Genomic DNA, 144,179 nt, shown 5'->3' with positions numbered 1-144,179 from the left:
ACAAATGACGAAAACGGACGGATTTCTCAGGTTTTTACAACATATGAACAATTTTCACATTTTCCCATGCAACGCGGCTGCTTGTCCTCCTTCCATGCAAAGACGTAAGTTTCTAGCTCATGTCCAAGGCACCAAAGAAGGGTAAACAGTCAATAATCGGTACCTAAAACTTGAATTGTACTACTTCTTACTGGCTATTACATCAACTTAGAAGCTTCATCTGTGTTCTACTATCGTTCTCTTAGTGTCCCCGCATACCGCAGCACGCGACATAGCTTTGCAGACGATAAATGTAACCGTTTCAGACAGAAGTGCGGCAAATGTGACGATCTGGCTTTAAGTCGATTAGATAACAAATGACGAAAACGGACGGATTTCTCAGGTTTTTATTACATATGAATACTTTTCACATTCTCCTGTGCAACGCGGCTGCTAGTCCTCCTTTCATGCAAAATCTTAAGTTCCTAGCTCATGTCCAAGGCACCAAAGAAGGGTAAAAAGTCAATAATCGATACCTTTAACTTGAATTGTACTACTTCTTACTGGCTATTACATCAACTTAGAAGCTTCATCTGTGTTCTACTGTGGTGCTTTTAGTGTCTCCGCATACCGCAGCTTGCGACATAGCTTTGCAGACGATAAATGTAACCGTTTCAGACAGAAGTGCGGCCAATGTGTTGATCTGGCTTTAAGTCGATTCGATAACAAATGACGAAAACGAAGGGATTTCTCAGGTTTTTACTACATATGAACATTTTTCACATTTTCCCGTGCAACGCGGCTGCTTGTCCTCATTTCATGCAAAGACGTAAGTTCCTAGCTCATGTCTAAAGCACCAAAGAAAGGTAAAAAGTCAATAATCGGTACCTAAAACTTGAATTGTACTACTTGTTACTGGCTATTACATCAACTTAGATGCTTCATCTGTGTTCTACTATGGTGCTTTTAGTGTCTACGCATACCGCAGCACACGACATAGCTTTGCAGACGAGAAGTACAACCGTTTCAGAAAGAAGAGCGCACAATGTGACGATCTGGCTTTAAATCGATTCGATAACAAATGACGAAAACGGACGGATTTCTCAGGTTTTTACTACATATGAACACTTTTCACATTCTTCCATGCAACACGGCTGCTAGTCCTCCTTTCATGCAGAATCTTAAGGTCCTAGCTCATGTCCAAGGCACCAAGCCAAAAAAAAAAGTCAAAAATCAATATCTAAAACTTGAGTTGTACTACTTCTTACTGGCTATTACATCAACTTACAAGCTTCATCTGTGTTCTACTATGGTGCTTTTAGTGTCTCCGCATACTGCAGCACGCGACATAGCTTTGCAGACGATAGGTACAACCGTTATAGGGAGAAGAGCGGCCAATGTGATGATCTGACTTGAAGTCGATTCGATAACAAATGACGAAACGGACGGATTTCTCAGTTTTTTACTACATATGAACACTTTTCACATTCTCCCGTGTAACGCGGCGGCTAGTTCTAATTTCATGCAAAATCTTAAGTTCCTAGCTCATGTCCAAGTCACCAAAGAGTTGTAAAAAGTCAATAATCGATACCTAAAACTTGAATTGTACTACTTCTTACTGGCTATTACATCAACTTAGAAGCTTCATCTGTGTTCTACTATGGTGCTTTTAGTGTCTCCGCATACCGCAGCACGCGACATAGCTTTGCAGACGATAAATGTAACCGTTTCAGACAGAAGTGCGGCCAATGTGACGATCTGGCTTTAAGTCGATTAGATAACAAATGACGAAAACGGACGGATTTCTCAGGTTTGTACTACATATGAACACTTTTCACATTCTCCCGTGCAACACGGCTGCTAGTCCTCCTTTCATGCAAAATCTTAAGGTCTTAGCCTATGTCCAAGGCACCAAAGATGGGTAAAAAGTAAATAATAGATACCTAAAACTTCAATTGTACTACTTCTTACTGGTTATTACATCAACTTAGAAGCTTCATCTGTGTTCTACTATGGTGCTTTTAGTGTCTCCGCATACTGCAGCACGCGACATAGCTTTGCAGACGATAGGTACAACCGTTATAGGGAGAAGAGCGGCCAATGTGATGATCTGACTTGAAGTCGATTCGATAACAAATGACGAAAACGGACGGATTTCTCAGGTTTTTACTACATATGAACACTTTTCACATTCTCCCGTGTAACGCGGCTGCTAGTCCTCCTTTAATGCAAAATCATAAGTTCCTAGCTCATGTCCAAAGCACCAAAGAAGGGTAAAAAGTCAATAATCGATACCTTTATCTTGAATTGTACTACTTCTTACTGGCTATTACATCAACTTAGAAGCTTCATCTGTGTTCTACTATGATGCTTTTAGTGTCTCCGCATACCGCAGCACGCGACATAGCTTTGCAGACGATAAATGTAACCGTTTCAGACAGAAGTGCGGCAAATGTGACGATCTGCCTTTATGTCGACTCGATAACAAATGACGAAAACGGAGGGATTTCTCAGGTTTTTACTACATATGAACACTTTTCACATTTTCCCGTGCAACGCGGCTGCTAGTCCTTATTTCATGCAAAGACTTAAGTTCCTAGCTCATGTCTAAAGCACCAAGGAAAGGTAAAAAGTCAATAATCGGTACCTAAAACTTGAATTGTACTACTTCTTACTGGCTATTACATCAACTTAGAAGCTTCATCTGTGTTCTACTGTGGTGCTTTCAGTGTCTCCGCATACCGCAGCTTGCGACATAGCTTTGCAGACGATAAATGTAACCGTTTCAGACAGAAGTGCGGCCAATGTGTTGATCTGGCTTGAAGTCGATTCGATAACAAATGACGAAAACGAAGGGATTTCTCAGGTTTTTACTACATATGAACACTTTTCACATTTTCCCGTGCAACGCGGCTGCTAGTCCTCATTTCATGCAAAGACGTAAGTTCCTAGCTCATGTTTAAAGCACCAAAGAAAGGTAAAAGGTCAATAATCGGTACCTAAAACTTGAATTGTACTACTTGTTACTGGCTATTACGTCAACTTAGATGCTTCATCTGTGTTCTACTATGGTGCTTTTAGTGTCTACGCATACCGCAGCACACGACATAGCTTTGCAGACGAGAAGTACAACCGTTTCAGAAAGAAGAGCGGCCAATGTGACGATCTGGCTTTAAGTCGATTCGATAACAAATGACGAAAACGGACGGATTTCTCAGGTTTTTACTACATATGAACACTTTTCACATTCTCCCATGCAACACGGCTGCTAGTCCTCCTTTCATGCAGAATGTTAAGGTCCTAGCTCATGTCCAAGGCACCAAAGCCAAAAAAAAGTCAATAATCGATATCTAAAACTTGAGTTGTACTACTTCTTACTGGCTATTACATCAACTTACAAGCTTCATCTGTGTTCTACTATGGTGCTTTTAGTGTCTCCGCATACCGCAGCACGCGACATAGCTTTGCAGACGATAAATGTAACCGTTTCAGACAGAAGTGCGGCCAATGTGACGATCTGGCTTTAAGTCGATTAGATAACAAATGACGAAAACGGACAGATTTCTCAGGTTTTTACTACATATGAACACTTTTCACATTCTCCCGTGCAGTTTGGCTGCTAGTCCTCCTTTCATGCAAAATCTTAAGGTCCTAGTCTATGTCCAAGGCACCAAAGATGGGTAAAAAGTAAATAATAGATACCTAAAACTTCAATTGTACTACTTCTTACTGGCTATTACATCAACTTAGAACCTTCATCTTTGTTCTACTATGGTGCTTTTAGTGTCTCCGCATACTGCAGCACGCGACATAGCTTTGCAGGCGATACGTACAACCGTTATAGGGAGAAGAGCGGCCTATGTGATGATCTGGCTTGAAGTCGATTCGATAACAAATGACGAAAACGGACGGATTTCTCAGGTTTTTGCTACATATGAACACTTTTCACATTTTCCCGTGCAACGCGGCTTCTAGTCCTCCTTACATGCAAAGACGTAAGTTTCTAGCTCATGTCCAAGGCACCAAAGAAGGGTAAAAAGCCAATAATCGGTACCTAAAACTTGAATTGTACTACTTCTTACTGGCTATTACATCAACTTAGAAGCTTCATCTGTGTCCTACTATCGTTCTCTTAGTGTCTCCGCATACCGCAGCACGCGACATAGCTTTGCAGACGATAAATGTAACCGTTTCAGACAGAAGTGCGAATAATGTGTTGATCTGGCTTTAAGTCGATTCGACAACAAGTGACGGAAACGAAAGGATTTCTAAGGTTTTTAATACAAAGGAACACTTTCCACATTCTCCCGTGCAACTCGGCTGCTAGTGCTCCTTTCATGCAAAATCTTAAGTTCCTAGCTCATGTCCAAGGCACCAAAGAAGGGTAAAAAGTCAATAATCGATCCCTAAAACTTGAATTGTACTACTTCTTACTGGCTATTACATCAACTTAGAAGCTTCACATGTGTTCTACTATGGTGCTTTTAGTGTCTCCGCATACCGCAGCACGCGACATAGCTTTGCAGACGATAAATGGAACCGTTTCAGACAGAAGAGCGGCCAATGTGACGATCTGGCTTTAAGTCGATTCGACAACAAGTGACGAAAACGGACGGGTTTCTAAGGTTTTTACTACATATGAACACTTTTCACATTCTCCCGTGCAACTCGGCTGCTAGTCCCCTTTCATGCAAAATGTTAAGGTATTAGCTCATGTCCAAGGCACCAAAGCCAGCTAAAAACTCAATAATCGATAAGTAAAACTTGAATTGTACTACCTTTTACTAGCTATTACATCAACTTAGAAGCTTCATCTGTGTTCTACTATGGTGCTTTTAGTGTTTCTGCATACAGCAGCACGCGACATAACTTTGCAGACGATAAGTACAACCGTTTCAGAGAGGAGGGCGGCCAATGTGACGATCTGGCTTTAAGTCGATTAGATAACAAATGACGAAAACGGACGGATTTCTCAGGTTTTTACTACATATGAACACTTTTCACATTCTCCCGTGCAACTCGGCTGCTAGTCCTCCTTTCATGCAAAGTCTTAAGGTCCTAGCCCATGTCTAAGGCACCAAAGAAGGGTAAAAAGTCAGTAATCGATACCTAAAACTTGAATTGTACTACTTCTTACTGGCTATTACATCAACTTAGAAGCTAAATCTGTGTTCTACTATGGTGCTTTTAGTGTCTCCGCATACCGCAGCACGCGACATAGCTTTGCAGACGATAAATGTAACCGTTTCTACCAGAAGTGCGGCCAATGTGTTGATCTGGCTTGAAGTCGATTCGATAACAAATGACGAAAAGGGAGGGATTTCTCAGGTTTTTACTACATATGAACACTTTACACATTTTCCCGTGCAACGCGGCTGCTAGTCCTCATTTCATGCAAAGACGTAAGTTCCTAGCTCATGTCTAAAGCAGCAAAGAAAGGTAAAAAGTCAATAATCGGTACCTAAAACTTGAATTGTACTACTTGTTACTGGCTATTATATCAACTTAGATGCTTCAGAGGTGTTCTACTATGGTGCTTTTAGTGTCTACGCATACCGCAGCACGCGACATAGCTTTGCAGACGATAAATGTAACCGTTTCAGACAGAAGTGCGGCCAATGTGACGATCTGGCTTTAAGTCGATTAGATAACAAATGACGAAAACGGACGGATTTCTCAGGTTTGTACTACATATGAACACTTTTCACATTCTCCCGTGCAACTGGGCTGCTAGTCCTCCTTTCATGCAAAATCTTAAGGTCCTAGCCTATGTCCAAGGCACCAAAGAAGGGTAAAAAGTCAATATTAGATACCTAAAACTTCAATTGAACTACTTCTTACTGGCTATTACATCAACTTAGAAGCTTCATCTGTGTTCTACTATGGTTCTTTTAGTGTCTCCGCATACCGCAGCACGCGACATAGCTTTGCAGACGATAAATGTAACCGTTTCAGACAGAAGTGCGGCAAATGTGACGATCTGGCTTTAAGTCGATTAGATAACAAATGACGAAAACGGACGGATTTCTCAGGTTTTTACTACATATGAACACTTTTCACATTCTCCCGTGCAACTCGGCTGCTAGTCCTCCTTTCATGCAAAATCTTAAGGTCCTAGCCCATGTCTAAGGCACCAAAGAAGGGTAAAAAGTCAGTAATCGATACCTAAAACTTGAATTGTACTACTTCTTACTGGCTATTACATCAACTTAGAAGCTAAATCTGTGTTCTACTATGGTGCTTTTAGTGTCTCCGCATACCGCAGCACGCGACATAGCTTTGCAGACGATAAATGTAACCGTTTCTACCAGAAGTGCGGCCAATGTGTTGATCTGGCTTGAAGTCGATTCGATAACAAATGACGAAAAGGGAGGGATTTCTCAGGTTTTTACTACATATGAACACTTTACACATTTTCCCGTGCAACGCGGCTGCTAGTCCTCATTTCATGCAAAGACGTAAGTTCCTAGCTCATGTCTAAAGCACCAAAGAAAGGTAAAAAGTCAATAATCGGTACCTAAAACTTGAATTGTACTACTTGTTACTGGCTATTATATCAACTTAGATGCTTCAGAGGTGTTCTACTATGGTGCTTTTAGTGTCTACGCATACCGCAGCACGCGACATAGCTTTGCAGACGATAAATGTAACCGTTTCAGACAGAAGTGCGGCCAATGTGACGATCTGGCTTTAAGTCGATTAGATAACAAATGACGAAAACGGACGGATTTCTCAGGTTTGTACTACATATGAACACTTTTCACATTCTCCCGTGCAACTGGGCTGCTAGTCCTCCTTTCATGCAAAATCTTAAGGTCCTAGCCTATGTCCAAGGCACCAAAGAAGGGTAAAAAGTCAATATTAGATACCTAAAACTTCAATTGAACTACTTCTTACTGGCTATTACATCAACTTAGAAGCTTCATCTGTGTTCTACTATGGTTCTTTTAGTGTCTCCGCATACCGCAGCACGCGACATAGCTTTGCAGACGATAAATGTAACCGTTTCAGACAGAAGTGCGGCAAATGTGACGATCTGGCTTTAAGTCGATTAGATAACAAATGACGAAAACGGATGGATTTCTCAGGTTTTTACTACATATGAATACTTTTCACATCCTCCTGTGCAACGCGGCTGCTAGTCCTCCTTTCATGCAAAATCTTAAGTTCCTAGCTCATGTCCAAGGCACCAAAGAAGGGTAAAAAGTCAATAATCGATACCTTTAACTTGAATTGTACTACTTCTTACTGGCTATTACATCAACTTAGAAGCTTCATCTGTGTTCTACTGTGGTGCTTTTAGTGTCTCCGCATACCGCAGCTTGCGACATTGCTTTGCAGACGATAAATGTAACCGTTTCAGACAGAAGTGCGGCCAATGTGTTGATCTGGCTTTAAGTAGATTCGATAACAAATGACGAAAACGAAGGGATTTCTCAGGTTTTTACTACATATGAACATTTTTCACATTTTCCCGTGCAACGCGGCTGCTAGTCCTCATTTCATGCAAAGACGTAAGTTCCTAGCTCATGTCTAAAGCACCAAAGAAAGGTAAAAAGTCAATAATCGGTACCTAAAACTTGAATTGTACTACTTGTTACTGGCTATTACATCAACTTAGATGCTTCATCTGTGTTCTACTATGGTGCTTTTAGTGTCTCTGCATACTGCAGCACGCGACATAGCTTTGCAGACGATAAGTACAACCGTTATAGGGAGAAGAGAAGCCAATGTGATGATCTGGCTTGAAGTCGATTCGATAACAAATGACGAAAACGGACGGATTTCTCAGGTTTTTACAACATATGAACAATTTTCACATTTTCCCATGCAACGCGGCTGCTTGTCCTCCTTCCATGCAAAGACGTAAGTTTCTAGCTCATGTCCAAGGCACCAAAGAAGGGTAAACAGTCAATAATCGGTACCTAAAACTTGAATTGTACTACTTCTTACTGGCTATTACATCAACTTAGAAGCTTCATCTGTGTTCTACTATCGTTCTCTTAGTGTCTCCGCATACCGCAGCACGCGACATAGCTTTGCAGACGATAAATGTAACCGTTTCAGACAGAAGTGCGGCAAATGTGACGATCTGGCTTTAAGTCGATTAGATAACAAATGACGAAAACGGACGGATTTCTCAGGTTTTTATTACATATGAATACTTTTCACATTCTCCTGTGCAACGCGGCTGCTAGTCCTCCTTTCATGCAAAATCTTAAGTTCCTAGCTCATTTCCAAGGCACCAAAGAAGGGTAAAAAGTCAATAATCGATACCTTTAACTTGAATTGTACTACTTCTTACTGGCTATTACATCAACTTAGAAGCTTCATCTGTGTTCTACTGTGGTGCTTTTAGTGTCTCCGCATACCGCAGCTTGCGACATAGCATTGCAGACGATAAATGTAACCGTTTCAGACAGAAGTGCGGCCAATGTGTTGATCTGGCTTTAAGTCGATTCGATAACAAATGACGAAAACGATGGGATTTCTCAGGTTTTTACTACATATGAACATTTTTCACATTTTCCCGTGCAACGCGGCTGCTTGTCCTCATTTCATGCAAAGACGTAAGTTCCTAGCTCATGTCTAAAGCACCAAAGAAAGGTAAAAAGTCAATAATCGGTACCTAAAACTTGAATTGTACTACTTGTTACTGGCTATTACATCAACTTAGATGCTTCATCTGTGTTCTACTATGGTGCTTTTAGTGTCTACGCATACCGCAGCACACGACATAGCTTTGCAGACGAGAAGTACAACCGTTTCAGAAAGAAGAGCGCACAATGTGACGATCTGGCTTTAAATCGATTCGATAACAAATGACGAAAACGGACGGATTTCTCAGGTTTTTACTACATATGAACACTTTTCACATTCTTCCATGCAACACGGCTGCTAGTCCTCCTTTCATGCAGAATCTTAAGGTCCTAGCTCATGTCCAAGGCACCAAGCCAAAAAAAAAAGTCAAAAATCAATATCTAAAACTTGAGTTGTACTACTTCTTAATGGCTATTACATCAACTTACAAGCTTCATCTGTGTTCTACTATGGTGCTTTTAGTGTCTCCGCATACCGCAGCACGCGACATAGCTTTGCAGACGATAAATGTAACCGTTTCAGACAGAAGTGCGGCCAATGTGACGATCTGGCTTTAAGTCGATTAGATAACAAATGACGAAAACGGACGGATTTCTCAGGTTTGTACTACATATGAACACTTTTCACATTCTCCCGTGCAACTCGGCTGCTAGTCCTCCTTTCATGCAAAATCTTAAGGTCCTAGCCTATGTCCAAGGCACCAAAGATGGGTAAAAAGTAAATAATAGATACCTAAAACTTCAATTGTACTACTTCTTACTGGCTATTACATCAACTTAGAAGCTTCATCTGTGTTCTACTATGGTGCTTTTAGTGTCTCCGCATACTGCAGCACGCGACATAGCTTTGCAGACGATAGGTACAACCGTTATAGGGAGAAGAGCGGCCAATGTGATGATCTGACTTGAAGTCGATTCGATAACAAATGACGAAAACGGACGGATTTCTCAGTTTTTTACTACATATGAACACTTTTCACATTCTCCCGTGTAACGCGGCGGCTAGTTCTAATTTCATGCAAAATCTTAAGTTCCTAGCTCATGTCCAAGTCACCAAAGAATTGTAAAAAGTCAATAATCGATACCTAAAACTTGAATTGTACTACTTCTTACTGGCTATTACATCAACTTAGAAGCTTCGTCTGTGTTCTACTTTGGTGTTTTTAGTGTCTACGCATACCGCAGCACACGACATAGCTTTGCAGACGAGAAGTACAACCGTTTCAGAAAGAAGAGCGGCCAATGTGACGATCTGCCTTTAAGTCGATTCGATAACAAATGACGAATACGGACGGATTTCTCAGGTTTTTACTACATATGAACACTTTTCACATTCTCCCGTGTAACGCGGCTGCTAGTCCTCCTTTAATGCAAAATCATAAGTTCCTAGCTCATGTCCAAGGCACCAAAGAAGTTTAAAAAGTCAATAGTCGATACCTTTAACTTGAATTGTACTACTTCTTACTGGCTATTACATCAACTTAGAAGCTTCATCTGTGTTCTATTATGGTGCTTTTCCTGTTTCCGCCTACGGCAACACGCGACATAGCTTTGCAGACGATAAGTACAACGGTTTCAGAGAGAAGAGCGGCCAATGTGACGATCTGGTTTTAAGTCGATTCGATAACAAATGACGAAAACGGACGGATTTCTCAGGTTTTTACTACATATGAACACTTTTCACATTCTCCCGTGCAACTCGGCTGCTATTCCTCCTTCCATGCAAAGACGTAAGTTTCTAGCTCATGTCCAAGGCACCAAAGAAGGGTAAACAGTCAATAATCGGTACCTAAAACTTGAATTGTACTACTTCTTACTGGCTATTACATCAACTTAGAAGCTTCATCAGTGTTCTACTATCGTTCTCTTAGTGTCTCCGCATACCGCAGCACGCGACATAGCTTTGCAGACGATAAATGTAACCGTTTCAGACAGAAGTGCGGCCAATGTGACGATCTGGCTTTAAGTCGATTAGATAACAAATGACGAAAACGGACGGATTTCTCAGGTTTTTACTACATATGAATACTTTTCACATTCTCCCGTGCAACGCGGCTGCTAGTCCTCTTTTGATGCAAAACCTTAAGTTCCTAGCTCAAGTCCAAGGCACCAAAGAAGGGTAAAAAGTCAATAATCGATACCCAAAACATGAATTGTACTACTTCTTACTGGCTATTACATCATTTTAGAAGCTTCATCTGTGTTCTACTATGGTGCTTTTAGTGTCTCTGCATACCGCAGCACGTGACATAACTTTGCAGACGATAAGTACAACCGTTTCAGAGGGGAATGCGGCCAATGTGACGATCTGGCTTTAAGTCGATTCGATAACAAATGACGAAAACGGACGGATTTCTCAGGTTTTTACTACATATGAACACTTTTCACATTCTCCCGTGCAACTCGGCTGCTAGTCCTCCTTTCATGCAAAACCTTAAGTTCCTAGTTCCTGTCCAAGGGACCAAAGAAGGGTAAAAAGTCAATAATCGATACCTAAAACTTGAATTGTACTACTTATTACTGGCTATTACATCAACTTAGATGTTATATCTGTGTTCTACTATGGTTCTTTTAGTGTCTCCACATACCGCAGCACGCGACATAGCTTTGCAGACGATAAGTACAACCGTTTCAGAAAGAAGAGCGGCCAATGTGACGATCTGGCTTTAAGTCGATTAGATAACAAATGACGAAAACGGACGGATTTCTCAGGTTTTTACTACATATGAACACTTTTCACATTCTCACATGCAACGCGCCTTCTAGTCCTCCTTTCATGCAAAATCTTTAGTTCCTCTCTCATGTCCAAGTCACCAAAGAAGGGTAAAAAGTCAATAATCGATAACTAAAACTTGAATTGTACTACTTCTTACTGGCTATTCCATCAACTTAGAAGCTTCATCTGTGTTCTACTATGGTGCTTATAGTGTTTCTGCATACCGCAGCACGCGACATAACTTTACAGACGATAAATGTAACGGTTTCAGTCATAACTGCGGCCAATGTGACGATCTGGCTTTAAGTCGATTCGATAACAAATGACGAAAACGGACGTATTTGTCAGGTTTTTTCTACATATGAACACTTTTCACATTCTAGCGTGTAACACGGCTGCTAGTCCTCCTTTCATGGAAAATCTTAAGTTCCTAGCTCATGGGCAAGAGACCAAAGAATGGTAAAAAGTCAATAATAAATACCTAAAACTTGAATTCTACTACCTCTTACTGGCTAATACACAAACTTAGAAGTTTAGTCTGTGTTCTACTTTGGTGCTTTTAGTGTCTCCGCATACCGCAGCACACGACATAGCTTTGCAGACGAGAAGTACAACCGTTTCAGAAAGAAGAGCGGCCAATGTGACGATCTTGCTTTAAGTTGATTCGATAACAAATGACGAAAACGGACGGATTTGTCAGGTTTTTACTACATATGAACGATTTTCACATCCTCCCGTGCAACTTGGCTGCTAGTCCTCCTTTCATGCAAAGTGTTAATGTCCTAGCTCATGTCCAAGGCACCAAAGCCAGTTAAAAAGTTAATAATCGATCACTAAAACTTGAATTGTACTACTTCTTAATGGCTATTACATCAACTTAGAAGCTTCATCTGTGTTCTACTTTGGTGCTTTTTGTGTCTCCGCATACCGCAGCACACGACGTAGCTTTGCAGACGAGAAGTACTACCGTTTCAGAAAGAAGAGCGGCCAATGTGACGATCTGGCTTTAAGTCGATTCGATAACAAATGACGAAAATGGACGGATTTCTAACGTTTTTGCTACATATGAACACTTTTCACATTCTCCCGTGCAACTCGGCTGCTAGTCCCCCTTTCATGCAAAATGTTAAGGTATTACCTCATGTCCAAGGCACCAAAGCCAGCTAAAAACTCAATAATCGATAAGTAAAACTTGAATTGTACTACCTTTTACTAGCTTTTACATCAACTTAGAAGCTTCATCTGTGTTCTACTATGGTGTTTTTAGTGTCTCCGCATACTGCAGCACGCGACATAGCTTTGCAGACGATAAATGTAACCGTTTCAGACAGAAGACCGGCCAATGTGACGATCTGGCTTTAAGTCCACTTGATAACAAATGACGAAAACGGACGGATTTCTCAGGTTTTTACTATATATGAACACTCTTCACATTCTCCCTTGGAACTCCTTTCATGCAAAATCTTAAGGACCTAGCCCATGTCCAAGACACCAAAGAAGGGTAAAAAGTCAATAATCGATACCTAAAACTTCAATTGTACTACTTCTTACTGGCTATTACATCAACTTAGAAGCTTCATCTTTGTTCTACTATGGTGCTTTTAGTGTCTCCGCATACTGCAGCACGCGACATAGCTTTGCAGACGATAAGTACAACCGTTATAGGGAGAAGAGTGGCCAATGTGACGATCTGGCTTGAAGTCGATTCGATAACAAATGACGAAAACGGACGGATTTCTCAGGTTTTTACTACATATGAACACTTTTCACATTCTCCCGTGCAACGCGACTGCTTGTCCCTCTTTCATGCAAAATCTTAATGTCCTAGCTCAAGTCCAAGGCACCAAAGAAAGGTAAATAGTCAATAATCGATACCTAAAACTTGAATTGTACTATTTCTTACTGGCTATTACATCAACTTAGAAGTTTCATCTGTGTTCTACTATGGAGCTTTTAGTGTCTCCGCATACCGCAGCACGCGACATAGCTTTGCAGACGATAAGTACAACCGTCTCAGAGAGAAGAGCGGCCAATGAGACGATCTGGCTTTAAGGCGATTCGATAACAAATGACGAAAAAGGACGGATTTCTCAGGTTTTTACTACATATGAACACTTTTCGCATTCTCCTGTGCAACGCGGTTGCTAGTCCTCCTTTCATGCAAAATCTTAAGTTCCTAGTTCATGTCCAAGGCACCAAAGCTAGCAAAGAAGTCAATAATCGGTAACTAAAACTTGAATTGTACTACTTCATATTGGCTATTACATCAACTTAGAAGCTTCATGTGTGTTCTACTATGTTGCTTTTAGTGTCTCCGCATACCGCAGCACGCAACATAGCTTTGCAGACGATAAATGTAACCGTTTCAGACAGAAGAGCGGCCAATGTGACAATCTGGCTTTAAGTTGATTCGATAACAAATGACGAAAACGGACGGATCTCTCAGGTTTTTACTGCATATGAACACTTTTCACATTCTCCCGTGCAACGCGGCTGCTAGTCCTCCTTTCACGCAAAATCTTAAGTTCCTAGCCCATGTCTAAGGCACCAATGAAGGGCAATAAGTCAATAATCGATACCTAAAACTTGAATTGTACTACTTCTTACTGGCAATTACATCAACTTAGAAGCTTCATCTGTGTTCTACTATGGTGCTTATAGTGTCTCCGCATACCGCAGCACGCGACATACCTTTGCAGACGATAAGTACAACCGGTTCAGAGAGAGGAGCGGCCATTGTGACGATCTGGCTTTAAGTCGATTCGATAACAAATGACGAAAACGGACGGATTTCTAAGGTGTTTACTACATATGAACACTTTTCACACTCTCCCGTGCAACGCGGCTACTAGTTCTCCTTTCATGCAAAACCTTAAGTTCCTAGCTCATGTCCAGGGCATCAAAGAAAGCTAAAAAGTCAATAATCGATAACTAATATTTGAATTGTACTACTTCTTACTGGCTATTACGTCAACTTAGAAGCTTCATCTGTGTTCTACTATGGTGCTTTTAGTGTCTCCGCATTCCGCAGCACGCGACATAGCTTTGCAGACGATAAGTACAACCGTCTCAGAGAGAGGAGCGGCCAATGTGACGATCTGGCTTGAAGTCGATTCGATAACAAATGACGAAAACGGACGGATTTCTAAGTTTTGTACTACATATGAACACTTTTCACATTCTCCTGTGCAACGCGGCTGCTAGTCCTCCTTTCATGCAAAATCTTAAGTTCCTAGCTCAAGTCCAAGGCACCAAAGAATGGCAAAAAGTCAATAATTGATACCTAAAATTTGAATTGTACTGCTTCTTACTGGCTATTACATCAACTTAGAAGCTTCATCTGAGTTCTACTATGGTTCTTTTAGTGTCTCCGCATACCGCAGCACGCGACATAGCTTTGCAGAAAATAATTGTAACCGTTTCAGACAGAAGAGCGGCCAATGTGACGATCTGGCTTTAAGTGATTCGACAACAAATGACGAACTCGGACGGATTTCTCAGGTTTTTACTACATATGAACACTTTTCACATTCTCCCGCGCAACGCGGCTGCTAGTCCTCCTTTCATGCAAAATCTTATGTTCCTAGTTCATGTCCAAGGCACCAAAGCTAACAAAGTAGTCAATAATCGGTAACTAAAACTTGAATTGTAGTACTTCTTATTGGCTATTACATCAACTTAGAAGCTTCATGTGTGTTCTACTATGTTGCTTTTAGTGTCTCCGCATACCGCAGCACGCGACATAGCTTCGCAGACGATAAATGTAACCGTTTCAGACAGATGAGCGGCCAATGTGACAATCTGGCTTTAAGTTGATTCGATAACAAATGAAGAAAACGGACGGATGTCTCAGTTTTTTACTGCATATGAACACTTTTCACATTCTCCCGTGCAACGCGGCTGCTAGTCCTCCTTTCACGCAAAATCTTAAGTTCCTAGCCCATGTCCAAGGCACCAAAGAAGGGTAAAAAGTCAATAACCGATACCTAAAACTTGAATTGTACTACTTCTTACTGGCTATTACGTCAACTTAGAAGCTTCATCTGTGTTCTACTATGGTGCTTTTAGTGTCTCCGCATTCCGCAGCACGCGACATAGCTTTGCAGACGATAAGTACAACCGTCTCAGAGAGAGGAGCGGCCAATGTGACGATCTGGCTTTAAGTCGATTCGAGAACAAGTGACGAAAACGGACGGATTTCTCAGGTTTTTATTACATATGAACACTTTTCACATTCTCTCGTGCAACCCGGCAGTTAGTCCTCGTTTCATGCAAAATCTTAAGTTCCTAGCTCATGTCCAATGCACCAAAGAAGGGTAAAAAGTCAATAATCGATACCTAAAACTTGAATTCTACTATTTCTTAATGGCTATCACATCAACTTAGAAGCTTCATCTGTGTTCTACTATGGTGCTTTTAGTGTCTCCGCATACCGCAGCACGCGACATAGCTTTGCAGACGATAAGTACAACCGTTTCAGAGAGAAGAGCGACCAATGTGACGATCAGGCTTTAAGTCGATTCGATAACAAATGACGAAAACGGACGGATTTCTCAGGTTTTTACTACATATGAACACACTTCACATTCTCCCTTGGAAATCGGCTGCTAGTCCTCCTTTCATGCAGAATATTAAGGTCCTAGCTCATGTCCAAGGCACCAAAGCCAGCAAAAAGTCAATAGTCGATATCTAAAACTTGAATTGTACTACTTCTTACTGGCTATTACATCAACTTACAAGCTTCATCTGTGTTCTACTATGGTTCTCTTAGTGTCTCCGCATACCTCAGCACGCGACATAGTTTTGCAGACGATAAATGGAACCGTTTCAAACAGAAGTGCGACCAATGTGTTGATCTGGCTTTAAGTCGATTCGATAACAAAAGACGAACACCGGCGGATTTCTCAGGTTTTTACTACTTATGAACTCTTTCACATTCTCCCATGCAACGCGGCTGCTAGTAATCCTTTCATGCAAAATCTTAAGTTCTTGCTCATGTCCAAGGCACCAAAGAAGGGTAAAAAGTCAATAATCGATACCTAAAACTTGAATTGTACTACTTCTTACTGGCTATTACATCAACTTAGAAGTTTCATCTGTGTTCTACTATGGAGCTTTTAGTGTCTCCGCATACAGCAGCACGCGAGATAGCTTCGCAGACGATAAGTACAACCGTCTCAGAGAGAATAGCGGCCAAAGTGACCATCTGGTTTTAAGTCGATTCGATAACAAATGACGAAAACGGACGGATTTCTCAGGTTTTTACTACATATGAACACCTTTCACGTTCTCCCGTGCAACGTGGCTGCTAGTCCTCCTTTCATGCAAAACCTTAAGTTCCTAGCTCATATCCAAGGCAGCAAAAAAGGGTAAAAAGTCAATATCGATACCTAAAACTTGAATTGTACTGCTTCTTACTGGCAATTACATCAACTTAGAAGCTTCATCTGTGTTCTACTATGGTTCTTTTAGTGTCTCCGCACACCGCAGCACGCGACATAGCTTTGCAGACGATAAATGTAACCGTTTCAGACAGAAGTCCGGCCAAAGTGACAATGTGGCTTTAATTCGATTCGGTAACAAATGACGAAAGCGGACGAATTTCTCAGGTTTTTACTACATATGAACACTTTTCACATTCTCCCGTGCAATTCGGCTGCTAGTCCTCCTTTCATGCAAAATGTTAAGGTCCTAGCTCATGTCCAAGGCACCAAAGCCAGCTATAAAGTCAATAATCGATAACAAAAACTTGAATTGTACTACTTCTTACTGGCTATTACATCAACTTAGAAGCTTCATGTGTGTTCTACTATGTTGCTTTTAGTGTCCCCGGATACCGCAGCACGCGACATAGCTTTGCAGACGATAAATGTAACCGTTTCAGACAGATGAGCGGCCAATGTGACAATCTGGCTTTAAGTTGATTCGATAACAAATGACGAAAACGGACGGATCTCTCAGGTTTTTACTGCATATGAACACTTTTCACATTCTCCCGTGCAACGCGGCTGCTAGTCCTCCTTTCACGCAAACTCTTAAGTTCCTATCCCATGTCTAAGGCACCAGTGAAGGGCAATAAGTCAATAATCGATACCTAAAACTTGAATTGTACTACTTCTTACTGGCAATTACATCAACTTAGAAGCTTCATCTGTGTTCTACTATGGTGCTTTTAGTGTCTCCGCACTCCGCAGCACGCGACATAGCTTTGCAGACGATAAGTACAACCGTTTCAGAGAGAAGAGCGGCCAATGTGACGATCTGTCTAAAATTCGATTCGATAACAAATGACGAAAACCGATGGATTTCTCAGGTTTTTACTACATATGAACACTTTTCACATTCTCCCGTGCAACTCAGCTGCTAGCCCTCCTTTCATGCAAAATGTTAAGGTCCTAGCTCATGTCCAAGGCACCAAAGCCAGCTAAAAATCAACAATCGATAACTAAAACTTGAATTGTACTACTTCTTATTGGCTATTACATCAACTTAGAAGCTTAATCTGCGTTCTACTATGGTGCTTTTAGTGTCTCCGCATACCGCAGCACGCGACATAGCTTTGCAGACGATAAATGTAACCGTTTCAGACAAACGTGTGGCCAATGTGACGATGTGCCTTTAATTCGATCCGGTAACAAATACCGAAAGCGGACGGATTTCTCAGGTTTTTACTACATATGAACACTTTTCACATCCTCCCGTGCAATTCGGCTGCTAGTCCTCCTTTCATGCAAAATGTTAAGGTCCTAGCTCATGTCCGAGGCACCAAAGCCAGCTAAAAAGTCAATAATCGATAACTAAAACTTGAATTGTACTACTTCTTACTGGCTATTACATCAACTTAGAAGCTTCGTCTGTGTTCTGCTATGGTGCTTTTAGTGTCTCCGCATAACGCAGCACGCGACATAGCTTTGCAGACGATAAGTACAACCGTTTCAGAGAGAAGAGCGGCCAATGTGACGATCTGGCTTTAAGTCGATTCGATAACAAATGACGAAAACGGACGGATTTCTCAGGTGTTTACTACATATGAACACTTTTCACATTCTCCCGTGCAACGCGACTGCTTGTCCCTCTTTCATGCAAAATCTTAATGTCCTAGCTCAAGTCCAAGGCACCAAAGAAAGGTAAAAAGTCAATAATCGATAACTAAAACTTGAATTGTACTATTTCTTACTGGCTATTACATCAACTTAGAAGTTTCATCTGTGTTCTACTATGGAGCTTTTAGTGTCTCCGCATACCGCAGCACGCGACATAGCTTTGCAGACGATAAGTACAACCGTCTCAGAGAGAAGAGCGGCCAATGAGACGATCTGGCTTTAAGGCGATTCGATAACAAACGACGAAAACGGACGGATTTTTTAGGTTTTTACTACATATGAACACTTTTCACATTCTCGTGTGCAATTCGGCTGCTAGTCCTCCTTTCATGCAAAATGTTAAGGTCCTAGCTCATGTCCAAGGCACCAAAGCCAGCTAAAAAGTCAATAAACGATACCTAAAACTTGAATTGTACTACTTCTTATTGCCTATTACATCAACTTAGACGCTTCATCTGTGTTCTACTATGGTGCTTTTAGTGTCTCCGCATACAGCAGCACGCGAGATAGCTTCGCAGACGATAAGTACAACCGTCTCAGAGAGAATAGCGGCCAAAGTGACCATCTGGTTTTAAGTCGATTCGATAACAAATGACGAAAACGGACGGATTTCTCAGGTTTTTACTACATATGAACACCTTTCACGTTCTCCCGTGCAACGTGGCTGCTAGTCCTCCTTTCATGCAAAACCTTAAGTTCCTAGCTCATGTCCAGGGCATCAAAGAAAGCTAAAAAGTCAATAATCGATAACTAATATTTGAATTGTACTACTTCTTACTGGCTATTACGTCAACTTAGAAGCTTCATCTGTGTTCTACTATGGTGCTTTTAGTGTCTCCGCATTCCGCAGCACGCGACATAGCTTTGCAGACGATAAGTACAACCGTCTCAGAGAGAGGGGCGGCCAATGTGACGATCTGGCTTGAAGTCGATTCGATAACAAATGACGAAAACGGACGGATTTCTAAGTTTTGTACTACATATGAACACTTTTCACATTCTCCTGTGCAACGCGGCTGCTAGTCCTCCTTTCATGCAAAATCTTAAGTTCCTAGCTCAAGTCCAAGGCACCAAAGAAGGGCAAAAAGTCAATAATTGATACCTAAAATTTGAATTGTACTGCTTCTTACTGGCTATTACATCAACTTAGAAGCTTCATCTGAGTTCTACTATGGTTTTTTTAGTGTCTCCGCATACCGCAGCACGCGACATAGCTTTGCAGAAAATAATTGTAACCGTTTCAGACAGAAGAGCGTCCAATGTGACGATCTGGCTTTAAGTGATTCGACAACAAATGACGAACTCGGACGGATTTCTCAGCTTTTTACTACATATGAACACTTTTCACATTCTCCCGCGCAACGCGGCTGCTAGTCCTCCTTTCAAGCAAAATCTTATGTTCCTAGTTCATGTCCAAGGCACCAAAGCTAACAAAGTAGTCAATAATCGGTAACTAAAACTTGAATTGTAGTACTTCTTATTGGCTATTACATCAACTTAGAAGCTTCATGTGTGTTCTACTATGTTGCTTTTAGTGTCTCCGCATACCGCAGCACGCGACATAGCTTCGCAGACGATAAATGTAACCGTTTCAGACAGATGAGCGGCCAATGTGACAATCTGGCTTTAAGTTGATTCGATAACAAATGAAGAAAACGGACGGATGTCTCAGTTTTTTACTGCATATGAACACTTTTCACATTCTCCCGTGCAACGCGGCTGCTAGTCCTCCTTTCACGCAAAATCTTAAGTTCCTAGCCCATGTCCAAGGCACCAAAGAAGGGTAAAAAGTCAATAACCGATACCTAAAACTTGAATTGTACTACTTCTTACTGGCTATTACGTCAACTTAGAAGCTTCATCTGTGTTCTACTATGGTGCTTTTAGTGTCTCCGCATTCCGCAGCACGCGACATAGCTTTGCAGACGATAAGTACAACCGTCTCAGAGAGAGGAGCGGCCAATGTGACGATCTGGCTTTAAGTCGATTCGAGAACAAGTGACGAAAACGGACGGATTTCTCAGGTTTTTATTACATATGAACACTTTTCACATTCTCTCGTGCAACCCGGCAGTTAGTCCTCGTTTCATGCAAAATCTTAAGTTCCTAGCTCATGTCCAATGCACCAAAGAAGGGTAAAAAGTCAATAATCGATACCTAAAACTTGAATTCTACTATTTCTTAATGGCTATCACATCAACTTAGAAGCTTCATCTGTGTTCTACTATGGTGCTTTTAGTGTCTCCGCATACCGCAGCACGCGACATAGCTTTGCAGACGATAAGTACAACCGTTTCAGAGAGAAGAGCGACCAATGTGACGATCAGGCTTTAAGTCGATTCGATAACAAATGACGAAAACGGACGGATTTCTCAGGTTTTTACTACATATGAACACACTTCACATTCTCCCTTGGAAATCGGCTGCTAGTCCTCCTTTCATGCAGAATATTAAGGTCCTAGCTCATGTCCAAGGCACCAAAGCCAGCAAAAAGTCAATAGTCGATATCTAAAACTTGAATTGTACTACTTCTTACTGGCTATTACATCAACTTACAAGCTTCATCTGTGTTCTACTATGGTTCTCTTAGTGTCTCCGCATACCTCAGCACGCGACATAGTTTTGCAGACGATAAATGGAACCGTTTCAAACAGAAGTGCGACCAATGTGTTGATCTGGCTTTAAGTCGATTCGATAACAAAAGACGAACACCGGCGGATTTCTCAGGTTTTTACTACTTATGAACTCTTTCACATTCTCCCATGCAACGCGGCTGCTAGTAATCCTTTCATGCAAAATCTTAAGTTCTTGCTCATGTCCAAGGCACCAAAGAAGGGTAAAAAGTCAATAATCGATACCTAAAACTTGAATTGTACTACTTCTTACTGGCTATTACATCAACTTAGAAGTTTCATCTGTGTTCTACTATGGAGCTTTTAGTGTCTCCGCATACAGCAGCACGCGAGATAGCTTCGCAGACGATAAGTACAACCGTCTCAGAGAGAATAGCGGCCAAAGTGACCATCTGGTTTTAAGTCGATTCGATAACAAATGACGAAAACGGACGGATTTCTCAGGTTTTTACTACATATGAACACCTTTCACGTTCTCCCGTGCAACGTGGCTGCTAGTCCTCCTTTCATGCAAAACCTTAAGTTCCTAGCTCATATCCAAGGCAGCAAAAAAGGGTAAAAAGTCAATATCGATACCTAAAACTTGAATTGTACTGCTTCTTACTGGCAATTACATCAACTTAGAAGCTTCATCTGTGTTCTACTATGGTTCTTTTAGTGTCTCCGCACACCGCAGCACGCGACATAGCTTTGCAGACGATAAATGTAACCGTTTCAGACAGAAGTCCGGCCAAAGTGACAATGTGGCTTTAATTCGATTCGGTAACAAATGACGAAAGCGGACGAATTTCTCAGGTTTTTACTACATATGAACACTTTTCACATTCTCCCGTGCAATTCGGCTGCTAGTCCTCCTTTCATGCAAAATGTTAAGGTCCTAGCTCATGTCCAAGGCACCAAAGCCAGCTATAAAGTCAATAATCGATAACAAAAACTTGAATTGTACTACTTCTTACTGGCTATTACATCAACTTAGAAGCTTCATGTGTGTTCTACTATGTTGCTTTTAGTGTCCCCGGATACCGCAGCACGCGACATAGCTTTGCAGACGATAAATGTAACCGTTTCAGACAGATGAGCGGCCAATGTGACAATCTGGCTTTAAGTTGATTCGATAACAAATGACGAAAACGGACGGATCTCTCAGGTTTTTACTGCATATGAACACTTTTCACATTCTCCCGTGCAACGCGGCTGCTAGTCCTCCTTTCACGCAAACTCTTAAGTTCCTATCCCATGTCTAAGGCACCAGTGAAGGGCAATAAGTCAATAATCGATACCTAAAACTTGAATTGTACTACTTCTTACTGGCAATTACATCAACTTAGAAGCTTCATCTGTGTTCTACTATGGTGCTTTTAGTGTCTCCGCACTCCGCAGCACGCGACATAGCTTTGCAGACGATAAGTACAACCGTTTCAGAGAGAAGAGCGGCCAATGTGACGATCTGTCTAAAATTCGATTCGATAACAAATGACGAAAACCGATGGATTTCTCAGGTTTTTACTACATATGAACACTTTTCACATTCTCCCGTGCAACTCAGCTGCTAGCCCTCCTTTCATGCAAAATGTTAAGGTCCTAGCTCATGTCCAAGGCACCAAAGCCAGCTAAAAATCAACAATCGATAACTAAAACTTGAATTGTACTACTTCTTATTGGCTATTACATCAACTTAGAAGCTTAATCTGCGTTCTACTATGGTGCTTTTAGTGTCTCCGCATACCGCAGCACGCGACATAGCTTTGCAGACGATAAATGTAACCGTTTCAGACAAACGTGTGGCCAATGTGACGATGTGCCTTTAATTCGATCCGGTAACAAATACCGAAAGCGGACGGATTTCTCAGGTTTTTACTACATATGAACACTTTTCACATCCTCCCGTGCAATTCGGCTGCTAGTCCTCCTTTCATGCAAAATGTTAAGGTCCTAGCTCATGTCCGAGGCACCAAAGCCAGCTAAAAAGTCAATAATCGATAACTAAAACTTGAATTGTACTACTTCTTACTGGCTATTACATCAACTTAGAAGCTTCGTCTGTGTTCTGCTATGGTGCTTTTAGTGTCTCCGCATAACGCAGCACGCGACATAGCTTTGCAGACGATAAGTACAACCGTTTCAGAGAGAAGAGCGGCCAATGTGACGATCTGGCTTTAAGTCGATTCGATAACAAATGACGAAAACGGACGGATTTCTCAGGTGTTTACTACATATGAACACTTTTCACATTCTCCCGTGCAACGCGACTGCTTGTCCCTCTTTCATGCAAAATCTTAATGTCCTAGCTCAAGTCCAAGGCACCAAAGAAAGGTAAAAAGTCAATAATCGATAACTAAAACTTGAATTGTACTATTTCTTACTGGCTATTACATCAACTTAGAAGTTTCATCTGTGTTCTACTATGGAGCTTTTAGTGTCTCCGCATACCGCAGCACGCGACATAGCTTTGCAGACGATAAGTACAACCGTCTCAGAGAGAAGAGCGGCCAATGAGACGATCTGGCTTTAAGGCGATTCGATAACAAACGACGAAAACGGACGGATTTTTTAGGTTTTTACTACATATGATCACTTTTCACATTCTCGTGTGCAATTCGGCTGCTAGTCCTCCTTTCATGCAAAATGTTAAGGTCCTAGCTCATGTCCAAGGCACCAAAGCCAGCTAAAAAGTCAATAATCGATAACTAAAACTTGAATTTTACTACTTGTTACTGGCTATTACATCAACGTAGATGCTTCATCTGTGTTTTACTATGGTGCTTTTAGTGTCTCCGCATTCCGCAGCACGCGACATAGCTTTGCAGACGATAAGTACAACCGTCTCAGAGAGAAGAGCGGCCAATGTGACGATCTGGCTTTAAGTCGATTCGATAACAAATGACGAAAACGGACGGATTCCTCAGGTTTTTACTACATATGAGCACCTTTCACATTCTCCCGTGCAACGTGGCTGCTAGTCCTCTTTTCATGCAAAATCTTAAGTTCCTAGCTCATGTCCAAGGCACCAAAGAAGGGTAAAAAGTCAATAAACGATACCTAAAACTTGAATTGTACTACTTCTTATTGCCTATTACATCAACTTGGACGCTTCATCTGTGTTCTACTATGGTGCTTTTAGTGTCTCCGCACGCCGCAGCACGCGACATAGCTTTGCAGACAATAAATGTAACCGTTTCAGACAGAAGAGCGGCCAATGTGACGATCTGGCTTTAAGTCGATTCGATAACAAATGACGAAAACGGACGGATTTTTCAGGTTTTTAATACATATCAACACTTTTCACATTCTCGCGTGGAACGCGGCTGCTCGTCCTCCTTTCATGCAAAATCTAAAGTTCCTAGCTCATGTCCAAGGCACAAAAGAAGGGAAAAAGTCAATAATCGATACCTAAAACTTGAATTGTACTGCTTCTTACTGGCTATTACATCAACTTAGAAGCTTCATCTGTGTTCTACTATGGTTCTTTTAGTGTCTCCGCATACCGCAGTACGCGACATAGCTTTGCAGACGATAAATGTAACCGTTTCAGAAAGAAGTGCGGCCAAAGTGACGATGTGGCTTTATTCGATTCGGTAACAAATGACGAAAGCGGACGGATTTCTCAGGTTTTTACTACGTATGAACACTTTTCACATTCTCCCGTGCGACGCGGCTTCTAGTCCTATTTACATGAAAAATCTTAATCTCCTAGCTCATGTCCAAGTCACCAAAGAAGGGTAAAAAGTCAATAATCGTTACCTAAATCTTGAATTGTACTACTTCTTACTAGTTATTACATCAACTTAGAAGTTTCATCTGTGTTCTACTATGGAGCTTTTAGTGTCTCCGCATACCGCAGCACGCGACCTAGCTTTGCAGAAAATAAATGTAACCGTTTCAGAGAGAAGAGCGGCCAATGTGACGATCTGGCTTTAAGTCGATTCGACAACAAATGAGGAACACGGACGGATTTCTCAGGTTTTTACTACATATGAACACTTTTCACATCCTCCCGTGCAACTCGGCTGCTAGTCATCCTTTCATGCAAAATCTTAAGTTCCTAGCACATATCCAAGGCACCAAAGAAGGGTAAAAAGTCAATAGTCGATACCTAAAACTTGAATTGTATTACTTCTTACTGGCTATTACATCAACTTAGAAGCTTCATCTGCTTTCTACGATGGTGCTTTTAGTGTCTCCGCATACCGCAGCACGCGACATAGCTTTGCAGACGGTAAATACAACCGTGTCAGAGAGAAGAACGGCCAATGTGATGATCTGGCTTTAAGTCGATTCGATAACAAATGACGAAAACGGACGGATTTCTCAGGTTTTTGCTACATATGAACTCCTATTCTCCCCTTGCAATTCGGCTGCTAGTCCTCCCTTCATGCAGAATCTTAAGGTCCTAGCTTATGCCCAAGACACCAAAGAAGGGGAAAAAGTCAATAATCGATACCTAAAACTTGAATTGTACTACTTCTTACTGGCTATTACATCAACTTAGAAGTTTCATCTGTGTTCTACTATTGAGCTTTTAGTGTCTCCGCATACCGCAGCACGCGAGATAGCTTCGCAGACGATAAGTACAACCGTCTCAGAGAGAATAGCGGCCAAAGTGACCATCTGGTTTTAAGTCGATTCGATAACAAATGACGAAAACAGACGGATTTCTCAGGTTTTTACTACATATGAACACCTTTCACGTTCTCCCGTGCAACGTATCTGCTAGTCCTCCTTTCATGCAAAATCTTAAGTTCCTAGCTCATGTCCAAGGCAGCAAAAAAGGGTAAAAAGTCAATATCGATACCTAAAACTTGAATTGAACTGCTTCTTACTGGCAATTACATCAACTTAGAAGCTTCATCTGTGTTCTACTATGGTTCTTTTAGTGTCTCCGCACACCGCAGCATGCGACATAGCTTTGCAGACGATAAATGTAACCGTTTCAGACAGAAGTCCGGCCAAAGTGACAATGTGGCTTTAATTCGATTCGGTAACAAATGACGAAAGCGGACGAATTTCTCAGGTTTTTACTACATATGAACACTTTTCACATTCTCCCGTGCAATTCGGCAGCTAGTCCTCCTTTGATGCAAATTGTTAAGGTCCTAGCTCATGTCCAAGGCACCAAAGCCAGCTAAAAAGTCAATAATCGATAACAAAAACTTGAATTGTACTACTTCTTACTGGCTATTACATCAACTTAGAAGCTTCATCTGTGTTCTACTATGGTGCTTTTAGTGTCTCCGCATTCCGCAGCACGCGACATTGCTTTGCCGACGATAAGTACAACCGTTTCAGAGAGAAGAGCGGCCAATGTGACGATCTGTCTTAAATTCGATTCGATAACAAATGACGAAAACCGATGGATTTCTCAGGTTTTTACTACATATGAACACTTTTCACATTCTCCCGTGCAACTCAGCTGCTAGTCCTCCTTTCATGCAAAATGTTAAGGTCCTAGCTCATGTCCAAGGCACCAAAGCCAGCTAAAAATCAACAATCGATAACTAAAACTTGAATTGTACTACTTCTTATTGGCAATTACATCAACGTAGAAGCTTCATCTGCGTTCTACTATGGTGCTTTTAGTGTCTCCGCATACCGCAGCACGCGACATAGCTTTGCAGACGGTAAATGTAACCGTTTCAGACAAACGTGCGGCCAATGTGACGATGTGCCTATAATTCGATCCGGTAACAAATACCGAAAGCGGACGGATTTCTCAGGTTTTTACTACATATAAACACTTTTCACATTCTCCCGTGCAACGCGACTGCTTGTCCCTCTTTCATGCAAAATCTTAATGTCCTAGCTCAAGTCCAAGGCACCAAAGAAAGGTAAAAAGTCAATAATCGATACCTAAAACTTGAATTGTACTACTTCTTACTGGCAATTATATCAACTTAGAAGCTTCATCTGTGTTCTACTATGGTGCTTTTAGTGTCTCCGCATTCCGCAGCACGCGACATAGCTTTGCAGACGATAAGTACAACCGTCTCAGAGAGAAGAGCGGCCAATGTGACGATCTGGTTTTAAGTCGATTCGATAACAAATGACGAAAACGGAAGAATTTCTAAGGTTTTTACTACATATGAACACTTTTCACATTCTCCCGTGCAACTCGGCTGCTAGTCCTTCTTTCATGCAAAATCTTAAATTCCTAGCTCATGTCCAAGGCACCAAAGGAGGGTAAAAAGTCAATAATCGATACCTAAAACTTGAATTGTACTGCTTCTTACTGGCTATTACATCAACTTAGAAGCTTCATATGTGTTCTACTATGGTGCTTTTAGTGTCTCCAGATACCGCAGCACGCGACATAGCTTTGCAGACGAATTGTAACCGTTTCAGACAGAAGAGCGGCCAATGTGACGATCTGGCTTTAAGTCGATTCGATAACAAACGACGAAAACGGACGGATTTTTTAGGTTTTTACTACATATGAACACTTTTCACATTCTCGTGTGCAATTCGGCTGCTAGTCCTCCTTTCATGCAAAATGTTAAGGTCCTAGCTCATGTCCAAGGCACCAAAGCCAGCTAAAAAGTCAATAATCGATAACTAAAACTTGAATTTTACTACTTCTTACTGGCTATTACATCAACGTAGAAGCTTCATCTGTGTTTTACTATGGTGCTTTTAGTGTCTCCGCATACCGCAGCACGCGACATAGCTTTGCAGACAATAAATGTAACCGTTTCAGACAGAAGAGCGGCCAATGTGACGATCTGGCTTTAAGTCGATTCGATAACAAATGACGAAAACGGACAGATTTCTCAGGTTTTTACTACATATCAACACTTTTCACATTCTCGCGAGCAACGCGGCTGCTCGTCCTCCTTTAATGCAAAATCTAAAGTTCCTAGCTCATGTCGAAGGCACAAAAGAAGGGAAAAATTCAATAACCGATACCTAAAACTTGAATTGTACTGCTTCTTACTGGCTATTACATCAACTTAGAAGCTTCATCTGTGTTCTACTATGGTTCTTTTAGTGTCTCCGCATACCGCAGTACGCGACATAGCTTTGCAGACGACGAATGTAACCGTTTCAGAAAGAAGTGCGGCCAAAGTGACGATGTGGCTTTAATTCGATACGGTAACAAATGACGAAAACGGACGGATTTCTCAGGTTTTTACTATATATGAACACTTTTCACATTCTCCCGTGCGACGCGGCTGCTAGTCCTCCTTTCATGAAAAATCTTAATCTCCTAGCTCATGTCCAAGTCACCAAAGAAGGGTAAAAAGTCAATAATCGTTACCTAAATCTTGAATAGTACTACTTTTACTGGCTATTACATCAACTTAGAAGTTTCACCTGTGTTCTACTATGGAGCTTTTAGTGTCCCCGCATACCGCAGCACGCGACCTAGCTTTGCAGAAAATAAATGTAACCGTTTCAGAGAGAAGAGCGGCCAATGTGACGATCTGGCTTTAAGTCGATTCGACAGCAAATGAGGAACACGGACGGATTTCTCAGGTTTTTACTACATATGAACACTTTTCACATTCTCCCGCGCAACGCGGCTGCTGGTCCTCCTTTGATGCAAAATCTTAAGTTCCTAGCTCATGTCCAAGGCACCAAAGAAGGGTAAAAAGTCAATAATCGATACCTAAAACTTGAATTGTACTACTTCTTACTGGCTATTACATCAACTTAGAAGTTTCATCTGTGTTCTACTATGGAGCTTTTAGTGTCTCCGCATACCGCAGCACGCGACATAGCTTTGCAGACGATAAGTACAACCGTCTCAGAGAGAAGAGCGGCCAATGTGCCGATCTGGCTTTAAGTCAATTCGATAACAAATGACGAAAACGGACGCATTCCTCAGGTTTTTACTACATATGAGCACCTATCACATTCTCCCGTGCAACGTGGCTGCTAGTCCTCTTTTCATGCAAAATCTTAAGTTCCTAGCTCATGTCCTAGGCACCAAAGAAGGGCGAAAAGTCAATAAACGATACCTTCAACTTGAATTGTACTACTTCTTACTGGCTATTACACCAACTTATAAGCTTCATCTGTGTTCTACTATGGTGCTTTTAGTGTCTCCGCATTCCTCAGCACGCGACATAGCTTTGCAGACGATAAATGTAACCGTTTCAGGCAGAAGAGCGGCCAATGTGACGATCTGGCCTTAAGTCGATTCGACAACAAATGACGAATACGGACGTATTTCGCAGGTTTTTACTACATATGAACACCTTTCACATTCTCCCATGCAACTCAGCTGCTAGTCCTCCTTTCATGCAAAATGTTAAGGTCCTAGCTCATGTCCAAGTCACCAAAGCCAGCCAAAATGTCAATAATCGATAACTAAAACTTGAATTGTACTACTTCTTACTGGCTATTACATCAACTTAGAAGTTTCGTCTGTGTTCTACTATGGAGCTTTTAGTGTCTCCGCATGCCGCAGCACACGACATAGCTTTGCAGACGATAAGTAAAACCGCCTCAGAGAGAAGAGCGGCCAATGTGACGATCTGGCTTTAAGTCGATTCGATAACAAATGATGAAAATGGACGGATTTCTCAGGTTTTTACTACATATGTACACCTTTCACATTCTCCTGTGCAACGTGGCTGCCAGTCCTCCTTTCATGCAAAATCTTAAGTTCCTACCTCATGTCCAAGGCAACAATGAAGGGTAAAAAGTCAATAATCCATAACTAAAACTTGTATGTTACTACTTCTTACTGGCTATTACATCAACTTAGAAGCTTCATCTGTGTTCTGCTATGGTGCTTTAAGTGTTTCCGCATACCGCAGCACGCGACATAGCTTTGCAAACGATAAGTACAGTCATTCAGAGAGAAGAGCGGCCAATGTGACGATCTGGCTTTAAGTCGATTCGATAACAAATGACGAAAACGGACGGATTTCTCAGGTTTTTACTACATATGAACACTTTTCACATTCTCCCGTGCAACGCGGCTGCTAGTCCTCCTTTCACGCAAAATCTTAAGTTCCTACCCCATGTCTACGGCACCAATGAAGGGCAATAAGTCAATAATCGATACCTAAAACTTGAATTGTACTACTTCTTACTGGCAATTACATCAACTTAGAAGCTTCATCTGTGTTCTACTATGGTGCTTTTAGTGTCTCAGCATTCCGCAGCACGCGACATAGCTTTGCAGACGATAAGTACAACCGTTTCGGAGAGAAGAGCGGCCAATGAGACGATCTGGCTTTAAGGCGATTCGATAACAAATGACGAAAACGGACGGATTTCTAAGGTGTTTACTACATATGAACACTTTTCACACTCTCCCGTGCAACGCGGCCACTAGTTCTCCTTTCATGCAAAACCTTAAGTTCCTAGCTCATGTCCAAGGCACAAAAGAAGGGAAAAAGTCAATAATCGATACCTAAAACTTGAATTGTACTGCTTCTTACTGGCTATTACATCAACTTAGAAGCTTCATCTGTGTTCTACTATGGTTCTTTTAGTGTCTCCGCATACCGCAGTACGGGACATAGCTTTGCAGACGATAAATGTAACCGTTTCAGAAAGAAGTGCGGCCAAAGTGACGATGTGGCTTTAATTCGATTCGGTAACAAATGACGAAAGCGGACGGATTTCTCAGGTTTTTACTACATATGAACACTTTTTACATTCTCCCGTGCGACGCGGCTGCTAGTCCTCCTTTCATGAAAAATCTTAATCCCCTAGCTCATGTCCAAGTCACCAAAGAAGGGTAAAAAGTCAATAATCGATACCTAAAACTTGAATTGTACTACTTCTTACTGGTTATTACATCAACTTAGAAGTTTCATCTGTGTTCTACTATGGAGCCTTTAGTGTCTCCGCATACCGCAGCACGCGACATAGCTTTGCAGACGATAAGTACAACCGTCCCAGAGAGAAGAGCGGCCAAGGTGACGATCTGGTTTTAAGTCGATTCGATAACAAATGACGAAAACGGACGAATTTCTAAGGTTTTTACTACATATGAACACTTTTCACATTCTCCCGTGCAACACGGCTGCTAGTCTTTCGTTCATACAAAATCTTAAATTCCTAGCTCATGTCCAAGGCACCAAAGGAGGGTTAAAAGTCAGTAATCGATACCTAATGCTTGAATTGTACTACTTCTTACTGGCTATTACATCAACTTAGAAGCTTCATATGTGTTCTACTATGGTGCTTTTAGTGTCTCCAGATACCGCAGCACGCGACATAGCTTTTCAGACGATAAATGTAACCGTTTCAGGCAGAAGAGCTTCCAATGTGACGATCTGGCTCTAAGTCGATTCGATAACAAATGACGAAAACGGACGGATTTCTCAGGTTTTTACTACATATGAACACTTTTCATATTCTCTCGTGCAACGCGGCTGCTAGTACTCCTTTCATGCAAAATCTTAATTTCCTAGCTCATGTCCAAAGCACCAAAGCCAGCTAAAAAGTCAATAATCGAAATCTGAAACTTGAATTGTACTACTTCTTACTGGCTATTACATCAACTTAGAAGTTTCATCTGTGTTCTACTATGGAGCCTTTAGTGTCTCCGCATACCGCAGCACGCGACATAGCTTTGCAGACGATAAGTACAACCGTCTCAGAGAGAAGAGCGGCCAAGGTGACGATCTGGTTTTAAGTCGATTCGATAACAAATGACGAAAACGGACGAATTTCTAAGGTTTTTACTACATATGAACACTTTTCACATTCTCCCGTGCAACACGGCTGCTAGTCCTTCTTTCACGCAAAATCTTAAATTCCTAGCTCATGTCCAAGGCACCAAACGAGGGTAGAAAGACAGTAATCGATACCTAATGTTTGAATTGTACTACTTCTTACTGGCTATTACATCAACTTAGAAGCTTCATATGTGTTCTACTATGGTGCTTTTAGTGTCTCCGCATACCGCAGCACGCGAAATAGCTTTGCAGACGATAAGTACAACCGTCTCAGAGACAAGAGCGGCCAATGTGACCATCTGGTTTTAAGTTGATTCGATAACAAATGACGAAAACGGAAGGATTTCTCAGGTTTTTACTACATATGAACACTTTTCACATTCTCGTGTCCAATTCGGCTGCTAGTCCTCCTTTCATGCAAAATGTTAAGGCCCTAGCTCATGTCCAAGGCACCAAAGCCAGCTAAAAAGTCAATAATCGATAACTTATACTTGAATTGTACTTCATCTTACTGGCTATTACATCAACTTAGAAGCTTCACCTGTGTTCTACTATGGTGCTTTTAGTGTCTCCGCATACCGCAGCACGCGACATAGCTTTGCAGACGATAAGTACAACCGTTTCAGAGAGAATAGCGGCCAATGTGACTATCTGGCTTTAAGTCGATTCGTTAACAAATGACGAAAACGGACAGATTTCTCAGGTTTTTACTACATATGAACACTTTTCGCATTCTCCCATGCAACTCAGCTGCTAGTCCTCCTTTCATGCAAAATGTTAAGGTCCTAGCTCATGTCCAATTCACCAAAGCCAGCTATAAAGTCAATAATCGATAACTAAAACTTGAATTGTACTACTTCTTACTGGCTATTACATCAACTTAGAAGTTTCATCTGTGTTCTACTATGGAGCTTTTAGTGTCTCCGCATGCCGCAGCACGCGACATAGCTTTGCCGACGATAAGTAAAACCGTCTCTGAGAGAAGAGCGGCCAATGTGACGGTGTGGCTTTAAATCGATTCGGTAACAAATGACGAAAGCGGACGGATATCTCAGGTTTTTACTACATATGAACACTTTTCACATTCTCCCGTGCAACAGCGCTGCTTGTCCCTCTTTCATGCAAAATCTTAAGTTCCTAGCTCATGTCCAAGGCACCAAAGAAGGGTAAAAAGTCAATAATCGATACCTAAAACTTGAATTCTACTACTTCTTACTGGCTATTACATCAACTTAGAAGTTTCATCTGTGTTCTACTATGGAGCTTTTAGTGTCTCCGCATACCGCAGCACGCGACATGGCTTTGCAGACGATAAGTATAACCGTTTCAGAGAGAAAAGCGGCCAATGTGACGATCTGGCTTTAAGTCGATTCGATAACAATTGACGAAAACGGACGGATGTCACAGTTTTTTACTACATATGAACACTTTTCACATTCTCCCGTGCAACTCTGCTGCTAGTCCTCCTTTCTTGCACAATGTTAAGGTCCTAGTTCATGTCCAAGGCGCCAAAGCCAGCTAAAATGTCAATAAACGATAACTAAAACTTCTATTGTACTACTTCATACTGGCTATTACATCAACATAGAAGCTTCATCTGTGTTCTAATATGGCGCTTTTAGTGTCTCCGCATACCGCAGCACGCGACATAGCTTGGCAGACGATAAGTACGACCGTTTCAGAGAGAAGAGCGGCCAATGTGACGATCTGGCTTTAAGTCGATTCGATAACAAATGACAAAAACGGAAGGATTTCTTATGTTTTTACTACATATGAACACTTTTCACATTCTCGTGTGCAATTCGGCTGCTAGTCCTCCTTTCATGCAAAATTTTAAGGCCCTAGCTCATGTCCAAGGCACCAAAGACCAGCTAAAAAGTCAATAATCGATAACAAAAACTTGAATTGTACTACTTCTTACTGGCAATTACATCAACAGAAGTTTCATCTGTGTTCTACAATGGAGCTTTTAGTGTCTCCGCATAGCGCAGCACGTGACATAGCTTTGCAGACGATAAGTACAACCGTCTCAGAGAGAAGAGCGGCCAATGTGTTGATCTGGCTTTAAGTCGATTCGATAGCAGATGACGAAAACGGTCGTATTTCTCAGGTTTTTACTACATATGAACACTTTTCACATTCTCCCGTGCAACGCGGCTGCTAGTCCTCCTTTCATGCAAAACCTTAAGTTCCTAGCTCATGTCCAAGGCAACAAAGAAGGGAAAAAAGTCAATAATCGATACCTAAAACTTGAATTGTACTACTTCTTACTGGCTATTACATCAGCTTAGAAGTTTCATCTGTGTTCTACTATGGAGCTTTTAGTATCTCCGCATACCGCAGCACGCGACATAGTTTTGCAGAGGATAAGTACAACCGTTTCAGAGAGAAGAGCGGCCAATGTGACGATCTGGCTTTAAGTCGATTCGTTAACAAATGACGAAAACGGACGGATTCCTAAGGCTTTTACTACATATGAACACTTTTCACATTCTCCCGTGCAAAGCGGCAGCTAGTCCTCCTTTCATGCAAAATCTTAAGTTCCTAGCTCATGTCCAAGGCACCAAAGACAGCTAAAAAGACAATAATCGATACCTAAAACTTGAATTGTACTACTTCTTACTGGCTATTACATCAACTTAGAAGTTTCATCTGTGTTCTACTATGGTGCCTTTAGTGTCTCCGCATACCGCAGCACGCAATATAGCTTTGCAGACGTTAAGTACAACCGTTTCAGAGAGAAGAGCGGCCAATGTGACGATCTGCCTTTAAGTCGATTCGATAACAAATGACGAAAACGGACGGATTTCTCAGGTTTTTACTACATATGAACACTTTTCACATTCTCCGGTGCAACTCAGCTGCTAGTCCTCCATTCATGCAAAATGTTAAGGTCCTAGTTCATGTCCAAGGAACCAAAGCCAGCTAAAAAATCAATAATCGATAACTAAAACTTGAATTGTACTACTTCTTACTGGCTATTACATCAAAAGAAGTTTCATCTGTGTTCTACTATGAAGCTTTTAGTGTCTCCGCATACCGCAGCACGCGACATAGCTTTGCAGACGATAAGTACAACCGTCTCAGAGAGAAGAGCGGCCAATGTGACGATCTGGCTTTAAGTCGATTCGATAACAAATGACGAAAACGGACGGATTTTTCAGGTTTTTACTACATATGAACACCTTTCACATTCTCCCGTGCAACTCGGCTGCTAGTCCTCCTTTCATGCATAATCTTAAGTTCCTAGCCCATGTCCAAGGCACCAAAGACAGCAAAAAAGTCAATAATCTATAACTAAAACTTGAATCGTACTACTTCTTACTGGCTATTACATCAACTTAGAAGCTTCATATGTGTTCTACTATGGTGCTTTTAGTGTCTCCGCACACCGCAGCACGCGACATAGCTTTGCAGGCGATAAATGTAACCGTTTCAGACAGAATAGCGGCCAATGTGTCAATCTGGCTTTAAGTCGATTCGATAGCAAATGACGAAAATGGACGGATTTCTCAGGTTTTTTACTACATATGAACACTTTTCACATTCTCCCGTGCGACGCGGCTGCTAGTCCTCCTTTCATGAAAAATCTTAATCTCCTAGCTCATGTCCAAATCATCAAAGAAGGGTAAAAAGTCAATTATCGATACCTAAATCTTGAATTGCACTACTTCTTACTAGCTATTACATCAGCTTTGAAGTTTCATCTGTGTTCTACTATGGAGCTTTTAGTGTCTCCGCATACCGCAGCACGCGACATAGCTTTGCAGACGATAAATGTAAACTTTTCAGAGAGAAGAGCGGCCAATGTGACGATCTGGCTTTAAGTCGATTCGGTAACAAATGACGAAAACGGACGGATTTCTCACGTTTTTACTACATATGAACACTTTTCACATTCTCCCGTGCAACGCGGCTGCTAGTCCTCCTTTCATGCAAAATCTTAAGTTCCTAGCTCATGTCCAAGGCACCAAAGCCAGCAAAAAAGTCAATAATCGGTAAATAAACTTGAATTGTACTACTTCTTATTGGCTATTACATCAACTTAGAAGCATCATCTGTGTTGTACTATGGTGCTTTTAGTGTCTCTGCATACCGCAGCACGCGACATAGCTTTGCAAACGATAAATGTGTGTAACCGTTTCAGACAGAAGAGCGGCCAATGTGACGATCTGGCTTTAAGTCGATTCGATAACAATTGACGAATACGGACGGATTTCACAGTTTTTTACTACATATGAACACTTTTCACATTCTCCCGTGAAACTCTGCTGCTAGTCCTCCTTTCATGCAAAATGTTAAGGTCCTATTTCATGTCCAAGGCACCAAAGCCAGCTAAAAAGTCAATAAACGATAACTAAAACTTCTATTGTACTACTTCTTACTGGCTATTACATCAACATAGAAGCTTCATCTGTGTTCTAATATGGCGCTTTTAGTGTCTCCGCATACCGCAGCACGCGACATAGCTTGGCAGACGTAAGTACGACCGTTTCAGAGAGAAGAGCGGCCAATGTGACGATCTGGCTTTAAGTCGATTCGATAACAAATGACGGAAACGGAAGGATTTCTTAGGTTTTTACTACATATGAACACTTTTCACATTCTCGTGTGCAATTCGGCTGCTAGTCCTCCTTTCATGCAAAATGTTAAGGCCCTAGCTCATGTCCAAGGACACCAAAGCCAGCTAAAAAGTCAATAATCGATAACTAAAACTTGAATTGTACTACTTCTTACTGGCTATTACATCAACAGAAGTTTCATCTGTGTTCTACTATGGTGCTTTTAGTGTCTCCGCACACCGCAGCACGCGACATAGCTTTGCAGGCGATAAATGTAACCGTTTTAGACAGAATAGCGGCCAATGTGTCAATCTGGCTTTAAGTCGATTCGATAACAAATGACGAAAATGGACGGATTTCTCAGGTTTTTTACTACATATGAACACTTTTCACATTCTCCCGCGCAACGCGGCTGCTAGTCCTCCTTTCATGCAAAATCTTCAGTTCCTAGCTCATATCCAAAGGCATTAAAGAAGGGTAAAAAGTCAATAATCGATACCTAAAACTTGAATTGTACTACTTCTTACTGGCTATTACATCAACTTTGAAGTTTCATCTGTGTTCTACTATGGAGCTTTTAGTGTCTCCGCATACCGCAGCACGCGACATAGCTTTGCAGACGATTAGTACAACCGTCTCAGAGAGAAGAGCGGCCAATGTGACGATCTGGTTTTAAGTCGATTCGATAACAAATGACGAAAACGGACGGATTTATAAGGCTTTTACTATGTATAAACACTTTTCACATTCTCCCGTGCAACGCGGCTGCTAGTCCTCCTTTCATGCTAAATCCTAAGGTCCTAGGTCATGTCCAAGGCACCAAAGCCAGCTAAAAAGTCAATAATCGCTAACTAAAACTTGAATTGTACTACTTCTTATTGGCTATTATATCAACTTAGAAGTTTCATCTGTGTTGTACTATGGTGCTTTTAGTGTCTCCGCATAACGCAGCACGCGACATAGCTTTGTAGACGATAAGTACAACCGTCTCAGAGAGAAGAGCGGCCAATGTGACGATCTGGCTTTAAGTCGATTCGATAACAAATGACGAACACGGACGGATTTCTCAGGTTTTTACTACATATGAAAACTTTTCACATTCTCCCGTGCAACGGCGCTGCTAGTCCCTCTTTCATGCAAAATCTTAAGTTCCTAGCTCATGTCCAAGGCACCAAAGAAGGGTAAAAAGTCAATAATCGATAACTAAAACTTGAATTGTACTACTTCTTACTGGCTATTACATCAACTTAGAAGCTTCATCTGTGTTCTACTATGGAGCTTTTTTGTGTCTCCGCATACTGCAGCACGCGACATAGCTTTGTAGACGATAAGTACAACCGTCTCAGAGAAAACAGCGGCCAATGTGACGATCTGGCTTTAAGTCGATTCGATAACAAATGACGAACACGGACGGATTTCTCATGTTTTTACTACATATGAACACTTTTCGCATTCTCCCGCGCAACGCGGCTGCTAGTACTCCTTTCATGCAAAATCTTAAGTTCCTAGCTCATGTCCAAGGCACCAAAGCCTGCTAAAAAGTCAAAAATCGATACATAAAACTTGAATTGTACTACTTCTTACTGGCTATTACATCAATTTAGAAGCTTCATCTGTGTTCTACAATGGTCCTTTTAGTGTCTCCGCATACCGCAGCACGTGACATAGCTTTGCAGACGATAAATGTAACCGTTTCAGCGGATAGAGCGGCCAATGTGACGATATGGCTTTAAGTCGATTCGATAACAAATGACGAAAACGTACGGATTTCTCAGGTTTTTACTACATATGAACACTTTTCACATTCTCCCATGCAACTCGGCTGCTAGTCCTCCTTTCATGCAGAATGTTAAGGTCCTAGCTCATGTCCAAGGCACCAAAGCCAGCTAAAAAGTCAATAATCGATAACTAAAACTTTAATTGTACTACTTCTTACTGGCCATTACATCAACTTAGAAGCTTCATCTGTGTTTTACTATGGTGCTTTTAGTGGCTTCGCATAACGCAGCATGCGACATAGCTTTGCAGACGATAAGTACAACCGTTTCAGACAGAAATGCGGCCATCGTGACGATCTGGCTTTAAGTCGTTTCGATAACAAATGAGGAAAACGGACGGATTTCTCAGGTTTTTACTACATATGAAAACTTTTCACATTCTCCCGTGCAACGCCGCTGACAGTCCTCCTTTCATGCAAAATCTTAAGTTCCCAGCTAATTTCGAAGACACCAAAGACGGGTAAAAAGTCAATAACCGATACCTAAAACTTAAATTGTACTACTTCTTACTGGCTATTACATCAACATAGAAGCTTCATCTGTGTTTTACTATGGTGCTTTTAGGGTCTCCGAATACCGCAGCATGCGACATAGCTTTGCAGACGATAAGTACAACCGGTTCAGAGAGATGAGCGGCCAATGTGACGATCTGGCTTTAAGTCGATTCGATAACAAATGACGAAAGCGGACGGATTTCTCAGGTTTTTACTACATATGAACACTTTTCACATTCTCCCGTGCAACTCAGCTGCTAGTCCTCCTTTCATGCAGAATGTGAAGGTCCCAGCTCATCTCCAAGGCACGCAGGAATGGTAAAAAGTCAATAATCGATACCTAAAACTTCAATTGTACTACTTCTTACTGGCAATTACATCCACTTAGAAGCTTCATCTGTGTTCTACTATGGTGCTTTTAGTGTCTCCACATACCGCAGCACGCGACACAGCTTTGCATATGATAAGTACAACCGTTTCAGAGAGAAGAGCGGCCAATGTGACGATCTGGTTTTAAGTCGATTCGATAATAAATGACGAAAACGGACGGATTTCTAAGGTTTTTACTATATATGAACACTTTTCACATTCTCCCGTGCTACGCGGCTTCTAGTCCTCCTTTCATGCAAAATCTTAAGTTCCTAGCTGATGTCCAAGGCACCAAAGATGGGTAAATAGTCAATAATCGATACCTATAACTTGAATTGTACTAGTTCTTACTGGCTATTACATCAACTTAGAAGCTTCATCTGTGTTCTACTATGGTGCTTTTAATGTCTCCGCATACCGCAGCACGCGACATAGCTTTGCAGACAATAAGTACAACCGGTTCAGAGAGAAGAGCGGCCAATGTGACGATCTGGCTTTAAGTCGATTCGATAACAAATGACGAAAACGGACGGATTTCTCAGATTTTTACTACATATGAACACTTTTCACATTCTCCCGTGCATCTCGGCTGCTAGTCCTCCTTTCATGCAGAATGTTAAGGTCATAGATCATGTCCAAGGCACCAAAGAAGGGTAAAAAGTCAATAATCGATATCTAAAACTTTAATTGTACTACTTCTTACTTTCTATTGCATTAACTTAAAAGTTTCATCTGCGTTCTACTATGGAGCTTTTAGTGTCTCCGCATACCGCAGCATGCGACATAGCTTTGCAGTCGATAAGTACAACCATCTCAGAGAGAAGAGCGGCCAATGTGACGATCTGGTTTTAAGTCGATTCGATAACAAATGACGAAAATGGACGGATTTCTAAGGTTTTTACTACATATGAACACTTTTCACATTCTCCCGTGCAACGCGGCTGCTAGTCCTCCTTTCATGCAAAATCTTAAGTTCCTAGCTCATGTCCAAAGCACCAAAGAAGGGTAAAAAGTCAATAATCGATACCTAAAACATTGAATTGTACTACTTCATACTGGCTATTACATCAACTTAGAAGCTTCATCTGTGTTTTACTATAGTGCTTTTAGTGTCTCCGCATACCGCAGCACGCGACATAGCTTTGCAGACAATAAGTACAACCGTTTCAGAGAGATGAGCGGCCAATGTGACGATCTGGCTTTAAGCCGATTCGATAACAAATGACGAAAACGGACGGATTTCTCAGGTTTTTACTACATATGAACACGTTTCACATTCTACCGTGCAACGTGGCTGCTAGTTCTCCTTTAATGCATAATCTTAAGTTCCTAGCTCATGTCCAAGGCACCAAAGAAGGGAAAAAAGTCAATAAACGATACCTAAAACTTTAATTGTACTGCTTCTTACTGGCTATTACATCAACTTAGAAGCTTCATCTGTGTTCTACTATGGAGCTTTTTTGTGTCTCCGCATACTGCAGCACGCGACATAGCTTTGTAGACGATAAGTACAACCGTCTCAGAGAGAACAGCGGCCAATGTGACGATCTGGCTTTAAGTCGATTCGATAACAAATGACGAACACGGACGGATTTCTCATGTTTTTACTACATATGAACACTTTTCGCATTCTCCCGCGCAACGCGGCTGCTAGTACTCCTTTCATGCAAAATCTTAAGGTCCTAGCTCATGTCCAAGGCACCAAAGCCTGCTAAAAAGTCAAAAATCGATACATAAAACTTGAATTGTACTACTTCTTACTGGCTATTACATCAATTTAGAAGCTTCATCTGTGTTCTACAATGGTCCTTTTAGTGTCTCCGCATACCGCAGCACGTGACATAGCTTTGCAGACGATAAATGTAACCGTTTCAGCGGATAGAGCGGCCAATGTGACGATATGGCTTTAAGTCGATTCGATAACAAATGACGAAAACGTACGGATTTCTCAGGTTTTTACTACATATGAACACTTTTCACATTCTCCCATGCAACTCGGCTGCTAGTCCTCCTTTCATGCAGAATGTTAAGGTCCTAGCTCATGTCCAAGGCACCAAAGCCAGCTAAAAAGTCAATAATCGATAACTAAAACTTTAATTGTACTACTTCTTACTGGCCATTACATCAACTTAGAAGCTTCATCTGTGTTTTACTATGGTGTTTTTAGTGGCTTCGCATAACGCAGCATGCGACATAGCTTTGCAGACGATAAGTACAACCGTTTCAGACAGAAATGCGGCCATCGTGACGATCTGGCTTTAAGTCGTTTCGATAACAAATGAGGAAAACGGACGGATTTCTCAGGTTTTTACTACATATGAAAACTTTTCACATTCTCCCGTGCAACGCCGCTGACAGTCCTCCTTTCATGCAAAATCTTAAGTTCCCAGCTAATTTCGAAGACACCAAAGACGGGTAAAAAGTCAATAACCGATACCTAAAACTTAAATTGTACTACTTCTTACTGGCTATTACATCAACATAGAAGCTTCATCTGTGTTTTACTATGGTGCTTTTAGGGTCTCCGAATACCGCAGCATGCGACATAGCTTTGCAGACGATAAGTACAACCGGTTCAGAGAGATGAGCGGCCAATGTGACGATCTGGCTTTAAGTCGATTCGATAACAAATGACGAAAGCGGACGGATTTCTCAGGTTTTTACTACATATGAACACTTTTCACATTCTCCCGTGCAACTCAGCTGCTAGTCCTCCTTTCATGCAGAATGTTAAGGTCCCAGCTCATGTCCAAGGCACGCAGGAATGGTAAAAAGTCAATAATCGATACCTAAAACTTCAATTGTACTACTTCTTACTGGCAATTACATCCACTTAGAAGCTTCATCTGTGTTCTACTATGGTGCTTTTAGTGTCTCCACATACCGCAGCACGCGACACAGCTTTGCATATGATAAGTACAACCGTTTCAGAGAGAAGAGCGGCCAATGTGACGATCTGGTTTTAAGTCGATTCGATAATAAATGACGAAAACGGACGGATTTCTAAGGTTTTTACTATATATGAACACTTTTCACATTCTCCCGTGCTACGCGGCTTCTAGTCCTCCTTTCATGCAAAATCTTAAGTTCCTAGCTGATGTCCAAGGCACCAAAGATGGGTAAATAGTCAATAATCGATACCTATAACTTGAATTGTACTAGTTCTTACTGGCTATTACATCAACTTAGAAGCTTCATCTGTGTTCTACTATGGTGCTTTTAATGTCTCCGCATACCGCAGCACGCGACATAGCTTTGCAGACAATAAGTACAACCGGTTCAGAGAGAAGAGCGGCCAATGTGACGATCTGGCTTTAAGTCGATTCGATAACAAATGACGAAAACGGACGGATTTCTCAGATTTTTACTACATATGAACACTTTTCACATTCTCCCGTGCATCTCGGCTGCTAGTCCTCCTTTCATGCAGAATGTTAAGGTCATAGATCATGTCCAAGGCACCAAAGAAGGGTAAAAAGTCAATAATCGATATCTAAAACTTTAATTGTACTACTTCTTACTTTCTATTGCATTAACTTAAAAGTTTCATCTGCGTTCTACTATGGAGCTTTTAGTGTCTCCGCATACCGCAGCATGCGACATAGCTTTGCAGTCGATAAGTACAACCATCTCAGAGAGAAGAGCGGCCAATGTGACGATCTGGTTTTAAGTCGATTCGATAACAAATGACGAAAATGGACGGATTTCTAAGGTTTTTACTACATATGAACACTTTTCACATTCTCCCGTGCAACGCGGCTGCTAGTCCTCCTTTCATGCAAAATCTTAAGTTCCTAGCTCATGTCCAAAGCACCAAAGAAGGGTAAAAAGTCAATAATCGATACCTAAAACATTGAATTGTACTACTTCATACTGGCTATTACATCAACTTAGAAGCTTCATCTGTGTTTTACTATAGTGCTTTTAGTGTCTCCGCATACCGCAGCACGCGACATAGCTTTGCAGACAATAAGTACAACCGTTTCAGAGAGATGAGCGGCCAATGTGACGATCTGGCTTTAAGCCGATTCGATAACAAATGACGAAAACGGACGGATTTCTCAGGTTTTTACTACATATGAACACTTTTCACATTCTACCGTGCAACGTGGCTGCTAGTTCTCCTTTAATGCATAATCTTAAGTTCCTAGCTCATGTCCAAGGCACCAAAGAAGGGAAAAAAGTCAATAAACGATACCTAAAACTTTAATTGTACTGCTTCTTACTGGCTATTACATAAACTTAGAAGCTTCATCTGTGTTCTACTATGGTTCTTTTAGTGTCTCCGCATACCGCAGCACGCGACATAGCTTTGCAGACGATAAATGTAACCGTTTCAGCGGATAGAGCGGCCAATGTGACGATATGGCCTTAAGTCGATTCGATAACAAATGACGAAAACGTACGGATTTCTCAGGTTTTTACTACATATGAACACTTTTCACATTCTCCCATGCAACTCGGCTGCTAGTCCTCCTTTCATGCAGAATGTTAAGGTCCTAGCTCATGTCCAAGGCACCAAAGCCAGCTAAAAAGTCAATAATCGATAACTAAAACTTGAATTGTACTACTTCTTACTGTCCATTACATCAACTTAGAAGCTTCATCTGTGTTTTACTATGGTGCTTTTAGTGGCTTCGCATAACGCAGCATGCGACATAGCTTTGCAGACGATAAGTACAACCGTTTCAGACAGAAATGCGGCCATCGTGACGATCTGGCTTTAAGTCGTTTCGATAACAAATGACGAAAACGGACAGATTTCTCAGGTTTTTACTACATATGAAAACTTTTCCCATTCTCCCGTGCAACGCCGCTGACAGTCCTCCTTTCATGCAAAATCTTAAGTTCCCAGCTAATTTCGAAAACACCAAAGACGGGTAAAAAGTCAATAACCGATACCGAAAACTTGAATTGTACTACTTCTTACTGGCTATTACATCAACTTAGAAGCTTCATCTGTGTTTTACTATGGTGCTTTTAGGGTCTCCGCATACCGCAGCATGCGACATAGCTTTGCAGACGATAAGTACAACCGGTTCAGAGAGATGAGCGGCCAATGTGACGATCTGGCTTTAAGTCGATTCGATAACAAATGACGAAAACGGACGGATTTCTCAGGTTTTTACTACATATGAACACTTTTCACATTCTCCCGTGCAACTCAGCTGCTAGTCCTCCTTTCATGCAGAATGTTAAGGTCCTAGCTCATGTCCAAGGCACGCAGGAATGGTAAAAAGTCAATAATCGATACCTAAAACTTCAATTGTACTACTTCTTACTGGAAATTACATCAACTTAGAAGTTTCATCTGTTTTCTACTATGGAGCCTTTAGTGTCTCCGCATACCGCAGCACGAGACATAGCTTTGCAGACGATAAGTACAACCGTCTCAGAGAGAAGAGCGGCCAATGTGACGATCTGGCTTTAAGTCGATTCGATAACAAATGACGAAAACGGACGGATTTCTAACGTTTTTACTACATATGAACACTTTTCACGTTCTCCCGTGCTACGCGGCTTCTAGTCCTCCTTTCATGCAAAATCTTAAGTTCCTAGATGATGTCCAAACCACCAAAGAAGGGTAAAAAGTCAATAATCGATACCTAAAACTTGAATTCTACTACTTCTTACTGGCTATTACATCAACATAGAAGATTCATCTGTGTTCTACTATGGTCCTTTTAGTGTCTCCGCATACCGCAGCACGCGACATAGCTTTGCAGACGATAAGTACAACCGGTTCAGTGAGAAGAGCGGCCAATGTGACGATCTGGCTTTAAGTCGATTCGATAACAAATGACGAAAACGGACGGATTTCTCAGGTTTTTACTACATATGAACACTTTTCACATTCTCCCGTGCAACTCGGCTGCTAGTCCTCCTTTCATGCAGAGTGTTAAGGTCCTAGCTCATGTCCAAAGCACCAAAGCCAGCTAAAAAGTCAATAATCTATACCTAAAACTTGATCTGTACTACTTCTTACTGGCTATTACAACAACTTAGAAGCTTCATCTGTGTTCTACTATGGTGCTTTTAGTGTCTCCACATACCGCAGCACGCGACATACCTTTGCAGACGATAAATGTAACCGTTTCAGACAAAAGAGCGGCCAATGTGACGATCTGGCTTTAAGTCGATTCGATAACAAATGCCGAAAGCGGACGGATTTCTAAGGTTATTACTACATATGAACACTTTTCACATTCTCCCATGCAACTCGGCTGCTAGTCCTCCTTTCATGCAAAATCTTAAGTTCCTAGCTGATGTCCAAGGCACCAAGGAAGTGTAAAAAGTCAATAATCGATACCTATAACTTGAATTGTACTAGTTCTTACTGGCTATTACATCAACTTAGAGGCTTCATCTGTGTTCTACTATGGTGCTTTTAATGTCTCCGCATACCGCAGCACGCGACATAGCTTTGCAGACAATAAGTACAACCGGTTCAGAGAGAAGAGCGGCCAATGTGACGATCTGGCTTTAAGTCGATTCGATAACAAATGACGAAAACGGACGGATTTCTCAGATTTTTACTACATATGAACACTTTTCACATTCTCCCGTGCATCTCGGCTGCTAGTCCTCCTTTCATGCAGAATGTTAAGGTCATAGATCATGTCCAAGGCACCAAAGAAGGGTAAAAAGTCAATAATCGATATCTAAAACTTGAATTGTACTACTTCTTACTTTCTATTGCATTAACTTAAAAGTTTCATCTGCGTTCTACTATGGAGCTTTTAGTGTCTCCGCATACCGCAGCACGCCACATAGCTTTGCAGTCGATAAGTACAACCGTCTCAGAGAGAAGAGCGGCCAATGTGACGATCTGGTTTTAAGTCGATTCGATAACAAATGACGAAAATGGACGGATTTCTAAGGTTTTTACTTCATATGAACACTTTTCACATTCTCCCGTGCAACGCGGCTGCTAGTCCTCCTTTCATGCAAAATCTTAAGTTCCTAGCTCATGTCCAAGGCACCAAAGAAGGGAAAAAATGTCAATAAACGATACCTAAAACTTTAATTGTACTGCTTCTTACTGGCTATTACATAAACTTAGAAGCTTCATCTGTGTTCTACTATGGTTCTTTTAGTGTCTCCGCATACCGCAGCACGCGACATAGCTTTGCAGACGATAAATGTAACCGTTTCAGCGGATAGAGCGGCCAATGTGACGATATGGCTTTAAGACGATTCGATAACAAATGACGAAAACGTACGGATGTCTCAGATTTTTACTACATATGAACACTTTTCACATTCTCCCATGCAACTCGGCTGCTAGTCCTCCTTTCATGCAGAATGTTAAGGTCCTAGCTCATGTCCAAGGCACCAAAGCCAGCTAAAAAGTCAATAATCGATAACTAAAACTTTAATTGTACTACTTCTTACTGGCCATTACATCAACTTAGAAGCTTCATCTGTGTTTTACTATGGTGCTTTTAGTGGCTTCGCATAACGCAGCATGCGACATAGCTTTGCAGACGATAAGTACAACCGTTTCAGACAGAAATGCGGCCATCGTGACGATCTGGCTTTAAGTCGTTTCGATAACAAATGACGAAAACGGACGGATTTCTCAGGTTTTTACTACATATGAAAACTTTTCCCATTCTCCCGTGCAACGCCGCTGACAGTCCTCCTTTCATGCAAAATCTTAAGTTCCCAGCTAATTTCGAAGACACCAAAGACGGGTAAAAAGTCAATAACCGATACCGAAAACTTGAATTGTACTACTTCTTACTGGCTATTACATCAACTTAGAAGCTTCATCTGTGTTTTACTATGGTGCTTTTAGGGTCTCCGCATACCGCAGCATGCGACATAGCTTTGCAGACGATAAGTACAACCGGTTCAGAGAGATGAGCGGCCAATGTGACGATCTGGCTTTAAGTCGATTCGATAACAAATGACGAAAACGGACGGATTTCTCAGGTTTTTACTACATATGAACACTTTTCACATTCTCCCGTGCAACTCAGCTGCTAGTCCTCCTTTCATGCAGAATGTTAAGGTCCTAGCTCATGTCCAAGGCACGCAGGAATGGTAAAAAGTCAATAATCGATACCTAAAACTTCAATTGTACTACTTCTTACTGGCAATTACATCAACTTAGAAGTTTCATCTGTTTTCTACTATGGAGCCTTTAGTGTCTCCGCATACCGCAGCACGAGACATAGCTTTGCAGACGATAAGTACAACCGTCTCAGAGAGAAGAGCGGCCAATGTGACGATCTGGCTTTAAGTCGATTCGATAACAAATGACGAAAACGGACGGATATCTAACGTTTTTACTACATATGAACACTTTTCACATTCTGACGTGCTACGCGGCTTCTAGTCCTCCTTTCATGCAAAATCTTAAGTTCCTAGATGATGTCCAATCCACCAAAGAAGAGTAAAAAGTCAATAATCGATACCTAAAACTTTAATTGTACTGCTTCTTACTGGCTATTACATAAACTTAGAAGCTTCATCTGTGTTCTACTATGGTTCTTTTAGTGTCTCCGCATACCGCAGCACGCGACATAGCTTTGCAGACAATATGTACAGCCGATTCAGAGAGAAGAGCGGCCAATGTGACGATCTGGCTTTAAGTCGATTCGATAACAAATGACGAAAACGGACAGATTTCTCAGATTTTTACTACATATGACCACTTTCCACATTCTCCCGTGCAACTCGGCTGCTAGTCCTCCTTTCATGCAGAATGTTAAGGTCCTAGCTCATGTCCAAGGCACGAAAGAAGGGTAAAAAGTCAATAATCGATATCTAAAACTTGAATTGTACTACTTCTTACTTTCTATTACATTAACTTAAAAGTTTCATCTGTGTTCTACTATGGAGCTTTTAGTGTCTCCACATACCGCAGCACGCGACATCGCTTTGCAGACGATAAGTACAACCGTCCCAGAGAGAAGAGCGGCCATTGTGACGATCTGGTTTTAAGTCGATTCGATAACAAATGACGAAAACGGACGGATTTCTAAGGTTTTTACTACATATGAACACTTTTCACATTCTCCCGTGCAACGCGGCTGCTAGGCCTACTTTAATGCAAAATCTTAAGTTCCTAGCTCATGTCCAATGCACCAAAGAAGGGTAAAAAGTCAATAATCGATATCTAAAACTTGAATTGTACTACTTCATACTTTATATTACATTAACTTAAAAGTTTCATCTGTGTTCTACTATGGAGCTTTTAGGGTCTCCGCATACCGCAGCACGTGACATAGCTTCGCAGACGATAAGTACAACCGTCTCAGAGAGAAGAGCGGCCAATGTGACGATCTGGTTTTAAGTCGATTCGATAATAAATGACGAAAACGGACGGATTTCTAAGGTGTTTACTACATATGAACACTTTTCACATTCTTCCGTGCTTCGCGGCTTCTAGTCCTCCTTTCATGCAAAATCTTAAGTTCCTAGCTCATGTAAAAGGCACCAAAGAAGGGTAAAAAGTCAATAATCGATACCTAAAACTTGAATTGTACTACTTCTTACTGGCTATTACATCAACTTAGAAGCTTTATCTGTGTTCTACTATGGTGCTTTTAGTGTCTCCACATACCGCAGCACGCGACATAGCTTTGCAGAAGATAAATGTAACCGTTTCAGAGAGAAGAGCGGCCAATGTGACGATCTGGCTTTAAGTCAATTCGATAACAAATGACGAAAACGGACGGATTTATAAGGCTTTTACTATGTATGAACACTTTTCACATTCTCCCGTGCAACGCGGCTTCTAGTCCTCCTTTCATGCTAAATCCTAAGGTCTTAGGTCATGTCCAAGGCACCAAAGCCAGCTAAAAAGTCAATAATCGCTAACTAAAACTTGAATTGTACTACTTCTTATTGGCTATTACATCAACTTAGAAGATTCATCTGTGTTGTACTATGGTGCTTTTAGTGTCTCCGCATACCGCAGCACGTGACATAGCTTCGCAGACGATAAGTACAACCGTCCCAGAGAGAAGAGCGGCCATTGTGACGATCTGGTTTTAAGTCGATTCGATAACAAATGACGAAAACGGACGGATTTCTAAGGTTTTTACTACATATGAACACTTTTCACATTCTCCCGTGCAACGCGGCTGCTAGGCCTACTTTAATGCAAAATCTTAAGGTCCTAGCTCATGTCCAAGTCACCAAAGAAGGGTAAAAAGTCAATAATCGATACCTAAAACTTGAATTGGACTACTTCTTACTGGCTATTACATCAACTTAGAAGCTTCATCTGTGTTCTACTATGGTGCTTTTCCTGTTTCCGCCTACGGCAACACGCGACATAGCTTTGCAGACGATAAGTACAACCGTTTCCGAGAGCAGAGCGGCCAATGTGACGATCTGGCTTAAAGTCGATTCGATAATAAATGACGAAAACGGACGGATTTCTCAGATTTTTACTACATATGAACACTTTTCACATTCTCCCGTGCATCGCGGCTGCTAGTCCTCCTTTCATGCAGAATGTTAAGGTCATAGATCATGTCCAAGGCTCCAAAGAAGGGTAAAAAGTCAATAATCGATATCTAAAACTTGAATTGTACTACTTCTTACTTTCTATTGCATTAACTTAAAAGTTTCATCTGCGTTCTACTATGGAGCTTTTAGTGTCTCCGCATACAGCAGCACGCCACATAGCTTTGCAGTCGATAAGTACAACCGTCTCAGAGAGAAGAGCGGCCAATGTGACGATCTGGTTTTAAGTCGATTCGATAACAAATGACGAAAATGGACGGATTTCTAAGGTTTTTACTACATATGAACACTTTTCACATTCTCCCGTGCAACGCGGCTGCTAGTCCTCCTCTCATGCAAAATCTTAAGATCCTAGCTCATGTCCAAAGCACCAAAGAAGGTAAAATGTCAATAATCGATACCTAAAACATTGAATTGTACTACTTCATACTGGCTATTACATCAACTTAGAAGCTTCATCTGTGTTTTACTATAGTGCTTTTCGTGTCTCCGCATACCGCAGCTCGCGACATAGCTTTGCAGACAATAACTACAACCGTTTCAGAGAGATGAGCGGCCAATGTGACGATCTGGCTTTAAGCCGACTCGATATCAAATGACGAAAACGGACGGATTTCTCAGGTTTTTACTACATATGAACACTTTTCACATTCTACCGTGCAACGCGGCTGCTAGTTCTCCTTTCATGCATAATCTTAAGTTCCTAGCTCATGTCCAAGGCACCAAAGAAGGGAAACAAAGTCAATAAACGATACCTAAAACTTGAATTTTACTACTTCTTGCTTACTATTACATCAACTTAGAAGTTTCATCTGCTTTCTACTACGGAGCTTTTTGTGTCTCCGCATACCGCAGCACGCGACATAGCTTTGCAGACGATAAATGTAACCGTTCCAGACAAGAGAGCGGCCAATGAGACGATCTGGCTTTAAGTGGATTCGATAACAAATGACGAACACGGACGGATTTCTCAGGTTTTTTACTACATATGAACACTTTTCACATTCTCCCGCGCAACGCGGCTGCTAGTCCTCCTTTCATGCAAAATCTTCAGTTCCTAGCTCATATCCAAAGGCATTAAAGAAGTTTAAAAAGTCAATAATCGATACCTAAAACTTGAATTGTACTACTTCTTACTGGCTATTACATCAACTTTGAAGTTTCATCTGTGTTCTACTATGGAGCTTTTAGTGTCTCCGCATACCGCAGCACGCGACATAGCTTTGCAGACGATTAGTACAACCGTCTCAGAGAGAAGAGCGGCCAATGTGACGATCTGGTTTTAAGTCGATTCGATAACAAATGACGAAAACGGACGGATTTCTTAGGTTTTTACTACATATGAACACTTTTCACATTCTCCCGTGCAACGCGGCTGCTAGTCTTTCATTCATGCAAAATCTTAAGTTCCTAGCTCAAGTCCAATGCACCAAATAAGGGTATAAAGTCAATAATCGATACTTAAAACTTGAATTGTACTACTTCTTACTGGCTGTTACATCAACTTAGAAGTTTCATCTGTGTTCTACTATGGAGCTTTTAGTGTCTCCGCATACCGCAGCACGCGACTTAGCTTTGCAGACACTAAGTACAACCGTTTCAGAGAGAAGAGCGGCCAATGTGACGATCTGGCTTTAAGTCGATTCGATAACAAAAGACGAAAACGGACGGATTTATAAGGCTTTTACTATGTATGAACACTTTTCACATTCTCCCGTGCAACGCGGCTGCTAGTCCTCCTTTCATGCTAAATCCTAAGGTCCTAGGTCATGTCCAAGGCACCAAAGCCAGCTAAAAAGTCAATAATCGCTAACTAAAACTTGAATTGTACTACTTCTTATTGGCTATTATATCAACTTAGAAGTTTCATCTGTGTAGTACTATGGTGCTTTTAGTGTCTCCGCATAACGCAGCACGCGACAGAGCTTTGCAGACGATAAATGTAAACTTTTCAGACAGAAGAGCGGCCAATGTGACAATCTGGATTTAAGTCGATTCGATAACAAATGACGAAAACGGACGGATTTCTAAGGTTTTTACTACATATGAACACTTTTCACATTCTCCCGTGCAACGCGGCTGCTAGTCCTCCTTTCACGCAAAATCTTAAGGTCCTAGCTCATGTCCAAGTCACCAAAGAAGGGTAAAAAGTCAATAATCGATACCTAAAACTTGAATTGGACTACTTCTTACTGGCTATTACATCAACTTAGAAGCTTCATCTGTGTTCTACTATGGTGCTTTTCCTGTTTCCGCCTACGGCAACACGCGACATAGCTTTGCAGACGATAAGTACAACCGTTTCCGAGAGCAGAGCGGCCAATGTGACGATCTGGCTTAAAGTCGATTTGATAATAAATGACGAAAACGGACGGATTTCTAAGGTTTTTACTACATATGAACACCTTTCACATTCTCCCGTGCATCTCGGCTGCTAGTCCTCCTTTCATGCAGAATGTTAAGGTCATAGGTCATGTCCAAGGCTCCAAAGAAGGGTAAAAAGTCAATAATCGATATCTAAAACTTGAATTGTACTAATTCTTACTTTTTATTGCATTAACTTAAAAGTTTCATCTGCGTTCTACTATGGAGCTTTTAGTGTCTCCGCATGCCGCAGCACGCGACATAGCTTTGCAGTCGATAAGTACAACCGTCTCAGAGAGAAGAGCGGCCAATGTGACGATCTGGTTTTAAGTCGATTCGATAACAAATGACGAAAATGGACGGATTTCTAAGGTTTTTACTACATATGAACACTTTTCACATTCTCCCGTGCAACGCGGCTGCTAGTCCTCCTTTCATGCAAAATCTTAAGTTCCTAGCTCATGTCCAAAGCACCAAAGAAGAGTAAAAAGTCAATAATCGATACCTAAAACATTGAATTGTACTACTTCATACTGGCTATTACATCAACTTAGAAGCTTCATCTGTGTTTTACTATAGTGCTTTTAGTGTCTCCGCATACCGCAGCACGCGACATAGCTTTGCAGACAATAAGTACAACCGTTTCAGAGAGATGAGCGGCCAATGTGACGATCTGGCTTTAAGCCGATTCGATATCAAATGACGAAAACGGACGGATTTCTCAGGTTTTTACTACATATGAACACTTTTCACATTCTACCGTGCAACGCGGCTGCTAGTTCTCCTTTCATGCATAATCTTAAGTTCCTAGCTGATGTCCAAGGCACCAAAGAAGGGAAAAAAAGTCAATAAACGATACCTAAAACTTTAATTGTACAGCTTCTTACTGGCTATTACATAAACTTAGAAGCTTCATCTGTGTCCTACTATGGTTCTTTTAGTGTCTCCGCATACCGCAGCACGCGACATAGCTTTGCAGACGATAAATGTAACCGTTTCAGACGGAATAGCGTCCAATGTGACAATCTGGCTTTAAGTCGATTCGATAACAAATGACGAAATCGGACGGAGTTCTAAGGTTTTTACTACATACGCACACTTTTCACATTCTCCCGCGCAACGCGGCTGCTAGTCCTCCTTTCATGCACAATCTTAAGGTCCTAGCTCATGTCCAAGGCACCAAAGCCAGCTAAAAAGTCAATAACCGATAACTAAAACTTGAATTGCACTACTTCTTACTGGCTATTACATCATCTTAGAACCTTCATCTGTGTTCTACTATGGTGCTTTTAGTGTATCCGCATACCGCAGCACCCGACATAGCTTTGCAGACCATAAGTACAACCGTTTCAGAGAGAAGAGCGGCCAATGTGACGATCTGGCTTTAAGTCGATTCCATAACACATGACGAAAACGGACGGATTTCTCAGGATTTTACTACATATGAACCGTTTTCACATTGTCCCGTGCAACTCGGCTGCTAGTCCTCCTTTCATGCAGAATCTCAAGGTCCTAGCTCACGTCCAAGGCACCGAAGACAGTTAAAAAGACAATAATCGATACCTAAAACTTGAATTGTACTACTTCTTACTGGCTATTACATCAACTTAGAAGCTTCATCTGTGTTCTACTATGGTGATTTTAGTGTCTCCGCATACCGCAGCACGCGACATAGCTTTGCAGACGATAAGTACAACCGTTTCAGAGAGAAGAGCCGCCAATGTGACGATCTGGCATTAAGTCTATTCGATAACAAATGACGAAAACGGACGGATTTCTCAGGTTTTTACTACGTTTGAACACTATTCACATTCTCCCGTGCAACTCGGCTGCTAGTACTCCTTTCATGCAGAATCTTAAGGTCCTAGCTCATGTCCAAGGCACCAAAACCAGCTAAAAGTCAAAAACCGATAACTAAAACTTGAATTGTACTACTTCTTACTGGCTATTACATCATCTTAGAACCTTCATCTGTGTTCTACTATGGTGCTTTTAGTGTCTCCGCATACCGCAGCACCCGACATAGCTTTGCAGACTATAAGTATAACCGTTTCAGAGAGAAGAGCGGCCAATGTGACGATCTGGCTTTAAGTCGATTCGATAACAAATGACGAAAACGGACGGATTTCTCATGTTTATACTACATATGAACACTTTTCACATTCTCCCTTGCAACTCGGCTGCTAGTTCTCCTTTCATGCAGAATCCTAAGGTCCTAGCTCATGTCCAAGGCACCAAAGCCAGCTAAAAAGTCAATAATCAATACCTAAATTTTGAATTGTACTGCATCTTACTGGCTATTACATCAACTTAGAAGCTTCATCTGTGTTCTACTATGGTGCTTTTCGTGTCTCCGCATACGGCAGCATGCGACATAGCTTTGCAGACGATAAGTACAACCGTTTCAGAGAGAAGAGCGGCCAATGTGACTATCTGGCTTTAAGTCGATTCGATAACAAATGACGAAAACGGACGGATTTCTCATGTTTATACTACATATGAACACTTTTCACATTCTCCCTTGCAACTCGGCTGCTAGTCCTCCTTTCATGCAGAATCTTAAGGTCCTTGGTCATGTCCAAGGCACCAAAGCCAGCTAAAAAGTCAATAATCGATACATAAATTTGAATTTTACTACTTCTTACTGGCTATTACATCAACTTAGCAGCTTCATCTGTGTTCTACTATGGTGCTTTTAGTGTCTCCGAATACCGCAGTACGCGACATAGCTTTGCAGACGATAAGTACAACCGTTTCAGAGAGAACAGCGGCCAATGTGACGATCTGGGTTTAAGTCGATTCGATAACAAATGACGAACACGGACGGATTTCTTAGGTTTTTACTATATATGAACACTTTTCACATTCTCGTGTGCAACTCGGCTGCTAGTCCTCCTTCCATGCAAAATGTTAAGGTCCTAGCTCATGTCCAAGGCACCAAAGAAGGGTAAAAAGTCAATAATCGATATCTAAAACTTGAATTGTACTACTTCTTACTTTCTATTACATTAACTTAAAAGTTTCATCTGTGTTCTACTATGGAGCTTTTAGTGTCTCCACATACCGCAGCACGCGACATCACTTTGCAGACGATAAGTACAACCGTCCCAGAGAGAAGAGCGGCCATTGTGACGATCTGGTTTTAAGTCGATTCGATAACAAATGACGAAAACGGACGGATTTCTAAGGTTTTTACTACATATGAACACTTTTCACATTCTCCCGTGCAACGCGGCTGCTAGTCCTCCTTTAATGCAAAATCTTAAGTTCCTAGCTCATGTCCAATGCACCAAAGAAGGGTAAAAAGTCAATAATCGATATCTAAAACTTGAATTGTACTACTTCATACTTTATATTACATTATCTTAAAAGTTTCATCTGTGTTCTACTATGGAGCTTTTAGGGTCTCCGCATACCGCAGCACGTGACATAGCTTCGCAGACGATAAGTACAACCGTCTCAGAGAGAAGAGCGGCCAATGTGACGATCTGGTTTTAAGTCGATTCGATAATAAATGACGAAAACCGACGGATTTCTAAGGTTTTTACTACATATGAACACTTTTCACATTCTTCCGTGCTTCGCGCCATCTAGTCCTCCTTTCATGCAAAATCTTAAGTTCCTAGCTCATGTAAAAGGCACCAAAGAAGGGTAAAAAGTCAATAATCGATACCTAAAACTTGAATTGTACTACTTCTTACTGGCTATTACATCAACTTAGAAGCTTTATCTGTGTTCTACTATGGTGCTTTTAGTGTCTCCACATACCGCAGCACGCGACATAGCTTTGCAGAAGATAAATGTAACCGTTTCAGACAGAAGAGCGGCCAATGTGACGATCTGTCTTTAAGTCGATTCGATAACAAGTGACGAAAACGGACGGATTTCTCAGGTTTTTACTACATATGAACACTTTTCACATTCTCCCGTGCAATTCGGCTGCTAGTCCTCCTTTCATGGAAAATGTTAAGGTAGTAGCTCATGTCCAAGGCACCAAAGACACCTAAAACGTCAATAATCGATACCTAAAACTTGAATTGTACTACTTCTTACTGGCTATTACATCAACTTAGAAGCTTCATCTGTGTTCCACTATGGTGCTTTTAGTGTCTCCACCTACCGCAGCACGTGACATAGCTTTGCAGACGATAAGTACTGCCGTTTCAGAGAGAAGAGCGGCCAATGTAACAATCTGGCTTTAAGTCGATTAGATAACAAATGACGAAAACGGACGGATCTCTCAGGTGTTTGCTACATATGAACACTTTTCACATTCTCCCGTGCAACTCGGCTCCTAGTCCTCCTTTCATGCAAAATCTTAAGATCCTAGCTCATGTCCAAGGCACCAAAGAAGGGTAAAAAGTCAATAATCGATACCTAAAACTTGAATTGTACTGATTCTTACTTTCTATTACATCAACTTAGAAGTTTCATCTGTGTTCTACTACGGAGCTTTTAGTGTCTCCACATACCGCAGCACGCGACATAGCTTTGCAAACGATAAGTAGAACCGTGTCAGAGAGAAAAGCGGCCAATGTGACCATTTGGTTTTAAGTCTATTCGATAACAAATGACGAAAACGGACGGATTTCTAAGGATTTTACTACATATGAACACTTTTCACATTCTCCCGTGCAACGCGGCTGCTAGTCCTCCTTTCATGCAAAATCTGAAGTTCCTAGCCCATGTCCAAGGCACCAAAGACAGCAAAAAAGTCAATAATCGGTAAATAAACTTGAATTGTACTACTTCTTACTGGCTGTTACATCAACTTAGAAGCTTCATCTGTGTTCTACTATGGTGCTTTTAGTGTCTCCGCATACCGCAGCACGCGACATAGCTTAGCAGACGATAAGTACTACCGTTTCAGAGAGAAGAGCGGCCAATGTGACGATCTGGCTTTAAGTCGATTCGACAACAAATGACGAAGACGGACGGATTTCTCAGGTTTTTACTACATATGAACACTTTTCACATTCTCCCGTGCAACGCGGCTGCTAGACCTCATTTCATGCATAATCTTAAGTTCCTAGCGCATGTCCAAGGCACCAAAGAAGGGTAAAAAGTCAATAATCGATACCTAAAACTTGAATTTTACTACTTCTTGCTTACTATTACATCAACTTAGAAGTTTCATCTGCTTTCTACTACGGAGCTTTTTGTGTCTCCGCATACCGCAGCACGCGACATAGCTTTGCAGACGATAAATGTAACCGTTCCAGACAAGAGAGCGGCCAATGAGACGATCTGGCTTTAAGTGGATTCGATAACAAATGACGAACACGGACGGATTTCTCAGGATTTTACTACATATGATCACTTTTCACATTCTCCCGCGCAACGCGGCTGCTAGTCCTCCTTTCATGAAAAATCTTAAGTTCCTAGCTCATGTCCAAGGCACCAAAGAAGGGTAAAAAGTCAATAATCGATGCCTATAACTTGAATTGTACTAGTTCTTACTGGCTATTACATCAACTTAGAAGCTTCATCTGTGTTCTACTATGGTGCTTTTAATGTCTCCGCATACCGCAGCACGCGACATATCTTTGCAGACAATAAGTACAACCGGTTCAGAGAGAAGAGCGGCCAATGTGACGATCTGGCTTTAAGTCGATTCGATAACAAATGACGAAAACGGACGGATTTCTCAGATTTTTACTACATATGAACACTTTTCACATTCTCCCGTGCAACTCGGCTGCTAGTGCTCCTTTCATGCAAAATCTTAAGTTCCTAGCTCATGTCCAAGGCACCAAAGAAGGGTAAAAAGTCAATAATCGATACCTAAAACTTGAATTGTACTACTTCTTACTGGCTATTACATCAACTTAGAAGCATCATCTGTGTTCTATAATGGTGCTTTTAGTGTCTCCGCATACATCAGCACGCGACATAGCTTGGAAGACGATAAGTACGACCGTTTAAGGAGAAGATCGGCCAATGTGACGATCTGGCTTTAAGTCGATTCGGTAACAAATGACGAAAACGAACGGATTTCTCAAGGTTTTTACTACATATGAACACTTTTCACATTCTCCCGAGCACCGACGCTGCTAGTCCTCCTTTCATGCAAAATCTTAAGTTCCTAGCTCATGTCCAAGGGACCAAAGACGGGTAAAAAGTCAATAAACGATACCTAAAACTTCTATTGTACTACTTCATACTGGCTATTACATCAACATAGAAGCTTCATCTGTGTTCTACTATGGTTCTTTTAGTGTCCCCGCATACCGCAGCACGCGACATAGCTTTGCATACGATAAATGTAACCGTTTCAGAGAGAAGAGCGGCCAATGTGACGATGTGGGTTTAAGTCGATTCGATAACAAATGACGAAAACGGACGTATTTCTAAGGCTTTTACTACATATGAACACTTTTCACATTCTCCCGTGCAACGCGGCTGCTAGTCCTCCTTTCATGCAAAATCTTAAGTTCCTAGCTCATGTCCAAGGCACCAAAGCCAGCAAGAAAGTCAATAATGGGTAAATAAACTTGAATTGTACTACTTCTTATTGGCTATTACATCAACTTAGAAGCATCATCTGTGTTGTACTATGGTGCTTTTAGTGTCTCTGCATACCGCAGCACGCGACATAGCTTTGCAAACGATAATTGTAACCGTTTCAGACAGAAGAGCGGCCAATGTGACGATCTGGCTTTAAGTCGATTCGATAACAATTGAAGAATACGGACGGATTTCACCGTTTTTTACTACATATGAACACTTTCCAAATTCTCCCGTGCAACTCTGCTGCTAGTCCTCCTTTCATGCACAATGTTAAGGTCCTAGTTCATGTCCAAGGCACCAAAGCCAGCTAAAAAGTCAATAAACGATAACTAAAACTTCTATTGTACTACTTCATACTGGCTATTACATCAACATAGAAGCTTCATCTGTGTTCTAATATGGCGCTTTTAGTGTCTCCGCATACCGCAGCACGCCACATAGCTTGGCAGACGTAAGTACGACCGTTTCAGAGAGAAGAACGGCCAATGTGACGATCTGGCTTTAAGTCGATTCGATAACAAATGACGGAAACGGAAGGATTTCTTAGGTTTTCACTACATATGAACACTTTTCACATTCTCGTGTGCAACTCGGCTGCTAGTCCTCCTTTCATGCAAAATTTTAAGGCCCTAGCTCATGTCCAAGGCACCAAAGCCAGCTAAAAAGTCAATAATCGATAACTAAAACTTGAATTGTACTACTTCTTACCGGCTATTACATCAACAGAAGTTTCATCTGTGTTCTACTATGGAGCTTTTAGTATCTCCGCATACCGCAGCACGCGACATAGTTTTGCAGAGGATGAGTACAACCGTTTCAGAGAGAAGAGCGGCCAATGTGACGATCTGGCTTTAAGGCGATTCGATAACAAATGACGAAAACGGACGGATTTCTAAGGCTTTTACTACATATGAACACTTTTCACATTCTCCCGTGCAACGCGGCAGCTAATCCTCCTTTCATGCAAAATCTTAAGTTCCTAGCTCATGTCCAAGGCACCAAAGCCAGCAAAAAAGTCAATAATTGGTAACTAAAACTTGAATTGTACTACTTCTTACTGGCTATTACTTCAACTTAGAAGCTTCATCTGTGTTCTACTATGGTGCTTTTAGTGTCTCCGCATACCGCAGCACGCGGCATAGCTTTGCAGACGATAAGTACAACCGTTTCAGAGAGAACAGCGGCCAATGTGACGATCTGGGTTTAAGTCGATTCGATAACAAATGACGAAAACGGACGGATTTCTCAGGTTTTTACTACATATGAACACTTTTCACATTCTCCGGTGCAACTCAGCTGCTAGTCCTCCATTCACGCAAAATGTTATGGTCCTAGCTCATGTCCAAGGCACCAAAGCCAGCTAAAAAGTCGATAATCGATAACTAAAACTTGAATTGTACTACTTCTTACTGGCTATTACATCAAAAGAAGTTTCATCTGTGTTCTACTATGAAGCTTTTAGTGTCTCCGCATACCGCAGCACGCGACATAGCTTTGCAGACGATAAGTACAACCGTCTCAGAGAGAAGAGCGGCCAATGTGACGATCTGGCTTTAAGTCGATTCGATAACAAATGACGAAAACTGACGGATTTTTCAAGTTTTTACTACATATGAACACCATTCACATTCTCCCATGCAACGTGGCTGCTAGTCCTCCTTTCATGCAAAATCTTAAGTTCCTAGCCCATGTCCAAGGCACCAAAGACAGCAAAAAAGTCAATAATCTATAACTAAAACTTGAATTGTACTACTTCTTACTGGCTATTACTTCAACTTAGAAGTTTCATCTGTGTTGTACTATGGGGCTTTTAGTGTCTCCGCATAACGCAGCACGCGACATAGCTTTGCAGACGATAAATGTAAACTTTTCAGACAGAAGAGCGGCCAATGTGACAATCTGGATTTAAGTCGATTCGATAACAAATGACGAACACGGACGGATTTCTCATGTTTTTACTACATATGAACACTTTTCGCATTCTCCAGCGCAACGCGGCTGCTAGTACTCCTTTCATGCAAAATCTTAAGTTCCTAGTTCATGTCCAAGGCACCAAAGCCAGCTAAAAAGTCAATAATCGATAACTAAAACTTGAATTGTACTACTTCTTACTGGCCATTACATCAACTTAGAAGCTTCATCTGTGTTTTACTATGGTGCTTTTAGTGGCTTCGCATAACGCAGCTTGCGACATAGCTTTGCAGACGATAAGTACAACCGTTTCAGACAGAAATGCGGCCAACGTGACGATGTGGCTTTAAGTCGATTCGATAACAAATGACGAACACGGACGGATTTCTCAGGTTTTTACTACATATGAACACTTTTCACATTCTCCCGTGCAACTCAGCTGCTAGTCCTCCTTTCATGCAGAATGTTAAGGTCCTAGCTCATGTCCATGGCACGCAGGAATGGTAAAAAGTCAATAATCGATACCTAAAACTTCAATTGTACTACTTCTTACTGGCAATTACATCAACTTAGAAGTTTCATCTGTTTTCTACTATGGAGCCTTTAGTGTCTCCGCATACCGCAGCACGAGACATAGCTTTGCAGACGATAAGTACAACCGTCTCAGAGAGAAGAGCGGCCAATGTGACGATCTGGCTTTAAGTCGATTCGATAACAAATGACGAAAACGGACGGATTTCTAACGTTTTTACTACATATGAACACTTTTCACATTCTCCCGTGCTACGCGGCTTCTAGTCCTCCTTTCATGCAAAATCTTAAGTTCGTAGATGATGTCCAATCCACCAAAGGAGGGTAAAAAGTCAATAATCGATACCTAAAACTTGAATTGTACTACTTCTTACTGGCTATTACATCAACATAGAAGATTCATCTGTGTTCTACTATGGTCCTTTTGGTGTCTCCGCATACCGCAGCACGCGACATAGCTTTGCAGACGATAAGTACAACCGGTTCAGAGAGAAGAGCGGCCAATGTGACGATCTGGCTTTAAGTCGATTCGATAACAAATGACGAAAACGGACGGATTTCTCAGGTTTTTACTACATATGAACACTTTTCACATTCTCCCGTGCAACTCGGCTGCTAGTCCTCCTTTCATGCAGAGTGTTAAGGTCCTAGCTCATGTCCAAGGCACCAAAGCCAGCTAAAAAGTCAATAATCTATACCTAAAACGTGAACTGTACTACTTCTTACTGGCTATTACAACAACTTAGAAGCTTCATCTGTGTTCTACTATAGTGCTTTTAGTGTCTCCACATACCGCAGCTCGCGACATACCTTTGCAGACGATAAATGTAACCGTTTCAGACAAAAGAGCGGCCAATGTGACGATCTGGCTTTAAGTCGATTCGATAACAAATGCCGAAAGCGGACGGATTTCTAAGGTTATTACTACATATGAACACATTTCACAATCTCCCATGCAACTCGGCTGCTAGTCCTCCTTTCATGCAGAATCTTAAGGACCTAGCTCATGTCCAAGGCACCAAAGCCAGCTAAGAAGTCAATAACCGATAACTAAAACTTGAATTGTACTACTTCTTACTGGCTATTACATCAACTTAGAAGCTTCATATGTGTTCTACTATGGTGCTTTTAGTGTCTCCACATACCGCAGCACGCGACACAGCTTTGCAGAGGATAAGTACAACCGTTTCAGAGAGAAGAACGGCCAATGTGACGATCTGGTTTTAAGTCGATTCGATAATAAATGACGAAAACGGACGGATTTCTCAGATTTTTACTACATATGAACACTTTTCACATTCTCCCGTGCAACTCGGCTGCTAGTCCTCCTTTCATGCAGAATGTTAAGGTCCTAGATCATGTCCAAGGCACCAAAGAAGGGTAAAAAGTCAATAATCGATATCTAAAACTTGAATTGTACTACTTCTTACTTTCTATTACATTAACTTAAAAGTTCATCTGTGTTCTACTATGGAGCGTTTAGTGTCTCCACATACCGCAGCACGCGACACCGCTTTGCAGACGATAAGTACAACCGTCTCAGAGAGAAGAGCGGCCATTGTGACGATCTGGTTTTAAGTCGATTCGATAACAAATGACGAAAACGGACGGATTTCTAAGGTTTTTACTACATATGAACACTTTTCATATTCTTCCGTGCAACGCGGCTGCTAGTCCTCCTTTAATGCAAAATCGTAAGTTCCTAGCTCATGTCCAATGCACCAAAGAAGGGTAAAAAGTCAATAATCGATATCTAAAAGTTGAATTGTACTACTTCATACTTTATATTACATTAACTTAAAAGTTTCATCTGTGTTCTACTATGGAGCTTTTAGGGTCTCCGCATACCGCAGCACGTGACATAGCTTCGCAGACGATAAGTACAACCGTCTCAGAGAGAAGAGCGGCCAATGTTACGATCTGGTTTTAAGTCGATTCGATAATAAATGACGAAAACGGACGGATTTCTAAGGTTTTTACTACATATGACCACTTTTCACATTCTTCCGTGCTTCGCGGCTTCTAGTCCTCCTTTCATGCAAAATCTTAAGTTCCTAGCTCATGTCCAATGCACCAAAGAAGGGTAAAAAGTCAATAATCGATACCTAAAACTTGAATTGTACTAGTTCTTACTGGCTATTACATCAACTTAGAAGCTTTATCTGTGTTCTACTATGGTGCTTTTAGTGTCTCCACATACCGCAGCACGCGACATAGCTTTGCAGAAGATAAATGTAACCGTTTCAGACAGAAGAGCGGCCAATGTGACGATCTGTCTTTAAGTCGATTCGATAACAAGTGACGAAAACGGACGGATTTCTCAGGTTTTTACTACATATGAACACTTTTCACATTCTCCCGTGCAATTCGGCTGCTAGTCCTCCTTTCATGGAAAATGTTAAGGTAGTAGCTCATGTCCAAGGCACCAAAGCCAGCTATAAAGTCAATAATCGATAACTAAAACTTGAATTGTATTACTTCTTACTGGCTATTATATCAACTTAGAAGCTTCATCTGTGTTCTACTATGGTGCTTTTAGTGTCTCCGCATACCGCAGCACGCGACATAGCCTTGCAGACGATAAGTACTGCCGTTCCAGAGAGAAGAGCGGCCAATGTGACGATCTGGCTTTAAGTCGATTCGACACCAAATGACGAAAACGGACGGATTTCTAATGTTTTTACTACATATGAACACTTTTCACATTCTCCAGTGCAACGCGGCTGCTAGTCCTCCTTTCATGCATAATTTTAAGTTCTTAGCTCATGTCCAAGGCACCAAAGAAGGGTAAAAAGTCAATAAACGATACCTAAAACTTGAATTGTACTGCTTCTTACTGGCTATTACATAAACTTAGAAGCTTCATCTGTGTTCTACTATGGTTCTTTTAGTGTCCCCGCATACCGCAGCACGCGACATAGCTTTGCAGACGATAAATGTAACCGTTTCAGACGGAAGAGCGTCAAATGTGACAACCTGGCATTAAGTCGATTCGATACCAAATGACGAAAAGGGACGGAGTTCTAAGGTTTTTACTACATACGAACACTCTTCACATTCTCCCGCGCAACGCGGCTGCTAGTCCTCCTTTCATGCAGAATGTTAAGGTCCTAGATCATGTCCAAGGCACCAAAGAAGGGTAAAAAGTCAATAATCGATATCTAAAACTTGAATTGTACTACTTCTTACTTTCTATTGCATTAACTTAAAAGTTTCATCTGCGTTCTACTATGGAGCTTTTAGTGTCTCCGCATACCGCAGCACGCGACATAGCTTTGCAGTCGATAAGTTCAACCGTCTCAGAGAAAAGAGCGGCCAATGTGACGATCTGGTTTCAAGTCGATTCGATAACAAATGACGAAAATGGACGGATTTCTAAGGTTTTTACTACATATGAACACTTTTTACATTCTCCCGTGCAACGCGGCTGCTAGTCCTCCTTTCATGCAAAATCTTAAGTTCCTAGCTCATGTCCAAAGCACCAAAGAAGGGTAAAAAGTCAATAATCGATACCTAAAACTTGAATTGTACTGCTTCTTACTGGCTATTACATAAACATAGAAGTTTCATCTGTCTTCTACTATGGTTCTTTTAGTGTCCCCGCATACCGCAGCACGCGACATAGCTTTGCAGACAATAAGTACAACCGTCTCAGCGAGAAGAGCGGCCAATGTGACGATCTGGCTTTAAGTCGATTCGATAACAAATGACGAAAACGGACGGATTTTTCAGGTTTTTACTACATATGAACACCTTTCACATTCTCCCATGCACCGTGGCTGCTAGTCCTCCTTTCATGCAAAATCTGAAGTTCCTAGCCCATGTCCAAGGCACCAAAGACAGCAAAAAAGTCAATAATCGGTAAATAAACTTGAATTGTACTACTTCTTATTGGCTATTACATCAACTTAGAAGCATCATCTGTGTTGTACTATGGTGCTTTTAGTGTCTCTGCATACCGCAGCACGCGACATAGCTTTGCAAACGATAAATGTAACCGTTTCAGACAGAAGAGCGGCCAATGTGACGATCAGGCTTTAAGTCGATTCGATAACAATTGACGAATACGGACGGATTTCACAGTTTTTTACTACATATGAACACTTTTCACATACTCCCGTGCAACTCTGCTGGTAGTCCTCCTTTCATGCACAATGTTAAGGTCCTAGTTCATGTCCAAGGCACCAAAGCCAGCTAAAAAGTCAATAAACGATAACTAAAACTTCTATTGTACTACTTCATACTGGCTATTACATCAACATAGAAGCTTCATCTGTGTTCTACTATGGCGCTTTTAGTGTCTCCGCATACCGCAGCACGCGACATAGCTTGGCAGACGTAAGTACGACCGTTTCAGTGAGAAGAACGGCCAATGTGACGATCTGGCTTTAAGTCGATTCGATAACAAATGACGGAAACGGAAGGATATCTTAGGTTTTTACTACATATGAACACTTTTCACATTCTCGTGTGCAATTCGGCTGCTAGTCCTCCTGTCATGCAAAATGTTAAGGCCCTAGCGCATGTCCAAAGCACCAAAGCCAGCTAAAAAGTCAATAATCGATAACTAAAACTTGAATTGTACTACTTCTTACTGGCTATTACATCAACAGAAGTTTCATCTGTGTTCTACTATGGAGCTTCTAGTATCTCCGCATACCGCAGCACGCGACATAGTTTTGCAGAGGATAAGTACAACCGTTTCAGAGAGAAGAGCGGCCAATGTGAAGATCTGGCTTTAAGGCGATTCGATAACAAATGACGAAAACGGACGGATTTCTAAGGCTTTTACTACATATGAACACTTTTCACATTCTCCCGTGCAACGCGGCAGCTAATCCTCCTTTCATGCAAAATCTTAAGTTCCTAGTTCATGTCCAAGGCACCAAAGCCAGCAAAAAAGTCAATAATTGGTAACTAAAACTTGAATTGTACTACTTCTTACTGGCTATTACTTCAACTTAGAAGCTTCATCTGTGTTCTACTATGGTGCTTTTAGTGTCTCCGCATACCGCAGCACGCAATATAGCTTTGCAGACGTTAAGTACAACCGTTTCAGAGAGAAGAGCGGCCAATGTGACGATCTGGCTTTAAGTCGATTCGATAACAAATGACGAAAACGGACGGATTTCTCAAGTTTTTACTACATATGAACACTTTTCACATTCTCCGGTGCAACTCAGCTGCTAGTCCTCCATTCATGCAAAATGTTAAGGTCCTAGCTCATATCCAAGGCACCAAAGCCAGCTAAAAAGTCGATAATCGATAACTAAAACTTGAATTGTACTACTTCTTACTGGCTATTACATCAAAAGAAGTTTCATCTGTGTTCTACTATGAAGCTTTTAGTGTCTCCGCATTCCGCAGCACGCGACATAGCTTTGCAGACGATAAGTACAACCGTCTCAGAGAGAAGAGCGGCCAATGTGACGATCTGGCTTTAAGTCGATTCGATAACAAATGACGAAAACGGACGGATTTTTCAGGTTTTTACTACATATGAACACCTTTCACATTCTCCCATGCAACGTGGCTGCTAGTCCTCCTTTCATGCAAAATCTGAAGTTCCTAGCCCATGTCCAAGACACCAAAGACAGCAAAAAAGTCAATAATCTATAACTAAAACTTGAATTGTACTACTTCTTAATGGCTATTACATCAACTTAGAAGTTTCATCTGTGTTCTACTATGGTGCTTTTAGTGTCTCCGCACACCGCAGCACGCGACATAGCTTTGCAGGCGATAAATGTAACCGTTTCAGACAGATTAGCGGCCAATGTGTCAATCTGGCTTTAAGTCGATTCGATAACAAATGACGAAAATGGACGGATTTCTCAGGTTTTTTACTACATATGAACACTTTTCACATTCTCCCGCGCAACGCGGCTGCTAGTCCTCCTTTCATGCAAAATCTTCAGTTCCTAGCTCATATCCAAAGGCATTAAAGAAGGGTAAAAAGTCAATAATCGATACCTAAAACTTGAATTTTACTACTTCTTACTGGCTATTACATCAACTTTGAAGTTTCATCTGTGTTCTACTATGGAGCTTTTAGTGTCTCCGCATACCGCAGCACGCGACATAGCTTTGCAGACGATTAGTACAACCGTCTCAGAGAGAAGAGCGGCCAATGTGACGATCTGGTTTTAAGTCGATTCGATAACAAATGACGAAGACGGACGGATATCTTAGGTTTTTACTACATATGAACACTTTTCACATTCTCCCGTGCAACGCGGCTGCTAGTCTTTCATTCATGCAAAATCTTAAGTTCCTAGCTCATGTCCAATACACCAAATAAGGGTATAAAGTCAATAATCCATACCTAAAACTTGAATTGTACTACTTCTCACTGGCTGTCACATCAACTTAGAAGTTTCATCTGTGTTCTACTATGGAGCTTTTAGTGTCTCCGCATACCGCAGCACGCGACATAGCTTTGCAGACAGTAAGTACAACCGTTTCAGAGAGAAGAGCGGCCAATGTGACGATCTGGCTTTAAGTCGATTCGATAACAAATGACGAAAACGGACGGATTTATAAGGCTTTTACTATGTATGAACACTTTTCACATTCTCCCGTGCAACGCGGCTGCTAGTCCTCCTTTCATGCTAAATCCTAAGGTCCTAGGTCATGTCTAAGGCACCAAAGCCAGCTAAAAAGTCAATAATCGCTAACTAAAACTTGAGTTGTACTACTTCTTATTGGCTATTATATCAACTTAGAAGTTTCATCTGTGTTGTACTATGGTGCTTTTAGTGTCTCCGCATAACGCAGCACGCGACATAGCTTTGCAGACGATAAATGTAAACTTTTCAGACAGAAGAGCGGCCAATGCGACAATCTGGATTTAAGTCGATTCGATAACAAATGACGAAAACGGACGCATTTCTAAGGTTTTTACTACATATGAACACTTTTCACATTCTTCCGTGCTTCGCGGCTGCTAGTCCTTCTTTCACGCAAAATCTTAAGGTCCTAGCTCATGTCCAAGTCACCAAAGAAGGGTAAAAAGTCAATAATCGATACCGAAAACTTGAATTGTACTACTTCTTACTGGCTATTACATCAACTTAGAAGCTTCATCTGTGTTCTACTATGGAGCTTTTTTGTGTCTCCGCATACCGCAGCACGCGACATAGCTTTGTAGACGATAAATGTAACCGTTTCAGAGAGCAGAGCGGGCAATGTGACGATCTGGCTTTAAGTCGATTCGATAACAAATGACGAACACGGACGGATTTCTCAGGTTTTTACTACATATGAAAACTTTTCACATTCTCGCGTGCAACGCCGCTGACAGTGCTCCTTTCATGCAAAATCTTAAGTTCCTAGCTAATTTCGAAGACACCAAAGACGGGTAAAAAGTCAATAACCGATACCTAAAACTTGAATTGTACTACTTCTTACTGGCTATTACATCAACTTAGAAGCTTCATCTGTGTTTTACTATGGTGCTTTTAGGGTCTCCGCATACCGCAGCATGCGACATAGCTTTGCAGACGATAAGTTCAACCGGTTCAGAGATATGAGCGGCCAATGTGACGATCTGGCTTTAAGTCGATTCGATAACAAATGACGAAAACGGACGGATTTCTCAGGTTTTTACTACATATGAACACTTTTCACATTCTCCCGTGCAATTCAGCTGCTAGTCCTCCTTTCATGCAGAATGTTAAGGTCCTAGCTCATGTCCAAGGCACGCAGGAAGGGTAAAAAGTCAATAATCGATACCTAAAACTTCAATTGTACTACTTCTTACTGGCAATTACATCAACTTAGAAGTTTCATCTATTTTCTACTATGGAGCCTTTAGTGTCTCCGCATACCGCAGCACGAGACATAGCTTTGCAGACGATAAGTACAACCGTCTCAGAGAGAAGAGCGGCCAATGTGACGATCTGGCTTTAAGTCGATTCGATAACAAATGACGAAAACGGACGGATTTCTAACGTTTTTACTACATATGAACACTTTTCACATTCTCCCGTGCTACGCGGCTTCTAGTCCTCCTCTCATGCAAAATCTTAAGTTCCTAGATGATGTCCAATCCACCAAAGAAGGGTAAAAAGTCAATAATCGATACCTATAACTTGAATTGTACTAGTTCTTACTGGCTATTACATCAACTTAGAAGCTTCATGTGTGTTCTACTATGGTGCTTTTAATGGCTCCGCATACCGCAGCACGCGACATAGCTTTGCAGACAATAAGTACAACCGGTTCAGAGAGAAGAGCGGCCAATGTGACGATCTGGCTTTAAGTCGATTCGATAACAAATGACGAAAACGGACGGATTTCTCAGATTTTTACTACATATGAACACTTTTCACATTCTCCCGTGCAACTCGGCTGCTAGTCCTCCTTTCATGCAGAATGTTAAGGTCCTAGATCATGTCCAAGGCACCAAAGAAGGGTAAAAAGTCAATAATCGATATCTAAAACTTGAATTGTACTACTTCTTACTTTCTATTGCATTAACTTAAAAGTTTCATCTGCGTTCTACTATGGAGCTTTTAGTGTCTCCGCATACCGCAGCACGCGACATAGCTTTGCAGTCGATAAGTACAACCGTCTCAGAGAGAAGAGCGGCCAATGTGACGATCTGGTTTTAAGTCGATTCGATAACAAATGACGAAAATGGTCGGATTTCTAAGGTTTTTACTACATATGAACACTTTCCACATTCTCCCGTGCAACTCGGCTGCTAGTCCTCCTTTCATGCAGAATGTTAAGGTCCTAGCTCACGTCCAATGCACCAAAGAAGGGTAAATAGTCAATAATCGATATCTAAAACTTGAATTGTACTACTTCATACTTTATATTACATTAACTTAAAAGTTTCATCTGTGTTCTACTATGGAGCTTTTAGGGTCTCCGCATACCGCAGCACGTGACATAGCTTCGCAGACGATAAGTACAACCGTTTCAGAGAGAAGAGCGGCCAATGTGACGATCTGGTTTTAAGTCGATTCGATAATAAATGACGAAAACGGACGGATTTCTAAGGTTTTTACTACATATGAACACTTTTCACATTCTTCCGTGCTTCGCGGCTTCTAGTCCTCCTTTCATGCAAAATCTTAAGTTCCTAGCTCATGTAAAAGGCACCAAAGAAGGGTAAAAAGTCAATAATCGATACCTAAAACTTGAATTGTACTACTTCTTACTGGCTATTACATCAACTTAGAAGTTTCATCTTCGTTCTACTACGGAGCGTTTAGTGTCTCCGCATACCGCAGCACGCGACATAGCTTTGCAGACGATAAGTACTGCCGTTCCAGAGAGAAGAGCGGCCAATGTGACGATCTGGCTTTAAGTCGATTCGACACCAAATGACGAAAACGGACGAATTTCTAAGGTTTTTACTACATATGAACACTTTTCACATTCTCCCGTGCAACGCGGCTGCTAGTCCTGCTTTCATGCATAATTTTAAGTTCTTAGCTCATGTCCAAGACACTAAAGAAGGGTAAAAAGTCAATAAACGATACCTAAAACTTGAATTGTACTGCTTGTTACTGGCTATTACATAAACTTAGAAGCTTTATCTGTGGTCTACTATGGTGCTTTTAGTGTCTCCACATACCGCAGCACGCGACATAGCTTTGCAGAAGATAAATGTAACCGTTTCAGACAGAAGAGCGGCCAATGTGACGATCTGTCTTTAAGTCGATTCGATAACAAGTGACGAAAACGGACGGATTTCTCAGGTTTTTACTACATATGAACACTTTTCACATTCTCCCGTGCAATTCGGCTGCTAGTCCTCCTTTCATGGAAAATGTTAAGGTAGTAGCTCATGTCCAAGGCACCAAAGCCAGCTATAAAGTCAATAATCGATAACTAAAACTTGAATTGTATTACTTCTTACTGGCTATTATATCAACTTAGAAGCTTCATCTGTGTTCTACTATGGTGCTTTTAGAGTCTCCGCATACCGCAGCACGCGACATACCTTCGCAGACGATAAATGTAACCGTTTCAGACAGAAGTGCGTCCAATGTGACGATGTGGCTTTAATTCGATTCGGTTACAAATGCCGATAGCGGACGGATTTATTAGGTTTTTACTACATATGACCACTTTTCACATTCTCCCGTGCAACGCGGCTCCTAGTTCTCCTTTCATGCATAATTTTATGTTCCTAGCTCATGTCCAAGGCACCAAAGAAGGGTAAAAAGTCAATAATCGATACCTAAAACTTGAATTGTAATACTTCTTACTTTCCATTACATCAACTTAGAAGTTTCATCTGCGTTCCACTACGGAGCGTTTAGTGTCTCCGCATACCGCAGCACGCGACATAGCTTTGCAGACGATAAGTACTGCCGTTCCAGAGAGAAGAGCGGCCAATGTGACGATCTGGCTTTAAGTCGATTCGACACCAAATGACGAAAACTGACGGATTTCTAAGGTTTTTACTACATATGAACACTTTTCACATTCTCCCGTGCAACGCGGCTGCTAGTCCTCTTTTCATGCAAAATCTTAAGTTCCTAGCTCATGTCCAAGGCACCAAAGAAGGGAAAAAAATTCAATAAACGATACCTAAAACTTGAATTGTACTACTTCTTACTGGCTATTACATCAACTTAGAAGCTTCATCTGTGTTCTACTATGGTGCTTTTAGTGTCTCCGCATACCGCAGCACGCGACATAGCTTTGCAGACGATAAGTACAAACGTTTCAGAGAGAACAGCGGCCAATGTGACGATCTGGGTTTAAGTCGATTCGATAACAAATGACGAACACGGACGGATTTCTCAGATTTTTACTACATATGAACACTTTTCACTTTCTCCCGACAACGCGGATGCTAGTCCTGCTTTCATGCAAAATCTTATGTTCCTATCTAATGTCCAAGGCACCAAAGAAGGGTAAGAAGTCAATAATCGATACTTAAAACTTGAATTGTACTACTTCTTACTGGCTATTACATCAACTTAGAAGCATCATCTGTGTTCCACTATGGTGCTTTTAGTGTCTCCACCTACCATAGCACGTGACATAGCTTTGCAGACGATAAGTACTGCCGTTTCAGAGAGAAGAGCGGCCAATGTAACAATCTGGCTTTAAGTCGATTTGATAACAAATGATGAAAACGGACGGATTTCTCAGGTGTTTGCTACATATGAACACTTTTCACATTCCCCCGTGCAACTCGGCTGCTAGTCCTCCTTTCATGCAAAATCTTAAGTTCCTAGCTCATGTCCAAGGCACCAAAGAAGGGTAAAAAGTCAATAATCGATACCTAAAACTTGAATTGTACTACTTCTTACTTTCTATTACATCAACTTAGAAGTTTCATCTGTGTCCTACTACGGAGCTTTTAGTGTCTCCAGATACCGCAGCACGCGACATAGCTTTGCAAACGATAATTAGAACCGTCTCAGAGAGAAAAGCGGCCAATGTGACCATCTGGTTTTAAGTCGATTCGATAACAAATGACGAAAACGGACGTATTTCTAAGGTTTTTACTACATATGAACACTTTTCACATTCTCCCGTGCAACGCGGCTGCTAGTCCTCCTTTCATGCAAAATCTTAAGTTCCTAGCTCATGTCCAAGGCACCAAAGCCAGCAAAAAAGTCAATAATCGGTAACTAAAACTTGAATTGTACTACTTCCTACTGGCTATTACATCAACTTAGAAGCTCCATCAGTGTTCTACTAAGGTGCTTTTAGTGTCTCCGCATACCGCAGCACGCGACATAGGTTAGCAGACGATAAGTACTACCGTCTCAGAGAGAAGAGCGGCCAATGTGACGATCTGGCTTTAAGTCGATTCGGTAACAAATGACCAAAACGGACGGATTTCTCAGGTTTATACTACATATGAGCACTTTTTACATTCTGAGGTGCAACGCGGCTGCTAGTCTTCCTTTCATGCAAAATCTTAAGGTTCCACCTCATGTCCAAGCCACCAAAGCCGGCTAAAAAGTGAATAATCAATAACTAAAACTTGAACTGTACTACTTCTTACTGGCTATTACTTCAACTTAGAAGCTTCATCTGTGTTCTACTTAGGTGCTTTTAGTGTCTCCACATACCGCAGCACGCGACAAAGCTTTGCAGACGATAAATGTAACCGTTTCAGACAGGAGAGCGGCCAATGTGACGATCTGGCTTAAAGTCGATTCGATAACAAGTTTCGAAAACGGACGGATTTCTCAGGTTTTTACTACATATGAACACTTTTCACATTCTCTCGTGCAATTCGGCTGCTAGTCCTCCTTTCATGCAAAATGTTAAGGTCCTAGCTCATGTCCAAGGCACCAAAGCCAGCTAAAAAGTCAATAATCGATAACTAAAACTTGAATAGTACTACTTCTTACTGGCTATTACATCAACTTGGAAGCTTCATCTGTGTTCTACTATGGTGCTTTTAGTGTCTCCGCATACCGCAGCACGCGACATAGCTTTGCAGACAATAAGTACAACCGTTTCAGAGAGATGGGCGGCCAATGTGACGATCTGGCTTAAAGTCGATTCGATAACAAATGACGAAAACGGACGGATTTCTCAGGTTTTTACTACATATGAACACTTTTCACATCCTCCCGTGCAACGCGGCTGCTAGTCCTCCTTTCATGCAAAATCTTAAGTTCCTAGCTCATGTCCAAGGCCCAAAGAAGGGTAAAAAGTCAATAAACGATACCTAAAACTTGAATTGTACTGCTTCTTAATGGCTATTACATCAACATAGAAGTTTCATCTGTGTTCTACTATGGTTCTTTTAGTGTCTCCACATACCGCAGCACGCGACATAGCTTTGCAGACTATAAATGTAACCGTTTCAGTCAGAAGAGGGCCAATGTGACGATCTGGTTTTAAGTCGATTCGATAACAAGTGACGAAAACGGACGGATTTCTCAGGTTTTTACTACATATGAACACTTTTCACATTCTCTCGTGCAATTCGGCTGCTAGTCCTCCTTTCATGCAAAATGTTAAGGTCCTAGCTCATGTCCAAGGCACCGAAGCCAGCTATAAAGTCAATAGTCGATAACTAAAACTTGAATTGTACTACTTCTTACTGGCTATTACATCAACTTAGATGCTTCATCTGTGTTCTACTATGGTGCTTTTAGTGTCTCCACATACCGCAGCACGCGACATAGCTTTGCAGACGATAAATGTAACCGTTTCAGACAGAAGAGCGGCCAAAGTGACGATCTGGCTTTAAGTCGATTCGATAACAAGTGACGAAAACGGACGGATTTCTCAGGTTTTTACTACATATGAACACTTTTCACATTCTCCCGTGCAATTCGGCTGCTAGTCCTCCTTTCATGCAAAATGTTAAGGTCCTAGCTCATGTCCAAGGCACCAAAGCCAGCTAAAAAGTCAATAATCGATAACTAAAACTTGAATAGTACTACTTCTTACTGGCTATTACATCAACTTGGAAGCTTCATCTGTGTTCTACTATGGTGCTTTTAGTGTCTCCGCATACCGCAGCACGCGACATAGCTTTGCAGACAATAAGTACAACCGTTTCAGAGAGATGGGCGGCCAATGTGACGATCTGGCTTAAAGTCGATTCGATAACAAATGACGAAAACGGACGGAATTCTCAGGTTTTTACTACATATGAACACTTTTCACATTCTACCATGCAACTCGGCTGCTAGTTGTCCTTTCATGCAGAATGTTAAGGTCCTAGCGCATGTCCAAGGCACCAAAACCAATTAAAAAGTCAATAATCAATACTTAAAACTTGAATTGTACTACTTCTTACTTTCTATTACATCAACTTAGAAGTTTCATCTGCGTTCTACTACGGAGCTTTTAGTGTCTCCGCATACCGCAGCACGCGACATAGCTTTGCAGACGATAAGCACTGCCATTTCAGAGAGAAGACCGGCCAATGTGACAATCTGGCTTTAAGTCGATTCGATAACAAATGACGAAACCGGACGGATTTCTCAGGTGTTTGTAACATATGAACACTTTTCACATTCTCCCGTGTACTTCGGCTGCTACTCCTCCTTTCATGCAAAATGTTAAGTTCCTAGCTCATGTCCAAGGCACCAAAGAAGGGTAAAAAGTCAATAAACGATACATAAAACTTCAATTGTACTACTTCCTACTTGCTATTATATCAACTGAGAAGCTTCATCTGTGTTCTAATATGGTGCTTTTAGTGTCTCCGCATACCGCAGCACGCGACATAGCTTGGAAGACGACAAGTACGACTGTTTCAGAGAGAAGATCGGCCAATGTGACGATCTGGCTTTAAGTCGATTCGATAGCAAATGACGAAAACGGACGGATTTCTCAGGTTTTTACTACATATGAACACTTTTCACATTCCCCCGCGCAACGCGGCTTCTAGTCCTCCTTTCATGCAAAATCTTAAGTTCCTAGCTCATGTCCAAATCACCAAAGCCAGCTAAAAAGTCAATATTCGATAACTAAAACTTGAATTGTACTACTTGTTACTGGCTATTACATCAACTTAGAAGCTTCATCTGTGTTCTACTAAGGTGCTTTTAGTGTCTCCGCATACCGCAGCATTCGACATAGCTTTGCAGACGATAAGTACAACCGTTTCAGAGAGATGAACGGTCAATGTGACGATCTGGGTTTAAGTCGATTCGATAACAAATGACGAACACGGACGGATTTCTCAGGTTTTTACTACATATGACAACTTTTCACATTCTCCCGTATAACTCGGCTGCTAGTCCTCCTTTCATGCAGATTCTTAAGGTCCTAGCTCATTTCCAAGGCACCAAAGCCAGCTAAAAAGTCAATAATCGATACATAAAACTTGAAATTTACTACTCCTTACTGGCTAATACATCAACTTCGAAGCTTCATCTGTGTTCTACTATGGTGCTTTTAGTGTCTCCGCATACAGCAGCACGCTACTAGCTTTGCAGACGAGAAGTTCAACCGTTCCAGAGAGAAGAGCTGAGAATGTGACGATCTAGTTTTAAGTCGATTCGATAACAAATGACGAAAACGGACGGATTACTCAGGTTCTTACTACAAAATGAACACTTTTCACATTCTCCCGTATAACTCGGATGCTAGTCCTCCTTTCATGCAGATTCTTAAGGTCCTAGCTCATGTCCAAGGAACCAAAACCAGCTAAAAAGTCAACATTCTATCCATAAAACTTGTATTGTACTACTTCTTACTGGCTATTACATCAACTTAGAAGCTTCATATCTGATCAACTATGGTGCTTTTAATGTCTCTGCATACCGCAGCACGCGACATAGCTTTGCAGACGATAATTTACAACCATTTCAGAGAGAAGAGCGGCCACTGTGACGATCTGCCTTTAAGTCGATTCGATAACAAATGAAGAAAACGGACGGATTTCTCAGGTTTTTACTACATATGAACACTTTTCACATTCTCCCGTGCAAATCGACTGCTAGTCCTCCTTTCATGCCAAATCTTAAGGTCCTAGCTCATGTCCAAGGCACCAAAGCCAGCTAAAAAGTCAATAATCAATACTTAAAACTTGAATTGTACTACTTCTTACTGGCTATTACATCAACGTAGAAGCTCCATCTGTGTTCTACTATGGTGCTTTTAGTGTCTCCGCATACCGCAATACGCGACATAGCTTTGCAGACGATAAGTACAACCGTTTCAGAGAGAAGAGCGGCCAATGTGACGATCTGGCTTTAAGACGATTCTATAACAAATGACGAAAACGGTCGGATTTCTCAGGTTTTTACTACATATGAACACTTTTCACATTCTCCCGTGCAACTCGGCTGCTAGTCCTCCTTTCACGCAGAATCTTAAGGTCCTAGCTCATGTCCAAGGCACCAAAGCCAGCTAAAAAGTCAATAACCGATTCCTCAAACTTGAATTGTACTACTTCTTACTGGCTATTACATCAACTTAGAAGCTTCATCTGTGTTCTACTATGGTGCATTTCGTGTCTCCGTATACCGCAGCACGCGACATAGCTTTGTAGGCGATAAGTACAACCGTTTCAGAGAGAAGAGCGGCCAATGTGGCGATCTGGCTTTAAGTCGACTTGATAACAAATGACGAAAACGGACGTAGTTCTCAGGTTTTTCCTACACATGAACACTTTTCAGATTTTCCCGTGCAAATCGGCTGCTAGTCCTCGTTTCATGCAGAATCTTAAGGTCGTAGGTCATGTCCAAGGCACCAAAGCCAGCTACAAAGTCAATAATCGATAACTAAAACTTGAATTGTACTACTTCTTACTGGCTATTACATCAACTTAGAAGCTTCATCTGTGTTCTACTATGGTGCTTTTAGTGTCTCCGCATACCGCAGCACGCGACATAGCTTTGCAGACGATAAGTACAACCGTTTCAGAGAGAAGAGCGGCCAATGTGACGATCTGGCTTTAAGCCGATTCGATAACAAATGACGAAAACGGACGGATTTCTCATGTTTTTACTACATATGAACACTGTTCACATTCTCCCGTGCAACTCGGCTGCTAGCCCTCCTTTCATGCAGAATCTTAAGGTTCTAGCTCATGTCCAATGCACCAAAGCCAGCTAAAAAGTTAATAATCGATACGTAAAACTTGAATTGTACTACTTCATACTGGCTATTACATCAACTTAGAAGTTTCATCTGTGTTCTACTATGGTGACTTTAGTGTCTCCGCATACCGCAGCACTCGACATAGCTTTGCAGTCGATAAGTACAACCGTTTCAGAGAGAAGGGCGGCCAATGTGACGATCTGGCTTTAAGTCGATTCGATAACAAATGACGAAAACGGACGGATTTCTCAGGTTTTTACTACATATGAACACTTTTCACATTCTCCCGTGCAACTCGGCTGCTAGTCCTCCTTTCATGCAGAATCTTAACTTCCTAGCTCATGTCCAAGGCACCAAATCCATCTAAGAAGTCAATAATCGATACCTAAAACTTGAATTGTACTACTTCTTACTGGCTATTACATCGACTTAGAAGCTTCATCTGTGTTCTACTATGGTGATTTTATTGTCTCCGCATACCGCAGCACGCGACATAGCTTTGCAGACGATAAGTACAACCGTTTCAGAGAGAAGAGCGGCCAATGTGACGATCTGGCTTTAAGTCGATTCGATAACAAATGACGAAAACGGACGGATTTCTCATTTTTTTACTACATATGAACACGTTTCACATTCTCCCGTGCAACTCGGCTGCTAGTACTCCTTTCATGCAGATTCTTAATTTCCTAGCTCACGTCCAAGGCACCAAAGCCAGCTAAAAAGTCAACAATCGATACCTAAAGCTTTAATTGTACTACTTCTTACTGGCTATTACATCAACTTAGAAGCTTCATCTGTGTTCTACTATGGTGATTTTAGTGTGTCCGCATACCATAGCATGCGACATAGCTTTGCAGACGATAAGTACAACCGTTTCAGAGAGAAGAGGGGCCAATGTGACGATCTGGCTTTAAGTCGACTCGATAACAAATGACGAAAACGGACGTATTTCTCAGGTTTTTTCTACATATGAACACTTTTCGGATTCTACCGTGCAAATCGGCTGCTAGTCCTCCTTTCATGCAGAATCTTAAGGTCCTAGGTCATGTCCAAGGCACCAAAGCCAGCTAAAAAGTCAATAATCGATAACTAAAACTTGATTTGTACTACTTCTTACTGGCTATTACATCAACTTAGAAGCTTAATCTGTGTTCTTCTATGGTGCTTTTAGTGTCTACGCATACCGCAGCACGCGACATAGCATTGCAGACGATAAGTACAACCGTTTCAGAGAGAAGAGCGGCCAATGTGACGATCTGGCTTTAAGTCGATTCGATAACAAATGACGAAAACGGACGGATTTCTCATGTTTTTACTACATATGAACACTGTTCACATTCTCCCATGCAACTCGGCTGCTAGCCCTCCTTTCATGCAGAATCTTAAGGTTCTAGCTCATGTCCAAGGCACCAAAGCCAGCTAAAAAGTCAATAATCGATACGTAAAACTTGAATTGTACTACTTCTTACTGGCTATTACATCAACTTAGAAGCTTAATCTGTGTTCTTCTATGGTGCTTTTAGTGTCTACGCATACCGCAGCAGGCGACATAGCTTTGCAGAAGATAAATGTAACCGTTTCTGAGAGAAAAGCGGCCAATGTGACGATCTGGCTTTAAGTAGATTCGATAACAAATGACGAAAACGGACTGATTTCTCAGGTTTTTACTACATATGAACACTTTTCACATTCTCCCGTGCAACTCGGCTGCTAGTCCTCCTTCATGCAAAATTTTAATTTCCTAGCTCATGTCCAAGTCACCAAAGAAGGGTAAAAAGTCAATAATCATTACCTAAAACTTGAGTTGTACTACTTCTTACTGGCTATTACATCAACTTAGAAGCTTCATCTGTGTTCTACTATGGTGCTTTTAGTGTCTCCGCATACCGCAGCACGCGACATAGCTTTGCAGACGATAAGTACAAGCGTTTCAGAGAGAAGAGCGGCGAATGTGACGGTTAGGCTTTAAGTCGATTCGATAACAAATGACGAAAACGGACGGATTTCTCAGGTTTTTACTACACATGAACACTTTTCACATCCTCCCGTGCAACTCGGCTGCTAGTCCTCCTTTCATGCAGAATCTTAAAGTCCTAGCTCATGTCCAAGGCACCAAAGCCAGCTAAAAAGTCAATAATCAATACCTAAAACAAGAATTGTACTACTTCTTACTGGCTATTACATCAACTTAGAAGCTTCATCTGTGTTCTACTATGGTGCTTTTAGTGTCTCCGCATACCGCAGCACGCGACATAGCATTGCAGCCGATAAGTACAACCGTTTCAGAGAGAAAGGCCGCTAATGTGACAATCTGGCTTAAAGTCGATTCCATAACAAATGAAGAAAACGGACGGATTTCTCAGGTTTTTACTACATATGAACCCTTTTCACATCCTCCCGTATAACTCGGCTACTAGTTCTCCTTTCATACAGATTCTTAAGGTCCTAGCTCATGTCCAAGGCACCAAAGCCAGCTAAAAAGTCAATAATCGATACATAAAACTTGAATTTTACTACTCCTTACTGGCTAATACATCAACTTCGAAGCTTCATCTGTGTTCTACTATGGTGCTTTTAGTGTCTCCGCATACCGCAGCACGCTACTAGCTTTGCAGACCAGAAGTACGGCCGTTTCAGGGAGAAGAGCTGAGAATGTGACGATCTAGCTTTACGTCAATTCGATAACAAATGACGAAAACGGACGGATTTCTCAATTTTTTAGTACATATGAACACTTTTCACATTCTCCCGTGCAACTCTGCTGCTAGTAGTCCTTTCATTCAGAATCTTAAGGTCCTAGGCAATGTCCAAGGCACTAAAGCATGCTAAAAAGTCAATAATAGATACCTAAAACTTGAATTGTACTACTTCTTACTGGCTATTACATCAACTTAGAAGCTTCATCTCAGATCAACTATGGTGCTTTTAGTGTCTCCGCATACCGCAGCACGCGACATAGCTTTGCAGACGATAAGTACAACCGCTTCAGAGAGAAGGGCGGCCAATGTGACAATCTGGCTTTAAGTCGATTCCATAACAAATGAAGAAAACGGACGGATTTCTCAGGTTCTTACTACATATGAACACTTTTCACATTCTCCCGTATAACTCGGCTGCTAGTCCTCCTTTCATGCAGATTCTTAAGGGCCTAGCTCATGTCCAAGGAACCAAAGCCAGCTAAAAAGTCAACAATCGATCCATAAAACTTGTATTGTACTACTTCTTACTGGCTATTACATCAACTTCGAAGCTTCATCTGTGTTGTACTATGGTGCTTTTAGTGTCTCCGCATACCGCAGCATGCGACTAGCTTTGCAGACGAGAAGTACAACCGTTTCAGAGAGAAGGGCGGCCAATGTGACAATCTGGCTTTAAGTCGATTCCATAACAAATGACGAAAACGGACGGATTTCTCAGGTTTTTACTACATATGAACACTTTTTACATTCTCCCGTGCAACGCGGCTGCTATTCTTCCTTTCTTGCAAAATCTTAAGGTCCTAGGTCATGTCCAAGCCACCAAAGCCGGCGAATAAGTGAATAATCGACAACTAAAACTTGAATTGTACTACTTCTTACTGGCTATTACTTCAACTTAGAAGCTTCCTCTGTGTCCTACTATGGTGCTTTTAGTGTCTCCGCATACCGCAGCACGCGACATAGCTTTGCAGACGATAAGTACAACCGTCTCAGAGAGAAGAGCGGCCAATGTGACGATCTGGCTTTAAGTCGATTCGATAACAAAGAACGAAAACGGACGGATTTCTCAGGTTTTTACTACATATGAACACTTGTCACATTCTCCCGTGCAACGCTGCTGCTACTCCTCCTTTCATGCAAAATCTTAAGGTCCTAGGTCATGTGCAAGCCACCAATGCCGGCTAAAAAGTGACTATTCGACAACTAAAACTTGAATTGTACTACTTCTTACTGGCTATTACTTCAACTTATAAACTTCTTCTGTGTTCTACTACTGTGCTTTTAGTGTCTCCGCATACCGCAGCACGCGACATAGCTTTGCAGACGATAAATGTAACCGTTTCAGACAGAAGAGCGGCCAATGTGACGATCTGGCTTTAACTCGATTCGATAACAAATGACGAAAATGGACGGATTTCTCAGGTTTTTACTACTAATGAACACTTTTCACATTCTCCCGTGCAACGCGGCTGCTAGTCCTCCATTCATGCAAAATCTTAAGGTTCCACCTTATGTCCAAGCCACCAAAGCCGGCTAAAAAGTGAATAATCGGTAACTAAAACTTGAATTGTACTACTTCTTACTGGCTATTACTTCAACGTAGAGGCTTCATCTGTGTTGTACTATGGTGCTTTTAGTGTCTCCGCATACCGCAGCATGCGACTAGCTTTGCAGACGAGAAGTACAACCGTTTCAGAGAGAAGAGCGGCCAATGTGACGATCTGGCTTTAAGTCGATTAGATAACAAGTGACGAAAACGGACGGATTTTTCAGCTTTTTACTACATGTGAACACTTTTCACATCCTCCCGTGCAACTCGGCTGCCAGTCCTCCTTTCATTCAGAATCTTAAGGTCCTAAGTAATGTCCAAGGCACCAAAGCAAGCTAAAAAGTCAATAATCGATACCTAAAACTTGAATTGTACTACTTCTTCCTGGCTATTACATCAATTTAGAAGCTTCATCTCTGATCATCTATGGTGCTTTTAATGTCTCCGCATACCGCAGCACGCGACATAGCTTTGTAGACGATAATTTACAACCATTTCAGAGAGAAGAGCGGCCAATGTGACGATGTGTCTTTAAGTCGATTCGATAACAAATGACGAGAACGGACTGATTTCTCAGGTTTATACTACATATGAACACTTTTCACATTCTCCCGTGCAACGCAGCTGCTAGTCCTCCTTTCATGCAGAATTTTAAAGTCCTAGCTCATGTCCAAGGCACCAAAGCCAGCTAAAAAGTCAATAATCAATACCTAAAACTTGAATTGTACTACTTCTTACTGACTATTACATCAACTTAGAAGCTTCATCTGTGTTCTACTATGGTGCTTTTAGTGTCTCCGCATACCGCAGCACGCGACATAGCATTGCAGACGATCAGTACAACCGTTTCAGAGAGAAAGGCCGCCAATGTGACAATCTGGCTTTAAGTCGATTCCATAACAAATGAAGAAAACGGACTGATTTCTCAGGTTTTTACTACATATGAACCCTTTTCACATTCTCCCGTATAACTCGGCTACTAGTCCTCCTTTCATGCAGATTCTGAAGGTCCTAGCTCATGTCCAAGGCACCAAAGCCAGCTAAAAAGTCAATAATCGATACATAAAACTTGAATTGTACTACTTCTTATTAGCTATTACATCAACTTCGAAGCTTCATCTGTGTTATACTATGGTGCTTTTAGTGTCTCCGCATACCGCAGCATGCGACTAGCTTTGCAGACGAGAAGTACAACCGTTTCAGAGAGAAGAGCGGCCAATGTGACGATCTGGCTTTAAGTCGATTCGATAACAAATGACGAAAACGGACGGATTTCTCAGGTTTTTACTACATATGAACACTTTTCACATTCTTAAGTGCAACGCGGCTGCTAGTCCTCCTTTCATGCAAAATCTAAAGGTCCTAGGTCATGTCCAAGCCACCAAAGCCGGCTAAAAAGTGAATAATCGACAACTAGAACTTGAATTGTACTACTTCTTACTGGCTATTACATCAACTTAGAAGCTTCTTCTGTGTTCTACTATGGTGCTTTTAGTGTCTCCGCATACCGCAGCACGCGACATAGCTTTGCAGACGATAAATGTAACTATTTCAGAGAGAAGAGCGGCCAATTTGACGGTCTGGCTTTAAGTCGATTCGATAACAAATGACGAAACCGGACGGATTTCTCAGGTTTTTACTACATGTGAACACTTTTCACATTAACCCGTGCAACGCGGCTGCTAGTCCTCCTTTCATGCAAAATCTTAAGGTCCTAGGTCATGTCCAAGCCACCAAAGCCGCCTAAAAAGTGAATAATCGACAACTAGAACTTGAATTGTACTACTTCTTACTGGCTATTACTTCAACTTAGAAGCTTCTTCTGTGTTCTACTATGGTGCTTTTTGTGTCTCCGCATACCGCAGCACGCGACATAGCTTTGCAGACGATTAATGCAAGCGTCTCAGAGAGAAAAACGGCCAAATGACGATCTGGCTTTAAGTGGATTCGTTAACAAATGACGAAAACGGTCGGATTTCTCAGGTTTTTACTACATGTGAACACTTGTCACATTCTCCCGTGCAACGCGGCTGCTAGTCCTCCTTTCACGCAAAATCTTAAGGTCCTAGGTCATGTCCAAGCCACCAAAGCCGGCTAAAAAGTGACTAATCGACAACTAAAACTTGAATTGTACTACTTCTTACTGGCTATTAATTCAACTTAGAAGCTTCTTCTGTGTTCTACTATGGTGCTTTTAGTGTCTCCGCATACCGCAGAACGCGACATAGCTTTGCAGACGATAAATGTAACCGTCTAAGAGAGAAAAGCTTTCAATTTGACGATCTGGCTTTAAGTCGATTCGATAATAAATGACGAAAACGGACGGATTTCTCAGGTTTTTACTACATATGAACACTTGTCACATTCTCCCGTGCAACGCGGCTGCTAGTCCTTCTTTCATGCAAAATCGTAAGGTCCTAGGTCAGGTCCAAGCCACCAAAGACGGCTAAAAAGTTTATAATCGATAACTAAAACTTGAATTGTACTACTTCTTACTGGCTATTATTTCAACCTAGAAGCTTCTTCTGTGTTCTGTTATGGTGCTTTTAGTGTCTCCGCATACCGCAGCACGCGACATAGCTTTGCAGACGATAAATGTAACCGTCTCAGAGAGAAGAGCGGCCAATGTGACGATCTTGCTTCAAATCGATTCGATAACAAATGAAGAAAACGGACGGATTACTCAGGTTTTTACTACATATGAACACCTTTCACATTCTCCCATGCAACGCGGCTGCTAGTCTTCCTCTCATGCAAAATCTTAAGATCCTAGGTCATGTCCAAGCCATCAAAGCCGGCTAAAAAGTGATTAATCGACAACTAAAACTTGAATAGTACTACTTCTTACTGGCTATTACATCAACTTAGAAGCTTCTTCTGTGTTCTAATATGGTGCTTTTAGTGTCTCCGCATACCGCAGCACGCGACATAGCTTTGCAGACGATAAATGTAACCGTCTCAGAGAGAAAGGCGGCCAATGTGACGATCTGGCTTTAAGTCGATACGATAACAAATGACGAAAACCCACGGATTTCTCAGGTTTTTACTACATATGAACACTTTTCACATTCTCCCGTGCAACGCGGCTGCTAGTCCTCCTTTCATGCAAAATCGTAAGGTTCCACCTCATGTCCAAGCCACCAAAGACGGCTAAGAAGTGAATAATCGATAACTAAAACTTGAATTGTACTACTTCTTACTGGCTATTACTTTAACTTAGAAGCTTTTTCTGTGATCTACTATGTTGCTTTTTGTGTCTCCGCATACCGCAGCACGAGACATAGCTTTGCAGACGATTAATGCAAGCGTCTCAGAGAGAAAAACGGAGAATATGACGATCTGGCTTTAAGTCGCTTCGATAACAAATGACGAAAACGGACGGATATCTCAGGTTTTTACTACATATGAACACTTTTCACATTCTCCCGTGCAACGCGACTGCTAGTCTTCCTTTCATGCACAATCTTATGTTCCTAGGTCATGTCCAAGCCACCAAAGCCGGCTACAAAGTGTATAATCGATAACTAAAACTTGAATTGTACTACTTCTTACTGGCTATTATTACAACCTAGAAGCTTCTTCTGTGTTCTGCTATGGTGCTTTTAGTGTCTCCGCATACCGCAGCACGCGACATAGCTTTGCAGACGATAAATGTAACCGTCTCAGAGAGAAGAGCGGCCAATGTGACGATCTGGCTTTAAGTCGTTTCGATAACAAATGACGAAAACGGACGGATTTCTCTGGTTTTTACTACATATGAACACTTGTCACATTCTCCCGTGCAACGCGGCTGCTAGTCCTCCTTTCATGCAAAATCATAAGGTTCCACCTCATGTCCAAGCCACCAAATCCGGCTAACAAGTGAATAATCGATAACTAAAACTTGAATTATACTACTTCTTACTGGCTATTACTTCAACTTAGAAGCTTCTGCTGTGTTCTACTATGGTGCTTTTTGTGTCTCCGCATACCGCAGCACGCGACATAGCTTTGCAGACGATTAATGCAAGCGTCACAGAGAGAAAAACGGCCAATATGACGATCTGGCTTTAAGTCGATTCGATAACAAATGACGAAAACGGACGGATTTCTCAGGTTTTTACTTCAAATGAACACTATTCAAGTTGTCCCGTGCTACGCGGCTGCTAGTCCTCCTTTCATGCAAAATCTTAAGGTCCTAGGTCATGTCCAAGCCACCAAAGCCTGATAAAAAGTGAATAATCGATAATTAAAACTTGAATAGTGCTACCTCTTACTGGCTATTACTTCAACTTAGAAGCTTCTTCTGTGTCCTACTATGGTGCTTTTAGTGTCTCCGCATAACGCAGCTCGCGACATAGATTTGCAGACGATAAATGTAACCGTTTCAGAGAGAAGAGCGGCCAATGTGACGACCTTGCTTCAAATCGATTCGATAACAAATGACGAAAACGGACGGATTAATCGGGTTTTTACTACATATGAACACTTTTCACATTCTCCCGTGCAACGCAGCTGCTAGTCCTCCTTTCATTCAAAATCTTAAGGTTCCACCTCCTGTCCAAGCCACCAAATCCGGCTAAAAAGTGAATAATCGACAACTAAAACTTGAATTGTACTACTTCTTACTGGCTATTACTTCAACTTAGAAGCTTCTTCTGTGTTCTACTACGGTGTTTTTAGTGTCTCCGCATACCGCAGCTCGCGACATAGCTTTGCATACGATAAATGTAACCGTCTCAGAGAGAAAAGCGGCCAATGTGACGATCTGGCTTTAAGTCGATACGATAACAAATGACGAAAACCCACGGATTTCTCAGGTTTTTACTACATATGAACACTTTTCTCATTCTCCCGTGTAACGCGGCTGCTAGTCCTCCTTTCATGCAAAATCTTAAGGTTCCACCTCATGTCCAAGCCACCAAATTCGGCTAAAAAAGTGAATAATCGATAACTAAAACTTGAATTGTACTACTTCTTACTGGCTATTACTTCAACTTAGAAGCTTCTTCTGTGTTCTACTATGTTGCTTTTTGTGTCTCCGCATACCGCAGCTCGCGACATAGCTTTGCAGACGATAAATGTAACCGTCTCAGAGAGAAAAGCGGCCAATGTGACGATCTCGCTTTAAGTCGATACGATAACAAATGACGAAAACCCACGGATTTCTCAGGTTTTTACTACATATGAACACTTTTCACATTCTCCCGTGTAACGCGGCTGCTAGTCCTCCTTTCATGCAAAATCTTAAGGGCCTAGGTCATGTCCAAGCCACCAAAGCCGGCTAAAAAGTGAACAATCGATAACTAAAACTTGAATTGTACTACTTCTTACTGGATATTACTTCAACTTAGAAGCTTCTTCTGTGTTCTACTATGGTGCTTAAAGTGTCTCCGCATACCGCAGCACGCGACATAGCTTTGCAGACGATAAATGTAACCGTCTCAGAGAGAAAAGCAGCCAATGTGACGACCTGGCTTTAAGTCGATTCGGTAACAAATGACGAAAACGGACGGATTTCTCAGGTTTTTACTACATATGAACACTTTTCACATTCTCCCGTGCAACGCGGCTGCTAGTCCTCCTTTCATGCTAAATCTTAAGGTCCTAGGTCATGTCCAAGCCACCAAAGCCGGATAAAAAGTGAATAATCGATAATTAAAACTTGAATAGTGCTACTTCTTACTGGCTATTATTTCAACTTAGAATCCTCTTCTGTGTTCTACTATGGTACTTTTAGTGTCTCCGCATAACGCAGCACGCGACATAGCTTCGCAGACGATAAATGTAACCGTCTCAGAGAGAAAAGCGGCCAATGTGACGATTTGGCTTTAAGTCGATTCGATAACAAATGACGAAAACGGACGGATTTCTCAGGTTTTTACTACATATGAACACTTTTCACATTCTCCCGTGCAACGCGGCTGCTAGTCTTCCTTTCATGCAAAATCTTAAGATCCAGGACATGTCCAAGCCATCAAAGCCGGCTAAAAAGTGATTAATCGACAACTAAAACTTGAATAGTACTACTTCTTACTGGCTATTACTTCAACTTAGAAGCTTCTTCTCTGTTCTAATATGGTGCTTTTAGTGTCTCCGCATACCGCAGCACGCGACATAGCTTTGCAGACGATAAATGTAACCGTCTCAGAGAGAAGAGCGGCCAATGTGACGATCTGGCTTTAAGTCGATTCGATAACAAATGGCGAAAACGGACGGATTTCTCAGGTTTTTACTACATATGAACACTTGTCACATTCTCCCGTGCAACGCGGCTGCTAGTCCTCCTTTCAAGCAAAATCTTAAGGTCCTAGGTCATGTCCAAGCCACCAAAGCCGGCTAAAAAGTGACTAATTGACAACTAAAACTTGAATTTTCTACTTCTTACTGGCTATTAATTCAACTTAGAAGCTTCTTCTGTGTTCTACTATGGTGCTTTTAGTGTCTCCGCATACCGCAGAACGCGACATAGCTTTGCAGACGATAAATGTAACCGTCTCAGAGAGAAAAGCGGCCAATTTGACGATCTGGCTTTAAGTCGATTCGATAACAAATGACGAAAACGGACGGATTTCTCAGGTTTTTACTACATATGAACACTTTCCACATTCTCCCGTGCAACGCGGCTGCTAGTCCTCCTTTCATCCAAAATCGTAAGGTCCTAGGTCATGTCCAAACCACCAAAGCCGGCTAAAAAGTGAATAATCGACAACTAAAACTTGAATTGTACTACTTCTTACTGGCTATTACTCCAACTTATAAGCTTCTTCTGTGTTCTACTATGGTGCTTTTAGTGTCTCCGCATACCGCAGCACGCGACATAGCTTTGCAGACGATAAATGTAACCGTTTCAGACAGAAGAGCGGCCAATGTGACGATCTGGCTTTAAGTCGATTCGATAACAAACGACGAAAACTGATGGATTTCTCAGGTTTTTACTACATATGAACTTTTTTCACATTCTCCCGTGCAACGCGGCTGCTAGTCCTCCTTTTATGCAAAATCTTAAGGTAATAGGCCATGTCCAAGCCACCAAAGCCGGCTAAAAAGTGAATAATCGACAACTAAAACTTGAATTGTACTACTTCTTACTGGCTATTACTTCAACTTAGAACGTTCTTCTGTGTTCTACTATGGTGCTTTTAGTGTCTCCGCATACCGCAGCTCGCGACATAGCTTTGCAGACGATAAATGTAACCGTCTCAGAGAGAAGAGCGGCCAATGTTTCGATCTGGCTTTAAGTCGATTCGATAACAAATGACGAAAACGGACGGATTTCTCAAGTTTTTACTACATATGAACACTTTTCACATTCTCCCGTGCAAGGCGGCTGCTAGTCCTACATTCATGCAAAATCTTAAGGTCCTAGGTCATGTCCAAGCCACCAAAACCGGCTAAAAATTGACTAATCGACAACTAAAACTTGAATAGTACTACTTCTTACTGGCTATTACATCAACTTAGAAGCTTCTTCTGTGTTCTAATATGGTGCTTTTAGTGTCTCCGCATACCGCAGCACGCGACATAGCTTTGCAGACGATAAATGTAACCGTCTCAGAGAGAAGAGCGGCCAATGTGACGATCTGGCTTTAAGTCGTTTCGATAACAAATGACGAAAACGGACGGATTTCTCAGGTTTTTACTACATATGAACACTTGTCACATTCTCCCGTGCAACGCGGCTGCTAGTCCTCCTTTCATGCAAAATCTTAAGGTTCCACCTCATGTCCAAGCCACCAAATCCGGCTAAAAAGTGAATAATCGATAACTAAAACTTGAATTATACTACTTCTTACTGTCTATTACTTCAACTTAGAAGCTTCTGCTGTGTTCTACTATGGTGCTTTTTGTGTCTCCGCATACCGCAGCACGCGACATAGCTTTGCAGACGATTAATGCAAGCGTCACAGAGAGAAAAACGGCCAATATGACGATCTGGCTTTAAGTAGATTCGATAACAAATGACGAAAATGGACGGATATCTCAGGTTTTTACTACATATGAACACTTTATACATTCTCCCGTGCAACGCGGCTGCTAGTCCTCCTTTCATGCAAAATCTTAAGGTCCAGGTCATGTCCAAGCCACCAAAGCCGGCTAAAAAGTGTATAATCGATAACTAAAACTAGAATAGCACAACTTCTTACTGGCTATTACTTCAACTTCGAAGCTTCTTCTGTGTTCTAATATGGTGCTTTTAGTGTCTCCGCATACCGCAGCACGCGACATAGCTTTGCAGACGATTAATGCAAGCGTCACAGAGAGAAAAACGGCCAATATGACGATCTGGCTTTAAGTCGACTCGATAACAAAAGACGAAAACCGACGGATTTCTCTGGTTTTTACTACATATGAACACTTTTCACATTATCCCGTGCAACGCGGCTGCTAGTCCTCCTTTCATGCAAAATCTTAAGGTTCCACCTCATGTCCAAGCCACCGAAGCCGGCTAAAAAGTGAATAATCGATAACTAAAACTTGAATTGTACTACTTCTTACTGGCTATTACTTCAACTTAGAAGCTTCTTCTGTGTTCTACTATGTTGCTTTTTGTGTCTCCGAATACCGCAGCACGCGACATAGCTTTGCAGACGATTAATGCAAGCGTCTCAGAGAGAAGAGCGGCCAATATGACGATCTGGCTTAAAGTCGATTCGATAACAAATGACGAAAACGGACGGATTTCTCAGGTTTTTACTTCAAATGACCACTATTCAAGTTGTCCCGTGCAACGCGGCTGCTAGTCCTCCTTTCATGCAAAATCTTAAGGTCCTAGGTCATGTCCAAGCCACCAAAGCCTGATAAAAAGTGAATAATCGACAACTAGAACTTGAATTGTACTACTTCTTACTGGCTATTACATCAACTTAGAAGCTTCTTCTGTGTTCTACTATGGTGCTTTTAGTGTCTCCGCATACCGCAGCACGCGACATAGCTTTGCAGACGATAAATGTAACTATTTCAGAGAGAAGAGCGGCCAATTTGACGGTCTGGCTTTAAGTCGATTCGATAACAAATGACGAAACCGGACGGATTTCTCAGGTTTTTACTACATGTGAACACTTTTCACATTAACCCGTGCAACGCGGCTGCTAGTCCTCCTTTCATGCAAAATCTTAAGGTCCTAGGTCATGTCCAAGCCACCAAAGCCGCCTAAAAAGTGAATAATCGACAACTAGAACTTGAATTGTACTACTTCTTACTGGCTATTACTTCAACTTAGAAGCTTCTTCTGTGTTCTACTATGGTGCTTTTTGTGTCTCCGCATACCGCAGCACGCGACATAGCTTTGCAGACGATTAATGCAAGCGTCTCAGAGAGAAAAACGGCCAAATGACGATCTGGCTTTAAGTGGATTCGTTAACAAATGACGAAAACGGTCGGATTTCTCAGGTTTTTACTACATGTGAACACTTGTCACATTCTCCCGTGCAACGCGGCTGCTAGTCCTCCTTTCACGCAAAATCTTAAGGTCCTAGGTCATGTCCAAGCCACCAAAGCCGGCTAAAAAGTGACTAATCGACAACTAAAACTTGAATTGTACTACTTCTTACTGGCTATTAATTCAACTTAGAAGCTTCTTCTGTGTTCTACTATGGTGCTTTTAGTGTCTCCGCATACCGCAGAACGCGACATAGCTTTGCAGACGATAAATGTAACCGTCTAAGAGAGAAAAGCTTTCAATTTGACGATCTGGCTTTAAGTCGATTCGATAATAAATGACGAAAACGGACGGATTTCTCAGGTTTTTACTACATATGAACACTTGTCACATTCTCCCGTGCAACGCGGCTGCTAGTCCTTCTTTCATGCAAAATCGTAAGGTCCTAGGTCAGGTCCAAGCCACCAAAGACGGCTAAAAAGTTTATAATCGATAACTAAAACTTGAATTGTACTACTTCTTACTGGCTATTATTTCAACCTAGAAGCTTCTTCTGTGTTCTGTTATGGTGCTTTTAGTGTCTCCGCATACCGCAGCACGCGACATAGCTTTGCAGACGATAAATGTAACCGTCTCAGAGAGAAGAGCGGCCAATGTGACGATCTTGCTTCAAATCGATTCGATAACAAATGAAGAAAACGGACGGATTACTCAGGTTTTTACTACATATGAACACCTTTCACATTCTCCCATGCAACGCGGCTGCTAGTCTTCCTCTCATGCAAAATCTTAAGATCCTAGGTCATGTCCAAGCCATCAAAGCCGGCTAAAAAGTGATTAATCGACAACTAAAACTTGAATAGTACTACTTCTTACTGGCTATTACATCAACTTAGAAGCTTCTTCTGTGTTCTAATATGGTGCTTTTAGTGTCTCCGCATACCGCAGCACGCGACATAGCTTTGCAGACGATAAATGTAACCGTCTCAGAGAGAAAGGCGGCCAATGTGACGATCTGGCTTTAAGTCGATACGATAACAAATGACGAAAACCCACGGATTTCTCAGGTTTTTACTACATATGAACACTTTTCACATTCTCCCGTGCAACGCGGCTGCTAGTCCTCCTTTCATGCAAAATCGTAAGGTTCCACCTCATGTCCAAGCCACCAAAGACGGCTAAGAAGTGAATAATCGATAACTAAAACTTGAATTGTACTACTTCTTACTGGCTATTACTTTAACTTAGAAGCTTTTTCTGTGATCTACTATGTTGCTTTTTGTGTCTCCGCATACCGCAGCACGAGACATAGCTTTGCAGACGATTAATGCAAGCGTCTCAGAGAGAAAAACGGAGAATATGACGATCTGGCTTTAAGTCGCTTCGATAACAAATGACGAAAACGGACGGATATCTCAGGTTTTTACTACATATGAACACTTTTCACATTCTCCCGTGCAACGCGACTGCTAGTCTTCCTTTCATGCACAATCTTATGTTCCTAGGTCATGTCCAAGCCACCAAAGCCGGCTACAAAGTGTATAATCGATAACTAAAACTTGAATTGTACTACTTCTTACTGGCTATTATTACAACCTAGAAGCTTCTTCTGTGTTCTGCTATGGTGCTTTTAGTGTCTCCGCATACCGCAGCACGCGACATAGCTTTGCAGACGATAAATGTAACCGTCTCAGAGAGAAGAGCGGCCAATGTGACGATCTGGCTTTAAGTCGTTTCGATAACAAATGACGAAAACGGACGGATTTCTCAGGTTTTTACTACATATGAACACTTGTCACATTCTCCCGTGCAACGCGGCTGCTAGTCCTCCTTTCATGCAAAATCATAAGGTTCCACCTCATGTCCAAGCCACCAAATCCGGCTAACAAGTGAATAATCGATAACTAAAACTTGAATTATACTACTTCTTACTGGCTATTACTTCAACTTAGAAGCTTCTGCTGTGTTCTACTATGGTGCTTTTTGTGTCTCCGCATACCGCAGCACGCGACATAGCTTTGCAGACGATTAATGCAAGCGTCACAGAGAGAAAAACGGCCAATATGACGATCTGGCTTTAAGTCGATTCGATAACAAATGACGAAAACGGACGGATTTCTCAGGTTTTTACTTCAAATGAACACTATTCAAGTTGTCCCGTGCTACGCGGCTGCTAGTCCTCCTTTCATGCAAAATCTTAAGGTCCTAGGTCATGTCCAAGCCACCAAAGCCTGATAAAAAGTGAATAATCGATAATTAAAACTTGAATAGTGCTACCTCTTACTGGCTATTACTTCAACTTAGAAGCTTCTTCTGTGTCCTACTATGGTGCTTTTAGTGTCTCCGCATAACGCAGCTCGCGACATAGATTTGCAGACGATAAATGTAACCGTTTCAGAGAGAAGAGCGGCCAATGTGACGACCTTGCTTCAAATCGATTCGATAACAAATGACGAAAACGGACGGATTAATCGGGTTTTTACTACATATGAACACTTTTCACATTCTCCCGTGCAACGCAGCTGCTAGTCCTCCTTTCATTCAAAATCTTAAGGTTCCACCTCCTGTCCAAGCCACCAAATCCGGCTAAAAAGTGAATAATCGACAACTAAAACTTGAATTGTACTACTTCTTACTGGCTATTACTTCAACTTAGAAGCTTCTTCTGTGTTCTACTACGGTGTTTTTAGTGTCTCCGCATACCGCAGCTCGCGACATAGCTTTGCATACGATAAATGTAACCGTCTCAGAGAGAAAAGCGGCCAATGTGACGATCTGGCTTTAAGTCGATACGATAACAAATGACGAAAACCCACGGATTTCTCAGGTTTTTACTACATATGAACACTTTTCTCATTCTCCCGTGTAACGCGGCTGCTAGTCCTCCTTTCATGCAAAATCTTAAGGTTCCACCTCATGTCCAAGCCACCAAATTCGGCTAAAAAAGTGAATAATCGATAACTAAAACTTGAATTGTACTACTTCTTACTGGCTATTACTTCAACTTAGAAGCTTCTTCTGTGTTCTACTATGTTGCTTTTTGTGTCTCCGCATACCGCAGCTCGCGACATAGCTTTGCAGACGATAAATGTAACCGTCTCAGAGAGAAAAGCGGCCAATGTGACGATCTCGCTTTAAGTCGATACGATAACAAATGACGAAAACCCACGGATTTCTCAGGTTTTTACTACATATGAACACTTTTCACATTCTCCCGTGTAACGCGGCTGCTAGTCCTCCTTTCATGCAAAATCTTAAGGGCCTAGGTCATGTCCAAGCCACCAAAGCCGGCTAAAAAGTGAACAATCGATAACTAAAACTTGAATTGTACTACTTCTTACTGGATATTACTTCAACTTAGAAGCTTCTTCTGTGTTCTACTATGGTGCTTAAAGTGTCTCCGCATACCGCAGCACGCGACATAGCTTTGCAGACGATAAATGTAACCGTCTCAGAGAGAAAAGCAGCCAATGTGACGACCTGGCTTTAAGTCGATTCGGTAACAAATGACGAAAACGGACGGATTTCTCAGGTTTTTACTACATATGAACACTTTTCACATTCTCCCGTGCAACGCGGCTGCTAGTCCTCCTTTCATGCTAAATCTTAAGGTCCTAGGTCATGTCCAAGCCACCAAAGCCGGATAAAAAGTGAATAATCGATAATTAAAACTTGAATAGTGCTACTTCTTACTGGCTATTATTTCAACTTAGAATCCTCTTCTGTGTTCTACTATGGTACTTTTAGTGTCTCCGCATAACGCAGCACGCGACATAGCTTCGCAGACGATAAATGTAACCGTCTCAGAGAGAAAAGCGGCCAATGTGACGATTTGGCTTTAAGTCGATTCGATAACAAATGACGAAAACGGACGGATTTCTCAGGTTTTTACTACATATGAACACTTTTCACATTCTCCCGTGCAACGCGGCTGCTAGTCTTCCTTTCATGCAAAATCTTAAGATCCAGGACATGTCCAAGCCATCAAAGCCGGCTAAAAAGTGATTAATCGACAACTAAAACTTGAATAGTACTACTTCTTACTGGCTATTACTTCAACTTAGAAGCTTCTTCTCTGTTCTAATATGGTGCTTTTAGTGTCTCCGCATACCGCAGCACGCGACATAGCTTTGCAGACGATAAATGTAACCGTCTCAGAGAGAAGAGCGGCCAATGTGACGATCTGGCTTTAAGTCGATTCGATAACAAATGGCGAAAACGGACGGATTTCTCAGGTTTTTACTACATATGAACACTTGTCACATTCTCCCGTGCAACGCGGCTGCTAGTCCTCCTTTCAAGCAAAATCTTAAGGTCCTAGGTCATGTCCAAGCCACCAAAGCCGGCTAAAAAGTGACTAATTGACAACTAAAACTTGAATTTTCTACTTCTTACTGGCTATTAATTCAACTTAGAAGCTTCTTCTGTGTTCTACTATGGTGCTTTTAGTGTCTCCGCATACCGCAGAACGCGACATAGCTTTGCAGACGATAAATGTAACCGTCTCAGAGAGAAAAGCGGCCAATTTGACGATCTGGCTTTAAGTCGATTCGATAACAAATGACGAAAACGGACGGATTTCTCAGGTTTTTACTACATATGAACACTTTCCACATTCTCCCGTGCAACGCGGCTGCTAGTCCTCCTTTCATCCAAAATCGTAAGGTCCTAGGTCATGTCCAAACCACCAAAGCCGGCTAAAAAGTGAATAATCGACAACTAAAACTTGAATTGTACTACTTCTTACTGGCTATTACTCCAACTTATAAGCTTCTTCTGTGTTCTACTATGGTGCTTTTAGTGTCTCCGCATACCGCAGCACGCGACATAGCTTTGCAGACGATAAATGTAACCGTTTCAGACAGAAGAGCGGCCAATGTGACGATCTGGCTTTAAGTCGATTCGATAACAAACGACGAAAACTGATGGATTTCTCAGGTTTTTACTACATATGAACTTTTTTCACATTCTCCCGTGCAACGCGGCTGCTAGTCCTCCTTTTATGCAAAATCTTAAGGTAATAGGCCATGTCCAAGCCACCAAAGCCGGCTAAAAAGTGAATAATCGACAACTAAAACTTGAATTGTACTACTTCTTACTGGCTATTACTTCAACTTAGAACGTTCTTCTGTGTTCTACTATGGTGCTTTTAGTGTCTCCGCATACCGCAGCTCGCGACATAGCTTTGCAGACGATAAATGTAACCGTCTCAGAGAGAAGAGCGGCCAATGTTTCGATCTGGCTTTAAGTCGATTCGATAACAAATGACGAAAACGGACGGATTTCTCAAGTTTTTACTACATATGAACACTTTTCACATTCTCCCGTGCAAGGCGGCTGCTAGTCCTACATTCATGCAAAATCTTAAGGTCCTAGGTCATGTCCAAGCCACCAAAACCGGCTAAAAATTGACTAATCGACAACTAAAACTTGAATAGTACTACTTCTTACTGGCTATTACATCAACTTAGAAGCTTCTTCTGTGTTCTAATATGGTGCTTTTAGTGTCTCCGCATACCGCAGCACGCGACATAGCTTTGCAGACGATAAATGTAACCGTCTCAGAGAGAAGAGCGGCCAATGTGACGATCTGGCTTTAAGTCGTTTCGATAACAAATGACGAAAACGGACGGATTTCTCAGGTTTTTACTACATATGAACACTTGTCACATTCTCCCGTGCAACGCGGCTGCTAGTCCTCCTTTCATGCAAAATCTTAAGGTTCCACCTCATGTCCAAGCCACCAAATCCGGCTAAAAAGTGAATAATCGATAACTAAAACTTGAATTATACTACTTCTTACTGTCTATTACTTCAACTTAGAAGCTTCTGCTGTGTTCTACTATGGTGCTTTTTGTGTCTCCGCATACCGCAGCACGCGACATAGCTTTGCAGACGATTAATGCAAGCGTCACAGAGAGAAAAACGGCCAATATGACGATCTGGCTTTAAGTAGATTCGATAACAAATGACGAAAATGGACGGATATCTCAGGTTTTTACTACATATGAACACTTTATACATTCTCCCGTGCAACGCGGCTGCTAGTCCTCCTTTCATGCAAAATCTTAAGGTCCAGGTCATGTCCAAGCCACCAAAGCCGGCTAAAAAGTGTATAATCGATAACTAAAACTAGAATAGCACAACTTCTTACTGGCTATTACTTCAACTTCGAAGCTTCTTCTGTGTTCTAATATGGTGCTTTTAGTGTCTCCGCATACCGCAGCACGCGACATAGCTTTGCAGACGATTAATGCAAGCGTCACAGAGAGAAAAACGGCCAATATGACGATCTGGCTTTAAGTCGGCTCGATAACAAAAGACGAAAACCGACGGATTTCTCTGGTTTTTACTACATATGAACACTTTTCACATTATCCCGTGCAACGCGGCTGCTAGTCCTCCTTTCATGCAAAATCTTAAGGTTCCACCTCATGTCCAAGCCACCGAAGCCGGCTAAAAAGTGAATAATCGATAACTAAAACTTAAATTGTACTACTTCTTACTGGCTATTACTTCAACTTAGAAGCTTCTTCTGTGTTCTACTATGTTGCTTTTTGTGTCTCCGAATACCGCAGCACGCGACATAGCTTTGCAGACGATTAATGCAAGCGTCTCAGAGAGAAGAGCGGCCAATATGACGATCTGGCTTAAAGTCGATTCGATAACAAATGACGAAAACGGACGGATTTCTCAGGTTTTTACTTCAAATGACCACTATTCAAGTTGTCCCGTGCAACGCGGCTGCTAGTCCTCCTTTCATGCAAAATCTTAAGGTCCTAGGTCATGTCCAAGCCACCAAAGCCTGATAAAAAGTGAATAATCGATAATTAAAACTTGAATAGTGCTACCTCTTACTGGCTATTACTTCAACTTAGAAGCTTCTTCTGTGTCCTACTATGGTGCTTTTAGTGTCTCCGCATAACGCAGCTCGCGACATAGATTTGCAGACGATAAATGTAACCGTTTCAGAGAGAAGAGCGGCCAATGTGACGACCTTGCTTCAAATCGATTCGATAACAAATGACGAAAACGGACGGATTAATCGGGTTTTTACTACATATGAACACTTTTCACATTCTCCCGTGCAACGCAGCTGCTAGTCCTCCTTTCATGCAAAATCTTAAGGTTCCACCTCCTGTCCAATCCACCAAATCCGGCTAAAAAGTGAATAATCGATAACTAAAACTTGAATTGTACTACTTCTTACTGGCTATTACTTCAACTTAGAAGCTTCTTCTGTGTTCTACTACGGTGTTTTTAGTGTCTCCGCATACCGCAGCTCGCGACATAGCTTTGCATACGATAAATGTAACCGTCTCAGAGAGAAAAGCGGCCAATGTGACGATCTGGCTTTAAGTCGATACGATAACAAATGACGAAAACCCACGGATTTCTCAGGTTTTTACTACATATGAACACTTTTCACATTCTCCCGTGTAACGCGGCTGCTAGTCCTCCTTTCATGCAAAATCTTAAGGTTCAACCTCATGTCCAAGCCACCAAATTCGGCTAAAAAAGTGAATAATCGATAACTAAAACTTGAATTGTACTACTTCTTACTGGCTATTACTTCAACTTAGAAGCTTCTTCTGTGTTCTACTATGTTGCTTTTTGTGTCTCCGAATACCGCAGCACGCGACATAGCTTTGCAGACAATTAATGTAAGCGTCTTAGAGAGAAAAACGGCCAATATGACGATCTGGCTTAAAGTCGATTCGATAACAAATGACGAAAACGGACGGATATCTCAGGTTTTTACTACATATGAACACTTTTCACATTCTCCCGTGCAACGCGGCTGCTAGTCCTCTTTTCATGCAAAATCTTAAGGTGCTAGGTCATGTCCAAGCTACCAAAGCCGGCTAAAAAGTGCATAATCGACAACTAAAACTTGAATTGTACTACTTCTTACTGACTATTACTTCAACTTAGAAGCTCCTTCTGTGTTCTACTATGGTGCTTTTAGTGTCTCCGCATAACGCAGCACGCGACATAGCTTTGCAGACGATAAATGTAACCGCCTCAGAGAGAAAAGCGACCAATGTAACGATCTGGCTTTAAGTCGATTCGATAACAAATGACGAAAATGGACGGATTTCTCAAGTTATTACTACATATGAACACTTCTCACATTCTCCCGTGCAACGCGGCTCCTAGTCCTCCTTTCATGCAAAATGTTAAGGTCCTAGGTCATGTCCAAGCTACCAAAGCCTGATAAAAAGTGAATAATCCATAATTGAAACTTGAATAGTGCTACTTCTTACTGGCTATTACTTCAACTTAGAAGCTACTTCTGTGTTCTACTATGGTGCTTTTAGTGTCTCCGCATAACGCAGCTCGCGACATAGATTTGCAGACGATAAATGTAGCCGTTTCAGAGAGAAGAGCGGCCGATGTGACGATCTGGCTTTAAGTCGATTCGATAACAAACGACGAAAACGGACGGATTTCTCAGGTTTTTACTACATATGAACTTTTTTCACATTCTCCCGTGCAACGCGGCTGCTAGTCCTCCTTTTATGCAAAATCTTAAGGTAATAGGCCATGTCCAAGCCACCAAAGCCGGCTAAAAGTGATTAATCGACAACTAAAACTTGAATTGTACTACTTCTTACTGGCTATTACTTCAACTTAGAAGGTTCTTCTGTGTTCTACTATGGTGCTTTTAGTGTCTCCGCATACCGCAGCTCGCGACATAGCTTTGCAGACGATAAATGTAACCGTCTCAGAGAGAAAAGCGACCAATGTGACGATCTGGCTTTAAGTCGATTCGATAACAAATGACGAAAGCGGATGGATTTCTCAGGTTTTTACTTCATATGAACACTTTTCAAGTTGTCCCGTGCAACGCGGCTGCTAGTCCTCCTTTCATGCAAAATCTTAAGGTCCTAGGCCATGTCCAAGCTACCAAAGCCTGATAAAAAGTGAATAATCGATAATTGAAACTTGAATAGTGCTACTTCTTACTGGCTATTACTTCAACTTAGAAGCTACTTCTGTGTTCTACTATGGTGCTTTTAGTGTCTCCGCATAACGCAGCTCGCGACATAGATTTGCAGACGATAAATGTAGCCGTTTCAGAGAGAAGAGCGGCCGATGTGACGATCTTGCTGCAAATCGATTCGATAACAAATGACGAAAACGGACGGATTACTCAGGTTTTACTAAATATGAACACTTTTCACATTCTCCCGTGCAACGCGGCTGCTAGTCTTCCTTTCATTCAAAATCTTAAGATCCTAGGACATGTCCAAGCCATCAAAGCCGGCTAAAAACTGATTAATCGACAACTAAAACTTGAATAGTACTACTTCTTACTGGCTATTACTTCAACTTAGAAGCTTATTCTCTGTTCTACTATGGTGCTTTTAGTGTCTCCGCATACCGCAGCACGCGACATAGCTTTGCAGACGATAAATGTAACCGTTTCAGACAGAAGAGCGGCCAATGTGACGATCTGGCTTTAAGTCGATTCGATAACAAATGACGAAAACGGACGGATGTCTCGGGTTTTTACTACATATGAACACTTTTCACATTCTCCCGTGCAACGCGGCTGCTAGTCTTCCTTTCATGCAAAATCTTAAGATCCAGGACATGTCCAAGCCATCAAAGCCGGCTAAAAAGTGATTAATCGACAACTAAAACTTGAATAGTACTACTTCTTACTGGCTATTACTTCAACTTAGAAGCTTCTTCTCTGTTCTAATATGGTGCTTTTAGTGTCTCCGCATACCGCAGCACGCGACATAGCTTTGCAGACGATAAATGTAACCGTCTCAGAGAGAAGAGCGGCCAATGTGACGATCTGGCTTTAAGTCGATTCGATAACAAATGGCGAAAATGAACGGATTTCTCAGGTTTTTACTACATATGAACACTTGTCACATTCTCCCGTGCAACGCGGCTGCTAGTCCTCCTTTCAAGCAAAATCTTAAGGTCCTAGGTCATGTCCAAGCCACCAAAGCCGGCTAAAAAGTGACTAATTGACAACTAAAACTTGAATTTTCTACTTCTTACTGGCTATTAATTCAACTTAGAAGCTTCTTCTGTGTTCTACTATGGTGCTTTTAGTGTCTCCGCATACCGCAGAACGCGACATAGCTTTGCAGACGATAAATGTAACCGTCTCAGAGAGAAAAGCGGCCAATTTGACGACCTGGCTTTAAGTCGATTCGATAACAAATGACGAAAACGGACGGATTTCTCAGGTTTTTGCTACATATGAACACTTTCCACATTCTCCCGTGCAACGCGGCTGCTAGTCCTCCTTTCATCCAAAATCGTAAGGTCCTAGGTCATGTCCAAGCCACCAAAGCCGGCTAAAAAGTGAATAATCGACAACTAAAACTTGAATTGTACTACTTCTTACTGGCTATTACTCCAACTTATAAGCTTCTTCTGTGTTCTAGTATGGTGCTTTTAGTGTCTCCGCATACCGCAGCACGCGACATAGCTTTGCAGACGATAAATGTAACCGTTTCAGACAGAAGAGCGGCCAATGTGACGATCTGGCTTTAAGTCGATTCGATAACAAACGACGAAAACGGATGGATTTCTCAGGTTTTTACTACATATGAACTTTTTTCACATTCTCCCGTGCAACGCGGCTGCTAGTCCTCCTTTTATGCAAAATCTTAAGGTAATAGGCCATGTCCAAGCCACCAAAGCCGGCTAAAAAGTGAATAATCGACAACTAAAACTTGAATTGTACTATTTCTTACTGGCTATTACTTCAACTTAGAAGGTTCTTCTGTGTTCTACTATCTTGCTTTTAGTGTCTCCGCATACCGTAGCTCGCGACATAGCTTTGCAGACGATAAATGTAACCGTCTCAGAGAGAAGACAGGCCAATGTATCGATCTGGCTTTAAGTCGGTTCGATAACAAATGACGAAAACGGACGGATTTCTCAAGTTTTTACTTCATATGAACACTTTTCAAGTTGTCTCGTGCAACGCGGCTGCTAGTCCTCCTTTCATGCAAAATCTTAAGGTCCTAGGCCATGTCCAAGACACCAAAGCCTGATAAAAAGTGAATAATCGATAATTAAAACTTGAATATTGCTACTTCTTACTGGCTATTACTTCAACTTAGAAGCTTCTTCTGTGTTCTACTATGTTGCTTTTTGTGTCTCCGAATACCGCAGCACGGGACATAGCTTTGCAGACGATTAATGCAAGCGTCTTAGAGAGAAAAACGACCAATATGACGATCTGGCTTAAAGTCGATTCGATAACAAATGACAAAAACGGACGGATATCTCAGGTTTTTACTACATATGAACACTTTTCACATTCTCCCGTGCAACGCGGCTGCTAGTCCTCCTTTCATGCAAAATCTTAAGGTGCTAGGTCATGTCCAAGCTACCAAAGCCGGCTAAAAAGTGCATAATCGACAACTAAAACTTGAATTGTACTACTTCTTACTGGCTATTACTTCAACTTAGAAGCTCCTTCTGTGTTCTACTATGGTGCTTTTAGTGTCTCCGCATAACGCAGCACGCGACATAGCTTTGCAGACGATAAATGTAACCGTCTCAGAGAGAAAAGCGACCAATGTAACGAACTGGCTTTAAGTCGATTCGATAACAAATGACGAAAATGGACGGATTTCTCAGGTTATTACTACATATGAACAATTTTTACATTCTCCCGTGCAACGCGGCTGCTAGTCCTCCTTTCATGCAAAATCTTAAGGTCCTAGGTCATGTCCAACCCACCAAAGCCGGATAAAAAGTGAATAATCGATAATTAAATCTTGAATAGTGCTACTTCTTACTGGCTATTATTTCAACTTAGAAGCTTCTTCTGTGTTCTACTATGGTGCTTTTAGTGTCTCCGCATAACGCAGCACGCGACATAGATTTGCAGACGATAAATGTAACCGTTTCAGAGAGAAAAACGGCCTTTGTGACGATCTGGCTTTAAGTCGATTGGATAACAAATGACGAAAACGGACGGATTTATCAGGTTTTTACATCATATGAACACTTTTCAAGTTCTCCCGTGCAACGCGGCTGCTAGTCCTCCTTTCATGCTAAATCTTAAGGTCCTAGGTCATGTCCAAGCCACCAAAGCCGGATAAAAAGTGAATAATCGATAATTAAATCTTGAATAGTGCTACTTCTTACTGGCTATTATTTCAACTTAGAAGCTTCTTCTGTGTTCTACTATGGTGCTTTTAGTGTCTCCGCATAACGCAGCACGCGACATAGATTTGCAGACGATAAATGTAACCGTTTCAGAGAGAAAAACGGCCAATGTGACGATCTGGCTTTAAGTCGATTTGATAACAAATGACGAAAACGGACGGATATCTCAGGTTTTTACTACATATGAACACTTTTCACATTCTCCCGTGCAACGCGGCTGCTAGTCTTTCTTTCATGCAAAATCTTAAGGTCCTAGGTCACGTCCAAGCCACCAAAGCCGGCTAAAAAGTGAATAATCGACAACTAAAACTTGAATTGTACTACTTCTTACTGGCTATTACTTCAACTTAGAAGGTTCTTCTGTGTTCTACTATCTTGCTTTTAGTGTCTCCGCATACCGTAGCTCGCGACATGGCTTTGCAGACGATAAATGTAACCGTCTCAGAGAGAAGACAGGCCAATGTATCGATCTGGCTTTAAGTCGGTTCGATAACAAATGACGAAAACGGACGGATTTCTCAAGTTTTTACTACATATGAACACTTTTCACATTCTCCCGTGCAACGCGGCTGCTAGTCCTACATTCATGCAAAATCTTAAGGTCCTAGGTCATGTCCAAGCAACCAAAGCAGGCTAAAAAGTGAATAATCGACAACTAAAACTTGAATTGTACTACTTCTTACTGGATATTACTTCAACTTAGAAGCTTCTTCTGTGTTCTACTATGGTGCTTTTAGTGTTTCCGCATACCGCAGCACGCGACATAGCTTTGCAGACGATAAATGTAACCGTTTCAGAGAGAAGAGCGGCCAATGTGATGATCTGGCTTTAAGTCGATTCGATAACAAATGACGAAAACAGACGGATTTCTCAGGTTTTTACTCCATATGAACACTTTTCACATTCTCCCGTGCAACGCGGCTGCTAGTCCTCCTTTCATGCAAAATCTTAAGGTTCCACCTCATGTCCAAGCCACCAAAGCCGGCTAAAAAGTTAATAATCGACAATTAAAACTTGAATTGTACTACTTCTTACTGGATATTACTTCAACTTAGAAACTTCTTCTGTGTTCTACTATGGTGCTTTTAGTGTTTCCGCATACCGCAGCACGCGACATAGCTTTGCAGACGATAAATGTAACCGTTTCAGAGAGAAAAGCGGCCAATGTGACGATCTGGCTTTAAGTCGATACGATAACAAATGACGAAAACCCACGGATTTCTCAGGTTTTTCTACATATGAACACTTTTCACATTCTCCCGTGCAACGCGGCTGCTAGTCCTCCTTTCATGCAAAATCTTAAGGTTCCACGTCATGTCCAAGGCACCAAAGCCTTCTAAAAAGTGAATAATCGATAACCAAAACTTGAATTGTACTACTTACTGGCTATTACTTCAACTTAGAAGCTTCTTCTGTGTTCTACTATGGTGCTTTTTGTGTCTCCACGTACCGCTGCACGCGACATAGCGTTGGAGAGGATTAATTCAAGCGTCTCAGAGAGAAAAACGGCCAATATGACAATCTGGCTTTAAGTCGATTTGATAACAAATGACGAAAACGGACGGATATCTCAGGTTTTTACTACATATGAACACTTCCACATTCTCCCGTGCAACGCGGCTGCTAGGCCTCCTTTCATGCAAAATCTTAACGTTCCACCTCATGTCCAAGCCACCAAAGCCGGCTAAAAAGTGAATAATCGATAACTAAAACTTGAATTGTACTACTTCTTACTGGCTATTACTTCAACTTAGAAGCTTCTTCTGTGTTCTACTATGGTGCTTTTAGTGTCTCCGCATACCGCAGCTCGCGACATAGCTTTGCAGACGATAAATGTAACCGTCTCAAAGAGAAAAGCGGCCAATGTGACGATCTGGCTTTACGTCGATACGATAACAAATGACGAAAACCCACGGATTTCTCAGGTTTTTACTACATATGAACACTTTTCACATTCTCCCGTGTAACGCTGCTGCTAGTACTCCTTTCATGCATAATCTTAAGGTTCCACCTCATGTCCAAGCCATCAAAGCCGGCTAAAAAGTGAATAATCGATAACTAAAACTTGAATTGTACTACTTCTTACTGGCTATTACTTCAACTTAGAAGCTTCTTCTGTGTTCTACTATGTTGCTTTTTGTGTCTCCGAATACCGCAGCACGCGACATAGCTTTGCAGACGATTAATGCAAGCGTCTTAGAGAGAAAAACGACCAATATGACGATCTGGCTTAAAGTCGATTCGATAACAAATGACAAAAACGGACGGATATCTCAGGTTTTTACTACATATGAACACTTTTCACATTCTCCCGTGCAACGCGGCTGCTAGTCCTCCTTTCATGCAAAATCTTAAGGTGCTAGGTCATGTCCAAGCTACCAAAGCCGGCTAAAAAGTGTATAATCGACAACTAAAACTTGAATTGTACTACTTCTTACTGGCTATTACTTCAACTTAGAAGCTCCTTCTGTGTTCTACTATGGTGCTTTTAGTGTCTCCGCATAACGCAGCACGCGACATAGCTTTGCAGACGATAAATGTAACCGTTTCAGAGAGAAGAGCGGCCAATGTGACGATCTGGCTTTAAATCGATTCGATAACAAATGACGAAAACGGACGGATTTCTCAGTTTTTTACTACATATGAACACTTTTCACATTCTGCCGTGCAACGCGGCGGCCAGTCCTCCTTTCATGCAAAATATTATGGTCCTTGGTCATGTCATAGCCACCAAAGCAGGCTAAAAAGTGAACAATCGACAACTAAAACTTGAATTGTACTACTTCTTACTGGCTATTACTTCTACTTAGAAGCTTCTTCTGTGTTCTACTATGGTGCGTTTAGTGTCTCCGCATACCGCAGCACGCGACATAGCTTTGCAGACGATAAATGTAACCATCTCAGAGAGAAAAGCGGCCAATGTGACGATCTGGCTTTAAGTCGATTGGATAACAAATGACGAAAACGGACGGATTTATCAGGTTTTTACTTCATATGAACACTTTTCAAGTTCTCCCGTGCAACGCGGCTGCTAGTCCTCCTTTCATGCTAAATCTTAAGGTCCTAGGTCATGTCCAAGCCACCAAAGCCGGATAAAAAGTGAATAATCGATAATTAAATCTTGAATAGTGCTACTTCTTACTGGCTATTATTTCAACTTGGAAGCTTCTTCTGTGTTCTACTATGGTGCTTTTAGTGTCTCCGCATAACGCAGCACGCGACATAGATTTGCAGACGATAAATGTAACCGTTTCAGAGAGAAGAGCGGCCAATGTGACGATCTTGCTTCAAATCGATTCGATAACAAATGACGAAAACGGACGGATTACTCTGGTTTTTACTAAATATGAACACTTTTCACATTCTCCCGTGCAACGCGGCTGCTAGTCTTCCTTTCATGCAAAATCTTAAGATCCTAGGACATGTCCAAGCCATCAAAGCCGGCTAAAATCTGATTAATCGACAACTAAAACTTGAATAGTACTACTTCTTACTGGCTATTACTTCAACTTAGAAGCTTATTCTCTGTTCTACTATGGTGCTTTTAGTGTCTCCGCATACCGCAGCACGCGACATAGCTTTGCAGACGATAAATGTAACCGTCTCAGAGAGAAAAGCGACCAATGTGACGATTTGGCTTTAAGTGGATTCGATAACAAATGACGAAAACGGACGGATGTCTCAGGTTTTTACTACATATGAATACTTTTCACATTCTCCCGTGCAACGCGGTTGCTAGTCTTCCTTTCACGCAAAATTTTAAGGTGCTAGGTCATGTCCAAGCCACCAAAGCCGGCTAAAAAGTGAATAATCGACAACTAAAACTTGAATTGTACTACTTCTTACTGGATATTACTTCAACTTAGAAGCTTCTTCTGTGTTCTACTATGGTGCTCTTAGTGTTTCCGCATACCGCAGCACGCGACATAGCTTTGCAGACGATAAATGTAACCGTCTCAGAGAGAAGAGCGGCCAATGTGACGATCTGGTTTTAAGTCGATTCGATAACAAATGACGAAAACGGACGGATTTCTCAGGTTTTTACTACATATGAACACTTCTCACATTCTCCCGTGCAACGCGGCTGCTAGTCCTCCTTTCATGCAAAATCTTAAGGTTCCACCTCATGTCCAAGCCACCAAATCCGGCTAAAAAGTGAATAATCGATAATTAAAACTTGAATTGTACTACTTCTTACTGGCTATTACTTCAACTTAGAAGCTTCTTCTGTGTTCTACTACGGTGTTTTTAGAGTCTCCGCATACCGCAGCACGCGACATAGCTTTGCAGACGATAAATGTAACCGTCTCAGAGAGAAAAGCGGCCAATGTGACGATCTGGCTTTAAGTCGATACGATAACAAATGACGAAAACCCACGGATTTCTCAGGTTTTTACTACATATGAACACTTTTCACATTCTCCCGTGCAACCCGGCTGCTAGTCCTCCATTCATGCAAAATCTTAAGGTTCCACGTCATGTCCAAGGCACCAAAGCCTTCTAAAAAGTGAATAAACGATAACCAAAACTTGAATTGTACTACTTCTTACTGGCTATTACTTCAACTTAGAAGCTTCTTCTATGTTCTACTATGGTGCTTTTTGTGTCTCCACATACCGCAGCACGCGACATAGCGTTGCAGAGGATTAATTCAAGCGTCTCAGAGAGAAAAACGGCCAATGTGACGATTTGGCTTTAAGTCGATTTGATAACAAATGACGAAAACGGACGGATATCTCAGCTTTTTACTACATATGAACACTTTTCACATTCTCCCGTGCAACGCGGCTGCTAGTCTTTCTTTCATGCAAAATCTTAAGGTCCTAGGTCACGTCCAAGCCACCAAAGCCGGCTAAAAAGTGAATAATCGACAACTAAAGCTTGAATTGTACTACTTCTTACTGGCTATTATTTCAACTTAGAATCTCCTTCTGTGTTCTACTATGGTGCTTTTAGTGTCTCCGCATACCGCAGCACGCGACATAGCCTTGCAGACGATAAACGTAACTGTCTCAGAGAGAAAAGCGGCCAATGTGACGATCTGGCTTTAAGTCGATTCGATAACAAATGACGAAAACGGACGGATTTCTCAGGTTTTTACTCCATATGAACACTTTTCACATTCTCCCGTGCAACGCGGCTGCTAGTCCTCCTTTCATGCAAATTCGTAAGGTGCTAGGTCATGTCCAAGCAACCAAAGCAGGCTAAAAAGTGAATAATCGACAACTAAAACTTGAATTGTACTACTTCTTACTGGATATTACTTCAACTTAGAAGCTTCTTCTGTGTTCTACTATGGTGCTTTTAGTGTTTCCGCATACCGCAGCACGCGACATAGCTTTGCAGACGATAAATGTAACCGTTTCAGAGAGAAGAGCGGCCAATGTGATGATCTGGCTTTAAGTCGATTCGATAACAAATGACGAAAACAGACGGATTTCTCAGGTTTTTACTCCATATGAACACTTTTCACATTCTCCCGTGCAACGCGGCTGCTAGTCCTCCTTTCATGCAAAATCTTAAGGTTCCACCTCATGTCCAAGCCACCAAAGCCGGCTAAAAAGTGAATAATCGACAACTAAAACTTGAATTGTACTACTTCTTACTGGATATTACTTCAACTTAGAAACTTCTTCTGTGTTCTACTATGGTGCTTTTAGTGTTTCCGCATACCGCAGCACGCGACATAGCTTTGCAGACGATAAATGTAACCGTTTCAGAGAGAAAAGCGGCCAATGTGACGATCTGGCTTTAAGTCGATACGATAACAAATGACGAAAACCCACGGATTTCTCAGGTTTTTCTACATATGAACACTTTTCACATTCTCCCGTGCAACGCGGCTGCTAGTCCTCCTTTCATGCAAAATCTTAAGGTTCCACGTCATGTCCAAGGCACCAAAGCCTTCTAAAAAGTGAATAATCGATAACCAAAACTTGAATTGTACTACTTACTGGCTATTACTTCAACTTAGAAGCTTCTTCTGTGTTCTACTATGGTGCTTTTTGTGTCTCCACGTACCGCTGCACGCGACATAGCGTTGGAGAGGATTAATTCAAGCGTCTCAGAGCGAAAAACGGCCAATATGACAATCTGGCTATAAGTCGATTTGATAACAAATGACGAAAACGGACGGATATCTCAGGTTTTTACTATATGAACACTTTCCACATTCTCCCGTGCAACGCGGCTGCTAGGCCTCCTTTCATGCAAAATCTTAAGGTCCTAGATCACGTCCAAGCCACCAAAGCCGGCTAAAAAGTGAATAATCGACAACTAAAACTTGAATTGTACTACTTCTTACTGGCTATTACTTCAACTTAGAATCTCCTTCTGTGTTCTACTATGGTGCTTTTAGTGTCTCTGCATACCGCAGCACGCGACATAGCTTTGCAGACGATAAATGTAACCGTCTCAGAGAGAAGAGCGGCCAATGTGACGATCTGGCTTTAAGTCGATTCGATACCAAATGACGAAAACGGACGGATTTCTCAGGTTTTTACTACATATGAACACTTCTCACATTCTCCCGTGCAACGCGGCTGCTAGTCCTCCTTTCATGCAAAATCTTAAGGTTCCACGTCATGTCCAAGGAACCAAGGCCTTCTAAAAAGTGAATAATCGAAAACCAAAACTTGAATTGTACTACTTCTTACTGGCTATTACTTCAACTTAGACCTTCTTCTGTTTTCTACTATGGTGCTTTTTGTGTCTCCACATACCGCTGCACGCGACATAGCGTTGGAGAGGATTAATTCAAGCGTCTCAGAGAGAAAAACGGCCAATATGACGATCTGGCTTTAAGTCGATTTGATAACAAATTACGAAAACGGACGGATATCTCAGGTTTTTACTACATATGAACACTTTTCACATTCTCCCGTGCAACGCGGCAGCTAGTCTTCCTTTCATGCAAAATCTTAAGGTCCTAGGTCACGTCCAAGCCACCAAAGCCGGCTAAAAAGTGAATAATCGACAACTAAAACTTGAATTTTACTACTTCTTACTGGCTATTACGTCAACTTAGAATCTCCTTCTGTGTTCTACTATGGTGCTTTTAGTGTCTCCGCATACCGCAGCACGCGACATAGCTTTGCAGACGATAAATGTATCCGTCTCAGAGAGAAAAGCGGCCAATGTGACGATCTGGCTTTAAGTCGATTCGATAACAAATGACGAAAGCGGACGGATTTCTCAGGTTTTTACTACATATGAACACTTCTCACATTCTCCCATGCAACGCGGCTGCTAGTCCTCCTTTCATGCAAAATCTTAAGGTTCCACCTCATGTCCAAGCCACCAAATCCGGCTAAAAAGTGAATAATCGATAATTAAAACTTGAATTGTACTACTTCTTACTGGCTATTACTTCAACTTAGAAGCTTCTTCTGTGTTCTACTACGGTGCTTTTAGTGTCTCCGCATACCGCAGCACGCGACATAGCTTTGCAGACGATAAATGTAACCGTCTCAGAGAGAAAAGCGGCCAATGTGACGATCTGGCTTTAAGTCGATACGATAACAAATGACGAAAACCCACGGATTTCTCAGGTTTTTCTACATATGAACACTTTTCACATTCTCCCGTGCAACGCGGCTGCTAGTCCTCCTTTCATGCAAAATCTTAAGGTTCCACGTCATGTCCAAGGCACCAAAGCCTTCTAAAAAGTGAATAATCGATAACCAAAACTTGAATTGTACTACTTACTGGCTATTACTTCAACTTAGAAGCTTCTTCTGTGTTCTACTATGGTGCTTTTTGTGTCTCCACGTACCGCTGCACGCGACATAGCGTTGGAGAGGATTAATTCAAGCGTCTCAGAGCGAAAAACGGCCAATATGACAATCTGGCTATAAGTCGATTTGATAACAAATGACGAAAACGGACGGATATCTCAGGTTTTTACTATATGAACACTTTCCACATTCTCCCGTGCAACGCGGCTGCTAGGCCTCCTTTCATGCAAAATCTTAAGGTCCTAGATCACGTCCAAGCCACCAAAGCCGGCTAAAAAGTGAATAATCGACAACTAAAACTTGAATTGTACTACTTCTTACTGGCTATTACTTCAACTTAGAATCTCCTTCTGTGTTCTACTATGGTGCTTTTAGTGTCTCTGCATACCGCAGCACGCGACATAGCTTTGCAGACGATAAATGTAACCGTCTCAGAGAGAAGAGCGGCCAATGTGACGATCTGGCTTTAAGTCGATTCGATACCAAATGACGAAAACGGACGGATTTCTCAGGTTTTTACTACATATGAACACTTCTCACATTCTCCCGTGCAACGCGGCTGCTAGTCCTCCTTTCATGCAAAATCTTAAGGTTCCACGTCATGTCCAAGGAACCAAGGCCTTCTAAAAAGTGAATAATCGAAAACCAAAACTTGAATTGTACTACTTCTTACTGGCTATTACTTCAACTTAGACCTTCTTCTGTTTTCTACTATGGTGCTTTTTGTGTCTCCACATACCGCTGCACGCGACATAGCGTTGGAGAGGATTAATTCAAGCGTCTCAGAGAGAAAAACGGCCAATATGACGATCTGGCTTTAAGTCGATTTGATAACAAATTACGAAAACGGACGGATATCTCAGGTTTTTACTACATATGAACACTTTTCACATTCTCCCGTGCAACGCGGCAGCTAGTCTTCCTTTCATGCAAAATCTTAAGGTCCTAGGTCACGTCCAAGCCACCAAAGCCGGCTAAAAAGTGAATAATCGACAACTAAAACTTGAATTTTACTACTTCTTACTGGCTATTACGTCAACTTAGAATCTCCTTCTGTGTTCTACTATGGTGCTTTTAGTGTCTCCGCATACCGCAGCACGCGACATAGCTTTGCAGACGATAAATGTATCCGTCTCAGAGAGAAAAGCGGCCAATGTGACGATCTGGCTTTAAGTCGATTCGATAACAAATGACGAAAGCGGACGGATTTCTCAGGTTTTTACTACATATGAACACTTCTCACATTCTCCCATGCAACGCGGCTGCTAGTCCTCCTTTCATGCAAAATCTTAAGGTTCCACCTCATGTCCAAGCCACCAAATCCGGCTAAAAAGTGAATAATCGATAATTAAAACTTGAATTGTACTACTTCTTACTGGCTATTACTTCAACTTAGAAGCTTCTTCTGTGTTCTACTACGGTGCTTTTAGTGTCTCCGCATACCGCAGCACGCGACATAGCTTTGCAGACGATAAATGTAACCGTCTCAGAGAGAAAAGCGGCCAATGTGACGATCTGGCTTTAAGTCGATACGATAACAAATGACGAAAACCCACGGATTTCTCAGGTTTTTACTACATATGAACACTTTTCACATTCTCCCGTGCAACGCGGCTGCTAGTCCTCCATTCATGCAAAATCTTAAGGTTCCACGTCATGTCCAAGGCACCAAAGCCTTCTAAAAAGTGAATAATCGATAACCAAAACTTGAATTGTACTACTTCTTACTGGCTATTACTTCAACATAGAAGCTTCTTCTATGTTCTACTATGGTGCTTTTTGTGTCTCCACATACCGCAGCACGCGACATAGCGTTGCAGAGGATTAATTCAAGCGTCTCAGAGAGAAAAACGGCCAATGTGACGATCTGGCTTTAAGTCGATTTGATAACAAATGACGAAAACGGACGGATATCTCAGGTTTTTACTACATATGAACACTTTTCACATTCTCCCGTGCAACGCGGCTGCTAGTCTTTCTTTCATGCAAAATCTTAAGGTCCTAGGTCACGTCCAAGCCACCAAAGCCGGCTAAAAAGTGAATAATCGACAACTAAAGCTTGAATTGTACTACTTCTTACTGGCTATTACTTCAACTTAGAATCTCCTTCTGTGTTCTACTATGGTGCTTTTAGTGTCTCCGCATACCGCAGCACGCGACATAGCTTTGCAGACGATAAACGTAACTGTCTCAGAGAGAAAAGCGGCCAATGTGACGATCTGGCTTTAAGTCGATTCGATAACAAATGACGAAAACGGACGGATTTCTCAGGTTTTTACTCCATATGAACACTTTTCACATTCTCCCGTGCAACGCGGCTGCTAGTCCTCCTTTCATGCAAATTCGTAAGGTGCTAGGTCATGTCCAAGCAACCAAAGCAGGCTAAAAAGTGAATAATCGACAGCTAAAACTTGAATTGTACTACTTCTTACTGGATATTACTTCAACTTAGAAGCTTCTTCTGTGTTCTACTATGGTGCTTTTAGTGTTTCCGCATACCGCAGCACGCGACATAGCTTTGCAGACGATAAATGTAACCGTTTCAGAGAGAAGAGCGGCCAATGTGATGATCTGGCTTTAAGTCGATTCGATAACAAATGACGAAAACGGACGGATTTCTCAGGTTTTTACTCCATATGAACACTTTTCACATTCTCCCGTGCAACGCGGCTGCTAGTCCTCCTTTCATGCAAAATCTTAAGGTTCCACCTCATGTCCAAGCCACCGAAGCCGGCTAAAAAGTGAATAATCGACAACTAAAACTTGAATTGTACTACTTCTTACTGGATATTACTTTAACTTAGAAACTTCTTCTGTGTTCTACTATGGTGCTTTTAATGTTTCCGCATACCGCAGCACGCGACATAGCTTTGCAGACGATAAATGTAACCGTTTCAGAGAGAAAAGCGGCCAATGTGACGATCTGGCTTTAAGTCGATACGATAACAAATGACGAAAACCCACGGATTTCTCAGGTTTTTCTACATATGAACACTTTTCACATTCTCCCGTGCAACGCGGCTGCTAGTCCTCCTTTCATGCAAAATCTTAAGGTTCCACGTCATGTCCAAGGCACCAAAGCCTTCTAAAAAGTGAATAATCGATAACCAAAACTTGAATTGTACTATTTACTGGCTATTACTTCAACTTAGAAGCTTCTTCTGTGTTCTACTGTGGTGCTTTTTGTGTCTCCACATACCGCTGCACGCGACATAGCGTTGCAGAGGATTAATTCAAGCGTCTCAGAGAGAAAAACGGCCAATATGACAATCTGGCTTTAAGTCGATTTGATAACAAATGACGAAAACGGACGGATATCTCAGGTTTTTACTACATATGAACACTTTCCACATTCTCCCGTGCAACGCGGCTGCTAGTCCTCCTTTCATGCAAAATCTTAAGGTCCTAGATCACGTCCAAGCCACCAAAGCCGGCTAAAAAGTGAATAATCGACAACTAAAACTTGAATTGTACTACTTCTTACTGGCTATTACTTCTACTTAGAATCTCCTTCTGTGTTCTACTATGGTGCTTTTAGTGTCTCTGCATACCGCAGAACGCGACATAGCTTTGCAGACGATAAATGTAACCGTCTCAGAGAGAAGAGCGGCCAATGTGACGATCTGGCTTTAAGTCGATTCGATAACAAATGACGAAAACGGACGGATTTCTCAGGTTTTTACTACATATGAACACTTCTCACATTCTCCCGTGCAACGCGGCTGCTAGTCCTCCTTTCATGCAAAATCTTAAGGTTCCACGTCATGTCCAAGGAACCAAAGCCTTCTAAAAAGTGAATAATCGAAAACCAAAACTTGAATTGTACTACTTCTTACTGGCTATTACTTCAACTTAGAAGCTTCTTCTGTTTTCTACTATGGTGCTTTTTGTGTCTCCACATACCGCTGCACGCGACATAGCGTTGGAGAGGATTAATTCAAGCGTCTCAGAGAGAAAAACGGCCAATATGACGATCTGGCTTTAAGTCGATTTGATAACAAATGACGAAAACGGACGGATATCTCAGGTTTTTACTACATATGAACACTTTTCACATTCTCCCGTGCAACGCGGCTGCTAGTCTTCCTTTCATGCAAAATCTTAAGGTCCTAGGTCACGTCCAAGCCACCAAAGCCGGCTAAAAAGTGAATAATCGACAACTAAAACTTGAATTGTACTACTTCTTACTGGCTATTACTTCAACTTAGAATCTCCTTCTGTGTTCTACTATGGTGCTTTTAGTGTCTCTGCATACCGCAGCACGCGACATAGCTTTGCAGACGATAAATGTAACCGTCTCAGAGAGAAGAGCGGCCAATGTGACGATCTGGCTTTAAGTCGATTCGATACCAAATGACGAAAACGGACGGATTTCTCAGGTTTTTACTACATATGAACACTTCTCACATTCTCCCGTGCAACGCGGCTGCTAGTCCTACTTTCATGCAAAATCTTAAGGTTTCACCTCATGTCCAATCCACCAAAGCCGGCTAAAAAGTGAATAATCAATAACTAAAACTTGAATTGTACTACTTGTTACTGGCTATTACTTCAACTTCGTAGCTTCTTCTGTGTTCTACTATGGTGCTTTTAGTGTCTCCGCATACCGCAGCACGCAACATAGCTTTGCAGACGATAAATGTAACCGTTTCAGAGAGAAGAGCGGCCAATGCGACGATCTGGCTTTAACTCGATTTGATAACAAATGACGAAAATGGACGGATTTCTCAGGTTTTTATTACATATGAACACTTTTCACATTCTCCCGTGCAACGCGGCTGCTAGTCCTCCTTTCATGCAAAATCTTAAGGTTCCACCTTATGTCCAAGCCACAAAAGCCGGCTAAAAAGTGAATAATCGGTAACTAAAACTTGAATTGTACTACTTCTTACTGGCTATTACTTCAACTTAGAAGCTTCTTCTGTGTTCTACTACGGTGCTTTTAGTGTCTCTGCATACCGCAGCACGCGACATAGCTTTGCAGACGATAAATGTAACCGTCTCAGAGAGAAGAGCGGCCAATGTGACGATCTGGCTTTAAGTCGATTCGATAACAAATGACGAAAACGGACGGATTTCTCAGGTTTTTACTACATATGAACACTTCTCACATTCTCCCGTGCAACGCGGCTGCTAGTCCTATTTTCATGCAAAATCTTAAGGTTCCACGTCATGTCCAAGGCACCAAAGCCTTCTAAAAAGTGAATAATCGATAACCAAAACTTGAATTGTACTACTTCTTACTGGCTATTACTTCAACATAGAAGCTTCTTCTATGTTCTACTATGGTGCTTTTTGTGTCTCCACATACCGCAGCACGCGACATAGCTTTGCAGACGATAAATGTAACCGTTTCAGAGAGAAGAGCGGCCAATGTGATGATCTGGCTTTAAGTCGATTCGATAACAAATGACGAAAACGGACGGATTTCTCAGGTTTTTACTACATATGAACACTTTTCACATTCTCCCGTGCAACGCGGCTGCTAGTCCTCCTTTCATGCAAAATCTTAAGGTTCCACCTCATGTCCAAGCCACCGAAGCCGGCTAAAAAGTGAATAATCGACAACTAAAACTTGAATTGTACTACTTCTTACTGGATATTACTTTAACTTAGAAACTTCTTCTGTGTTCTACTATGGTGCTTTTAATGTTTCCGCATACCGCAGCACGCGACATAGCTTTGCAGACGATAAATGTAACCGTTTCAGAGAGAAAAGCGGCCAATGTGACGATCTGGCTTTAAGTCGATACGATAACAAATGACGAAAACCCACGGATTTCTCAGGTTTTTCTACATATGAACACTTTTCACATTCTCCCGTGCAACGCGGCTGCTAGTCCTCCTTTCATGCAAAATCTTAAGGTTCCACGTCATGTCCAAGGCACCAAAGCCTTCTAAAAAGTGAATAATCGATAACCAAAACTTGAATTGTACTACTTACTGGCTATTACTTCAACTTAGAAGCTTCTTCTGTGTTCTACTATGGTGCTTTTTGTGTCTCCACATACCGCTGCACGCGACATAGCGTTGCAGAGGATTAATTCAAGCGTCTCAGAGAGAAAAACGGCCAATATGACAATCTGGCTTTAAGTCGATTTGATAACAAATGACGAAAACGGACGGATATCTCAGGTTTTTACTACATATGAACACTTTCCACATTCTCCCGTGCAACGCGGCTGCTAGTCCTCCTTTCATGCAAAATCTTAAGGTCCTAGATCACGTCCAAGCCACCAAAGCCGGCTAAAAAGTGAATAATCGACAACTAAAACTTGAATTGTACTACTTCTTACTGGCTATTACTTCAACTTAGAATCTCCTTCTGTGTTCTACTATGGTGCTTTTAGTGTCTCTGCATACCGCAGCACGCGACATAGCTTTGCAGACGATAAATGTAACCGTCTCAGAGAGAAGAGCGGCCAATGTGACGATCTGGCTTTAAGTCGATTCGATAACAAATGACGAAAACGGACGGATTTCTCAGGTTTTTACTACATATGAACACTTCTCACATTCTCCCGTGCAACGCGGCTGCTAGTCCTCCTTTCATGCAAAATCTTAAGGTTCCACGTCATGTCCAAGGAACCAAAGCCTTCTAAAAAGTGAATAATCGAAAACCAAAACTTGAATTGTACTACTTCTTACTGGCTATTACTTCAACTTAGAAGCTTCTTCTGTTTTCTACTATGGTGCTTTTTGTGTCTCCACATACCGCTGCACGCGACATAGCGTTGGAGAGGATTAATTCAAGCGTCTCAGAGAGAAAAACGGCCAATATGACGATCTGGCTTTAAGTCGATTTGATAACAAATGACGAAAACGGACGGATATCTCAGGTTTTTACTACATATGAACACTTTTCACATTCTCCCGTGCAACGCGGCTGCTAGTCTTCCTTTCATGCAAAATCTTAAGGTCCTAGGTCACGTCCAAGCCACCAAAGCCGGCTAAAAAGTGAATAATCGACAACTAAAACTTGAATTGTACTACTTCTTACTGGCTATTACTTCAACTTAGAATCTCCTTCTGTGTTCTACTATGGTGCTTTTAGTGTCTCTGCATACCGCAGCACGCGACATAGCTTTGCAGACGATAAATGTAACCGTCTCAGAGAGAAGAGCGGCCAATGTGACGATCTGGCTTTAAGTCGATTCGATAACAAATGACGAAAACGGACGGATTTCTCAGGTTTTTACTACATATGAACACTTCTCACATTCTCCCGTGCAACACGGCTGCTAGTCCTACTTTCATGCAAAATCTTAAGGTTTCACCTCATGTCCAATCCACCAAAGCCGGCTAAAAAGTGAATAATCAATAACTAAAACTTGAATTGTACTACTTGTTACTGGCTATTACTTCAACTTCGTAGCTTCTTCTGTGTTCTACTATGGTGCTTTTAGTGTCTCCGCATACCGCAGCACGCAACATAGCTTTGCAGACGATAAATGTAACCGTTTCAGAGAGAAGAGCGGCCAATGTGACGATCTGGCTTTAACTCGATATGATAACAAATGACGAAAATGGACGGATTTCTCAGGTTTTTATTACATATGAACACTTTTCACATTCTCCCGTGCAACGCGGCTGCTAGTCCTCCTTTCATGCAAAATCTTAAGGTTCCACCTTATGTCCAAGCCACAAAAGCCGGCTAAAAAGTGAATAATCGGTAACTAAAACTTGAATTGTACTACTTCTTACTGGCTATTACTTCAACTTAGAAGCTTCTTCTGTGTTCTACTATGGTGCTTTTAATGTCTCCGCATACCGCAGCACGCGACATAGCTTTGCAGACGATAAATGTAACCGTCTCAGAGAGAAAAGCGGCCAATGTGACGATCTGGCTTTAAGTCGATTCGATAACAAATGACGAAAACCCACGGATTTCTCAGGTTTTTTCTACATATGAACACTTTTCACATTCTCCCGTGCAACGCGGCTGCTAGTCCTCCTTTCATGCAAAATCTTAAGGTTCCACGTCTTGTCCAAGGCACCAGAGCCTTCTAAAAAGTGAATAATCGATAACCAAAACTTGAATTGTACTACTTACTGGCTATTACTTCAACTTAGAAGCTTCTTCTGTGTTCTACTATGGAGCTTTTTGTGTCTCCACATACCGCTGCACGCGACATAGCGTTGCAGAGGATTAATTCGAGCGTCTCAGAGAGATAAACGGCCAATATGACGATCTGGCTTTAAGTCGATTTGATAACAAATGACGAAAACGGACGGATATCTCAGGTTTTTACTACATATGAACACTTTCCACATTCTCCCGTGCAACGCGGCTGCTAGTCCTCCTTTCATGCAAAATCTTAAGGTTCCACGTTTTGTCCAAGGCACCAGAGCCTTCTAAAAAGTGAATAATCGAAAACCAAAACTTGAATTGAACTACTTCTTACTGGCTATTACTTCAACTTAGAAGCTTCTTCTGTTTTCTACTATGGTGCTTCTTGTGTCTCCACATACCGCTGCACGCGACATAGCGTTGGAGAGGATTAATTCAAGCGTCTCAGAGAGAAAAACGGCCAATATGACGATCTGGCTTTAAGTCGATTTGATAACAAATGACGAAAACGGACGGATATCTCAGGTTTTTACTACATATGAACACTTTTCACATTCTCCCGTGCAACGCGGCTGCTAGTCTTCCTTTCATGCAAAATCTTGAGGTCCTAGGTCACGTCCAAGCCACCAAAGCCGGCTAAAAAGTGAATAATCGACAACTAAAACTTGAATTGTACTACTTCTTACTGGCTATTACTTCAACTTAGAATCTCCTTCTGTGTTCTAGTATGGTGCTCTTAGTGTCTCCGCATACCGCAGCACGCGACATAGCTTTGCAGACGATAAATGTAACCGTCTCAGAGAGAAAAGCGGCCAATGTGACGATCTGGCTTTAAGTCGATTCGATAACAAATGACGAAAACGGACGGATTTCTCAGGTTTTTACTACATATGAACACTTCTCACATTCTCCCGTGCAACGCGGCTGCTAGTCCTACTTTCATGCAAAATCTTAAGGTTTCACCTCATGTCCAAGCCACCAAAGCCGGCTAAAAAGTGAATAATCAATAACTAAAACTTGAATTGTACTACTTCTTACTGGCTATTACTTCAACTTCGTAGCTTCTTCTGTGTTCTACTATGGTGCTTTTAGTGTCTCCGCATACCGCAGCACGCGACATAGCTTTGCAGACGATAAATGTAACCGTCTCAGAGAGAAAAGCGGCCAATGTGACGATCTGGCTTTAAGTCGATTCGATAACAAATGACGAAAATGGACGGATTTCTCAGGTTATTACTACATATGGTCACATCTCTCATTCTCCCGTGCAACGCGGCTGCTAGTCCTACTTTCATGCAAAATCTTAAGGTTCCACCTTATGTCCGAGCCACCAAAGCCGGCAAAAAGTGAATAATCGACAACTAAAACTTGAATTGTACTACTTCTTACTGGCTATTACTTCAACTTAGAAGCTTCTTCTGTGTTCTACTATGGTGCTTTTAGTGTCTCCGCATACCGCAGCACGCAACATAGCTTTGCAGACGATAAATGTAACCGTTTCAGAGAGAAGAGCGGCCAATGTGACGATCTGGCTTTAAGTCGATTCGATAACAAATGACGAAAACGGACGGATTTCTCATGTTTTTACTACATATGAGCACTTCTTACATTCTCCCGTGCAACGCGGCTGCTAGTCCTCCTTTCATGCAAAATCTTAAGGTCCTAGGTCATATCCAAGCCTCCAAAGTCGGCTAAAAAGTGAATAATCGATAATTAAAACTTGAATTGTACTACTTCTTACTGGCTATTACTTCAACTTAGAAGCTTCTTCTGTGTTCTACTATGGTGCTTTTAGTGTTTCCGCATACCGCAGCACGCGACATAGCTTTGCAGACGATAAATGTAACCGTTTCAGAGAGAAGAGCGGCCAAGGTGACGATCTGGCTTTAAATCGATTCGATAACAAATGACGAAAACGGACGGATTTCTCGGTTTTTTACTACATATGAACACTTTTCACATTCTCCCGAGCAACGCGGCGGTTAGTCCTCCTTTCATGCAAAATCTTAAGGTCCTAGGTCATATCCAAGCCTCCAGAGTCGGCTAAAAAGTGAATAATCGATAATTAAAAGTTGAATTGTACTACTTCTTACGGGCTATTACTTCAACTTAGAAGCTTCTTCTGTGTTCTACTATGGTGCTTTTAGTGTTTCCGCATACCGCAGCACGCGACATAGCTTTGCAGACGATAAATGTAACCGTCTCAGAGAGAAAAGCGGCCAATGTGACGATCTGGCTTTTTGTCGATTCGATAACAAATGACGAAAATGGACGGATTTCTCAGGTTATTACTACATATGGACACTTCTCTCATCCTCCCGTGCAACGCTGCCGCTAGTCCTACTTTCATGCAAAATCATAAGGTTCCACCTTATGTCCAAGCCACCAAAGCCGGTTAAAAAGTGAATAATCGGTAACTAAAACTTGAATTGTACTACTTCTTACTGGCTATTACTTCAACTTAGAAGTTTCTTCTGTGTTCTACTATGGTGCGTTTAGTGTTTCCGCATACCGCAGCACGCGACATAACTTTGCAGACGATAAATGTAACCGTTTCAGAGAGAAGAGCGGCCAATGTGACGATCTGGCTTTAAGTCGATTCGATAACAAATGACGAAAACGGACGGATTTCTCAGGTTTTTACTACATATGAACACTTTTCACATTCTCCCGTGCAAGGCGGCTGCTAGTCCTCCTTTCATGCAAAATCTTAAGGAGCTAGGTCATGTCCAAGCCACCAAAGCAGGCTAAAAAGTGAATAATTGACAACTAAAACTTGAATTTTACTACTTCTTACTGGATATTAATTCAACTTAGAAGCTTCTTCTGTGTTCTACTATGGTGCTGTTAGTGTTTCCGCATACCGCAGCACGCGACATAGCTTTGCAGACGATAAATGTAACCGTTTCAGAGAGAAGAGTGTCCAATGTGACGATCTGGCTTTAAATCGATCCGATAACAAATGACGAAAACGGACGGATTTCTCAGGTTTTTACTACATATGAACACTTCTCACATTCTCCCGTGCAACGCGGCTGCTAGTCCTACTTTCATGCTAAATCTTAAGGTTCCACCTTATGTCCAAGCCACCAAAGCCGGCTAAAAAGTGAATAATCGGTAACTTAAACTTGAATTGTACTAATTCTTACTGGCTATTACTTCAACTAAGAAGGTTCTTCTGTGTTCTACTATGGTGCTTTTTGTGTCTCCGCATACCGCAGCACGCGACATAGCTTTGCAGACGATTAATGCAAGCGTCTCAGAGGGAAAAACGGCCAATATGACGATCTGGCTTTAAGTCGATTCGATAACAAATGACGAAAACGGACTGATATCTCAGGTTTTTACTACAAATGAACACCTTTCACATTCTCCCGTGCAACACGCCTGCTAGTCCTCCTTTCATGCAAAATCTTAAGGTCCTAGGTCATGTCCAAGACACCAAAGCCGGCTAAATGAATAATCGACAACTAAAACTTGAATTGTACTACTTCTTACTGGATATTACTTCAACTTAGAAGCTTCTTCTGTGTTCTACTATAATGCTTTTAGTGCCTCCGCATACCGCAGCACGAGACATAGTTTTGCAGACGATAAATGTAAACGTCTCAGAGAGAAAAGCGACTAATGTGACGATCTGGCTTTAAATCGATCCGATAACAAATGACGAAAACCGACGGATTTCTCAGGTTTTTACTACATATGAACACTTTTCACATTCTCCCGTGCAACGCGGCTGCTAGTCCTCCTTTCATGCAAAATCTTAAGGTCCTAGGTCATGTCCAAGCCACCAAAGCCGGCTAAAAAGTGAATAATCGGGAACTAAACCTTGAATTGTACTACATCCTACTGGATATTACTTCAACTTAGAAGCTACTTCTGTGTTCTACTATGGTGCTTTTAGTGTTTCCGCATACCGCAGCACGTGACATAGCTTTGAAGACGATAAATGTAACCGTTTCAGAGACAAGGGCGGCCAATGTGACGATCTGGCTTTAAATCGATTCGGTAACAAATGACCAAAACGGACGGATTTGTCAGGTTTATACTACATATAAACACTTTTCACATTCTCAGGTGCAACGCGGCTGCTAGTCTTCCTTTCATGCAAAATCTTAAGGTTCCACCTCATGTCCAAGCCACCAAAGCCGGCTAAAAAGTGAATAATCAATAACTAAAACTTGAATTGTACTACTTCTTACTGGCTATTACTTCAAGGTAGGAGCTTCTTCTGTGTTCTACTATGGTGCTATTAGAATCTCCGCATTTCGCAGCACGTGACATAGCTTTGCACACGATAAGTGTAACTGTTTCAGAGAGAAAAGCGGCCAATGTGACGATCTGGCTTTAAGTCGATTCGATAACAAATGATGAAAACGGACGGATTTCTCAGGTTTTTGCTACATATGAACACATTTCACATTCTCCCGTGCCACGCGGCTGCTAGTCTTCCTTTCATGCAAAATCTTAAGGTCCTAGGTCATGTCCAAGCCACCAAAGCCGGCTAAAAAGTGAATAATCGAGAACTAAACCTTGAATTGTACTACATCCTACTGGATATTACTGTAACTTAGAAGCATCTTCAGTGTTCTACTATGGTGGTTTTTGTGTCTCCGCATAACGCAGCACGCGACATAGCTTTGCAGACGATAAATGTAACCGTCTCAGAGAGAAAAGCGGCCAATGTGACGATCTGGCTTTAAGTCGATTCGATAACAAATGACGAAAACGGACGGATTTCTCAGGTTTTTACTACATATGAACACTTTTCACATTCTCCCGTGCAAGGCGGCTGCTAGTCCTCCTTTCATGCAAAATCTTAAGGTCCTAGGTCATGTCCAAGCCACTAAAGCCGGCTAAAAAGTGAATAATCGACAACTAAATTTTCAATTGTATTACTTCTTACTGGCTATTAATTCAACATAGAAGCTTCTTCTGTGTTCTACTATGGTGCTTTTGGTGTTTCCGCATACCGCAGGACGTGACATAGCTTTGAAGACGATAAATGTAACCGTTTCAGAGACAAGGGCGGCCAATGTGACGATCTGGCTTTAAATCGATTCGGTAACAAATGACCAAAACGGACGGATTTCTCAGGTTTATACTACATATGAACACTTTTCACATTCTCAGGTGCAACGCGGCTGCTAGTCTTCCTTTCATGCAAAATCTTAAGGTTCCACCTCATGTCCAAGCCACCAAAGCCGGCTAAAAAGTGAATAATCAATAACTAAAACTTGAATTGTACTACTTCTTACTGGCTATTACTTCAAGTTAGAAGCTTCTTCTGTGTTCTACTATGGTGCTGTTAGAATCTCCGCATTTCGCAGCACGTGACATAGCTTTGCAGACGATAAATGTAACTGTTTCAGAGAGAAAAGCGGCCAATGTGACGATCTGGCTTTAAGTCGATTCGATAACAAATGATGAAAACGGACGGATTTCTCAGGTTTTTACTACATATGAACACATTTCACAATCTCCCGTGCCACGCGGCTGCTAGTCTTCCTTTCATGCAAAATCTTAAGGTCCTAGGTCATGTCCAAGCCACCAAAGCCGGCTAAAAAGTGAATAATCGATAACTAAAACTTGAATTGTACTACTTCTTACTGGCTATTATTTCAACCTAGAAGCTTCTTCCGTGTTCTACTATGGTGCTTTTAGCGTCTCCGCATACCGCAGCACGCGACATAGCTTTGCAGACGATAAATGTAACAGTCTCAGAGAGAAAAGCGGCCAATGTGGCGATCTGGTTTTAAGTCGATTCGATAACAAATGACGAAAACGGACGGATTTCTCATGTTTTTACTCCATATGAACACTTTTCACATTCTCCCGTGCAACGCGGCTGCTAGTCCTCCTTTCATGCAAAATCTTAAGGTTCCACCTCATGTCCAAGCCACCACAGCCGGCTAAAAAGTGAATAATCGATAACTACAACTTGAATTGTACTACATCTTACTGGCTATTACTTCAACTTAGAAGCTTCTTCTGTGTTCTACTATAATGCTTTTTGTGTCTCTGCATACCGCAGCACGCGACATAGCTTTGCAGACGATTAATGCAAGCGTCTCAGAGAGAAAAACGGCCAATATGACGAACCGGCTTTAAGTCGATTCGATAACAAATGACGAAAACGGACGGATTTCTCAGTTTTTTACTACATATGAACACTTTTCACATTCTCCCGAGCAACGCGGCGGCTAGTCCTCCTTTCATGCAAAATATTATGGTCCTAGTTCATGTCATAGCCACCAAAGCCGGCTAAAAAGTGAACAATCGACAACTAAAACTTGAATTGTACTACTTCTTACTGGCTATTACTTCAACTTAGAAGCTTTTTCTGTGTTCTACTATAATGCTTTTAGTGTCTCCGCATACCGCAGCACGCGACATAGTTTTGCAGACGATAAATGTAAACGTCTCAGAGAGAAAAGCGACTAACGTGACGATCTGGCTTTAAGTCGATTCGATAACAAATGACGAAAACCGACGGATTTCTCAGGTTTTTACTACATATGAACACTTTTCACATTCTCCCGTGCAACGCGGCTGCTAGTCCTCCTTTCATGCAAAATCTTAAGGTCCTAGGCCATGTCCAAGCTACCAAAGCCGACTAAAAAGTGAATAATCGAGAACTAAACCTTGAATTGTACTACATCCTACTGGATATTACTGTAACTTAGAAGCATCTTCAGTGTTCTACTATGGTGCTTTTAGTGTTTCCGCATACCGCAGCACGTGACATAGCTTTGAAGACGATAAATGTAACCGTTTCAGAGACAAGGGCGGCCAATGTGACGATCTGGCTTTAAATCGGTTCGGTAACAAATGACCAAAACGGACGGATTTCTCAGGTTTATACTACATATGAACACTTTTCACATTCTCAGGTGCAACGCGGCTGCTAGTCTTCCTTTAATGCAAAATCTTAACGTTCCACCTCATGTCCAAGCCACCAAAGCCGGCTAAAAAGTGAATAATCAATAACTAAAACTTGAATTGTACTACTTCTTACTGGCTATTTCTTCAACTTAGAAGCTTCTTCTGTGTTCTACTATGGTGCTTTTAGTGTCTCCGCATACCGCAGCACGCGACATAGCTTTGCAGACGATAAATGTAACAGTCTCAGAGAGAAAAGCGGCCAATGTGGCGATCTGGTTTTAAGTCGATTCGATAACAAATGACGAAAACGGACGGATTTCTCATGTTTTTACTCCATATGAACACTTTTTACATTCTCCCGTGCAACGCGGCTGCTAGTCCTCCTTTCATGCAAAATCTTAAGGTTCCACCTCAAGTCCAAGCCACCACAGCCGGCTAAAAAGTGAATAATCGATAACTAAAACTTGAATTGTACTACTTCTTACTGGCCATTACTTCAACTTAGAAGCTTCTTCTGTGTTCTACTATGGTGCTTTTTGTGTCTCTGCATACCGCAGCACGCGACATAGCTTTGCAGACGATTAAAGCAAGCGTCTCAGAGAGAAAAACATCCAATATGACGAACCGGCTTTAAGTCGATTCGATAACAAATGACGAAAACTGACGGATATCTCAGGTTTTTACTACATATGAACACTTTTCACGTTCTCCCGTGCAACGCGGTTGCTAGTCTACCTTTCATGCAAAATCGTAAGGTCCTAGGTCATGTCCAAGCCACCAAAGCCGGCTAAAAAGTGAATAATCGATAACTAAAACTTGAATTGTACTACTTCTTACTGGCTATTACTTCAACTTAGAAGCCCCTTCTGTGTTCCACTATGGTGCTTTTAGTGTCTCCGCATACCGCAGCACGCGACATAGCTTTTCAGACGATAAATGTAACCGTTTCAGAGAGAAGAGCGGCCAATGTGACGATCTGCCTTTAAATCGATTCGATAACAAATGACGAAAACGGACGGATTTCTCATTTTTTTACTACATATGAACACTTTTCGCATTCTCCCGTGCAACGCGGCTGCTATGTCTCCTTTCATGCAAAATCGTAAGGTCCTAGGTCATGTCCAAGCCACCAAAGCCGGCTAAAAAGTGAATAATCGACAACTAAAACTTGAATTCTACTACTTCTTACTGGCTATTGCTTTAACTTCGATGCTTCTTCTGTGTTCTACTATGGTGCTTTTAGTGTCTCCGCATACCGCAGCACGCGACATAGCTTTGCAGACGATAAATGTAACCGCCTCACAGAGAAAAGTGGCCAATGTGATGATCCAGCTTTAAGTCGATTCGATTACAAATGACGAAAACAGGCGGATTTCTCAGGTTTTTACTACATATGAACACTTTTCACATTCTCCCGTGCAACGCGGCTGCTAGTCCTCCTTTCATGCAAAATCTTAAGGTCCTAGGTCATGTCCAAGCTACCAAAGCCGGCTAAAAAGTGAATAATCGACAACTAAAACTTGAATTGTACTACATCCTACTGGATATTACTTCAACTTAGAAGCTTCTTCTGTGTTCTACTATGGTGCTTTTAGTGTTTCCGCATACCGCAGCACGCGACATAGCTTTGAAGACGATAAATGTAACCGTTTCAGACACAAGGGCGGTCAATGTGACGATCTGGCTTTAAATCGATTCGGTAACAAATGACCAAAACGGACGGATTTCTCAGGTTTATACCACAAATGAACACTTTTCACATTCTCAGGTGCAACGCGGCTGCTAGTCTTCCTTTCATGCAAAATCTTAAGGTTCCACCTCATGTCCAAGCAACCAAAGCCGGCTAAAAAGTGTATAATCGATAACTAAAACTTGAATAGCACTACATCTTACTGGCTATTACTTCAACTTAGAAGCTTCTTCTGTGTTCTACTATGGTGCTTTTAGTGTTTCCGCATACCGCAGCACGCGACATAGCTTTGCTGACGATAAATGTAACCGTTTCAGAGAGAAGAGCGGCCAATGTGACGATCTGGCTTTAAATCGATTCAATAACAAATGACGAAAACGGACGGATTTCTCAGTTTTTTACTACATATGAACACTTTTCACATTCTCCCGAGCAACGCGGCGGCTAGTCCTCCTTTCATGCAAAATATTATGGTCCTAGGTCATGTCATAGCCACCAATGCCGGCTAAAAAGTGAACTAACGACAACTAGAACTTGAATTGTACTACTTCTTACTGGCTATTACTTCGACTTAGAAGCTTCTTCTGTGTTCTACTATGGTGCTTTTAGTGTTTCCGCATTCCGCAGCACGCGACATAGCTATGCTGACGATAAATGTAACCGTCTCAGAGAGAAAAGCGGCCAATGCGACGATCTGGCTTTAATCGATTCGATAACAAATGACGAAAACGGACAGATTTCTCATGTTTTTACTCCATATGAACACTTTTCACATTCTCTTGTGCAACGCGGCTGCTAGTCCTCCTTTCATGCAAAATCTTAAGGTCCTAGGTCATATCCAAGCCTCCAAAGTCTTCTAAAAAGTGAATAATCGATAATTAAAACTTGAATTGTACTACTTCTTACTGGCTATTACTTCGACTTAGAAGCTTCTTCTGTGTTCTACTATGGTGCTTTTAGTGTCTCCGCATACCGCAGCACGCGACATAGTTTTGCAGACGATAAATGTAAACGTCTCAGAGAGAAAAGCGACCAATGTGACGATCTGGCTTTAAGTCGATTCGATAACAAATGACGAAAACGGACGGTTTTCTCATGTTTTTACTCCATATGAACACTTTTCACATTCTCCCGTGCAACGCGGCTGCTAGTCCTCCTTTCATGCAAAATCTTAGGTTCCACCTCATGTCCAAGCCACCACAGCCGGCTAAAAAGTGAATAATCGATAACTAAAACTTGAATTGTACTACTTCTTACTGGCTATTACTTCAACTTAGAAGCCCCTTCTGTGTTCCACTATGGTGCTTTAAGTGTCTCCGCATACCGCAGCACGCGACATAGCTTTTCAGACGATAAATGTAACCGTTTCAGAGAGAAGAGCGGCCAAAGTGACGATCTGGCTTTAAATCGATTCGATAACAAATGACGAAAACTGACGGATTTCTCAGTTTTTTACTACATATGAACACTTTTCACATTCTCCCGTGCAACGCGGCGGCTAGTCCTCCTTTCATGCAAAATATTATGGTCCTAGGTCATGTCATAGCCACCAAAGCCGGCTAAAAAGTGAACAATCGACAACTAAAACTTGAATTGTACTACTTCTTACTGGCTATTACTTCTACTTAGAAGCTTCTTCTGTGTTCTACTATGGTGCTTTTAGTGTCTCCGCATACCGCAGCGCGCGACATAGTTTTGCAGACGATAAATGTAAACGTCTCAGAGAGAAAAGCGACCAATGTGACGATCTGGCTTTAAGTCGATTCGTTAACAAATGACGAAAACGGACGGAATTCTCAGGTTTTTACTACATATGAACACTTTTCACATTCTCCCGTGCAACGCGGCTGCTAGTCCTCCTTTCATGCAAAATCTTAAGGTCCTAGGTCATGTCCAAGCTACCAAAGCCGGCTAAAAAGTGAATAATCGACAACTAAAACTTGAATTGTACTACATCCTACTCGATATTACTTCAACTTAGAAGCTTCTTCTGTGTTCTACTATGGTGCTTTTAGTGTTTCCGCATACCGCAGCACGCGACATAGCTTTGAAGACGATAAATGTAACGGTTTCAGACACAAGGGCGGCCAATGTGACGATCTGGCTTTAAATCGATTCGGTAACAAATGACCAAAACGGACGGATTTCTCAGGTTTATACTACATATGAACACTTTTCACATTCTCAGGTGCAACGCGGCTGCTAGTCTTCCTTTCATGCAAAATCTTAAGGTTCCACCTCATGTCCAAGAAACCAAAGCCGGCTAAAAAGTGAATAATCAATAACTAAAACTTGAATTGTACTACTTCTTACTGGCTATTACTTCAAGTTAGAAGCTTCTTCTGTGTTCTACTATGGTGCTTTTAGTGTCTCCGCATACCGCAGCACTCGACATAGCTTTGCAGACGATAAATGTAACCGTCTCAGAGCGAAAAGCGGCCAATGTGACGATCTGGCTTTAAGTCGATTCGATAACAAATGACGAAAACCGACGGATTTCTCAGGTTTTTACTACATATGAACAGTTTTCACATTCTCCCGTGCAACGCGGCTGCTAGTCCTCCTTTCATGCAAAATCGTAAGGTCCTAGGTCATGTCCAAGCCACCAAAGCCGGCTATAAAGTGAATAATCGATAACTAAAACTTGAATCGTACTACTTCTTACTGGCTATTATTTCAACCTAGAAGCTTCTTCTGTGTTCTACCATGGTGCTTTTAGTGTCTCCGCCTACCGCAGCACGCGACATAGCTTTGCAGACGATAAATGTAACAGTCTCAGAGAGAAAAGCGGCCAATGTGGCGATCTGGTTTTAAGTCGTTTCGATAACAAATGACGAAAACGGACGGATTTCTAAGGTTTTTACTACATATGAACACTTTTCACATTCTCCCGTGCGACGCGACTGCTAGTCCTCCTTTCATGCAAAATCTTAAGGTTCCACCTCATGTCCAAGCCACCAAAGCCGGCTAAAAAGTGAATAATCGATAACTAAAACTTGAATTGTACTACTTCTTACTGGCTATTACTTCACCTTAGAAGCTTCTTCTGTGTTCTACTATGGTGCTTTTTGTGTCTCCGCATACCGCAGCACGCGACATAGCTTTGCAGACGATAAATGTAACCGTCTCAGAGAGAAAAGCGGCCAATGTGACGATCTGGCTTTAAGTCGATTCGATAACAAATGACGAAAACGGACGGATTTCTCAGGTTTTTACTACATATGAACACTTTTCACATTCTCCCGTGCAACGCGGCTGCTAGTCCTCCTTTCATGCAAAATCGTAAGGTCCTAGGTCATGTCAAAGCCACCAAAGCCGGCTAAAAAGTGAATAATCGACAACTAAAACTTGAATTGTACTACATCTTACTGGCTATTACTTCAACTTAGAAGCTCAATCTGTGTTCTACTATGGTGCTTTTAGTGTCTCCGCATACCGCAGCACGCGACATAGCTTTGCAGACGATAAATGTAACCGTCTCAGAGAGAAAAGCGGCCAATGTAACGATCTGGCTTTAAGTCGATTCGATAACAAATGACGAAAATGGACGGATTTCTCAGGTTATTACAACATATGGACACTTCTCACATTCTCCCGTGCAACGCGGCTGCTAGTCCTTCTTTCATGCAAAATCTTAAGGCCCTAGGTCATGTCCAAGCCACCAAATCCGGCTAAAAAGTGAATAATCGATAACTAAAACAAGAATTGTACTACTTCTTACTGGATATTACTTCAACTTAGAAGCTTCTTCTGTGTTCTACTATGGTGCTTTTAGTGTCTCCGCATACCGCAGCACGCGACATAGCTTTGCAGACGATAAATGTAACCGTCTCAGAGAGAAAAGCGGCCAATGTGACGATCTGGCTTAAAGTCGATTCGATAACAAATGACGAAAACGGACGGATTTCTCAGGTTTTTACTACATATGAACACTTTTCACATTCTTCCGTGCAACGCGGCTGCTAGTCTTACTTTCATGCAAAATCTTAAGGTCCTAGGTCATGTCCAAGCCACCAAATCCGGCTAAAAAGTGAATAATCGACAACTAAAACTTGAATTGTACTACTTCTTACTGGCTATTACTTCAACTTAGAAGCTCCTTCTGTGTTCTACTATGGTGCTTTTAGTGTCTCCGCATACCGCAGCACGCGACATAGCTTTGCAGACGATAAATGTAACCGTCTCAGAGAGAAAAGCGGCCAATGTAACGATCTGGCTTTATGTCGATTCGATAACAAATGACAAAAATGGACGGATTTCTCAGGTTATTACTACATATGGACACTTCTCACATTCTCCCGTGCAACGCGGCTGCTAGTCCTCCTTTCATGCAAAACCTTAAGGTCCTAGGTCATGTCCAAGCCACCAAAGCCGGCTAAAAAGTGTATAATCGATAACTAAAACTTGAATAGCACTACTTCTTACTGGCTATTACTTCAACTTAGGAGCTTCTTCTGTGTTCTAATATGGTGCTTTTAGTGTCTCCGCATACCGCAGCACACGACATAGCTTTGCAGACGATAAATGTAAGCGTCTCAGAGAGATTACCGGCCAATGTGACGATCTGGCTTTAAGTCGATTCGATAACAAATGATGAAAACGGACGGATTTCTCTGGTTTTTACTACATATGAACACTTTTCTCATTCTCCCGTGCAACGCGGCTGCTAGTCCTCCTTTCATGCAAAATCTTAAGGTTCCACCTCATGTCCAAGCCACCAAACCCGGCTAAAAAGTGAATAATCGACAACTAAATCTTGAATTGTACTACTTCTTACTGGTTATTACTTCAACTTAGAAGCTTCTTCTGTGTTCTACTATGGTGGTTTTAGTGTCTCCGCATACCGCAGCACGCGACATAGCTTTGCAGACGATAAATGTAACCGTCTCAGAGAGAAAAGCGGCCAATGTGACGATCTGGCTTTAAGTCGATTCGATATCAAATGACGAAACCGGACGGATTTCTCAGGTTTTTACTACATATGAACACTTTTCACATTCTCCCGTGCAACGCGGCTGCTAGTCCTCCTTTCATGCAAAATCGTAATGTCCTAGCTCATGTCCAAGCTACCATAGCCGGCTAAAAAGTGAATAATCGATAACTAAAACTTGAATTGTACTACTTCTTACTGGATATTACTTCAACTTATAAGCTTCTTCTGTGTTCTACTATGGTGCTTTTAGTGTCTCCGCATACCGCAGCACGCGACATAGCTTTGCAGACGATAAATGTAACCGTTTCAGAGAGAAGAGCGGCCAATGTGACGATCTTGCTTCAAATCGATTCGAAAACAAATTACGAAAACGGACGGATTACTCAGGTTTTTACTACGTATGAACGCTTTTCACATTCTGCCGTGCAACGCGGCTGCTAGTCCTCCTTTCATGCAAAATCTTAAGGTTCCACCTCATGTCCAAGCCACCAAATCCGGCTAAAAAGTGAATAATCGATAACTAAAACTTGAATTGTACTACTTCTTACTGGCTATTACTTGAACTTAGAAGCTTCTTCTGTGTTCTACTATGGTGCTTTTAGTGTCTCCGCATACCGCAGCACGCGACATAGCTTTGCAGACGATAAATGTAACCGTCCCAGAGAGAAAAGCTGCCAATGTGACGATCTGGCTTTAAGTCGATACGATAGCAAATGACGAAAACCCACGGATTTCTCAGGTTTTTACTACATATGAACACTTTTCACATTCTCCCGTGCAACGCGGCTGCTAGTCCTCCTTTCATGCAAAATCTTAAGATTCCACGTCATGTCCAAGGCACCAAAGCCTTCTAAAAAGTGAATAATCGATAACTAAAACTTGAATTGTACTACTTCTTACTGGCTATTACTTCAACTTAGAAGCTTCTTCTGTGTTCTACTATGGTGCTTTTTGTGTCTCCACATACCGCAGCACGCGACATAGCGTTGCAGACGATTAATTCAAGCGTCTCAGAGAGAAAAACGGCCAATATGACGATCTGGCTTAAGTCGATTCGATAACAAATGACGAAAACGGACGGATTTCTCAGGTTTTTACTACATATGAACACTTTTCACATTCTCCCGTGCAACGCGGCTGCTAGTCTTCCTTTCATGCAAAATCTTAAGGTCCTAGGTCACGTCCAAGCAACCAAAGCCGGATAAAAAGTGAATAATCGACAACTAAAACTTGAATTGTACTACTTCTTACTGGCTATTACTTCAACTTAGAATCTCCTTCTGTGTTCTACTATGGTGCTTTTAGTGTCTCCGCATACCGCAGCACACGACATAGCTTTGCAGACGATAAATGTAAGCGTCTCAGAGAGATAACCGGCCAATGTGACGATCTGGCTTTAAGTCGATTCGATAACAAATGATGAAAACGGACGGATTTCTCTGGTTTTTACTACATATGAACACTTTTCTCATTCTCCCGTGCAACGCGGCTGCTAGTCCTCCTTTCATGCAAAATCTTAAGGTTCCACCTCATGTCCAAGCCACCAAACCCGGCTAAAAAGTGAATAATCGACAACTAAATCTTGAATTGTACTACTTCTTACTGGTTATTACTTCAACTTAGAAGCTTCTTCTGTGTTCTACTATGGTGGTTTTAGTGTCTCCGCATACCGCAGCACGCGACATAGCTTTGCAGACGATAAATGTAACCGTCTCAGAGAGAAAAGCGGCCAATGTGACGATCTGGCTTTAAGTCGATTCGATATCAAATGACGAAACCGGACGGATTTTTCAGGTTTTTACTACATATGAACACTTTTCACATTCTCCCGTGCAACGCGGCTGCTAGTCCTCCTTTCATGCAAAATCGTAATGTCCTAGGTCATGTCCAAGCTACCATAGCCGGCTAAAAAGTGAATAATCGATAACTAAAACTTGAATTGTACTACTTCTTACTGGATATTACTTCAACTTATAAGCTTCTTCTGTGTTCTACTATGGTGCTTTTAGTGTCTCCGCATACCGCAGCACGCGACATAGCTTTGCAGACGATAAATGTAACCGTTTCAGAGAGAAGAGCGGCCAATGTGACGATCTTGCTTCAAATCGATTCGAAAACAAATTACGAAAACGGACGGATTACTCAGGTTTTTACTACGTATGAACGCTTTTCACATTCTGCCGTGCAACGCGGCTGCTAGTCCTCCTTTCATGCAAAATCTTAAGGTTCCACCTCATGTCCAAGAAACCAAATCCGGCTAAAAAGTGAATAATCGATAACTAAAACTTGAATTGTACTACTTCTTACTGGCTATTACTTGAACTTAGAAGCTTCTTCTGTGTTCTACTATGGTGCTTTTAGTGTCTCCGCATACCGCAGCACGCGACATAGCTTTGCAGACGATAAATGTAACCGTCCCAGAGAGAAAAGCTGCCAATGTGACGATCTGGCTTTAAGTCGATACGATAGCAAATGACGAAAACCCACGGATTTCTCAGGTTTTTACTACATATGAACACTTTTCACATTCTCCCGTGCAACGCGGCTGCTAGTCCTCCTTTCATGCAAAATCTTAAGATTCCACGTCATGTCCAAGGCACCAAAGCCTTCTAAAAAGTGAATAATCGATAACTAAAACTTGAATTGTACTACTTCTTACTGGCTATTACTTCAACTTAGAAGCTTCTTCTGTGTTCTACTATGGTGCTTTTTGTGTCTCCACATACCGCAGCACGCGACATAGCGTTGCAGACGATTAATTCAGGCGTCTCAGAGAGAAAAACGGCCAATATGACGATCTGGCTTAAGTCGATTCGATAACAAATGACGAAAACGGACGGATTTCTCAGATTTTTACTACATATGAACACTTTTCACATTCTCCCGTGCAACGCGGCTGCTAGTCTTCCTTTCATGCAAAATCTTAAGGTCCTAGGTCACGTCCAAGCAACCAAAGCCGGATAAAAAGTGAATAATCGACAACTAAAACTTGAATTGTACTACTTCTTACTGGCTATTACTTCAACTTAGAATCTCCTTCTGTGTTCTACTATGGTGCTTTTAGTGTCTCCGCATACCGCAGCACGCGACATAGCTTTGCAGACGATAAGTGTAAACGTCTCAGAGAGAAAAGCGGCCAATGTGACGATCTGGCTTTAAGACGATTCGATAACAAATGACGAAAACCGACGGATTTCTCAGGTTTTTACTACATATGAACTCTTTTCACATTCTGCCGTGCAACGCGGCTGCTAGTCCTCCTTTCATGCAAAATCTTAAGGTTCCACCTCATGTCCAAGCCACCAAATCGGCTAAAAAGTGAATAATCGATAACTAAAACTTGAATTGTACTTCATCTTACTGGCTATTACTTCAACTTAGAAGCTTCTTCTGTGTTCTACTATGGTGCTTTTAGTGTCTCCGCATACCGCAGAACGCGACATAGCTTTGCAGACGATAAATGTAACCGTCTCAGAGAGAAAAGCGGCCAATGTGACGATCTGGCTTTAAGTCGATACGATAACAAATGACGAAAACCCACGGATTTCTCAGGTTTTTACTACATATGAACACTTTTCACATTCTCCCGTGCAACGCGGCTGCTAGTCCTCCTTTCATGCAAAATCTTAAGATTCCATGTCATGTCCAAGGCACCAAAGCCTTCTAAAAAGTGAATAATCGATAACTAAAACATGAATTGTACTACTTCTTACTGGCTATTACTTCAACTTAGAAGCTTCTTCTGTGTTCTACTATGGTGCTTTTTGTGTCTCCACATACCGCAGCACGCGACATAGCGTTGCAGACGATTAATTCAAGTGTCTCAGAGAGAAAAACGGCCAATATGACGAGCTGGCTTTAAGTCGATTCGATAACAAATGACGAAAACGGACGGATATCTCAGGTTTTTACTACATATGAACACTTTTCACATTCTCCCGTGCAACGCGGCTGCTAGTCTTCCTTTCATGCAAAATTTTAAGGTCCTAGGTCATGTCCAAGCCACCAAAGCCGGCTAAAAAGTGAATAATCGACAACTAAAACTTGAATTGTACTACTTCTTACTGGCTATTACTTCAACTTAGAATCTCCTTCTGTGTTCTACTATGGTGCTTTTAGTGTCTCCGCATACCGCAGCACGCGACATAGCTTTGCAGACGATAAATGTAACCGTCTCAGAGAGAAAAGCGGCCAATGTGACGATCTGGCTTTAAGTCGATTCGATATCAAATGACGAAACCGGACGGATTTCTCAGGTTTTTACTACATATGAACACTTTTCACATTCTCCCGTGCAACGCGGCTGCTAGTCCTCCTTTCATGCAAAATCGTAATGTCCTAGCTCATGTCCAAGCTACCATAGCCGGCTAAAAAGTGAATAATCGATAACTAAAACTTGAATTGTACTACTTCTTACTGGATATTACTTCAACTTATAAGCTTCTTCTGTGTTCTACTATGGTGCTTTTAGTGTCTCCGCATACCGCAGCACGCGACATAGCTTTGCAGACGATAAATGTAACCGTTTCAGAGAGAAGAGCGGCCAATGTGACGATCTTGCTTCAAATCGATTCGAAAACAAATTACGAAAACGGACGGATTACTCAGGTTTTTACTACGTATGAACGCTTTTCACATTCTGCCGTGCAACGCGGATGCTAGTCCTCCTTTCATGCAAAATCTTAAGGTTCCACCTCATGTCCAAGCCACCAAATCAGGCTAAAAAGTGAATAATCGATAACTAAAACTTGAATTGTACTACTTCTTACTGGCTATTACTTGAACTTAGAAGCTTCTTCTGTGTTCTACTATGGTGCTTTTAGTGTCTCCGCATACCGCAGCACGCGACATAGCTTTGCAGACGATAAATGTAACCGTCCCAGAGAGAAAAGCTGCCAATGTGACGATCTGGCTTTAAGTCGATACGATAGCAAATGACGAAAACCCACGGATTTCTCAGGTTTTTACTACATATGAACACTTTTCACATTCTCCCGTGCAACGCGGCTGCTAGTCCTCCTTTCATGCAAAATCTTAAGATTCCACGTCATGTCCAAGGCACCAAAGCCTTCTAAAAAGTGAATAATCGATAACTAAAACTTGAATTGTACTACTTCTTACTGGCTATTACTTCAACTTAGAAGCTTCTTCTGTGTTCTACTATGGTGCTTTTTGTGTCTCCACATACCGCAGCACGCGACATAGCGTTGCAGACGATTAATTCAAGCGTCTCAGAGAGAAAAACGGCCAATATGACGATCTGGCTTAAGTCGATTCGATAACAAATGACGAAAACGGACGGATTTCTCAGGTTTTTACTACATATGAACACTTTTCACATTCTCCCGTGCAACGCGGCTGCTAGTCTTCCTTTCATGCAAAATCTTAAGGTCCTAGGTCACGTCCAAGCAACCAAAGCCGGATAAAAAGTGAATAATCGACAACTAAAACTTGAATTGTACTACTTCTTACTGGCTATTACTTCAACTTAGAATCTCCTTCTGTGTTCTACTATGGTGCTTTTAGTGTCTCCGCATACCGCAGCACACGACATAGCTTTGCAGACGATAAATGTAAGCGTCTCAGAGAGATAACCGGCCAATGTGACGATCTGGCTTTAAGTCGATTCGATAACAAATGATGAAAACGGACGGATTTCTCTGGTTTTTACTACATATGAACACTTTTCTCATTCTCCCGTGCAACGCGGCTGCTAGTCCACCTTTCATGCAAAATCTTAAGGTTCCACCTCATGTCCAAGCCACCAAACCCGGCTAAAAAGTGAATAATCGACAACTAAATCTTGAATTGTACTACTTCTTACTGGTTATTACTTCAACTTAGAAGCTTCTTCTGTGTTCTACTATGGTGGTTTTAGTGTCTCCGCATACCGCAGCACGCGACATAGCTTTGCAGACGATAAATGTAACCGTCTCAGAGAGAAAAGCGGCCAATGTGACGATCTGGCTTTAAGTCGATTCGATATCAAATGACGAAACCGGACGGATTTCTCAGGTTTTTACTACATATGAACACTTTTCACATTCTCCCGTGCAACGCGGCTGCTAGTCCTCCTTTCATGCAAAATCGTAATGTCCTAGCTCATGTCCAAGCTACCATAGCCGGCTAAAAAGTGAATAATCGATAACTAAAACTTGAATTGTACTACTTCTTACTGGATATTACTTCAACTTATAAGCTTCTTCTGTGTTCTACTATGGTGCTTTTAGTGTCTCCGCATACCGCAGCACGCGACATAGCTTTGCAGACGATAAATGTAACCGTTTCAGAGAGAAGAGCGGCCAATGTGACGATCTTGCTTCAAATCGATTCGAAAACAAATTACGAAAACGGACGGATTACTCAGGTTTTTACTACGTATGAACGCTTTTCACATTCTGCCGTGCAACGCGGCTGCTAGTCCTCCTTTCATGCAAAATCTTAAGGTTCCACCTCATGTCCAAGCCACCAAATCCGGCTAAAAAGTGAATAATCGATAACTAAAACTTGAATTGTACTACTTCTTACTGGCTATTACTTGAACTTAGAAGCTTCTTCTGTGTTCTACTATGGTGCTTTTAGTGTCTCCGCATACCGCAGCACGCGACATAGCTTTGCAGACGATAAATGTAACCGTCCCAGAGAGAAAAGCTGCCAATGTGACGATCTGGCTTTAAGTCGATACGATAGCAAATGACGAAAACCCACGGATTTCTCAGGTTTTTACTACATATGAACACTTTTCACATTCTCCCGTGCAACGCGGCTGCTAGTCCTCCTTTCATGCAAAATCTTAAGATTCCACGTCATGTCCAAGGCACCAAAGCCTTCTAAAAAGTGAATAATCGATAACTAAAACTTGAATTGTACTACTTCTTACTGGCTATTACTTCAACTTAGAAGCTTCTTCTGTGTTCTACTATGGTGCTTTTTGTGTCTCCACATACCGCAGCACGCGACATAGCGTTGCAGACGATTAATTCAAGCGTCTCAGAGAGAAAAACGGCCAATATGACGATCTGGCTTAAGTCGATTCGATAACAAATGACGAAAACGGACGGATTTCTCAGATTTTTACTACATATGAACACTTTTCACATTCTCCCGTGCAACGCGGCTGCTAGTCTTCCTTTCATGCAAAATCTTAAGGTCCTAGGTCACGTCCAAGCAACCAAAGCCGGATAAAAAGTGAATAATCGACAACTAAAACTTGAATTGTACTACTTCTTACTGGCTATTACTTCAACTTAGAATCTCCTTCTGTGTTCTACTATGGTGCTTTTAGTGTCTCCGCATACCGCAGCACGCGACATAGCTTTGCAGACGATAAGTGTAAACGTCTCAGAGAGAAAAGCGGCCAATGTGACGATCTGGCTTTAAGTCGATTCGATAACAAATGACGAAAACCGACGGATTTCTCAGGTTTTTACTACATATGAACTCTTTTCACATTCTGCCGTGCAACGCGGCTGCTAGTCCTCCTTTCATGCAAAATCTTAAGGTTCCACCTCATGTCCAAGCCACCAAATCGGCTAAAAAGTGAATAATCGATAACTAAAACTTGAATTGTACTTCATCTTACTGGCTATTACTTCAACTTAGAAGCTTCTTCTGTGTTCTACTATGGTGCTTTTAGTGTCTCCGCATACCGCAGAACGCGACATAGCTTTGCAGACGATAAATGTAACCGTCTCAGAGAGAAAAGCGGCCAATGTGACGATCTGGCTTTAAGTCGATACGATAACAAATGACGAAAACCCACGGATTTCTCAGGTTTTTACTACATATGAACACTTTTCACATTCTCCCGTGCAACGCGGCTGCTAGTCCTCCTTTCATGCAAAATCTTAAGATTCCATGTCATGTCCAAGGCACCAAAGCCTTCTAAAAAGTGAATAATCGATAACTAAAACATGAATTGTACTACTTCTTACTGGCTATTACTTCAACTTAGAAGCTTCTTCTGTGTTCTACTATGGTGCTTTTTGTGTCTCCACATACCGCAGCACGCGACATAGCGTTGCAGACGATTAATTCAAGTGTCTCAGAGAGAAAAACGGCCAATATGACGAGCTGGCTTTAAGTCGATTCGATAACAAATGACGAAAACGGACGGATATCTCAGGTTTTTACTACATATGAACACTTTTCACATTCTCCCGTGCAACGCGGCTGCTAGTCTTCCTTTCATGCAAAATTTTAAGGTCCTAGGTCATGTCCAAGCCACCAAAGCCGGCTAAAAAGTGAATAATCGACAACTAAAACTTGAATTGTACTACTTCTTACTGGCTATTACTTCAACTTAGAATCTCCTTCTGTGTTCTACTATGGTGCTTTTAGTGTCTCCGCATACCGCAGCACGCGACATAGCTTTGCAGACGATAAATGTAACCGTCTCAGAGAGAAAGCGGCCAATGTGACGATCTGGCTTTAAGACGATTCGATAACAAATGACGAAAACCGACGGATTTCTCAGGTTTTTACTACATATGAACTCTTTTCACATTCTGCCGTGCAACGCGGCTGCTAGTCATCCTTTCATGCAAAATCTTAAGATTCCACCTCATGTCCAAGCCACCAAATCCGGCTAAAAAGTGAATAATCGATAACTAAAACTTGAATTGTACTACTTCTTACTGGCTATTGCTCCAACTTAGAAGCTTCTTCTGTGTTCTACTATAGCGCTTTTAGTGTCTCCGCATACCGCAGCACGCGACATAGCTTTGCAGAAAATAAATGTAACCGTCTCAGAGAGAAAAGCGGCCAATGTGACGATCTGGCTTTAAGTCGATACGATAACAAATGACGAAAACCCACGGATTTCTCAGGTTTTTACTACATATGAACACTTTTCACATTCTCCCGTGCAACGCGGCTGCTAGTCCTCCTTTCATGCAAAATCTTAAGATTCCATGTCATGTCCAAGGCACCAAAGCCTTCTAAAAAGTGAATAATCGATATCTAAAACATGAATTGTACTACTTCTTACTGGCTATTACTTCAACTTAGAAGCTTCTTCTGTGTTCTACTATGGTGCTTTTTGTGTCTCCACATACCGCAGCACGCGACATAGCGTTGCAGACGATTAATTCAAGTGTCTCAGAGAGAAAAACGGCCAATATGACGAGCTGGCTTTAAGTCGATTCGATAACAAATGACGAAAACGGACGGATCTCTCAGGTTTTTACTACATATGAACACTTTTCACATTCTCCCGTGCAACGCGGCTGCTAGTCTTCCTTTCATGCAAAATTTTAAGGTCCTAGGTCATGTCCAAGCCACCAAAGCCGGCTAAAAAGTGAATAATCGACAACTAAAACTTGAATTGTACTACTTCTTACTGGCTATTACTTCAACTTAGAATCTCCTTCTGTGTTCTACTATGGTGCTTTTAGTGTCTCCGCATACCGCAGCACGCGACATAGCTTTGCAGACGATAAATGTAACCGTCTCAGAGAGAAAGCGGCCAATGTGACGATCTGGCTTTAAGACGATTCGATAACAAATGACGAAAACCGACGGATTTCTCAGGTTTTTACTACATATGAACTCTTTTCACATTCTGCCGTGCAACGCGGCTGCTAGTCATCCTTTCATGCAAAATCTTAAGATTCCACCTCATGTCCAAGCCACCAAATCCGGCTAAAAAGTGAATAATCGATAACTAAAACTTGAATTGTACTACTTCTTACTTGCTATTGCTCCAACTTAGAAGCTTCTTCTGTGTTCTACTATAGCGCTTTTAGTGTCTCCGCATACCGCAGCACGCGACATAGCTTTGCAGAAAATAAATGTAACCGTCTCAGAGAGAAAAGCGGCCAATGTGACGATCTGGCTTTAAGTCGATACGATAACAAATGACGAAAACCCACGGATTTCTCAGGTTTTTACTACATATGAACACTTTTCACATTCTCCCGTGCAACGCGGCACTAATCCTCCTTTCATGCAAAATCTTAAGGTTCCAAGTCATGTCCAAGGCACCAAAGCCTTCTAAAAAGTGAATAATCGATGACTAAAACTTGAATTGTACTACTTCTTACTGGCTATTACTTCAACTTAGAAGCTTCTTCTGTGTTCTACTATGGTGCTCTTTGTGTCTCCACATACCGCAGCACGCGACATAGCGTTGCAGACGATTAATTCAAGCGTCTCAGAGAGAAAAACGGCCAATATGACGATCTGGCTTTAAGTCGATTCGATAACAAATGACTAAAACGGACGAATATCTCAGGTTTTTACTACATATGAACACTTTTCACATTCTCCCGTGCAACGTGGCTGCTAGTCTTCCTTTCATGCAAAATCTTAAGGTCCTAGTTCACGTCCAAGCCACCAAAGCCGGCTAAAAAGTGAATAATCGATAACTAAAACTTGAATTGTACTACTTCTTACTGGCTATTACTTCAACTTAGAGTCTCCTTCTGTGTTCTACTATGGTGCTTTTAGTGTCTCCGCATACCGCAGCACGCGACATAGCTTTGCAGACGATAAATGTAACCGTCTCAGAGAGAAAAGCGGCCAATATGACGATCTGGCTTTAAGTCGATTCGATAACAAATGACGAAACCCGACAGATTTCTCAGGTTTTTACTACATATGAACTCTTTTCACATTCTGCCGTGCAACGCGGCTGCTAGTCCTCCTTTCATGCAAAATCTTAAGGTTCCACCTCATGTCCAAGCCAGCAAATCCGGCTAAAAATTGAATAATCGATAACTAAAACTTGAATTGTACTACTTCTTACTGGCTATTACTTCAACTTAGAAGCTTCTTCTGTGTTCTACTACGGTGCTTTTAGTGTTTCCGCATACCGCAGCACGCGACATAGCTTTGCAGACGATAAATGTAACCGTTTCAGAGAGAAGAGCGGCCAATGTGACGATCTGGCTTTTAATCGCTTCGATAACATATGACGAAAACGGACGGATTTCTCAGTTTTTTACTACATATGAACACTTTTCACATTCTCCCGTGCAACGCGGCGGCTAGTCCTCCCTTCATGTAAAATATTATGGTCCTAGGTCATGTCATAGCCACCAAAGCCGGCTAAAAGTGAACAATCGACAACTAAAACTTGAATTGTACTACTTCTTACTGGCTATTACTTCAACTTAGAAGCTTCTTCTGTGTTCTACTATGATGCTTTTAGTGTCTCCGCATACCGCAGCAGGCGACATAGTTTTGCAGACGATAAATGTAACCGTCTCAGAGAGAAAAGCGACCAATGTGACGATCTGGCTTTAAGTCGATTCGATAACAATTGACGAAAACCGACGGATTTCTCAGGTTTTTACTACATATGAATACTTTTCACATTCTCCCGTGCAACGCGGCTGCTAGTTCTCCTTTCATGCAAAATCTTAAGGTCCTAGGTCATGTCCAAGCCACCAAAGACGGCTAAAAAGTGAATAATCGACAACTAAAACTTGAATTGTACTACATCCTACTGGATATTACTTCAACTTAGAAGCTTCTTCTGTGTTCTACTATGGTGCTTTTAGTGTCTCCGCATACCGCAGCACGCGACATAGCTTTGCAGACGATAAATGTAACCGTCTCAGAGAGAAAAGCGGCCAATGTGACGATCTGGCTTCAAGTCGATACGATAACAAATGACGAAAACGGACGGATTTCTCAGGTTTTTACTACATATGAACACTTTTCACTTTCTCCCGTGCAAAGCGGTTGCTAGTCCTCAATTCATGCAAAATCTTAAGGTTCCACGTCATGTTCAAGGCATCAAAGCCGGCTAAAAAGTGAATAATCGATAACTAAAACTTGAATTGTACTACTTCTTACTGGCTATTACTTCAACTTAGAAGCTTCTTCTGTGTTCTACTATGGTGCTTTTTGTGTCTCCACATACCGCAGCACGCGACATAGCGTTGCAGACGATTAATTCAAGCGTCTCAGGGAGAAAAACG

This window comes from Schistocerca gregaria, unplaced genomic scaffold (assembly GCF_023897955.1).
Source record: "Schistocerca gregaria isolate iqSchGreg1 unplaced genomic scaffold, iqSchGreg1.2 ptg000043l, whole genome shotgun sequence".
In the NCBI taxonomy this organism is placed as follows: domain Eukaryota; kingdom Metazoa; phylum Arthropoda; class Insecta; order Orthoptera; family Acrididae; genus Schistocerca; species Schistocerca gregaria.
Note: the sequence above shows the minus strand (reverse complement) of the source record.